Below are 144,179 nucleotides of genomic sequence, written 5' to 3' on the forward strand. Positions count from 1 at the left end.
CAAACTGGGCGCTTATGCCAAAAAAGGCAGAAGCTAAGCTGTCTCACTTGCATATAACCTTATTTCAATTAAGTAAGCTTAATAAACAGAATCCCACTAATTATATCGCAGATAGAATTAAAGAAATTAAAGACAAGATAAATCACCAATTATCAGAGAATACCAATAGAGCTCTAATGACTTTAAAATCTAGAAGATATTATAAAGGAAACAGGGCAGATAAAATGCTATCTAACCAATTAAAAAAGAGAAGGGAAGACAAAAACATATCTAAAATCCTATTTAAAGGGAAAACTTTATTAGCACCTAATGAGATAGGACAGGCCTTTAATCAATTTTACGAAGATTTGTATCAACTAAAATTAAATTTCCTAGAGAGATCGTTCCCTAAACGTTCCACTCAGTACAGATAGCTTAAATGAAAAAATCACCTTAGAAGAAGTACAAAGAGAAATTTGTAGATTGAAAGAAAGAAAAACTGCAGGGCCAGATGGTTTTGACGCAACCTTTTATAAAGTTTTTTCGGAGGAGATATCCCCATACCTAGTATGGACAAAGGGTATGGACAAAGAGGCACTACCGGAAGAAGTCTTACAGGGAAATATCATACCAATATTAAAAGTAGGGAAGGATCCAGAGAATATAACCAGTTACAGACCTATATCTCTTTTAAATACAGATATAAAAATATATGCAGGAGTCTTAGCCCAGAGACTAAGTGTTGTGTTGCCACAGCTGATCCACAAGGATCAAGTTGGATTTATAAAAGGTAGATCAGCGACAAATCATATAAGGGCTCTTGCGGGCATATTTGAAGAAAATGTACAAAAAGGTGTTCCCCAGCTGACCCTGTCATTAGATGCTGAGAAAGCGTTTGACAGGGTCAGCTAGAGATATATGGCCGAAACCATGAATGCTTTCGGAATAAAGGGGAAAATCCAGCAGGCCATCATGGCCCTATATAGCAAACCCATGGGTAGAGTAGTAGGTTCTGGAATAAAATCTAATTGGTTTCTTCTTGCAAATGGCACAAGACAGGGTTGCCCCCTCTCTCATTTGCTCTATGTTCTCTCGCTGGAACCTTTGGCGAGAGACATTAGAGCCAGTCCGGAGATAGTGGGCTGTGGAGAGGGGGAACCACAAAAAAATTAAATTATATGCGGACGATGTATTACTTACAATCAAAGATCCTTTAAACTCATTGAAACAGACTATGGAGTTAATACACCAATATAGTCTTGTTTCTAATTACAAACTAAATATAAAGAAGTCTATCGCGTTACCATTTTGCCTTGATGTAGAACAAAAGAAAGAGATCGAGAAAATAGGATTAACATGGGCTAATGATTCACTTAATTATTTAGGAATTAAAATCACCACTACTCCAAATAATTGGATGGAGGTTAATCTCCTTCCTTTGATAAAAGAAACCAATCTTTCACTTAAAAAATGGCGACGCCTTTTTATTTCTTGGTGGGGAAGGATAAACATAGTTAAGGCATACATATTACCAAAGTTTCTGTATATGTTTAGGATGATTCCTCTGAGTATACCCTATAGTTGGATGGAGCTAATCCAACGTTCTTTAAATCGATTTATATGGGGAGCTCGGAAACCAAGATTAAAACTCCAATTGATCTCAAAGAACAAAATCGCAAGGAGGACTAAGTGTCCCTCTTATCCAAGATTACTCACAAGCAGCCTTATTGCTACAAGCTTGCATAACTCAGAGAAATGAGATTATACAAGAATCTTGGTATAGAGGAGAGATTCCAATAAATTATTCATATAAAGATCTACAAACCCTTTTTTGGATTTTGAGACAGCTTCTTAAAATTTGGAATTGGGTAAAAAAAAAAGGCAGGTTTAGAAGATAAGATAATAATAGCTCTACCACTTCGTATTATAGAAAACATTATTGGTAACTTAAATTTAAAAATTTGGAATCAAAGAGGTATAACTACAATAAAAAACTTGATGGATGGAACTGAATTTAAACTCCCACTAGAATCTCATAACTACTTAAGAGTTAAGAGCTTTCTAAAGTCGATAACCTGGAACCAAAGCTCCAAAGATCTTTTATGTTATCTAATTGAAGGAGATACCCATAGAAAAGCACTTTCAAAATGGCTAAATGTGATAACACTACTTAAAAAAGATTATACCCCCCTAAAAAATTGGGAGAAAGATTTGGGAACCAAAATAAAAAGAGAGGATTGGAATAAAGCGCTGAATTTAACTTACAAAAACATACATTGCCTAAACCTGAACTAGCTGCAATATAAATTAATGAATCGCTGGTACTTAATCCCCACAACATTAGTGAAAATGTTCCCTAATAATACATCGAATTGTTGGAGATGCGGATAGTGTAAAGGTGACTTTCTCTACATATGGTGGGGTTGTACTGTGCTAAATAGAGTATGGTTGAAAATATCGAAAAAACTTATTTGGCCTCCATTGGAAACTTACTCCAGATAGAGCATTATTACATATAAATTTACCTAAAGCCACAAGTCAAGATCTACAATTCCTATTGCACCTTTTGACGGCTATTAAGATAGTAATAGCTAGAAATTGGAGATCTCCAGACCCAATACTGTGGGTAAAAGTAAGATCTCAAATGCTACACCAATGCTATATGGAGAAGCTGATTCTAACCCAGGATAGAGGAACTAATAAATCCCAGGAAAATCCTCCTAGAGGGCAATTTGGATGGGTAATATGCTCCGCCATTCTCTCCATATCTATTCTTCGGACATCTTTTTTTATTCTCCAGGAAATTCTAGGGCCAAAAACTAAACAAGCAAAGATCAAACTCCAAAAGAGTCATATACATACTCAATTAGTATATCTATAAATAATAATTCATGAGACAATGGAATCCACAAAAATGTGTTGTTAGTTTTTGTGAGTCTTTTTAATTGTATGATTTGTTTTGTATTATATTTAATGTTTTGTGATATCTATTTTTGAATTTTGTATTATAAAATAAAAAAACAAACAAACAAACAAACAAAAACATTCATATGTAGTCAGTCCCCCTTCGCATCTTTCACTCTTCTGGGAAAGCTTTCCACAAGATTGTGGAGTGTTTCTGTGGGAACTTTTGCTCATTCATCAAGTAAAGTATTTGTGAGGTCAGGCACTGATGTTGGACAAGAAGTGGTAGCTTGCAATCTCCAGTTCATCCCACAGGTGTTCGATTGGGTTGAAGTCAGGACTCTGTACAGGCTAGTTAAGTTCTTCCACACCAAACTCATCCAACAATGTCTTATGGACCTTGCTTTGTGCACTGGGGCACAGTCATGCTGGAATAGAAAAGGACCTTTTCACACATTACATTGTCCAAAATGCCTTGGTATGCTGAAGCATAAATATTTACCTCTAATGGAAGTAAGGGGCCTAGCCCAATCCGTGAAAATCAGTCCTATACCATTATCCTTCTTCCACCAAACTTTACAGTTGGCACAATGTAGTCTGGCAGGTAATGGTTTCCTGGCATTCGCCAAACCCAGACTCGCCCATAAGACTGTCAAACTGAAAAGCTTTTTTGTTATTCAGCCCGAATACGGAAGAAACGAACATGGCGGGAGCAAAACGTATACAATGACGAAGACACACAACACAAAGGATCTACGTGTTCGTCTTCGTTTACTAATCTCCCTGGTCGCTTCCCCATCTAGCCTACCTTATCTACGCAGCATTGCAGGGGTTAATGGAAATCCGTAGGGTCACCGTCAGGAGTTAAAGGGCCACTGCTCCAGAGTCCAGTGACAGCATGCTTTACACCACTTGGTCCAACACTTGGCATTGTACTTGGTGATGTGAGGCTTGCATGCAGCTGCTCGGCCATGGAAATCAATTCCATGTAGTTGCACAGTTTTTGCCCTGAACTCTTCAGCTATGGAAGCAGCAGAGTGTTGGAGACTTTTACACACCATGAGCCTCAGGTCTTCAACTCTATGGCTGAGATGCTGCTGTTCCTAAACACTTCCACTTTCCAATAATACCACTTATAGTTGACCGTAGAGTATCTAGCAGGGATAGATCAGTTCTAGTGCCCTGTTACTGAACAAACAAATACAGTTTTAAATTAATGTACCTGTGGAGATGAATGATCAAATAGCGGGGAGTTCCAAGCCATTGCCTATCTCTTTAAAAGACAGCATGATGGTTATCCTAGTAGTTTCACAGGAGAAGACATCCGGCTGCAGAAATGCAGTGCGCATGGCTTCAGAAGCTGAATGTGAAAGTTTCTGCTGCAGGGCTTGAAGGAGATCCATTATAGAGTACATCTTGCGTTCCTGTTGACGGATTCTACTTTCATGTTCACACAGTAAGGAGACTTGGTGGACAACTGCCCTCTCTTCATTGTTGGGCTTGTTGTCATGGCACTAGTATAACTGTCAAGAGACACACAGGAAACCAGCAGTAAGTTGAAAGCAGGATAAAACAGCATTTCACAGTTACAATGCATCTAGCATATATAGGATATACTAGTACTATACTAGTAAACAGAGTGAACTCTCACTTGGTTGCTAAAGAGGGGGGAGTAATTCATAGTAAGTAGTAGACTTGTGCATTCGTATTTGGGTGAACATGAAAACGAAAACGAAGGGTGTTTGTTATTCAGCCCGAATACGGAAGAAACGAACATAGCGGCAGCAAAACGTATACAATGACGAAGACACACAACACAAAGGATCTTCGTGTTCGTCTTCGTTTACTAATCTCCCTGGTCACTTCCCCATCTTGCCTACCTTATCTACGCAGCATTGCAGGGGTTAATGGAAATTCGTAGGGTCACTGTCAGGCGTTAAAGCGCCATGCGAGCTACTCTATAGGTCTCCTGCCCCTGTTGCCAATATATATATAAATATTAGACCCTGCTGCCAATACATTTTCTACTGAAAAACATTACGCAAGCATTTCCTCAACATATTAACACAAAACCCCAGTTTTGCATGTATATCAATTGAAATTCACATGTGAACTCAGCACTGAAGGCATAAAATCAGACATACAAATCCTGTATTTGCAGGTATACAATAATAATGTATGGAAACATAGCATTGCAGGTATAGGTCAAGGTATAGATCAACAGGACACACAAGCCCAGCTGTGAGGTTCGTCTTACCAGGAGGAATCCGGAATGCAGGAATGGAACACACTTGCTCAGAACAGAACACGCACAAGGGGCCTGGTGAGGGTAACAGGGCGCTTGGCAGTGTAACTGTAAGCACGGGTGGTCAGAATGAAGCCGTTTAGTAGACCAGGGTCGGGATGCCAGAGATACACAGGAGCCGTTGAGATAGCCCGGGTCAGGAAGCCAGAGGTACACGTAGTCGGTATGGATAGCCAGGGTCAGGATGCCAGAGGTACACGAAGTCGTAGGGAGAGCCGGGGTCAGGATGCCAGAGATACACAGAGTCGTAGGATAGCCAGAGTCAGGATGCCAGAAGTACACGAGAACCGTTAAGCAGACGCGGAATCCAGTCGGCGGTCAGCCTCATAAATATTCATGAAGCGTTTCTGCCAGGAGTGAGAAGAGGACGACCAGGAACTGTTTAAGGTAGGTGCCTTACACCAGCATTGCAGGTATAGATCTACTGGAAATTACATGTAAACTCAGCACTGAGGATATAGATCAAATAAGCCCATGGAAACAGCATTGCAGGTATTGATCAACTGAATAAGACATACAAACCCTGTATTTGCAGGTATACATAAATAATCTATGGAAACCTAACATAGCATATATGGATCAACAGAATAACACACAAACCCAGCTTTGCAGGCATAGATCAATTGGAATTCACATAAAAACTCAGCATTAAAGGTACAGATAAAACCCCCTAAATTACAGGCATAGATCACAGGTTGCACATCCAAAGCCAGCCCTGGAGTCCATACTGCCCACATAGAACCTGACCAGCACCCAGATAACACACATAGGACACCCTGCTTGTGTCATCTATGCGTTTTCACAAACCAATTATATATCTATGATACATAGTTACATAGTTACATAGTTACATAGGCTGAAAAAAGACATGCGTCCATCAAGTTCAGCCTTTCCTATATCTGTTAATTTGTTGCTGTTTGATCCAAAAGAAGGCAAAAAACCCCGGCTTCGCTCTTTCCAATTTTGCACTAACCAGGGAAAAAAATTCCTTCTTGACCCCAAAATGGCAGTCAGATTTCTCCTTGGATCAATAAGCTGTTTCCCCATAATTAAAGATTATATCCCCGAATATTATGTTTTTCCAGGTATCCATCCAGTTGCAGTTTAAATGTCTGTACAGACTCTGATAAAACTACCTCTGCAGGCAGAGAATTCCACATCCTTACTGCCCTTACTGTAAAAAACCCTTTCCTCTGCTTTAGTCTAAATCTCCTTTCTTCCAGTGTAAATGCATGACCACGTGTCCTATGCATAGTCCTGTTTATGAATAGATTTCCACACAATGGTTTGTATTGGCCCCGAATATATTTATATAACGCTATCATATCCCCTCTGAGGCGACGTTTTTCTAAACTAAACAGATTTAAATTAGTTAACCTTTCTTCATAACTATAGTGCTCCATTCCTTTTATTAATTTTGTAGCCCGTCTCTGCACCCTTTCTAGTGCTATGATACACACAAACACTTTTACAGTCGCACACTAATTCCCCGAAATTTGAAGAAAAATTATCATAAAATTCATACTCATCATCCTCATCACTCCCATCCATTAACTGCCCCTAAATTAACCCTAAACGCCCCATTAACCATAACTGCCCCTAAATTAACCCTAAACACCCCATTAACCATAACTGCCCCTTAATTAACCCTAAAGACCCCATCAACCATAACTGCCCCTAAATTAACCCTAAAGACCCCATCAACCATAACTGCCCATAAATTAGCCCTAAACACCCCATTAACCATAACAGCCCCTAAATTAACCCCCACCTCGCCTAATTTTCAGCAGCCCAAATATTAATTTTATACTTACTGTTAGATGAGTTGCTGTCTGAGCAGTGTGGACGCTATAAGGATTGGCGGGACCAATCGTCGGTGAGTCAGAAAGGGACAGGGCCAATCGTCAGTGTGACTGCAGGGAGGTACCGGGAAGTAGTAACTGCAATCTACAATCACTGTATAAGAAGCACCTAGTTTTAAGACCCCACATTTTCGAAAAAAGGTGCGTCTTATACATGGGGAAATACGGTAATTCATTCACACAATCATTTATTTTCTCACTCATTCACACAAATCATTTACACATATTAATTAATGCATTCTCACAAATTCATTAATTCTCTCCCTCATTCAGACAATTCATCCTCACATAAATTTATACTCTCCCTCATTAAGACAATTCATCCACACATTAATTCATGAATTCTCTCCCTCATTCACACAATTCAGCCACACATTATTTCATACCTCACTCATTCACACAATTCTATTTCTATTACTTAGTTCGACTCTTTATATCTTTTCAATATAAATTTTGCATCATCTCATATATTGATGGATCTTAACTAAGGTACCCTAGCTCCCAGGTACCTTAAGCACTCCTCTCCCTTTAAAAAATCTGCCCAGGGCATCTTCTTTTCAAAGATAAGCAACTTAGCAACATTGAACAGATGGATGGTAAGGGAGCGCTTGTAGGCAGCGAGTGTTTTGTATTGTGTAGCAGTATAGTGAGAGGGTACAGAGTGAAGTCAGCGTCTCCCACTGATCTTATATTATCTACAATAGTTGCCAGAATTGTTGGATTTTTCAGCAGCTCCACCAAATATGAATATAGTCTCTCTTTTCTTCATTGCATCTCCAGCATCTGTCCAATACCGATAGACTGTGTGCAATGTTCAAAGAACCCTATACCACCTGGTACCACAAGGATTATATGCATTTTCTTATATTTTTGTGGAAAGTGAACACTTCCAACCACTGTTGTTCTGTTAGAGTCACGCTTGTATCTCTTTCCTACAATAAAATGTACGGTAGTATGGTTTTTGTGAGAATTTGAGGTCTACTAGCATGTGGTGTATACCTGATGCCTATCTGTATGGGGTTTCCCTGGCGAAGCATAATTCCTCAAAATGACCTATGATCGCTCTAACAATGAGGTAAAGTGGGATTGTAAGTATTCTGGTTATACTGCTCAAGTTTAATTTTACCTTTCTGTGTAATATGTGTTAGTCGAGGGTAGAGGTTATATTCAGGAATAATTGAAGCACTTGAAAGTCCTGGGTCAGGGATATTAAGGGGAAGGATTGGATAGAATCCCTCTCATCTTTGTAACACTGTGAGTCACCCTACCCCTCCGCTATTGTTGCTCTGACTGCCAAAGTCCCCTCAGTTAATGTTATCCAGTGACATGAAACTCTTTAATGCGTTATTAATAAAAATGTATATTAATATCTTATTTTGTAAAAGTTTTCACACGGCTCACTAAGGTCTGAGAAATAATCTAAATAAAGATAATGTGTGCTCTTTATCTCCCAGACTGAGTGGTGCCGGTGTCCTGTTGTATTGTTCCTCCCCCCATTGTGGTGTCCCTTCCTATAAAAGGCAACACTTGTCCCATAATAAACAGCTATTCCTTTTGTTGTCCCTAAAGATTAGTCTTGCCTGGTTATTTGGGTACCGGATAGCAATATCCCTTTACTTTCCTTGGGGATATTGCCTACGGATTGCGGGGAATTGTCAGATATTTTATTGTCCTAAAGGAAGAAGTGGCTCTTGGTGGAGAGGGACAACCTGAGGTCCCTGGTCAGTCCGTCACAGATACCCTTCCAGATTCCCAATGTGGATGCCACTGTGGGGTAAGAGTGGTCCGCCAATACGTGCTGGGAAACTCCAACCCAAGCTACAAGCAGACTCAGAACTAGCAGCGAGCTTTGCTCTAGATGCACCCAAGGCTTGGGTGAAGGAATTATCCATTCTACCACTCTCACCAGGTGTGATGCCTTATAGTAAGTTTCTAGATCTGGAAGTCCTAGACCTCCCTCCAACTTATTGCGGGTGAGAAGTGATTAAAGCGTGCTACTCTAAACGTCAGACAGGACCAACATTGGAGTTAAAGCAGGAACAAGGAGTATAGTTGAATTCACCCAGTCACTAGACAAGGCAAGCGTAGGGTGAAAGCATAACTGACTTTATTAGACGCACACACAGGTATTTATACACAGTAACCAGTTAACTTATAATGGAAAAACACACAAGGCCCTCCTTCAGGTCCAGTAAGGGGAATGCACAAACAAACAATACGATGGGAAAATAGGATTATCCCCCTGGTGCCTGATTCTTGGACCCCCTGTAGAAATATAGTCTAGCGAACATAAAGCATGCCACTCCAGGTCCCCCAAGGAAGCTCGCGACAACCATGTTATTTCATAGCTCATGGTCCTCACTGTCTCTAGTCAAAAATGGCCCTAATTGGGTGTTGACGCCCAGAAAAACACGTCTTTAAATATTTACCGGGTACAGATGAAAAAGTACCCAGTGAGGAGTTCCAGTGCAATTGACCCTGTGATGGAGACCCGTATTCGGACTGAGTAGTTCTGCCATAGAGATCTTCATTGCAGCTGAAAGCTTAATTGCTCAAGGGATTAACCCTTCATATTCCCCCAAGAACTAGCCGAGACAGCACAGATATTTATACACAGGACATGATAGGATTAAGGGTATAATCTCATCAACCACCAGACTTTCCGGCGCCTCCAGGCCAGTAATGCCCACCTGACAAAAAGTGACTATTTCGGGGTGATCCCGAGGGAGTGACGTCAATCCCGGGGTACCAATGGAGAGCTCAGGGTCTGAAGATGTAATGATCCAAAAAGCGATGTGTTCCGATGTCGGGACCCTGAGGAAACTTCCCTGGGAATAGTCAGCGCGGTAGGCAGGCCAGAGTTCCATAGCCGCGGCTGGGTAAACCTCGCTCATAAACCAGGGTTCCCAAACTAGCACCCTCTCTGTAACCACCACCGAGTGTTGCTCACCACAAGTTAATGTAACATCAAAAGAGTAATGTGGTGTAGCAAAGGGCGTTTTGTCAGCGGGCATTGCCGTGGTTCCTGGTCAGACGCATCGAGCGTTTCCTGGCTTGTAGAGCGCTCCAAAGCCAGCTAGTTCATGGGAGTCTGGTTCCGGCATACCAAACGGGGTTTATGGGTCACCCTGTGCCCCCAATGAGCACAGGGTTACTTCGACATAAGAGGGGACTGGGCAAGCAGGTTAAGGAGTCTCCCCAGGAATCCACCAGTGCCCACTTCCAAACTCAAACATACCCCCATGAGTTTTCAGCCTTAGAGGGTTACCGTGACAGAACCTATTTCCCAAGGCGAAAAAAGGGTATAATTACAGGGGTTCCCTGTGGAACTCCACCACAAGTAAGGTGTCATTTGAAATCGCCGCTCCCCCTTGTTCCAAAAAGCACTATGATACATCACAGGGGGTCCGAGCTACACCTGGCTAAGGTTCATGGGGTTGTGATCAGCTCGGAAGTTCTACATAGCTTTTATGCTTGTCCTGGTCAGGAGCATGGAGCATTTTCCAGGTATGTAGGTCCCTCATAGGCAGTTAGTCTATGGAACTCTGGTTAGGCCAGACCAGGCTGGGTTTTCTGGTCACCCTGCGACCTTAATGAGCACAGGGTTGCTTAGACATAAGCAGGGATTGGGCAGGTAGGCAAGGAGACTCCCCATGAATCTCTCATGCCCCCCTCCTAACCTAAAACCTGCTCCCATATGTCTTCACCCTCTGGTTGTAACCATGACACGGGCTCAATCATAGACAAATGAAATAAGGAAAAACATCATAATTTATAATAAAAATTCCACCCCCTCCCAGGTGAACTGCTCCAAACCAATAAACACATGATAAATACTAATATAAATAAGCAGCAGAAACTAAACCAATACATATCTTATGCAGTGTTCCACAAAAAATCATTATTATTTATAATAATAAGCCATAAATTATGCATCCTGGGGCCATGTGTTCTCTATGTAAGCAATGCACATGCACCCTCCATCAATGTAATGTAAAAGAAAACGTGATTCATCAGACCACCTTCTACTTCTATTCCTCCATGGTCCAGGTCTTATGCTTGCATGCCCATTGTAGGCGCTTTCGGCAGTGGACAGGGTTCAGCATGGGCACCCTGATTGGTCTGCAGCTACGCAGCCCCATATGCAACAAATTGCGATGCACTGTGTGTTCTATCAGAACCAGCATTACCTTTTTCAGCAATTTGAGCTACAGTAGCCTTCGCCCCCCACGTGCATCAATGAGCCTTGGCTGTCCATGACCCTGTCGTCGGTTCACCACTATTCCTTCCTTGGACCACTTTTAACAGGTACTGACCACTGCAGAATACCCCACAAGTGCACCAGATTTGGAGATACTCTGACCCATTTTTCCTCCTTCTAACACATCAACTTTGAGGACAAAATGTTCACTTGCTGCCTAATATATCCCACAGACTGACACCTGTAAATGGTCATAATGTTATGGCTGATCAGTATATAAATAAATAAATAATATATATATATATATATATATATATATATATATATATACTGAACAAGTTTGTGACTAGGATTCACTTATTTTCCCTTTGGTCTGCTATGTCCATTCCAATAACTTGAAAAAAAATACCTTAAAAATTATTGTGGAGGGAACTAGTAAGCTTTGTGTCTAAGGAAACATGACATGTAATTCTGGGTTATGTTATAACCCTGCAGTATACTCTGTATCACTATATTCATATGACATCCATAGCAAGGCATATTCAGAATAAGCAGGTGAAGTTGGCCATGTGGTGGGTGTACTGGATGGAGAAAGTAGCCAGAAACAAGCAGGGAATGAGCAGAACCATTCAATCATTATGCCCAAAGCCACTGGGACATTGTTCCCATGTGTTTAGTAGACATTATTATTTATAAAGCACCAAGAATGTATAGGCTGTTCAAAGGCTATTACATTTCACATTCATCTTACAGAAAAAAATAGACAGTTTAGACACGGTGGACAGAAAGAGACAAGATATAGATATTGTGTATTAAAGAACATAGTAAATGATACTGGGGTGTTGGAGGAGAAGGATGAGTGACACAGAGAGAGGAATGAAGACAGATTTTGTGCATTCACAGCATAGTAGTGAAATGCGTTTGGACAGGATTTGACCAGGAACAGTATGTGTTAGGGGAAGATTCGTGTGATTTAAGGCAAGATAGTGGAGTGATGTTTAACTTAGAGTTTGCCCTGGGATGAAATATCCAGCCTGTTGTTAATCCAGCCTCAACCACCAGTTGAAGGGCAATCAGAGAGGTTAGTCTATGCTAGCAACTAAAACACAGTCCACAATTACTAGACAAAGGCAATGTCAGGCAGTAGGTAAAGACCAGCATTAGCACTCTAAGCATGGTTAGGCTAACACATTGTCTGAATAATAAGCCAGATGTAAAACTGGTCAGACAGTACAAAAGAACAGCCCCGGAGCATGAAATAGGTGTAGGGGCACCATGACCGGGTAAGGAACAAGGAGCACACCATGACCTAACAAAGGGTTAAGTACTTGTTACATTTAAGCATCCTGTATAACTGTTTGCCCCCTGAGTGAACTTTTGCCCTCTAGCCTGAATATTCAGCAACAGGATGAAGGGGAGGGCACTGAGGTGCAAAAGCAAATAAATTTGGGAAGCCATGCTCAGTTAAGGTCGTAAGTTTTAATAAGTAGGCGAAATTCGTAATTGCACGTTATTCCAGAGAATTTATTCTTCTATACCATGGAAGCCTTGCTGCGGGAGCTTCGTTCCAGGCTGTCGACTGAAGGGACTGGCTTACTGAGGGATCGTGTGGCTGAGCTGTTGTTCGAGTCCCAACCCGATGTTCCAGTGTCCCCTGAGCTGTCTAGGGGCCTGCGCTCTACCAGGACCCGGGTGTCTCGCCCCCCGTTGCGCCTTAGCCCAGAGGCTTCTGGGCGCTCTAGACCCGTTTCTGGTGAGACCGGGAGTCCAGGCCACCCCACCGCCAAGCGGAGCAGAGCATCTTCCAGGACCGGCCGTTCCAGGGCGCCGCGGGCAACACGACGCACGAGTGCGGAGGTTCCACCTACCTTCGTTCCCCCTAGCAGTGCTTCCAAAGATGAGATGGCGGGCGTGTCTGAGGATCCGGTGCGGCGTGCTCCGACTGCGTCGTCTGTTCCAGCGGTGGATGTCCATCGTGGAGGTGGTTCCCGTTCGTCACGCTCCGGGGCCCCCGCCCGGAGGCAGCAGGAGTCCCGGGGAAGTCTCAGCAGCGGCCGGGATTCGCGTCGTCGCGGCAGAGTGGGCGGTCCTCGCGAGGGCAGAGCTGGTGACGGACGTCAGGATGAAGCCGTTCCTGCCAGTGCAGCCGAGGACCCCGGTACGCCTGAGCTGTTTACGCCGGTGCCTGTCAATTTGTCAGCAGGAGAGGCTATGCCCTCTACATCTTCCCCTGCAGCTGGCCAGGCGAGGGGTGAGCATAATGTTGATCATTCTTTTCCTCTTTTATCTTCCCATCTTTCTAATGTTCCCAGTAGTTTTGGGGGGTATGCTGGGTCACAGGGGCAAGTGGGGTCACATAATCTTGGGGGTTCGGTGGTCGCTAGTAGTTTGTTAGGGTTTGCAGGGCCTTCAGGTGTGCATGGGGCTTTACCTCCTGGGGTTTCGGGTGGTTTTTCTGTGCCTCCAGTTTCATCTGGGGTTCCGGATATTGCTCCTGGCCTTGTCTTACCTGTGCAGCAGAGTGCTGCCCTTTCTGGGCAAACTCAGGGTGCTCATGTGAATCCGCACGCGGCCGTTCTGCCTGCTTTGTCTCAATTTGTCGATGGTTTTAGAGATTTGTTGGTTCGTTGTGGTTTACAGGGCTCTGGAACCCCGGCACAGGCTTGGGGATCTTATGGCGTGGCAGGTGGTCAGGCGGTGTCAGGGCCCCCAGTGCCGACCGTGGCGGGGGTTGGATCTCCTGTGGGTACTGCAGTACAGGGTCCTACCGGACCTGTGGCACCTGCGGTGCCTGCTCCCTCAGGGCCTAGTAGTTCGGGTCCTGTTGTAGGGGACAAGCAAGGTGATCAGGCTGCTGTCCGTCTGGCTGATGCGGCCAGGGGTGAGGTTTATGCATGCTTTGAGGCACCCTTAGGTGCTCATCTAAAAGATGAAGTTCGGGAAAAAATTTGGAAGGGGGAGTATGTTGAGATTTTCTCTTTGCTTCCTTTGGGCAAATTTAATTTGGACAGGGTTAAGAAGGGTGAGGAGGTTAAAAAAAAAGACGAGGAGAAAAGGCGTTATCGTCTAATTCCAAGAACCTTTTCCAATTGGCTTCAGGCATTCGCCATTTTAGCCAGTGTAATTGGGCAAAAGAATCCCGAGCACTGTAGTGGTTTATTTGGTTACATGGATAGTATTGGGGAAGCTTACCGGGTTTACGGGGGTCAGTCGTGGCTCCGTTACGATGAACAATTTAGACAGAGGATGGCTTTCAGGAAGGGTTTGCGCTGGGATCATAAGGATATTTCATTGTGGCTCAGGGTTATGACACCTGGCCGCGGTCAATCCCAGCCCTTTCCAGCGGCGGCCGGTGACAATCCCAGTTCTGGCTCATCGGCCGGCATGCAAAAGGGCTATTGCTGGAAGTACAATGAGGGGTTGTGCAAATGGGGATCCCTGTGCAGATTGAAGCACGAGTGCTCCGGGTGCAATGGGTCCCATCCCTTCTCCAAGTGCTTTAAGAAGCAAAAGAAGGGAAAAGGGGTGGCTGGGGCAAAAGGGGGTGACTCCGGTGCTGGTAGAGAAGATGGTACTGTGGCTGAGTAGATATAGTGATCGGGAGGCGGCTTCGTTGTTGCTTTCCGGTTTTAGGGATGGCTTTCGGATCCCCTTTAGGGAGGGGGTGTCTACTACGGTTGTTCGTAATTTGCGTTCTGCTTTGTCCTTTCCCGGTGTTGTGTCCGATAAGTTGGGTAAGGAAGTGGCGTTGGGGAGGAAGGCAGGCCCTTTCCAGACTTGTCCTTTGCCTAATTTACGTTTATCCCCTTTGGGTGTTGTCCCCAAGAAGGAGCCTGGCAAGTTCCGTCTTATACACCATTTGTCTTACCCGAAAGGGCAATCGGTTAATGATGGGATTGACCTGGAATTGTGCACGGTTTCTTATATCTCTTTTGACCGGGCCGTGGAGTGGGTGCGTTCTTTTGGTCGGGGGGCTTTGATGGCCAAGACAGATGTTGAAGCGGCTTTCCGTTTATTGCCGGTCCATCCGGATTGTTTCCATCTGCTGGGGTGTAAATGGGATGGGCAGTTTTATGTGGACAAGTGCCTTCCGATGGGCTGTTCCATATCTTGTAGGTTTTTCGAAGTTTTTAGTTCGTTTGTCGAATGGGTTGTTCGGGAGGTGTCGGGTCTACAGTCTGTTATTCATTATCTCGACGACTTTTTGTGTATTGGTCCTCCTTCTGGGTCTCAATGCGGGGTTTTGTTGGCTACTGTCGTACAGGTGTCTCGGGATTTCGGGATCCCTTTGGCCCCGGACAAGACGGTCCGCCCTTGTACATGTTTAAGTTTTCTTGGCATTGAGTTGGATTCCGAGGAAATGGTCTGTCGGCTGCCGTTGGATAAGGTTTCTGATATGCGTTTCGTGGTTGCCAGTTTCTTGCAGGTCCCGAAGGTCACTTTGAAACAGCTCCAGTCCTTGATTGGCAAGCTTAACTTTGCCTGCCGTATTATGCCCATGGGGAGGGTTTTCTTGCGGCGGTTGTCGCTGGCTACGGCTGGAGTCAGGGCTCCTCATCATTTTGTCAGGCTGACCGTGGCCTTAAAGGATGACCTGAGGGTATGGGATACGTTTCTATGTGGGTATAACGGTCATTCACTATGGCTTGCGCCTCCGGTTTCGAGTTCTGACCTCGAACTGTGGACGGATGCTTCGGGTAGCTTAGGTTTCGGCGCTTATTTTAAGGGCGAGTGGTGTGCGGGTCCTTGGCCTTCAGACTGGGAGGCAAGAGGTTTGACGAGGAATTTGACGTTTCTCGAGCTCTTTCCAATTTTGGTGTCTTTGGAGCTGTGGGGGGTCCAATTAGCTGACAAACATGTCAAATTTCGGTGCGATAATTTGTCCGTGGTTCATGCTGTCAATAATATTTCCTCCTCTTCGTTGCCTGTGTTGAAGTTGCTGCGGTGGTTGGTCTTACGTTGCCTTCAGTTAAACATTTATTTTCGGGCTATTCATGTACCAGGGGTTGACAATGGTGTGGCTGACTCTTTGTCTCGTTCACAGTGGGACAGGTTTTTCCAGTTGGTGCCCAATGCTGCCCGCGAGGGCAGTCGATTTCCAGAGTGGATGTGGACGCTGGCAGATTGACGGCGGAGCAGCTACGGTCACGATCGCTGGTTCCCTCTACACGGGCTTTTTATGACAAGACGTGGAGGGAGTGGGAGTGCTTTGAGCGACTCGCCGTGGAGTCTGACGGTGAGGTGGACAGGGCTGAGGTGTTATCATGGTTCGTTGGGTATCTTTTCAGCAGGAGGGTGTCTGTGTCCGGTTTAGATCGTCGTTTGGCAGCCTTGGCTTTTATGTTTAAGGAAACGGGTGTTCCTGATGTGACTAAGGTTTTTTCTGTACGTCAAGCGGTCAGAGGATTTAAGAGGGGCCCCAAGGTGGGGGATTCCAGGCGTCCTGTGTCCTATGGGATGTTGGTGGATATGGTGAGTAAGCTTCAGGAGATTTGTTCGTCCTCGTTCGAAGTTTTGCTATTTCGCTGTGCTTTTTCCTTGGCTTTCTTCGGTGCCTTCCGGATCGGAGAGTTGGTCAGTCCCTCGCGGATCCTTCATGGTGGGATCCAGGTGGTTGATGTGGTTTGCCGCAGGCAGGGCGTTAGGATTTTGATTAGGCGCTCTAAGACTGATCAAGGAGGTAAGGGGCTGTGTGTAGACCTTATGGAGTGTCCGGGTAGCCCGGTTTGTCCAGTGGCCTGCTTAAGGGATTATGGGGTTGTACGGCCTGATGGACCGTCATCCTTTCTGGTTCATGCCGATGGTTCCGCGTTGTCGCGTTTTCAATTTCGTTCTGTTTTTAAGCGTACTTTGCGGGCTTTGGGCCTGGTGGACGCGGACTTTGGGACACATTCCTTTCGTATAGGTGCGGCCACCGAGGCTTCAAGGTAGGGGTTGAGTAAGGACTTGATCAAGAAAATCGGTCGTTGGGAGTCTACTAGATTTAGATCCTACATTCGTCCCCATTTGTTGCTGTGATTTGGTTTTGTTGGGCCGTGCTATCTTTGTTTATTTTCTTTTGCAGGTGCTGTTCGTCGGGAGGTTTGGATTTTAGGGCATTCGTATGTGTTTTGGGCGGCCAGACGGGCTTCGGTTCGACCTTCTGGGCGTCAGCTGGGTTTCGACAGAGATGAGGTTTCTGTAAGATGGCTTGGATTTAGAGGTATGCGCTGGGACAGGGTTTCCCGAGAATTGTCTCGGCACATTCATGTGCATGGCGTACCTCATGTTGTAATTTTCCATGTGGGGGGAAATGATTTATGCTATGTCCCGCTGCGAGTGTTAGTGGGCAATATTAAGGCTGATCTTCGTCAATTTTGGGCTGCCTACCCGCATACGATCTTCGTCTGGTCCCATATCGTCACTAGGAAGGTTTGGAAGGGCGCCAATTCACGGGATGGTATCGAGAGGGCCAGGCGTCAGGTGAACAAAACCATCTCCCGTTTTGTTGCTTTTCAGGGGGGTATTGTGGTGAGGCATGTTGATTTGGGGGGCGATTTGTCAGGTCTCTATCGCAGTGATGGCGTCCACTTGTCGGATGTTGGTTTAGATTTATGGAATCTGGCGATTCAATCTGGGATTGAGCGGGCCTTGGAGGTTTTGGGGGGCCAGTAACGGTGCAAGGAGTCGCACGTTACAGGCTGTGGCGTTTGGTATTATGTTATGGTCATTGTTCAAATGTGGTTGGCTGGTTCGGTGCTTGAGACAACTATCTAAGGTATGGTTGTACTCGTGGTGCACATGCCTAAGGGCGGAAGTGCAGAACACTCCCTGGGCGCGTGCTCAGGTGATACGATGGTTGGCGTGTGGTTGCTGGGCTTTGGACGCCGGCAGCCTCTACAAGTGACGTGGAGGATTTACGCCCTTACCAGCCTTATGGATCTAATGTGTTATACGGTTGGCGTTTTTAGCCAAGTTTGTGGTTAATTATGGATGTTAATAAACACGTTTAAGAAATATGATATAAGGAGTGTCACGGTTGGGGAGAATATTTTATGTTGACCGTGGCCAAATTTTATCCAAAATCGAATGATTAAATAAAGCATTTTATTTCACACACTGTGTTTACTTGTCTTATTGGGAATGAGGCTGAAGTTGACGATACTAAGGTCATGTCACTGGGCACGTCTGAAACAGGACACGTCCGACTAGGTTGATCTGGAACCCGATGGCCAGGAGCAGCAAACAAAATCATGTGGTCAGACACAACATCAGAGGTCCAGAGTGTAAGCCAAAGTCAATATACCAGAAATCAACACATGGGGGCTTCAGAATAGTCTGGCACTGAGCTGCCAGCATTCTGGGAATTTGTAGCCCCAGCTGCTTGGGACTGCCCCAGTGAAGGTGGGGGCTGTAAGAGTACTTGCGAGGGTAAATAAAATAAAGAGGATACAGGGTACTAGGATATGCAGAACAAGCATTGAATTCCGAACACCAAGTAGTCATTATTATATACCAAACATGCCCCACAGTTGTTTAAAAACCTTGTCCCTAGAATTTTGGACAGGTTTAAAATTATTTTGACACAGTGTCTTGAATAAGGACTGCTACTATTGGTCAACATTATTGGCACCCTTTAATATTTTGTCACAATATATCATGTACAATATGTCCTGAAACAAGTGTGTAGTGAAACATCCTTTGTCTATATACCAATATAGAAATTATAGTAATCTAAGGAATTGGAGGAAAAATTATGGAAACATTCCCATGACACGATTATTGCAGCCCTCTTGAATATTTCAAATCAGTCACGAAAAACTAGAATGTCACTCATGCGATAAATTGTCGGTGCTCACATGGTTTGAATTAAGCAATCAATGATGGCATTAATGGATGAAAAGGCCCTGTTCTTTTTCACGATGATGAAGACAGGAGAGCTGTCTGAGAACATCAGAATTGTAAATGGTACAATGCCATCTTCAAAGACTTTGACATCCCTGTTTCAACTGTTCACAATATTATATTAAGAAGTTTGCTGCTCGTGGAACCAGGGGGGTACCTAGAGCATGTGGCACTCCCACATACAAAAAAATTAATGTTGGCAAAAATATTTATTTCACAAATGTTCAACTGGAGAAAAATAGAATCATAAAAAATAAATCACATTTACTGAACAGATATGATACAGTGTAATTCCCACCACTATGCACTGAGCCAGACATCAATGGTGCAGCAAAACCCCTATACTATATACTAAGCCAGTGTTACGATTGTAGCAGATAAGGAACCCAATATGCAGGGATTGCAACAATAATCACAGGCAATATGCAAAAAGTTCAATAGAATGGTCAGGCGAGCCGGGTCAAGAATGGAGAAGGCAACGTAGTAAAAAACAGGCAAATATCAGCCACAAACTTCAATAGGATGGTAAGACAAGCCAGGGTCAGGAATGGAGAGATCAACGTAGTCAGAAACAGGCAAATATCAGCAACAGAAGGATTGTAGATAAACTACTGCAAGAGTAGTGAGCCTAGCCATTACAACAACCGAGCACTGAATGAGAGTCAGTGCTCGGTTTTTAAAACTTGCCGCGCTCCTAAGCCCTGCCCCCAACCTATGACGCAGTGCTGTGCGCGTACCCTTCTCCTCCACAGGAGTATGGGATAAGAAGGGGGCGTGGTGTGCACACGCGCACACCGCCCACCTCCTGGAGGACGGAGAGGGACAGCAGAAGCGGAGGCACACCATGAGCACCCACCAGACGCGGGTACTCCGAGGACCGGCCATGGTGAGGACCACGACACTTTTGGAGGACGGGGAGAGAAGGCAGAGGAGGAGGTAATCATCAAGTACTCGCTAGACGTGGGTACTCTGGTAAACGGCTGTGTTGCGGACCGTGACAGCCAGACATTGACGTGGTAGGCCTCTGCCTCTAAAACAGCCTGCATGTGCCACCTCTTCCCCCAAATCAGCCTGCCTGTGCCACCTCTGCCCCCTAATCAGCCTGCCTGTGCCATTTCTGCCCCTAAACACTAACTCACTACTAACTTACTAACTTCATTCATTCAATCACCCACTAACTAACATTCATTCACCCACTCACCCATACCCCCTTACCTCCCTTGCAGATTTCACTGGTCCGGGGGCTGGCCGAGCATCACCAGGGGGCTGTGCAGACGTCTATGCGACCTGACGTCCACCTAACGTGGGCCCGCAGCTTACCGGTGTGATGCCCGTGCACTGTATGAGGAAACTCTATTCCTGGTCACGTTCCTGCTCCCCCTGCGTGGGAAAAGAGTTTTCTCATACAGCGCGCGGGTGCCACAGTAGTAAGCTGCGGGCTCGACTTAGACGTCCGTCAGGCCACTGGGCACCCCCCTGATGAATGGCACCCGGGACGGACAGCCCGCTCGCCCCCTTTAGGTACACTACTGCGTGGAACTGTCAGGAACCTCCTGGGCATCGTGGCAATTGGTAAATTGGTCAGAGAAGTTGTTGGAGGTTGATGTGAACTGTGGGAAAAATCACCTGGTAAGACATCCACACAGCTGATCGGGAGCAAACTTAAGTGATGGTACCATATACCACTAAACCAAGAGGTGCTGACCAAGAAAGACAAAACTTACAAGCTAGGATTTTCATTTCCTTCTAAGCTTCATTTCATTGACTAAAAACAATAGAGCCTGGAAGGGATACCTCTACATTCAAAAGTATGAGCATCAAATAATCCTGAAAGACATAACCAGGGTTTGTGGTTGGTCTAATGCCAGAGTGGGCAATTAGGAAAATTGCCCACCTCTGTTGGCTTTATTGTCCAAGAGCAGGGGTGGGGGCTGCCACAGTGCTTATTTGTAAAGTAAAGGTTGTGCATAAAGCATCATGTTAAAAAAATAAGTTCCTTCCTCTGAAGGAAAACCCAGCTCTCTAAATGCAAGAGTGGTGAGAGTTATTATGCCCTACAGAAATAATTAGAGGTGAACTTGTTTGACAGTGTCCCTATTAAAAAAAAGTGGGGGGAAAACACAATAATACTATAAATAGATTCCAATAATGTTACAATTTGTGTGGATACACTAAACATAAAAAGGGGGAACCATGTTTTAATAGTTAAAATTAAAAGAAAAAAACTCCTGTAACTAGGGAGTGAAAACTCCTGGTCATGAAGCCGTTTCAAAAAATTGAAAGAAAGGTTAATGGAGGTCCTCAGCAGCAGCTTTTGTTTTAAGATTGTAAATGTTTGCTCAGATTGCAAATTATTTCAGTGATTTAATCAAAGAATGGCTCATGATTATAATTTTTTTGTTGAATGGTTATATTGTTGAAGAAAAACCTATGGCCAGATGGCAAAACTTGCTATTCTTTAAGTGACTTGTGTAAAGTGATCAGAAAGTGAAGCTATTACCAATCCACTTGTCAACTCTTAAAAACTAATAGGGACTTGTACTAGGGTCTAAGAATTCGTATAAAAGCTTGTTGTTAATCCTCCTGAAGTCTTCAGGGACCCATTAATATGTAGGGGGAGGATAATCCAGACTTTAAATGATTCCATTGCTGTAATCATGAAGGAAGTAGACTGTAGGGGTGAAAAATCCTACTGCAATTCTGTAAAGGGAAATGTTATATAAGAAAGAAATTCTTAGAGTGTTCCTCTTCATGTTATTTGGCAATTGATTAACCTTAATCCGATTAATAGTGATGGAAAGAGAGTTAAAAAAAAAAACATTCCAGTACTCAACCAGGAGAGGTCTGGTCCGGGTGGCATTTGCCCCCTGGGCCAGTCTAAAGGTCGGACCCTGTAGAGTGGCCCACAGAGGCGGAAACGCAGTGGGCCACATAACGCAATATACCATGACCCTGCGGTACAAATGAAAGAAAGCTGCAGGTGAAGTAATGGAGCAAAGAATGGAGAGAGTGTGAGGGTAAGGAAGGGAGGAAGTACGTATGTTAGAGTAACAGTATATGTATATGTGTGTGTTAGCATGGATGTGCATGTGTAAGTGCATGTGAGCATGAATGAGTAAGTGTGTGGGAAAGGGAACATGTGTGTATGTTAGTATGTGTAAATGTGTGCTAACATAAATATGTGTGTTAGTATGTGTATTTGTGAGAATGTGTGTAAATATGCGTGCCAATGTTTGTGTTGGGAGAGTTACTCGAGGGGCTGGACACAAGAAGCTGATGGGGCAACTTGGCTTTACCTGCCTTCCTCGAGCCAGAAGGTGCCAGCTTAAGAGGTGTGCAGCTGCACGCTACGATATGCCTGGCTGCACGCTACATGAGTGTAAAAATGTAATGTGCAGCCGTACATATGCACCTATAAGCCACATCAGATGGCTGTTGGCTTTAAAGTGCCAGGGCTGCCTCCTCAATGCCAGTAGGGCCCTGCTTCCAGCCCAATGATCAGCCTCATATTTTACAGGGAATAGACATATGGACTGGATACCAATGGCAACATTTTTACACTGAGAGATAGGGGAAGATCACAGGGTACAAATTAACACCATATGTGTTTATTGACTGGGAGACACAGTATGCAGGCTGTACTTTGGCTTTCAGTTCCAGAAACTGGATGGTAATGTATCTATCCCAGAAACCAAAAAAGGGTTAATGCATTGATTATATATATATATATATATATATATAGCGTATTTGCTCGATTAGAAGACGAGGTTTTTTTCAGAGCCAATGCTCTGAAAAATACCCCTCGTCTTATAATCGGGGTCGTCTTATAAGCTGCAGGGGACCTGGATCCTCCTGTCTCCCCGCCCCACTTACCGGTACTTCTGAGTCCCCGGGGTGTAGCTGGGGCAGCGTGTAGATGTCTACGCAATTCGTGTAGACAACTTCCGCTGCAGCAGGAAGGAGGTGTGGCTAGCAGCGGGGGTTGTCTGTGTCCATCGCGCAGACCTTCCCCGGCTGTCAGATATCAGAGTTCCCCGCACCGGTTTTGGGGGGGCGGGGGAGTGTTAAATGGGGGCACAAGGCATTTCCGGAGGCAGAGTGCTCTGTGAAATGCCGTTTAATCCCCTTAATGCCACTCTGCCTCCAGAAATGCCTTTTTAACCTTCTATATGCCACTCTGCCTCCTGAATGCCTTAAACCTCCCTATATGCCACTCTTCCCCATAATATGCCTTTTAACCCTCTAAATGCCAGAGTGGCATTTAGGGATATAAGGCATTTCTGGAGGCAGAGTGGCACATAGGGGGTCAAAAGGCATATCATGGGGCACAGTGGCATATAGGGTTAAAAGGCATATCATGGGGCACAGTGGCATATAGGGGGTATAAGGCATTTCTGGGGCAGATGTGCATAACTGGGGGGCAGGTTGGAAAATAGAAGGAAATAAAACCAAAATATTTTTCTGAATCATAGCTTTTATTTTAAAAAAAATAGTTTAGATGAATTAACATTTACTGGTAAAACTTTTTTCCTATAGGGTCGTCTTATATTCAGGCTTTTTCTTTTTTTTTCCCTAAATTCATATTCAGATTTGGAGGGTCGTCTTATAATCAGGGTCGTCTTATAATCGAGCAAATATATATATATATATATATATATATATATATATATATATATATACACACACACACACACACACACACACATACATACACATATATATATAGTTTTTTGAAGATGTTTTAGAGCGCAGAAAGAAATATTGACGCCTAGACTCCCCATTAAAAGAATACAGTGTGAGTGATCCGAGCACTAAGTAGCAGCGCAATTTACCAAATGAACATTTAGCGCTCGCATTGTGCGGCCGTATTAGAGGGTGGGTTCTCGAGCCGTATCACCAGCACAGGTTTAATGAATACGGGAGGTAGCATTACAGCTGGAAGTCCCATCCTCCCCCCTTTTTTGTCAGGGACACATGACGCAACAAGCTTCAGACCGAGAGCAAGGTTTGGTCAACCATTCTGACACACCCCAGTGATCTTATTGGATGCTCTGTTCTCGAACTCTACTGCAATTGGTTGGCGGAGGATCCCATCCCCCTTCTGTTGGCTGAGCATGCCTTCCAGTCCCCTGTAATCTGTAGGCAGCAGATAGCTTGCACCCTCCCCCGCACCTCTCCCCCTTCCTACCTCCCTTTAATTCACGGACTTTTTTTTTCTCTCCTTGTACATCAGGAAGTAGTGACAGCCAGACCTGCATTTACCGCTCCCTGAGGATTTCTCCCCATTTTTTCATAGCTGTGATTTTTGTGAATTATATAGAAGCAAATTGTGTTGTGTGGGTTATGATTTCATCTTGAATTATAGGCCGTTGCATGTGCAGAAGACTTGGAGACTCTTATCATGCTCTGTCCTTTGTCTCTTAGGATTTCGTGGATTTACCTTTGATTACAAAATGCATTTCAACGCACCACTTGGATCTAAACCGATGTCTTGCTGCAGTGGAAGCCGCCTGTTCCCTGTGTGCTATCTGCCATAACCTTCCCCCCACCCACACGGGGATCGTGGTTTGTGTCTTGTAATTCCAGATGTGCATTCAGGCAACACGTTCAGAGACTGCAGCCGTGTAACCGAGCGGCGCTTGCACGTAGGAACTTTCCGCATCGCTCCAGGAAGGACCTGGGTGCTATATGGGCATTTTAGGATTCCAGCCATATGTCTGTGACTGCCGAGGGACTCTGTTGGAGACCAGATACCCTTCTGCGACTTGGCTGCTGACATAAACGTGTATTGAAGCGGAATCTACTTGCCAGGAAAATATCTGCTTTGAAACGTGTAAATATTTGAACCTAACCTGACCCTTCACCTGTCTACTGGCTACCTGGATATGACTAATGGGACCGATTGACCCTTCAAAGTACTGCCTAAGAACTCCTTTGTAGAGAATCACAAATTCACTAAATCATTCCACGATTCTTGCAGTTTTCTTCTGCTGCTTCCCCTGACTTCCTCTCGATTCCCCTACTGTCTGGGAGCGGATACTTTCAGATGTGAGCAATCCAAGCATTAGAAGAGACTTGGGGAGGAAGGTGGGATCTCTTCTGAATGCCTTTACGAGGGATCTGGTGGTGGATTTGCTGCAGGCATGGGTTCACCCTCCTGGGCAGGGACTATGGACAGAAGGAGGAAGAGGAGGAATCATTTGAGATGAAGAGTCCTGATGTCCCGATCTGCAGTAGACAAGTGAGTTCTCAGTGCAGCCCTTCTCTTTATCATTCTTCATTTAGAGATATAAACACAATGTGACATGCATTAATGTCATTGCCATTAGGACACTCTAAATGGATTTAACATAGTCTCTCAAATCAGTCCACTTTGATTCAAGGAAGGTCTGGCTCCAATATAAGCTCCAATAGGTTGGGAAACCTGAAACATGTACACATGTATTATATGCCCTACAACACTTATGTAGCAGGATATAGTTTATGGCAGGGAGACTTAGATGAAAAGGAGTAAATGAGGTTTTAAATTGTAAGCTTTGTTGAGCATGCCCCCCATACACACACGCCCACCCACAACATCTGTTGTAGTTGCTTTAATATGCCATTATAACTCCCATTGTAAGGCACCACAAAATATCTGACCATATAAAAATAAAAGATAATATTGACAGTGACTGCGGATAATGTTGTTACTTGTTTGAGAGTTGGCGGTTATTGTATAAAATGTGTGCTGTATGCATTGCAGATTTTTGGGGTGCTTGGAGTCAGGTAGATTTCCTAATGCATAGTAGTGGAGGAACATGGCTTCAGAACTATTGGGTTATTTAGTAAAGAAGATAAGCTAAGTTATGCGAACCACTGGAGATGCGTACTGCAATGCACTGGATACCTTGATTGTCATTGCAGTGGTGGTAGATGGTCATTTGCCATCCCTGGGGACTTTCTAAATGAGATCACCCTAAGACTCTTGAAATGTTAACCCTTTAATAACTCATTGTGAATATTCTATATAGTGACTCGTCAGATGGGATAACCAAATGGATCTAATACCGGCCCTCATGGAAACCAACACTTTAATTATTATTTAAAGATACACTCAATACAGTCACCTGCGTTCAAGTAGGGATAGCAACCATAAGAAATATGCAGCAAATACACCAATTAGGAAGATTAGGAAGGAGTCAGCTCCAGGCTATGCGAACTGAATAAATCTGCTCCTTCACCCGAGACCCCAGGACTGGGGAACCCCTGGGACTAAGGCTTAAACTTTGAGTTCGCTATTATTCTAACATTATTTTTGCTATCTTAATACATTAGTTTAAATTAATTACAAAGTATTGAGTCTCATCATCCATTTCTGTAACCATTCTAACAATTTAATTAAAGGGACATGTCAGCCATTGTAGGAACTTGAATGCTTATGATGGCTTCGCCCAGGAAATGTAGAATCCCCCATATACATTTGCCGCTTTGTGTGCCCCAGCTATTTTCCATTTAGGAGATGTGTTCGACCACAGAGGAGGAGGGCCGCTGGAGCATTTTTTTTTTCATTTTGAAGAAAAGTACTTGAAATACTTAAGCATGCTTTCTTCTTTATTGGTGCTGCCATGGACAGTAAACGGTACCTTGACATCATTTTGCAGCAACCACACATGATGAGCTGGGTGTTATAACCCTACATAATTCTGTGTCATCTGCAAAAATAGATTATATCAGTTCTGTCTTTTAGGTCATTGATATACAAATCAAAAATTGAAAGGACCTAGTAGGGCTCAGGAAAACATCAGACAATATTCTGTCTCTTACAGCTTTTTGACCACCATTAACCAGTTTTCAACCCAGATACAAGTACTACCACTAGCCCATGGACCCCTTATTTGAAGACCAACATCTTGTGAGGAAGATGCTTTTGCTAAATCTAAGCATTGTAGAAGCCCAGTATTATTTTCTTTTTTGCAGATTTTCCTTATCGTAAAACCATGTTTCTTAATACTAATAAATTCATTATGTAGAAACCCACAATTGATATTAAAGTCTAAAATCTTTTAATAACGGGATCACATTAGAGGAATATTAAAAAGACAGACTTAGCAATATATTACGTTTGCTAGTTGTATAGGTATTAGTGTGCCCTGAATACCCAGGACATTAAGCAATGGTTGCATCATGACTAGACTCAAGATTGTAAGCTTGCGAGCAGGGCTCTCTCCACCTAATGTATCGGTTTGTCTTAGTCTGTCAGTTCTCGTCTTGTCATACCCCTTGAATATATGTATTGTATTAAGCGCTGCGTAAATTGTTGGCGCTATATAAATAAAAGATAATAATAGACACTCTTTGTACTACTTTTTCTATGCAGTCTTTTTATTGAATATGTGTTGGACAGCACTGCCGTTGTGTAAAGAGTGTGGTATCCATGCCATTTATCTGAGCTTGCCCCGGGCATATGTTGCCAACCACCACCCCCCCTGACCCAGCACAAATTTTCAGACAGCTATAAGGCAATGACCTTCATGCTAGTGAGACACAGTAATGTTAACTGCTCCCTAGGAATAAGCTTGCTAGCTTCGCATTCCTAGTTAATGCAGAGATTTATAAGCAGTAAGCATACGTTCAATTTAAACCATGATACAGACGAATAAAGTGAAGCATTTGAAACTCTAGCTTCTTTTCAGTCATTAGGGATTTGCACTGTAAGGCCATTTTTAGGCTACTTTAATGCACTAATGTGCAATTGTTTATAATGTTCACTAAGCAAATTGGGGCATTAGTTCGGGCAACTATAGCCTAAAATAGCCAGGGAAGCTTGGGGCGGCCGTACTTGTTCCACTGAAGGAGTAGTAGAAGCTGTGCTTATTGTTGCTTATTTATGGTTTCTGTTACAAATATCTTCTGAAAGGAATGGAGTCATTTTTAACACTTGCGTCACTAGAGTCTAAGTATGACATCTCACTGCCTGGTAATGTGGTAAATCAGGTTTCTGGGCCTGTCTTACATGAAAAGTATTAGTATTTGTTTATTATTATTGAAGTTCTGTTTTTGTTGGAGCCTTATAGTGTTTTCTGTTTTCTTTGTGAGGATCGATCAAATCTTTCTAAATCTCCAACAAACCTTGTATGAGCATGAGTACATTTTTCCCATCATATGTGTTTTTCTTAAATGTGTATTACTGTTGGTGATATGAAAAAAACAACTCTTATTTGATCTATAGTTAACTTTTTGTTGGATGATTTATTATTTATTATTGTATTAATACAAATGCACAAACATGGCTAAGGTGTTCCCATCTGTTTCTTCCTGAAGTTGGAGTAATTGTGTGGCTGGAGTGCTCCCTACTCTATAATTGGGTGCAATGTCCTAAATGTCATAACTTTATAAGTGGTCATCCCCAGAAAAATTATGATTTTTTTTTTTAACTCAAACTGGACAATAGCATCTCTTTTCTGATGGTGTATCTACCCATACCATAAAACTAATAAGAGAGATTAAACCTCCCACATATAACAAAGCAATAAAATGGGCAAGATTTCTAATAAACTACAGTCACCATGGGTGCATACAGAGATTATTCTAACATTATATGTCTCACAAAATCAATGGCAGGAAAGAGCTCCAATGGCAATCAGTGGAAGTCCGTTTTGTGTTTGCGTGCGTGGAGTATCATTAGATGCCACTTATTTCATTCACCAAGCCAGCTGAAGCTGACTTTTTGTGAGTAGACTAGGTAGTTGTAGGCAGCAGATGTGTTCGGCATCTCTTGCAAGCCAAGTAGCTCACGGTTATGGAAAGAAGCAGATACATAGAGGGCATTTGTCAGACCAAACTTATATCGGGACACTCAGCCATCATAGGCATTAAAGTTAATATGATGGCTGCAGTGTCCCTTTAATCACACTTTTGTGGATGAGACCTAGTACTGCTAAATTAATGTATGAGTATTTATGGGCCTTTACAGGTGAAAAAGCGATCAATTGTGTTAACCTAAAGGCTGCCTAGTGTACTTTGTCAATTAAAAAATGTAAAAATGTTATGCCGTAACTCTGAAGATAGTGCCAACTTTTTCGCAGAAACATACGAAAAATTAAGTTATTAGTGCTAAGCAAATATTCGCCAGTTGTGATTCTTCAGACAATATGTTTAATACCACATTTTCTACTTCCATTTATAGGTAAACTCGATAATGTGGTTTAAGATATTAATTTATATTGTTGGAATATTCACATGTGGTGAATGTTTCATGTAACACGAATATAACGAAGACAATGATGCGAATCTCCCGTTCCACCGCATCCCAAAGGTGCTCTATTAGATTGAGATCTGGTGAGTGGAGGCCATTGGAATACAGTAAACTCATTGTCATGTTCAAGAAATCAGTTTGAGATGATGTGAGCTTTGTGACATGGTGCGTTATCCTGCTGGAACTAGCCATTAAAAGATGGGTAAACTGTGGTCATAAAGGGGTTGACAGGGTCAGCAACAATACTAGATCTCAAACTTGCACCCAACCTTATTTAAAAGCAGTGCTTCATTATGTTATAATTATAACCCGTGTGGTCTTCTGCTGTAGTCCATCTGCTTCAAGGTTTGACCTTGGTTGTAACGAGTGGTTATTTGAGTTACTGTTGCCTTTCTGAACTGCCGCTCACTGACTATTTTCTCTTTTTCGGACCATTCTCTGTAAACCCAAGAGATGGTTGTGCGTAAAAATCCCAATAGATCAGCAGTTTCTGAAATGCTGAAGCCAGCCCGTCTGGCACCAACAACCATGCAACTTTCAAAATCACTTAAATACCCTTTCTTCCCCATTCTGATGCTCGGTTTGAACTTTAGCAAGCTGTCTTGACCATGTCTACATGCTTCCATGTATTTGTGTTAACAAGCAATTGAACAGGTGTAGCTAATAAAGTGGCAAGTGAGTGTATACAGCATATATATATATATATATATATATATATATATATATATATATATATATATATATTCAAGTATAATGTAAATTGCATAATACCATTTCCCTTATTTTGCTCTACGTTTTGCAACATCTCTGAAATATACTACAAACTCATGGTCATGCTCATGAGTTTGGAATCCAACCTCCATCCAGACACCCAATCAGTGAAAAAAAGTATAATTTCTACTACAATGATGGTAGACATCCGTGTTGCTGGTTCCGACACCCAGTGATCCCCCAAGAATGGGACAATGTAGGGTTGGTAGAATTCATCTAGAGTATCAGCTGCCACATATGATTAATCACTTTCTGTCATTTGCATCGTTGATTTATGTAACCACCATGAGGGTTGTAGATAATGGGAACAACCTCCCAGCGTAATTGGTAGATGTTTAGTACATTAAGGGAATTTACACATGCATGGGATAGGTATATTTATTATGAACCTGGCAGCAGGAAAACTGGCAGAGTAGATGGGCTGGTTTTAACGTGCCATCAAATTTTGTGTTTCTAGTTATCATTTTAAACTTTTTTTTAATTAAGTTCCATATATATATTTATATATACCGTATTGGCTCGGATATAGGCTGCCCCCGTATATAGGCTGCACCAAACATGCTGCCACTCTGTCCCCCCACCCCCGAGATATGCTGCCACTGTCCTCCCCCCCCGAGATATGCTGCCACTGTCCCCCCCCCGGGGACGGTCACCGGCTGCGGCGATGCGAGTAAACAACCTCCGCTGCCGGGACATCTGCACGATGTGCTTTAACAATCTGCCTGACCATCCGCACGAAGGTTAGACAACCTCCCGTGCCGGCACCCTGCCCCCCCCCTTGGAAAGTGCTGGCAGGGGAGGCTGTCTGAGCGTATCAGAGAGTAGGATACAGATCCCCCTGCCCGGCGCCGGGGACTGCATGGGCGTCGGACGCTAGACCCCGAATATAGGCCGCACCCCCACTTTAAAGACTTAAAGTGGGGGAAAAAAGTGCGGCCTATATTCGAGCCAATACGGTATATCTATCTATATAATATCCAACAATAGTTACCGGCACTCCAGGGACTTTCTAAATAACCACACGAAAAACTTTGATTTTCAGGTCAACGTTTCAGTCTATTTATTTTAGACTTTCATCAGGACATCTATATATATATATATATATATATATATATATATATATATATACACCGGTGTACACATTAAAAAAAAAAACAAACAAACAAACATATTTCCCTAATTTTCCACCAAGACCCAAATCAAAAAGTAACAGTAAGGGAGGCAAAACAATTTTCTTAAAAGACCTCAACCCCTTAGTAAATATATCGAATAGATATGGTTGTACAGAAAGTACTGTGCCAAAAGTTTGAGGCAGGTGTGAAAAAGGCTATAAAGTAAACATTCTTCCAAAAATAGACATATTAATAAACATGCTAATAGTCTGTTTGTATAATTTAACAAAATTTAAAGCTAGTGAAGAGGAGAAAAATCCAAATAAAATCAATATTTGTTGTGACCATCCCTTTCCGTTAAGACAGCGTCAATTCTTCTAGGTACACTTGGACATAGGTTTTTAACCCCTCCTGTCCCCTCTAGACGTACCGGTACATCCATTAAAAGCATCTAAAGAAACACATATGGACGCACCGGTACATCCTGCCTTTATTGCAGCTGCACGGGAGATCAGGCTGTCAAACTGGACTCCCCCCTGTCAGCATTGTTGGCTTTCTGCTGCCCGATCTCCTGTAACAAACTGTTTTAAATGCCCGATCACGCGATCGGGCATTCCCTTCCGGGTTGTGTCACTTCTGACGTCACCTGGAAGGTCATCGGAGGACAGATATCTGTCTAGACCCTGCTGGGATATCCGATCGCTCCGATGAGGCACAGACCACAAACACTGTGATCTCAATGCAAGTCTGTGGGGACTTGCATAGAGATCACAGTGTGATCGGTGCAGGGGGATCGCATATGCTGAAAAATGAATCGACAAAAAAAAAATTGTTAGTGATTTTGGCCTGGTTTCTCTGCCGTAAAACATACCCTGCGCAAAAAAATCTATGTGACACAGAAGTGTTGATGAAAAAAAGCACAAGAAATCATTTCTGCGCCCACCTTTGACAGTGATTGGTGGCCAAATAGCTGCATGAAGAGTGCCCTGATATGATAATCTGGGTTGTCTGCTTTACAGAAATATATTCTGGTGGGTATTTTTGGTTTATTTGTTTAAAATTAGAGTTGCAATCCCATCATACCGAATGTAAAAATTATACGAATAATGTACACCTTATAGTATGTTCACTATAAGTGCTGGGAAAGTAACCCTAATTTTGTGAGGATTCAGAGGGAAAATATATAAAAAAATTAGTAGTTTTTATTTTCTAATTTTCGTTAATTTTTTTTACTAAATTTCTCAAGCTAAATTTTTAGCTAATTATCTAACAATGGTATCAAAAGAAAGCTCTATTTCTCTTTGAAAAAACAATATATAGTTTACATGGGTACACTATTCACAGGAAAGAAGAATAATCGCTGAACCGACATAACGCAAAAATGGCAAAATTGCCTCTGGGCTTTGAGGTACCAGAAACCCCTGGGACTGAAGGCGTTAAGGAACTCTGCAGGTAGATGTTCTCCTAGCTGGTTATTAATAACCCTTGTAGGGCTGCAACAACTAATCGATAAAATCTATAGTAATCGATCCTCGCAGCACTACAGGGGACCTGAATCCTCCACTTTGACAGCTGGTGAACGTGTGTGCGATGCGCTCAGACAACCACCACTGCTGGCACGTCCGCTGGGGCTTCTATGATGGAGCACCGGCGTGACATGTCCTTACGGTGCTCAGTCATAGAAGCCCCGGCGGATGTCCTGGCCAGCAGCAGCGGAGGTTGTCTGAGCGCATCGCGCATACGTTAACCAGCTGGTTCATTTTGTATCAAGGGGATCTGGACATTTTTATGGCAAGTTTTGCTTAATTTAACTTAATTGTTTGCCTACTTCGATATAAATTGGCTACCTTGAGGTTTCCTTTAATTTGCTTAAACAGGCAACAATTTTAAATTGAAGGTAGCATTTGTTTGGAGGAGTTTCAGAGTTACACATGCTAAAAGTATTCATGTACATATGGTTAAGCAGTCAGTGCTTGTTACTTAACTATGCGCCATGGACATTCAATCGCTTAATGGTGAGTATGGATTTAGTGTTTGTTCTTTTTTTTTTCCCATTAGTAGGATTTTGGATGGCTGGTTGAATTCAGCACATAATATGGCTTTTTTAATCCTTTTCATTGGACAATACATTTTTTACATGAATATCGCATGCTTTATTACTTAGCAGCAAATGTGTGTCATTTTTTCATTTAGACTCTGTGCATTTATTACTACACTCTTCTTAAACTGACTGAAGTTAGTGTGAAACATATCAAACAATAATCTGGAATTCAGACAGAAGGAAATATGGTTCTCATGCAACTGTAATACACAATAATACATTTAATATTTACTATTTAGATAACATTGAAAACATTTAGTAGTAGTTAATCGCCTGAGTGCTTGGTAATGCAGATTATTATACTGTTTGTAAAGACAGTATTTTGCAATTGGAAACAGATTCTTCTTCTGTAGAAGCCATTTAAGGTGTGCCTGTAACTCTGGATTCCCCACGACAGCGAAAAACCTGTTGGATGGGATATTATTTTCACTTGTCTGTCATTTTTGTGCTAAAGATGTCATGTAATGTGGCAAACCATATGTCACAAATAAAGGGTGCCATGACCTAGCCTTTAGAGATCACATATAGGGTGTGTATTCACACAATGAGTGGGAGTGGCACTTATTCTTATGTAAAATTTTTGCTATGGCAGTCTGGCACTGGACATAGGCATACCTGGGAACTCTCCGGGTTTGACCCGGAGATTGCCGGGTGAAGCACCACTTCTCCGGGTGAAGATCTGAATTCTCCGGGTCACGGGAGCGGGGTATTAACACACCCCGCCCATTTTCCCTTTAAATGGGGGTGTTTCCCGTTGCTGTCAGCGTCCGTGGTCCTGCTAATATGCACAGAAGGTTTTGTGACGTTGCATTTTTTCTCTATAGCCCAATCATGTCCAAACCTATATTTGATCTTATTATGGTAATTTTCCATATATGCCTTACATATGAAGTACCATATTGGCCCAATATACGCCGCACTTTTTCCCCCCACTTTAGGTCTTTAAGGTGTGGGTGCTGCCTATATTCGGAGTTTTACGCAGGGATGCACAGTACATGTCGCCCGACGCCCGGGACACGCAGTTCCAGGCAGCGGGCGGGTGTTTTTGTTCCGTTTTCATTTATTCCTGCTGTGGGTAAGCAGCAGGGTTAGGATGCAGATCTCCCGCAGCGCTGCAGGGGACCTTTTTTGTCAAAAGTTTTAGTTCATTTTATTTAACACGCTTAGGAAAACAATTAAGCAAACCTTACCTATATGAAAAGTAATGTTTGCACAATCGTCATCTTAAATGTTTGAGCAAAAAAAGCCACATTACCTACCATTTCACCAGATGATTCCTGCGGCTGTTTTCTCTCTCAGACAGTGTCCTTACGCATCTTCTCTTCTGGCTACACAGTGCGTTATGAACACTGCCTATACCTGTACTGTTGGAAGAGAAAATAAGTGCACAGAGTGATTGGCATTATGGAAAGTAATCCAGCTTTTTTACTCTTTTTAACTAATGTGGAAACTTTTCTTTGCACTGCCAATTTAAACTTTTTAGCAGTCTCAATTATTTTCGGAACTATAAGAAACCATCATCTTGGGAGAATCTTATGTTCCCTAATTGACATTTGCTGGATTTGTGTGTTGCTTAAAGATTTTATGTGGTTCTCATGTCATCACCAAGGAAATAATTCATGCAACTTCTCAATTTTAACTTCTCAGTTTTACATCCTGATTGTATTTTCTACGTAGTTTGACTTGCATAAGAAATATAACTTAAGTCACTATGCAACGTTTTATGCTAGGGTGGAAAATATTTTTCTGTGTGATCCTGGATTTTTTTCTTCAGTCATTTAATAAAATTAATTTATTGTCCTTGCATTTTCTATGCCTTTAGACAAAGCTCAATTGGTACTAAGGGGCCCAAAGTGTGCCAAGAAAATGTCCCCCACACCATTACACCACCACCAGCCTGAACCATTGATACAAGGCAGGATTGATCCATGCTTTCATGTTGTTTACGCCAAAGTATGACCCTGCCATCTGAATGTTGCAGCTGGAATCGAGAATCATCAGACCAGGCAACGTTCTTCCAGTCTTCCATTGTCCAATTGTGGCGAGCCTGTGCGAATTGTAACCTCAGTTTCCTGTTCTTAGCTGACAGGGGTGGTCTTCTGCTGCTGTAGCCCATCCGCTTCAAGGTTTGATATGTTGTGCGTTCAGAGATGGCATTCTGCATACCTTGGTTGTAACGAGTGGTTATTTGAGTTATTGTTGCCTTTCTGTCATCTTAAACCAGTCTGCCCATTCTCCTCTGACATCAACGTGGTATTTTCATCCACACAACTGCCGCTCACTAGATATTTTATTTTTTTCAGACCATTCTCTGTAAACCTAAGAGATCGTTGTGCGTGAAAATCCCAGTAGATCAGCAGTTTCTGAAATACTCAGACCAGCTTGTGTGGCACCAACAACCATACCACACTCAAAATCACTTAAATCCCCTTTCTTCAGTGGCGTCTCCAGCTTTCATATTTAGGGGGGGTACATGGGGGGCCAGGGACCAAAGTAGGGGCGCCAATTATAAAACGGTACATATATATATATATATATATATATATATATATGTGTATATATATATATATAGATATATATATATATACACATATACACACACACGTTAGGCAGTTATTTCTCATTCTTTAATATTAGCCCCTGCTGACAATATATATAAATATTACACCCTGCTTCTGATATATATTAATATTAACCCCTGCTGTGGATATATATTGATATTAGCCCCTGTTGCGGATATATACTTATATTATACCCTGCTGCTGATATACATAAAAATTATACCCTGCTGCCGATATATATTAATATTTGACCCTGCTACCAGTATATATTAATATTAGCCCCTACTGCCAATATATATTATTAGTCCCTGCAGCCAATATATATAAAATTAGCCCCTGCAGCCAATATATATTAATATTAGCCCCTGCTGCCGATATATATATCTATATATATATATATATATATATATATATATATATATATATAAATACTAGACCCTGCTGCCAATAAATATTAATATTAGCAATATATGTTAATATCTCCTTCTTCCCCCCAATCTATCCTATCTACCCCCTCTCCCTCCCAAACTATCCTATCTACCCCCTCTCCCTCCCAATCTATCCTATCTATCCCCTCTCCCTCCCAATCTATCCTATCTATCCCCTCTCCCTCCCAATCTATCCTATCTACCCCCTCTCCCTCCCAATCTATCCTATCTACCCCCTCTCCCTCCCAATCTATCCTATCTACCCCCTCTCTCCCTCCCAATCTATCCCTATCTACCTCTTATCTACCAGCATTGAGTTGCTGCCATGTGATTGGCTGATTAGCTATTTGTTAACAGGCCATTGAACAGGTGTACCTGATAAAGTGGCCAGTGAGTGTATATGACAGAATGACAATTATAATAATGATCAGGCGCTAAATATCATACAATATTGTGTGGAAGTTATAGATAATGCTGCAAACACTTGAAGTGTAGCCCCAAAATACCACCGCGTTATACCAAGTCGCCTGTTTTGGAGGAAACCAGAGAGACTCAGATACGCAAGAGACAGTTTTTAAATGTAAGCATGCTGCACCTTTTTAAATATTAGAACGTATTTATACCTTACCTTCCTGCCTCTCTACTTTTATACTCCTTGTTCCGTGTTACCTTCGTGTGTAAGGAGAAAACGCTTGAGGAAGTGATCCAAGGAGAATCTGTGAATACGGAGGTGAAACCCACTTGTGTACTTGCGAAGTCAGAGCAAACTTATTGCTCAGTTACATGTGAGTGAGACATCACTTAGGGGAAACGTTTGATTTGTATACATTTATGGATAGCGCTATGATTTTTTGTTTTTCGTTTTTTGTTCTTACACATTGACACATTACCTTTATACAACGGATGGAGACCTAATTTGACAATTGGAAAGCAAATATAAGTATTATTGTTTTATATCTCCATTCCTACACTTTTTTGGTGAAATATTAATAGTCACTTTCACATTTTGATTTATCAATAATTATTACAAACAAAGTAGTACGATAAATGTGGTCTTGATTGGATTGCATAACAAGAGGTCACTGTGACATAGTGGTTCATATGTTACTTTGAGTTACAGTGTGACTCTCTTCCTCCTGGATTTCCTTTTTGCTTGTTGGTATCTCTCATTTTCTTACTCATCTTATTTTGTTTCATGTGAAGTTGAAATTGCAACCTCAAGTAAGTCCCATTAAATGTAGGTACCAAATGGTTTATGTAAGTACAGTGAAATGTTCAGTTCTAAGCTGGTACGTCTACCTTTCTGTTGCGCAGGGCCAAGACAGCTCCCAATGTATCAATGGAATATTTCTGATCATTTCTTCAAAAATAGCACATTGCTCCATAATCACACCAGTTTTGTCTTGATAAATGTGGCATACCGTGCTATGTCAAAAATGTCCACAAAGTATTTCTTGCAGTGCCTCTATTGTTGTGGTTTGCTAAGGAATGAGAAAAAGCAGGTTAGGGAAACAGAGAACCTTCCAGCTGCTTTACAATTCCAGTTTGAATCACTTCCAGCAAGCCAGTGTTCTAGAAAACGAACGTTGGTATCACACTCTTGAAACTTCTCACCTCCCTTGTGTAGCAGTCAGTTTCATAACACCTCCTTTAAATTTAGATGTGGAACTTCTCTTTGGCCACTCGCCTGTTGAGGGTTGAGGTGACAACACCTGGTGTTGGGCAGCTGTGATATTCAACTAAATATAGAGTATGTCACCTTCACTTCTACAGGACAGACTAGGACAAGATAGAAACTTTATCCCTCCTGCTTACACATATCCTGACTGTATCATTGTAAGAAAGCAAGTTCAAGTATCTGCAAAGATACATAACACATAAGAAAGGAGAGGTTTAGCAGGAGTCCTCTAATTCATTCTTGAATGGTTGACAAATCTGGATTTAATTAGTTTAATAATATTGAAATTAGGATGAGCAGATCCCACTAATTATAATCTCACTTAATCTGAGTATGAACTCGGTATGATCAGTGGTTAAATTAATTTTATAATAATAATTTGTGCTATATATAAGAGTTAAAAATCTGCAGTCTTACACTGTTTTCAGGTGACTTGACTTTGAAATGGACAATAACTTCATATGTTTCCATCAGAATGCCCCTTTGGGGGATTTCCATTTTCACCCCTCTATGTTAAATAACAGCAGTGGTATTTCTGGTCCTACAACTTCTAACTGTGCCAAAGATTTAGCAGCTACATTAAGTGGTTTCAAGTCTTGTCAATACGTCTTTGCCAGAACAATATTTTATATATCCTGTTCCTTCAACCGTCTAAATCGTCTGTATTTCCGTTGATTAAATACTAATTGTTTATATCTGAAAAACTGACTTAACTATAGTCACAGTTTTGTGTTCAAACACTGCATGCCGTAATACACGTGATAAGAAAAAGGTAAATACCACTCAGGTTGAGTACACGTCTGCCTTGGCTCTCGCGTTGTTTGTTATCTGATGGGTTCTTTTCGTCAGGTTGCTGGTACATATAAGTTTTACGTAAATACTTTTTTTATACATAGTATAAGACATAGTATAATACAGTATTGGTAGACAAATAAACAACCTCCCATCTGGTACAGGCTATTACTGTAAGGGAATTTAAACATGCATGCGACAGGCATAAAGGTATCCCATATCTAAGACTAGATCAAGTATTGATTAAGATCTGAGTTTTACATCAGGGAAAATGGGCAGACTAGATGGGCTGAATGGTTCTTATCTACCGTCAAACTCTAAATTTCTCTGTTTCTGCAGCAAGCTGTTTAAAATATGGTAACTCATGACTTTGGAGGATATTCAATGAAGATGGATGTTCTGCCAAAATGTATTTATTTTATTCTTGTTTCTAAACATCTATAGAATAGACCAACTCTTAACCTTAATATTCATGTTGTGGAACCATAAAATTCTTGCTGCAGAAGGACTAATAAGTTTAGCAGTCTCCCTCCCCCATCTCTTACAGTATTTTGTGTCTGTGTTTACTTAATGTCACAGACTGTGATAAGGCACCTGGTGTGGAAGACTTTTTGGCTGATTACTTTCTGTGTATAATAATCCTGGTAGCCTTTGACAAATAAATGCATACTCGTGAGTATGTTCTTTTAATGCTAAATAATAATTCCTTATCACATTTACCGTATATTTATCTGTAAATATTTAAATAGTCTTTATGTAGATGTTAGGGTTTGTCACTCTGTTACCCTCTGAACTGAGGGTTCGAAGCCCTCCTCAGAATTGATCATCAAAAAATTGTGAACTGGTTACAACTTAAGGTACTCACAGTCATGAAAGTGCTTTTGGTTTGCTAAAACTAGAGCTCTTATAGAGCAGCGGTTCACCGGCACTTTGAGCCACGTACATATCCTGCATGTTTTGTAGTAGATACAATTTCACCAGGGGCTGGAAATGACGATTTTCAGGACTGAAAAGTTGATTTTTCTACTCAAATAGTATTAAACTCTAGTGTTAATGAGTGCTGTTGACCATGGGTTGAAAATATTGGAGTCACTGCTGCCTCTTTTGTATAAAGTCTTTGGTTATTCTACAGTTATCTAATATTCACAATGAAGTAAATGCTAAGGGATCAATATGGACTATTTCCTGTTTTTAAAGAGGCGCTGTTTTATGAATTATTATTTATTTTATATAGCGCCATCATCTTCCGTAGTACTGTACAATGGGTAGACAGGACATAAATAAGTAGTATATAACATAACAACTTGACTTACAAAAACAACAGGTGAGGAGTGAGCTGGATTTACATATAATATGCATAGCTGATACCTCTTAATATCTGTGCCAGTTTATATTTTAAACCCTTAGGATACCGTATGTTTGTTTTAGCAGTTTTATCAATGGGCTTCTATAACATTGACCAATACAACTAAAAACACCAGAGTGACATCACAACATTTACACACTCGCACCTGTCTTAAAGTGATCATTCACAAGTAGTTAAAGCCTTCTTAGTACCACTTTTCTCTTTTTGTTTTTCAGGGACCCCTGGGTGCTGGTGTTTCCCAGCCTGTGCGTGCTTCCAATGGATCAGACAGGTAAATATAGAGTCTAGGTATTAAGGTCGTGTTACAGTAAAAAGTGTCCACCATAGATATAACCAGAGGCCTGATGACTCTTGTAAATTCAAACTTCATAGGTACTGATCTTTTATCATTGTGACTATAAACTTGTACTCCAAATTGCATACAATTTCTTTTTAAGAGCCAAGAATACAGGCTTCAACTTGTTGAGAGTTTGCTAGGACTATACTTGAGTTTTCATAAGGTTTATTTATAAGGGGACTATTTCTAACTATATTGTTCCTTTTAAGAGGATTTATCACTTTTCCCACATTTTACATTGTATCGATTACAATAAGTAATATGTTGAGAAACACACCTTATGTGTATACCATAGGGGCAGCTGTCTTAACTTCCTGTTCTTTGGATCTGCATTATTATTCATACCCATTAGATTGTCTCTCTTCTTTTATGAAAGTGCTGATGTAGTTCAGACGGCCTTTTAGGACAGGAAATTCATTAGACATGCTAGCTGTGTCAAATTCTTGAAGTAAACTTAGAAAACAAATCCCCATAACAATCACAGTGACTGGAAACCAAAGCTATAAGAAGATTAAGTAAACTGCTACAGTTAGACGCTGTACAGCTATACTGTGACTGGTTACCCTAAACTATAAGTTACATGGTTTATTGCCTTAAGTCCCCGATAGTGCTTGTTATCTATATCTCTCCACAGATGTAGCATTATCATGTTAAAGTTTAAGCAGCTGCTTAGAGGCTCCATTTCTCTACGGAACCCCTTCAGAGAGTGTGGGGGACTTTAGCACACATTGTGTATTGCGTTCCTTAGTTTTTGTATAATTATTGTTAACTTCTTTAATCTCCTCCCTTTACTCTGTGTCCTTATTTTTCCTTACGTATATTATATTGTTAGTCAGTCTTTTTGTATAATTTTATATATTATTATACCATTCTTTGGTTCATAATCTATTGCACTTAAATACAAAAGCACTTGTTTTATTTCCAGTTGTTCTCACCCCAGCTTTCCTCCGCATCCCTCCCTCCCTCCCCAGATCTTTTTGAACAATTTTCCAAATTCTTTCACTGCTGGATTTACGTAAGCAAGTTTATTTTTAGGCCAGGGGTCTCGCTCTGGTTAGACTGGCTCCTTATTTTCCCACGAGCAGAAAAGAATTCTGGGATAGAAGGGGGGGCAATGCAGCCATCTGTGTCCTTAAATATAAGGGATAGAGTGTTGGGGGAATCCATCTGTTGGGTGCTCTTTGGAATGTGATATACTTTTTTTTTCAGTGGGGTAAGCATTAGCTTACAGTAAGACCTACTTTACTGACAAGATGTTTGTGCTTTTGTGTCAAACTAACTGATTGAAATCACAAGTTTCCCTACACATGTGCATAGGCATTAGGGCCTGCCTGTAATGTATTTTCACATTAAGCTGGTAATACTGTTCACGGAAGGGACCAAACCGCTCTTTGCTCAAATTCTCCTGCATCCACGTGGCATAATCATCTTATTCACAGTGTCACACCCATTGAAGTTATTACCAAGTGTGCTGAACTGTGGATTTGATACAGGGCCTACCCATCAATGTGACTACCATGCCCAGACTGGCCATCTGGCACACCGGGCACATTCTTCATACTGCACACCCGGCCACACAGTACGTTAATGTGCAGCTTGTCATATCTAACTTATATCGTTTGGTGAACGCCGGTATTAAAGTGCCAGAGCTGACTTGTCATCCCCAGTCTGGCCTTGGTAACTACTACTCATAAATTATGTCATTTTCTTTCCATTAAGTATTAAAGACTGCCATGTTAATAGTGGCATTATTTGAAAATGACCAAAGTCACTGGTTTTCCAAAGCTATGTTTCTTTCTTTAGACTTTGTAATGTGTTTAAGCCTCTAGCTAAGAGATTCTGTCTGCTTAATTTAGGCTGTTAAATGCCTCTGAGGAAAAACACAGCCTGATAACACAGCCTGACAAGGTTACCTCCAAGGATGATCAGGATGCCATTGTTAAAGGTAATCATTTTTTTGTCTTGGTATGCTTTGTTGCTTGGGCATTTCAGCAATTTACCATTATGTGGATATACTTGCAAAATATATGAAGCTTTTTGATCACAGTCTTTGATTTGGAAATAAACATCACTATTGATTGTTCCGAAGCATTTTAGTGTAGTGGGGTAAATCAGCCAATATGAAAAGGCTAGTGCTAGAGTACCTCCTAAACACTAGTGGCTCCAGAATTTACTTTAGTGAGTTGTAGTTGGCTCCAAATTTCATTATCTGTTGTATAGTAAAATCTAATTTTTATTCAGTCCCACAAAAGTAGAAGAATATCAACTTAAATGATGTAGAGCTCCAACCACGCCATGGGAGTAGGAACCCCTAATAATCTGGGGCGTGATAGCATTTTTCCCCATCAGATACCTCTTTCCTCACTATCCCCTACTCCACTTTCTCCCCATCTCTTTTTTTGCAAACAAGTACAATAATATATAATCTGAAACACTGGTAAAAATAATGTATGTTTAATACATTAAATATAGGGAAAACAGCTAATCTTTTAACAAAAATAGTTTTTTAAATATTGAAAAATTGGACCCTAGGCAAGCATTTCCTTGGGCCCCCCTCCACGCTCCCTAGCATGCAATCACCCCCTCCGCTCCCACACCCCAAAAAAATATTTGCCACACTGCGAGAGTGAGTGCCGTCTTCCCTCTTTCTGACCGTGACTTTGAGATGTCCTCTCCCCTGTAATCATCCCCAGAGTCCCTTTATCCCCCTATTCACTAACCACACCTCTCTTTTCCTCCCTCTCTGTAGTTTAAGTATAGATCAAATAAACTTTTTCACTATCTATCCTCCCCTTCTCACTATCTACCCCCTCTCACTATCTAACCCTCCCCCCTATTTAGTTCACTTACCTTGCTGAAGTCCTGTGGTGGGTGCGGGAGGCCTCCGTCTCGCTGCTCTGTCGGTCCACGTGGCTTCATTGCTAAGCGCCGGGATATGATGTCATATGTCTCTGGCACCGAGACAGAGGCTGAGCGGCACCGAGCGCTCGGCTCCCCTCTCTCTCCTCCGCCTCGGTGCCGTACAGATTTTCGATTGGTGGGAGCACAGCATGATGTGTGGTCAGTCAGTCTGGCCCCCCTGCCGACGCCACACAGGGAGCACACTAGTTTTGGGCTGGTTAGGGAGATCCAGGATCTCTATTATTGGTCCCCTGCATGATTTTTGGGGGGGATCCATCCCCCCAGTTCTTCCGCCCATGAACAACGGCACTGTTGTATGCAAATTAATTTTGCATATATTAATGATATTTCCTTTTAATGAGCTATTGATAGCATTGGTGTAATTGCAACGCTTATGTTTCACTGCTTACTGTTTTTTGTGGCTAGGTTGGCTGCAGCGTGAAGTTAGCAGTGGGGTGAAAACTCCCTGGTCCAAAATGAAGAAGTTCTGGTTTGTCTTGACTCCAGACTCCTTGGATTATTACAGCGGCAATGAGAAGGCCAGCAAACGCTTGGGGACCTTGGTGCTTACAAGCCTGTGCTCTGTGATATGGCCATGTAAACAGAGCTACAAGGAGACAGGTGATAGAGATAAGTGTAAAGATATAATCAGTAATAGAGTGGATACAAAATAATATTTATCCACTAATTGCTTGTATAGTTATAATTTGTGATATGGGTTTGCATTTAGAGGCGTTGTAAACTATAATAAAATGATTGTTATTTTTTCCCAGGTTACTGGAATGTCACTGTGTACGGAAGGAAACATTGCTTCCGATTATACACAGAGCACCTGAATGAAGCTGTACATTGGGTGTGTGCCATCCAGAAAGTAATAGACAGCAAAGCACCCTTGGAGACGCCTACTCAATTACTCATTAAGGACATTGATGTAAGTGAGATCTAGGTTATGTATGCTTTTTTTCCCCTTTGTTAGGGTACAGGGAGTATGTGCTTGCTATGTGTACAAAATAACATAAACTATGTATAAAATGTTGCTACAACTTTCTGTATTATGCATGGGTATTATACACACGCATGCGTATTGTAATTCTGGTTGACCTGTTAGAGAGAAAGCTGTTTGCAAGTAGGAGAAATTGAAGATGATTTTTAGATAAAATAGTAGCTATAGTACATATCAGACTTAGAGCTAGTATGTTATATACAGCGTTCAGTTCAAATGCAATGGATCCTATTATTCATACATTTGTGGAAACACATTACCTTGGAATATTCAATCACAACATCGCTCAGGCTAGTACCTTTTCTAGTATCCATAATCTCAGGCGAAAGTCATGTTGCAAGAGGACCTTCTGATAAATCTGAGGTCCATTTAGAGGAAGGAATTGCCTTAGATGTGTTTCACAGTATTTACATCATGAGCAGGTTTTCACTTCTCTCTCTCGTATACAAGGGAAGCAACACTTTCAAGAATATTATTTTTACTCTATTTTATTTTGTTTAGGAACATTACCTAAACCATGAAACTGTGGATGAAATCTACAAACTGAATCCCATTCTATGCTACACAAAAAGCCCCCTATATGCTCCATTACTACCATTTACATACAGATCTGAGGATCATCCCAGTAAGTAAAACTTTGTGCCTTATTCTTTATTAGTTACTGTGAATCACAAATGTTATTCACACCTGTATCAAAATCCAGAAGGGAATAGTAGTTCAATGACTCAAATTCACTCATGGTCTTTATCAATTCCTTTTAGGACATGCTATTTAGCTGGGATGATGTCTGACACATGAGCTTTAATATACTAATACTGGCGATCCTTCATGTATTTATGTTTTGGGATTATTATTCGTGTTCCTGAACATTATTAATGTTAATATTAACAGCCAATATTAACAGCCAACATGTCTACTGCATATTACTTATACTGCAATCAAATATCAGGTTTTTATTGTCAATCCTACCCTTGTGGGCTTTGGACCAGGGCTGGTAAATATTTGTAGAGTGTAGGTTCACCCATAGGGTGAGATACTAGAAATTAGCACCTGCAGTTCCTTTACTTCCAGTCCATTTAATAATTTGGATACACAATTGGGTCTATTCACTAATAGTAGAGCTGCGGTTTCCTCCGCAGGAGGACCTGAGCTTTGCTGGACCTGTATAATGCATAGTTAAGTCAGAGATAATTCTTCAAAGTCTTCTTACCAACTGAATTTTACATTATACAGGGTCAGCTCAGCCCTTCTATCTGGTGAAACTTGCCAGTGTTGGCCCTTCATAATGAACTGTGGAATGGGAGAGTTAACAATGCAACGTTCCTGCCAACCCTCTCTTTAGTGAACAAACCCAAATAATATTTCCTATTTTGTCCACTTTACTTTGTCTCCCTCCTTTGCATTGAATGACGTACCAAATGGTCAAATGCCCTTTATGTTAGACTCCTTAGAACCAGAAAGCAGTTCTTTTTCCCTCCAGAAAGTCACTTGAAATTAATTTTGGTCATAGATGGTGCTCCTTGGAAAGTATTTCAATGACTTTTGAGCTGTTTGTTTTCTTTAGTGAAGTTATCAAGGAGCCGAGACAGCCCAGCACAATCAGGCCACCAAGCACAGCAATGCCCAAATAACACTAAATCGTTGTTTACTGCTGAACTCCAAGCAGTAACAGTTTGAAGGTTCCCCGGGACAGTCCGCAAAGTGTAGCTGCGGCTTCTAAACCCCAGTCAACAAAAGGTGCTTGGCAACCGGGGTTCCCAAGGGGGCTCCCTCTTTCAACCACACTTCATCTGAGCCCCACCACATGTTGTATATTTGTGCAAAATAGCGCTCTGGTGGGGCCAAGGGTATCCAAGATATTTAGGGTTAAAAAGACCAGCAGGCACTCCTGCAGATCCTGCCCGACAAACAGTTCCAGAGAATTACGGCTAAGACCTGGTCAGGTACAGACCAAGGGCAATAAAGATCCGATGGGTCCGGGTGACACAAGGGTGGGATTATACTCCTGGGCACAACCAAAACAGATAAACACAACTGAAGATGGGGTTAAAAGTCCTCTGCAGCTCTAGTTCCGTGACAGTATCACGCAATGGTTTAGCTGTGATAAAAATAAGTATGTTTCAACTTTTTGGGCAAAGGCCAGAGGGGAATTTGTCATGCTAACAATTTACATGAGAAGTTTCTGTTCTGTTTCTATAACATGATGGTGGTGGATAGAAAGAAAGGATCAAAAGACACAAAATAATGAGTCACTTCCAAACTACTTGGCGTCTGGGGTCTACCAAATCCAGACAATGGTTTCCTTATTCTCTAGAGTGGGAAATTCCAGAGGGGCAAGTTAAATTTTCAGTAAAAAGTATCTAAGCAGTATTATGAGCTAGGAAATTAACCATAATGTTTTGGTCACTGTGCAGACATGCAAACATATTTATAAATATCACGTATTTTAAATTGAAAATGATGTTTCATGATAAATCAATTACCCCCATTAATGTTCTGAATGTCTGATGAATTTATACGTTGTTACATCTTTGTGCACATCTTTGGTTGACCAGTTTCGTTAAGCGTCCAGGAGATAACCCATCAACCAAAGATTCTCATTAAAATAATGGTTTGGGCTATAAAGCAAACACCACGAAGCAAGTTAAAGTGTCTTTTGAAGTGGAACTAGTAAACTAAAGGTGTTGTTCCAAACACTCTAGTATGCTGAGGAAATAAAGCATAGTAGACGTGTCATATTTAAAACGTGTTTGGCAACTATCAGTGCCTGCTTTGTGTCACATGACAATAAAGTGCTCCCAACAAAATAAAGAATGATGCAAAGTTTGATTTGATTAAATTATTAAATTATTACTGCCAAGAGTTAGGACATTCCAGCAGTACTAGGAATTATGTTTCTAATGCTGCATACAGTTATGAGATTTAGAGAATAGGTTGCTATCTGCCGACACATTCAATGCTTCTATGTTTAAGTAGATTCTGTTTGATCTAATGTCATGTATTTCAAATCTTTAGCTCATAATGTCAAAGGTTATACAGCTCTCCGGGATGAAGCAGTCAAGATCTTCAATTCTCTCCAGCAGCTGGAGAATTTGAGAGACCCTGTGCCCCTCATGCAAGGTGTTCTGCAGACATGCCTGGATCTACAACCTCTTAGAGATGAGGTTTACTGTCAAGTTATCAAGCAAACCACGGACCCTCCTGAGCCTGGGAGTTTAACTGACCTAAGATATTGGCAGCTACTTACCTGCATGAGCTGCACGTACTTACCCAGTCCTTCAGTACTTAAGTTCCTCCAAACACATTTACAGAGGTTAGTTGGAAATACATCTATGATCTAGCTGATAGATACTTGCAAAAGTGAAACTTATATGACAGATATCCACACAGCATAAAAGCTTTTATCTAAAAACTGACTTCTTCAGTGAAATGCATATTTTCTATGTTTCCCTGGTAAAAGAGAAAACCTTGCCAACTCTGCAGTAACAGCTTTAAGTATACTGCAGACACTTCAATAGGATCCTTTTTTTGTAATTTCTTTTAGAACTTGTGACCGGTACCCAAACACGGAGATGGAAAAGTATGCCACATTTATTGTATCGTCTCTAGAAAAAACAAAGCAGCGGGAATTTGTTCCGTCTTATGAGGAGATCACAGTACTGATAAACAGGCAAGAGCTGACATGTACAGTATACTACCCCGGAGCAGGAGCCTGCAAAGTGTCTATTACTTCCCACACCACAGCTGAAGAGGTAAGAAAACGGAGAGTGTGAAAGCTGAACATACAGCCGGATTAGGGTTGATGGAATAAAAATTTGGCAGTTAATAAAAGTAGCTCAGTCATTATAAATTGAATGATCCTGGAGGCTATCCAGGCTTTATTGTTTCTGCCTTGTTATCCTATAATATTAATAGATAGTAACTAGTGCAGCACGTAGAGTGTCTGCCCTTGAAGTGACGGTTACCTTATTAATCCCTACCTCACCCATATTCTGAAAGGATTTGCATGATCATTCCTGCCCTTAATTGTGTTGTGCTCCTTGAGTGGAAGCAGACATGTCCTAGCACCTTCAAAAAGCAAGAGTGGAAAAAAATGAAAAAGATGAGTGAATGAATATACAGAGTTTGATTAATCCCTACTCTACTGAAGTGACATTATCTGCAACCAAAATGTTGTTTTTTCTGAAGGGAAGCTTAAAGGTACTGTTTCACAAAGCATCAATTAAGGTCTAATTTGTTGACCAAATAAACCTTAGTAGATCTGCTATTTCATTTTTTTTTCCTCTGAAGCTTTAATCACATGCAGAAAAATATGTAATGAGGATTCCAGATCAAAGTATACAATGAGGATATATTGAGGTCACACACCCCAAAGGCCAGCACTGTCACTCAAATTGCATCCATAGGACCTGCCCAGCATCCAGATTTGATGCATAGACTTGTCCTCAAACAGCCTTCCTGTGCCATCTTTGCCACAAACAGCGTTTGTGCTATCTTTGCCCCAACCAACCTCCCTGTGCCAAGCTTGCTCCAAACAGCCTGTCCATGTCACCTTTGCTCCAAACATGTATGTAATATGGAATGCTTTATCATAACTTACAATCTGGAATTCCTAGAAAATAATGTTCAAGGTAATTGATTCTGCAAGCAATAGCCCTTGTGCAGGTAGAAAGGAATGCCACTGAACAGCATAAAACAATGGCAGGGGGTATTAAAAGGATTTTAAGGCAATAGTAACACACATTTCTAATAATCAGTACTAGCTTTTATATAATCCGTACATTATATTTTCACATTCCCTGTCCTTCTAGAAGTAATAATTATGCCTAGTTGTGTTTGTTTCCATTTGTCATGGTCTGGACTGACAATATTTGTTTAAAAGTTGTGGCAAAACCAGCATTATCAAAATCTCCATTTATCAATACTCTGCAGTACTTAAGGGTCAGACAGCCTGTGCCATCTTTCACAACACACACACTTATTAACCCCTTAAGGACAATGGGCGGTCCCTAAACCCATTGAAAACAATGCATTGTGAGCCCGTACATGTACGGGCTTTGTCATTAAGGGGTTAATTGACTCATTCACAGATACACATATACTCATTTACATATATACATTCACACATTCGTATTTATACTGACGTAACGCGACCCTGCTGCGTTTCTGCTTTACGTGGGCGGTACAAGAGAGCAAAAACAGAGGGAAGCTTCCGGCCTGTGAGGAAGTGATCGCCGACCCTTCAAACGTGGTCTCTATGGCCTCATGGGGCAGCTATGGGCCCCCAGGAATGATTGGGGCCCAGCCCCTTTTGCCCCACATGGGATTACATGAACACCCAATTTATCACACATTCAACAATGGCATTAAGAGGTAAAGGGGTTAGAAAAGTAGCACTTAAAGGTAGAGTAAGCAATCAGTCATTCTCAATACACATTATATGGAAACAAGAGGGTGAAAACACAAAATGTTTTCATTTGGGGGTTCAGTATCAGTTATACTGTATATTTGACCTTTTTGTGTACTGTTTCATTGTTACACAAATTATACATGACGGAAGGAATGTTTTATCAGATGGTACATTTAAGACAAATGTATCTCTTTGGTTCAGTAACATCAACGTGGACCTTCTAGTAATATCTGATACTGCATATCTCCAGTTGTCTGGTTAAGTTGACTCACCTTAAAACTCTTTAACAATGCCTATTTTTCTTCCTATAACAGTTGGTCCAGGAGCTGATTGCAAAGCTTAACTTGAGTACAAGTAACAACATCTATGCCCTGTATGAGAAGAACAACCAATACGAGCAAGCGCTCAGTAAAGCCTGCATTGTGGCAGACACGCTCACTAGGTTTGAAAAGTAAATATCCTTTTACATGTGCAGGGGATACAAATCCTGTCTAATGTTTCTATAAAAGAAAATATATAATAGATCTGCCAATCATAGTTATTTATAAAAAACAATGCAGAAATGTATCAGATGTTTCCAGTTTATATTAGCACCTGTATTTTTGTTGCATGAATACTAACTGTTGCCAGCAGAATGAGGCAAATTTTACTTGATTAAAGAATTCTTTCTGGGAATGATTTGGCCATTCAAGGCTGCAAGTCAAATTCAGGAGGGTAGATGGAACAGGACTTCAAAAGGCAAAACTTTTCAAAAGTTCTTTGACTTTTAAAAATGGTATCTTTAAATGGTGTCTTTGGATGCTTTAATTAACTTTTAATTATTTTGGTCAACCTCAGTGCCCTTATGCAGTGTGAATTTTTCCAGTAAACAAGTTAATACTTGCATAGTTTTTATTTAATAGTAACTCATGTGTTACCCTGCAGCCTGTCCTTCAAGGAGAAAGGATTTGAATCACGATGGAGGCTTTACTTTAAGGTTTACTGCTACCTTGATACTGAGGATATACCCAAGGACAGCCTTGAATACTCCTTCCTTTTTGAGCAGGTTTGTGAAACAAATACTAATAATGTCTGTAAAACTCTCTTTATATAACAAGGATGTTGTTTCTTGAGTGAAACCAATTGACCTATAATTTTAATTACTCCAAGCTTGAGGTTGTCACACACCACATTCACCCCACCAGTGCCCTGTTTCTCAGTACCATTAATTTGTTGTGCTGTCACACACTACTTTGATCCAAACTGGTTTCATCCTCACCCCAATGATTTTATCTTCAGTTTCATGGTCTGCTTTACATTAATGCTAGCCTTGCTGCATAACTGATTATGTCTGTTGGACAAAATATTATATACATTTAATCATAATAAGTAATTGGAAAATCAATTTGTAGTCAAATGCTCTATTTTTATCTCTTTTGAAGGCACATGAGTCTATGATCCGTGGATACCTACCCACCAATGAAGACACTTTGCAGTCATTGGCAGCTCTTCGTCTTCAGTTCCTAAATGGTGACTTTTCTCCCCATGCACCTTTCCCTCGACTTGAAGAACTATTCCCCATGTACATACTTCACTCTCGGATATTGGCCTCCAGTAAACCATCTGTAAATTGCAAGACATCCTGCCCTGGATTTCATAAAGGTCTTTTCTCGAGTGCTCTTCCAAATGGGTTGTGGAACAACTCTTCAGTGAAGCAGAAGGCAGAAGAAAGCCAAAAGTTCAAGGGGCGTATGAAGGAGGAGGGAGCCAATATGATGTCTGCAATTGTAGAGAAATGGAAACTCCTACAGAGTATGGAGAGGACAGAGGTCATGACCACATATCTGTCTATTGTGAAGCAGTGGTCAGGTTTTGGCTCCACCTTGTTTGACATAGACTTCTACATGGTAGGTTGGCCTTTCAAGAATATCAAACTGTGATGATGATGATAACCTTGATGGAAAATTATATGACACAGTCCTCCAATCTAGGGAAAGGAGGTCACCGAAAGTGCTGCCATATTGCCCTGAGTTCAAGTTAGGGCAAAATGATGGCAATTTCGGTGACATCTTCTCCCCCGATTGGAGGATCTAGGATAGAGAGTCACTGGAAGCACCACCATGTTGCCATGAGTTAAAGTTAGGGCAAAATAACAGCCCTTTCAGTGAGGATCGGGGAGAGGGCGTCACCGGACACGCTGCCATATTGGTGGAAGTTCCTGACGGGTTTTGTCTGTGGACATGGAATAATTAAGAGAGAAGAGAAGGAAGAAGATAAAAGATGAAGTGGTCGTCAGAGATGGAGGGTGAGAGAGAAAAAGTGAACAAGTGTGAGAGTGTGAGTGAATGTGGGTCCACATATTTCATACTAAAATTCAGTGCAGCTTTTTGTTTCACTTTTGTCCAATTTCTGAGGGGCTGGGCCTTGTTCTCATGGCTTTGTTAGAATCACCAAATTTACCACAATTCTGTAAATTTGCCTTATGTACAACTCCAAATGCACAAGTCTAATACTTTTAACCATATATTTCTTAACATATTAACAAAGGTATTTAAATTAACTATACAAATACAGACAATTTTACTACAAATAGAAAAATACAAATATCACTTGGAAGGGATTGTTCTCTGAGGTAAATTGCTGAAAAGTATTACCAGAGTATTCCCCGATGGCATTGGCCTCTTTCAGTAGGATAAATTGCCTGCCACAAAGCAAAAAAATGGTTCAGGAACACAACAACAAGTTCAAAGTGTTGACTTAGCCTCCGAATTCCGCAGATCTCAGTTCAGTCAAGCATCTGTGGGATGTGCTGGACCAATAAGTCCCATCCATGGAGGCATTACCTCGCAACTTACAGAACTTAAAGGATCTGCTGCTAATTTTGTGGCGCCAGATACCACAGCACACCTTCAGAGGCCTAGTGGAGTCCATGCCTAGACAGGTCAGGGCTATTTTGGAAACAAAAGAAAAAAAATATTAGGCAGGTGGTCATAATGTTATGGCTGATCGGTGTATAACTGTAAAATAAATACCTTTTACTGTTTTATAATTAAAAATTACACTAATAATTAGGAAAAAAACAAAACACTGTAATAGTGTAGCTCTTAAGGTATTGTTGTGATGCAACCCTCATGTTTCTCAGCCAGCAAGGGTGGCTTAGGACAATGGGAGTTAGCTGTCCACTAGCTTTGCCTGTTTCACGAGTATGATCAATTTAATAGATAGGTAAATCAAGTTAAAAGCAGTAAACTGGTTTGTAAAACAAAATGATTTATAGATGTGTATGTCACCATCATATTATGCAGAGTTGTTAAACTGGTAAACAGAACATAAAAAAGTAGTGCATCACAAACCAGTTTGGACAAACTGCTGAAACGAGTTTACAATCTAGCTGATCAGAAACCATGGCTTCTCATTATTTAGTCATCTGGTGTCCTCTGTTATAATAACCCATTTGGAATAATTAGTTGGATCAGTAATGGCACACAATGAATATTACATATAAAAAGTGATTTTGGTGCGATATATATATTCATTCTCACAAAGCTTAACTGCAATATGTTTCCAAATATGTGAATAGTAGTTTTGGCAGATGGTGAATTCACTGGCAGTAGAGTGGTGATGGATGAATGGTCTTGCAGCTGAGAAGTGGAGAGTTTGAAAGAAACTACATGGTGTGGTAAAGTGTATGGGAAAGTGTATGGGATATATATCTCATCTGGTACGGTAGCAAACCCAGGAGCCCTCAGGTGAGGCTTCCTATGCTCATTACTGGGGAGGAAGCCTTAAAAGAGAGGGCTGTTAGGTTTGCAGGGTGGAAGAGGGACTGAGGCAGGGAGCAGTGCTGCAGCCCACCAGGTATGAAGCTTTACCCAGGTTTTGCTTTACCCATGCAAAACCTGTTACCTTGCTTTGTGCCAGACCTTAGGCTTGTAGAGAGGTATCCGAATGTTTAGTTAGAGCCGGACAGGCTTAGAGTTTGTTTTATTTTCAAGGTGCTCTGTGCCTACAGCATCTAAATAAACACGCTTGACTTTTGAAACCTGTGTGAATACTGTCATTGCCGACCCATGCATGAGCTGTCCCCTACAATGGGTATACATTTATTCCACCCAAGAGCATCATGTTTGGTGCAAGGAAGCTAAAGCTGGGTGGGAACACACTTCACTTAATTGAATGGAGGGAAAATCTACAAGTATTTTTTGTAGATGGATAATATGATGTATACAGTAGAAAGTACTAGCATTACATAAGTCTGCAGAGTATTTCAGTTTTTGATCGGATTGTGAAAGATTGCTTTTTAATTGACTCATACTGCTTCTTGTTTCTTACTCAGAGTTCGTCTGGGAGCTTTTCTCAGCGACTATGGCTTGGCGTTAGCGCCTCTTCGCTGTGCCTCTACAAGCAAGGAGAGATGGAACCATTTGAAAATATAACATATAGTCAGATAACATCCTTTGATGTCTCAGATAGTTCCACCTTTAAAGTGACAGTTGGGGACAAGGACATGATATTTGAAACCACTAAGGTGAGACCTAGATACTAGTACAGTGCTTCGGCCTGCATTATGACATTTGCTCAAATTGGAAGCAGCATGGGAAATCTTTTGGGGGAGATTCCTGGACTGAAATAAATTTCCCTTATGTTAATCTACTCAAGGTTTTTTTTTGTTTTTTTTTAAATGTATCTTCTGAGTGCTTTTGACAAAGGCCCAAGGAGCCCTCCCAACTGGACAATTTAGGTTCTGATGCCAGATTTGAATGATTTTACAGCAGTAGCCTGTATACAAAGAGAGTTTTTAGGTTGGGGTTTAATATTTAAAGAATGTCACTACTACTAACCATTTGAATAAATAATTACCTACCTCTCATCCTGTAAAACACATTATTACTGACCTGTACACATCTTAATACAGGCAGTTATTAAATGCACTTTGATCCTAGAACAAAGTGTAAATGTTCTGAAAAAAGAGCAATGAATATATTGTTCAAAATATGCCTTTAACTGTTGCACACTATGGTCCAGTACATTTTTTTCAAGATCTTTGCATTTTAAAATTAGAATACTTCTAGATCTTGGCCGCGTTTTAAAGTGCTCTTCTTTAACATGCAGATATTCTGCTACTAGCTAAATCCCAACAACCAGATAGCGGGAGGTAGAAGTTTCTTGGACAAGGTACATTCTATTGTCATTCTTAAATGGGAGAGAAAATATTTTCTTAGAGATGTATTTGTATGGTTTACAATAAACAAATGTTCGTTTTATTCCCTTTGAGATGCCCTAAACTATTCTTTGTTCTTTTTTTCAGGTGGACGAGATTACTCATCTAATTAACACATACCTGATGTGCATCACAAATGAGAATTGCTTTTCTAAGAGTAGTCACAATGTTGCCTCAGACAATCCATGTGAGCCAGTGTGACAATCATGTACTGATACAGTCTTTACCCTAAACCAGCAAAGCACTAAATCTATAACTGTTTGCATATGTCATGCACCCACATTTTTGTCATAACTGTGACTTGGTATTGAAGAAATTACATTTTGCATTTAATAATCCTCCATAGTAGGGAAAAAGACTCTGGATATGCCTACGGAATTACAAATATGTTGAATTAAGGCCTTGTGGACAACAGACTGTTTTTCTTTTTTAAAAGAAACCCCTATTTAACCTGATAACATGACGCGTTACATAAATATTTCCCTCAACCATTGCACTCGTCTAATTTCACTCTGATTATGTACCCAGCTTGTAGAAGACAAATGGCTGAAAATGTTTTTTTTTTATTGTTGTTTTTATTTCTTATGATTCTCAGGTGGAGAAGTTTATTATTATTTTATATATGCTATACTTTATGCGTACTTTAAATACAAAATGCCTAAGCAATTTGGGGTGGGAAGCAAAAATAATAACATAAAAATAAAACTAGATTTTATAAAAGATTTTAGAACGGTAATTATAACAAAAAATGGTACATTTACACTCTTGGTTGCATTTTTGATATAAATACCAACTACAAAACCACATTAACCATGGGGTATCGTGTAACAATAAAAAACAGGATGCAAAAAAACCCTTCTTTATAAGTAAGCCTTATTCCCAGTATCAGTCCCCCTATAAGAGACTTAGAGAAACAGTGATCCTAGTGCTTTTGCATAATAAACCTTTGCTTCTTTTACAAAGAATTGTTATTGGAGAAGCAGACATATCTTCTATCTTGTTAAATGCTAAAGAATGCCTTACCAAATTGTATAATACAATTTCATTTTCCTGTTTCCTTGCCCAAAGTTGCGTCACTGGTAATCCTGGTACCTCTGGAGGAACTATTCTCTATATGGCTCTTTTTAATGAATGTGTTGGTACCTGTTACAGTGAAATGCATTGGCTCCTTAACAGTAGGATCCTTGTATGGCCTGCTAAATGTGATTGAGCACCGATGGTAATTCACAGCCTGCTTCAGATTTGTTGATTAGTCTATTCAAAGAGGTTTTTGTTTCCTAACCTAAAAAAAACTGTGGGGTTTCTTGTGTGGCCTAAAAAACGATTTTGTAAATAGCATTCATAGTTATAAATAATGCGTAGCATGTAAGATATTGAGGATATATATATGATAGCAAAGAGAAAGATTTTGATTCTGGTCCACGGTACTCTACACTGTAGGAGTACTTTTATGGATAAATAGTATTTTAGTACTTTTAAAATGTGTTACTTCTAAGCACTGAAGGGAATTAACTAAATGCAAATCCCAAGTGTAGGAAGTATTACTCCTGTAAAACAGTTTTGTTCAGGTGAAATATTCTCGCCTATTCCCAATGTGCATTTACCTTCCAATTGTTTTAAAAAAGCGAAATTAATATTGGTGCCAAAACCTGCACCTGTAGAGCAGGCTGTCTCTTGCCGTACAGAAAACACATTTCTTAAGATATTTCAAGCTTTTTTTGTAGTAGCGGTTGTGACAGAACTTTAGCTTTGCCTTGACACATTCTGGTGCTTGAAGAATAACCGGATTGAATATTATGGGACATCTAAGCCTTGTATATTAAGGCCTCTGAAAACTGGATATTATCCATGTTGGGTATCTTGACCCCCAGCATGAACAGGTTTAAACTGAATATATCCTGGTAATCACAAAAATCAAACTGCTTAAATAGGATACATTTCCCAATTACCGGAACCATCTAAGAACCCAATTCTAAAACCAACTTGGAACCTACAAATTGCAAGTACCTACTATGTGACTGTTAGGCCACAAAGTGCACCATCTTTTTAGGTCCTCCTTCATAGTTGCAGGGAACATAAGAAAGGAACATAAAAAATGACTTTTCCCCCTCATATATGAAGCAACGTTTGCTCCAAAATCAGAATACTTTTTTAAATGATTAATATTCAGGTTAGACCTACTTGGTGTAGGAAACACAACTACCTGGCTTATGCTTAGCAGTATGCCACGTTTATATAAAAACCACACTATATTGTGAAAATATTATTCTGCAGAAATCTTTGCATTGTACGTCAGTGTTAAACAATACAGTAGAAATAGGCTAAAACATCTCTCATGATTACTGTAATATTTTTGTAGGTTAACAATTTCAGCACCAGACGCAACTTGTGTCACCTCTAACTGCCCCTAGGCTTTTGGGAGTAAAATGTACGTATTTCTTTTTAGCCAAGTGCATTTTTGAAAGCTGCAGGCAGCTTTGCAAACAACGAATGTAGAAGTAGTAAAGTTTCACGCATATCTCTCATAGGCATTTATCTGCCAGGTCCATCAAATAGGATCTGGTCCGCTGAGGATTCCTTAATGGATTTTGCCAATATGCGTTTTGCCAATTTATACTCTATGTTGTTTTGTTTTAAACATATAATGCATAATTATATGTTATATTGTTTTATTGACCTTTACAAAAAATACGAGCTGTGTTTCTAATGAAATTTGGAGTTTCACTGTTAAATGGGAGACCTATGTGATGAAACTGCATTAAAATGGAAATAAATACTTGATAGGTATTACTTATCAAAACTTGTAAGGAAGCAATGATAAAACTATGTCTAAAGAAACAAAAAATGTATTTGTAGCGGTGCTTTTTAATTCACTCTTTCATAGGGAGAACTCAAAATATAAACTCATTAATGAGGGAAACATAGGTTGTAATGACATAACGTCCAAATGTCAATAAGTTGCAGTGAAACTGTCAATGGAGAGCTCCAGCTCCACAATTGCTAGACAAGTATCTGCTACCTCTCACTGAACAAACATTATAGCCTTGTGTCTAATTAATAAAAACTCACATAGCTACTGGGTGAGTTATTGCAAAAGGTAGATAGAAAGGTATTATGGTAGAGCAGAGGAAATCATTTTATTGCAAATTTGAAATTTTAGGCTGTGATTGAAGGCTAAAATAAATATAAATGTGGTTGAATTAACTTTCTACCTAAATCTTAAAACATATTCCGTTGTTAATTTTGAATTAGGTAGAACGCACATTCCAGAGGGAGCTTGCAGGGTCCTAAAAACGGCTATATATTAATAAAAATGTATGTATAGAATAATATACACATTACATAAACACATATCATTTGAAAACATTAAGTATAAAAATCACAATTAATCACTACGCTTCTAGTAAAACATCCCATTAAGCAGCTCTTTAATGTGCTTCTTTCCACCTCCAGCACTGTGTACACTGGTAAATGAAAGATGAGTCTGGCTGAGCATAATGGGTGCTGGGAAAAAGTACAGACGCATAGGGGAGATTCTGATTAAATCCCATCCATCCAAGGGAAAAAAAAAACACATTAATTTAAAGGGACAGTCAGCTGTCATTTCCATTAAAGTGCATATGATGATTAGCTATAGCAAAGATGGCATTTTTGTTTGAAGTTTATCCCTACTCATAATTAAATACAAAGTGTTTTTTTTACCTGTACAGTTGATATTTTATGTATTTTCTCTGTACATGTAAGTACCAACTTTCCACACAACCTTTTCAAAGAAATATCAGTCAAGCTAATGAGTAGACAAGGAAATGCATGTCAAAATTCGTTGTATGCCTTTTACGATTAGAACTTAAACAATAGTTCTAGATCTATACAATGCATCAGAACATGCTTACTTAACAGTTTAGGATTTTCTATAGCAAAAAATTAGTGGGTATTTTCCCAAACTATTGTTAGGATAAGGTTAAGGTACTTGTTTAATAGCACTTGGCAAATTCACTGAGCATCTTTTCATTATTAAGAAATCCACTAAGTTCAAGTTCCTGAAGAATGAGACTGATTCAGGAGCTGAACCTCAATAAAATTTGTCAGGCACACATTTGCTCCTAAGTATTCTTTTACATTGAGCTTGGCAGGTCCTTTTTGCAGATAGGCCTCAAGTAGTATTGACCCACTAAACATGCATACCAAAGAATTTTCACCTGAGAATCGTGATCCCATGGACAACCAAAAAGGGTACACGGTTCACTAACCTGTGGTTTGCAGTAGAGCTTAACAAACTTCCTGACTTTACTATTTGTTACAATGGAGCAACCTCCCATAAAAGGTGTTGAACACCCAATGAGTAATGCCTGTAAGGAGACTCCTTACGCAAGGTTGGCTCAGCCATTGAGTCATAAGGTCAGTGTTTCTTTCAGAGTGAGTTAAGGAAGGTAGAATGTTCAGTTCTCACAAGCAAACTCTGTGGTTAGTGAATACAACCCAGAGTTTATTTCCAAAAGTCTTCAATCATTACTTATAAGTTTGTTACAAGAGATTTGATGCACAGTTCTTTCGTAAAAATGTGGCCTTCCTATTTTGTGTACTGTGACTGGTAGTCTGATTATGTTTAATTTTTGTAAGTGTATGTAAGTTTTTTTTCTTGTTGCACTGTTTTATGAAGCCTGGCTGAATGTGCAAATGCCAAAATGCTCATCACTGAAAAAACACAATCTTTTTCAGGAACCTAAATGCTCTTTAAAATGAATTTATCTTTTTTAAAATAAATAAGTGAAAAAGTTGACTTATTTTGTGTTCAAACTCATTATTGACAATCGATTTTTTTTTTTAAGAATGGAATGTTTTGGTGTTCAAACTCCACTAGCCCTACAATCACTGATGCCAGTACATTAAAATGCATGTGTCACTTTTTCAAAATACAAAATTTTACATTTCAGTACTCTATGAAATGGTGTTTACAGATTAAAAAGGGTTCATTTGTATTCAGAACCCACTTTATCTGTATACCACTAACCGTAGATTGTAAGCGTGCAAGAAATGTGTGTAATTTTAAATGATTCCACTGGTTGTGACAATGCTACTAAATCCGCTGGCTCTAGATGAATAAAGGTGATATATACCAAGGGACGAGTCTTACATGTACACTTGACTTCATTATTGCGCCTTCCCATTAAAGGGGGGTTCTACATATTCAGTAGGGCAAATTGCTTTGTGCTTAGCTAGCTAGTGTTAGGTGCAATCTGCCAATCAGTGTCAATAAATTTAAGGACCGCAACTTCTAGGTAATTTCTTCAAAGAATGCTAGTACTCGTATTAATGAGAGAGAGAAAGAAAGAAAGAAAACATACCTGATGCGGTTGCCCTCCTGCTCTGTAGTCAGACTATTCTTGCCCCCGTCTAGCTGCTTGAAGCATAAAGCAAATTTAACTCCATGAGATTGAACTATGCATTATGCTCTTCTTCTGCCTGCTTTTTCCTGTTGCAAAGACTTAATCAGCCCTTGTCTTAGATTCAGCATAGCCATATACCTGTACATGTTTAAACTCTCTTCCTGTATACCCCATCATTTTTTGGGAAGACTGTTGGGAATGGCCACGCCTGTGGAAGAACCTGGAGCTCTTTAGATGTTATGCTGTAGTTCTGTTTTGGTTTATGGTATTTACATAACTATTTTTAATAAATGTTAAGGCTAATTGCATTATACTGCAGTCAGGGCCGGCCTTAGGGGTGTGCAACCTGTGGCGCCATGGCAGCAGGGGTGCCTGCCCGGGACTTAAATTAAAACATCGGGTTTTTTTTTTTTTTAAACTTTACTTAACATCCTTCATGTTGAATAAAGTAAAAAAAAAAAAAAAAAAAAAAAAACCGATGCTTTAAGTTCCAGGCAGGGTCGCCGAGCGCTTGCTCGTGAAGTTTTTAGCAACCGCTCGGCGCCCCTCACTCCCCGTGACTCTGTCGCGGTGCCGGGATTTCATGCTGAGCACTGCAATATTCCGGCGCTCAACATGAAATCCCAGCAGATCGGGAAGACAGCTGCCTCCCGCTCCCACCGCAGGAGAAGTAGGGAGAGGGGGGGGATAGTGAGAAGGGGCAGACGGGGGGAGGTAGTGAGAAGGGGCAGACGGGGGGGAGGTAGTGAGAAGGGGCAGACGGGGGGGAGGTAGTGAGAAGGGGCAGAGAGGGGGTAGTAAGAGGGGGGCGCCAGAGGAGTAGTCTGCACAGGGCACCAGAACACTTAAGGCCGGCTCTGCCTGTAGCTGTGGGAGGAGCTGTGGTTATTTAACCAACGCCTGGTCCTCCCACAGCTATGTTGCAGCGTCTCGTGGTCGGAATTTACAGAATTTACAGAAGACACATCGCGTTCCAGTCATACCGGTAGTCCAGTGGTTCCTGTGTTCAGGATTTGTGGTTAGTCCCAATCAACTCGTGTGGCATAGGGTACATTCGGGGGAGGGGCATCCCCCTTCCCACTCTACGTGGTTCTTCCGTTTGTTCAAATAACATTTGCTGTGTGTTTACTATATATGCTGGATCTATGCTGGTTAGAAATGTATATATAGTTATTGAACTGTATCTTGTTGCAATCATGTAAAGCATTAAAACCTCTGAGAAGTTAACGTAACCGGCAGCAATGTCAACTGCTGCTCCAGCTTTCAAGGAGCTTGTTTTACCCTAGAAAAGCAGCTTGTCATATTATCCTAGGGGCATTGTCCAGCAACACTGTGAAATCATAAGATAGAGCCTGGTCCCTTTTTTGTAGTTTTGTACGTACAATTCCCCAGTCCAATTTTTATTCAATTAGCAGTCTCCCGGCCTTCGAGGCGTATTTTCATTCTACCCTAGCCCCAGTAGCGTACCTAAAGGGGGGCTGTCCGCCTGGGTGCCACTCATCAGGTGTGAGGAAACTCTTTTCCCGCCCAGGTTCCTGCTCCCCCTGGGCGGAGAAAGTGTTTCGTAACACAGTGCACAGGCGCCACAGCTGTGAGCTGCAGGCCCACGTTACGCAGCCTTCAGGCCGCATAGACGTCTGTGTGGCCCAATAACGATCGGCCGGCTCCCGGACCAGTGAAATCTGCAAGAGAGGTAAGGGGGTGCAGGAGAGTGAATCAATGAATGAAGTGTTTAGTGGCACAAATGGGACATGCAGGCTGTTTAGAGGAGCTCAGACAGGCTGCTTCAGGGGCTGTGGTGGCACTGCCGGAAAGTAGGATCCTAACCCTGCTGCGTGCCCGGTGCCCAGAACTGCATTTCCCGGGCATCGGGCAATACCAATTGCGCGTTCCTGGGCTAAACACCGATTACAGACTGCACCCACACTTTAAAGACTTAAAAGTGCGGCCTATATTTGCGCAAATTATTTATTTAACCTAATTTCTTGTGTGCGTGTGTGTGGGGTGGCACATACTCTAGGTACGCCTCTGCGAGCCATCTAAGTCTCCCAGTCGTTTACCTATTGATGGTGGGATTTTCAGAATCTTTAGTAACCTGTTTAGATGCACATCCCTTCAGCCCCGATACAGGTATAGTGATAACAGCTGCTATGTTTTAGTGTTCTAGGAATTCATGCGGTCTGGTGAGCTGAACTACTACACTGATTCAGCTTCTTTTCTTAAAATTTCTGACTTACACTGCGTTTCCAATCATCGTGTGCTGTTCTTCAGTCATACGAAAACTACAGTGCAAGTGTCATGAAAACATTGGGAATTTTAGAGGTTAACTAAACAATGTGTATTACGACAGGATTGGTCAGAGTACACAAATTACATTTTGTTAACATCTGAAATTTGCAATGTTTCAATGTCACTTGCACTGTAGTGATATTGGTACATATTGTTATGTTTATTCGTTATTACAAGTTATGGTCTGACTAACTTTGTGTCTTCACTTTTGCCCTCTTCTAGGCCTACCTGGTACGTCAGTTTTGGCATACCTCAGACCGAACGGACTAAAATATAATTATATATATATATATATATAAAACAATTTCTCCGTTCCACTAATCCCTACCACAACAATTACTAAGATTATGTTTGCACAATATAGTTCTACAAAAGTAGAATTTTTTAATGCGGAAATCTATACCGCATAAGGGATAAGAACAAGACCTTATTCAAACCAGCAGATGTCTGCTGTTTGAAGAGATCAAAGTTACTTAAGTGCGGCTATAACCAGAAAAATTCTACGGAAATGATCGAAAAACATGATTCAGTATATCCATTTTTGTTTCTTCAAATCTAGTCATTCTGCCCCCATGTGCTATTTGGGACATCTTAAAAGTCAGCCAATTCAACTTACTCCATCAAGCCATATATTTTTTTTTGAAAGCTAGACACCCCAAGGAATTTCAAATGCTGGTATTTTAACCCTTTCCAAGCACTAATTCTACTACCAGCCTTTGTCAAACTTTGTGGTAGTAATTTGTGTTTTTTTCACAGGTATAAAGTTACAGCTCCTGGTATATGTCACTTCAATACATCACCCCAATGTGTTCAGCATAAAGACAAAGACTGCTTGGGACACAGCATTTCACTGCTTACTGATTACACAAGGGGTTTGCATATTATGAAGTTCAGAGGTTTCTTGTTTTGTTTCATCTGTTTTTAAAGGCTGTTTACACTATATATTTGTTCTGTCCCACGCCAAGTTGTTACATATTAAAATGACCATAGAAAGCGGCAAATTTTGTTTTACTACTACTATTTTCATAATCGATAATTTTCTCAATTAATTAACCGGACAGAAAAAAAGAAATGGACATTTTTCATTTATTTAAAATAATTTAATATACAAACAGGATGTTAAAAACAAACAGCAGAATAAAAAAACTAATAAAAATGCATTTCTTGTTTCTATTTCCCAACCTGCTCCCCCAGTTATGCACATTTGAGCCCAGGCTTGCCACACTGCCTCTCAGATATGCCACATACCCCCAGATATGCCACTCCGCCCTACTCACATATGCCTTATACCCCCAGATATGCCACTCCGTCCTCCCCAAATATGCCTTATATACCCCAAAATATGCCTTATACCCCCCAGATATGCCATAGTGCCCTCATAGATTCACAGACTCGTTCACAGCACACTGACAATACTTTTATAAATAAATACAGGATTAATCTTCACTGGCCCCCAGGATTTAGATTCCCCTTAGTTTGCACCCCTTTACCTCTAACTGCACCTTAAGTTAATTTAATTAATTTAATAAAGTTAACTCTGTCCTCAGCATTAAATTAACCCTAAAGACCCCAATAACCATAACTGCCCCTAAATTAACCCAAAAAACCCCAATAACCATAACTGCCCCTAAATTAAGCCCAAAGACCTCATCAACCATAACTGCACCTAAATTGACCGTAAAGACCACATTAACCATAACTGCCCTTAAATTAACCCCACCTCCCCTAACTTTCAGCAGCCCAAATATTAATTTTATACTTACCGTTGGATAAGTTGCTGAGCAGTGTGGACGCTATAAGGAAATGGGAGGGGTCAATGTGACTGCAGGGAGGGGCTGGGCGGTAGTAACTGCTGTAAGCAATTGGATGGATTATAAAATGAGGGGTATTTTTCAGAGCATTTGCTCTGAAAAAACCCTCATCTTATAATCGATTCAACTAATAGATAATGAAATTCGTCGTCAACGATTTTCATTATTATTATCGATTTTATCGATAAGTTGTTGCAGCCCTACTACTAAGGAATTGCTTCTTTTTTTGGTTACTTTTGCAGGACTGAATGTAGTTTATACTAAAACGACACTATTGTGAGTCAGGGCAACTTTGTATTTTTCAATTATTCATCTCTGTTCAAGATAATGGTGTACTACTTTCTTGTTCTAACAAATCCGTGTATTGTGTAGCCTGGAATTAGTTGATACCAATGTAACCGGAACATCTAAAACTACCATGGGTCCTAAAAACTCACTCACAACCTTTTGCTTTAGCCTCCCTCCAGATAAAATTAAGTAGAATGATACACAAGAATAAAAAAAAAATAAGGACTCAATTGTCAAATTAGATTTTTTTTTAATAGGGAATTCATAAACCTGTTGTCTTCAGTATAAACATATATAAAGACTCTATAGAAGTGACATCAGGGCGCTGAGATACATTTCATCTAGTCTTACCTATGAATTTTGATGGACTAACTGTAGTGAGTATTCCCTGCAAGAAGGTCTATGCTGACCTGCATAACTTATAATCAGTGACAGGACTATAATAAAAATAAAATGCAACTCAACAGCTGTAGTAAATTCACCTAGGTTGTCATGCAGGATTAGGTTTGTGATAATGGTGTGGTATAACTTTGAGAACCAACACTGGCCAATTTATCTCCAAACAGTAGACGCTAGATAATTCTCAAAAAAAAAAAAATGTTTAAGCACCTCTGCTCTGGAGCAACTGATCCTGTGGTGCTTTTCAGGTGGAATACACCATGCTTAGAAAATGATTTATTGCTCACACACTAAATCACTTATCCTGGGTTCCCCATGAGATATAGTCCGGACGTGTGGCAGCATGGTATTCATCAATCAGTTGTTGCACAATTTCCCTAGAGTTGTCTAGCTCATCAAAGTTGTCCTTGAAGATATCCTCCTTGCGGAATTGCTCCAAGAAGGCCTCACGCTTCCTCAGCTTGTCATACTGTCGGCAAGTCCTCTCAAACAGCTGGTATGTGTGGGCAGAGGAAAAAGATGAACTTAAAACCATGGGAGCACAGAAGACACACTCATACATAACAGGTTTAAACAGTAATAAAAAAAAAAAAAAAAAAAATTCCCTAGCGCCCTTCCACTAGCTGTCTCTACTGAAACAGGAACGGTGTACTCATTCTGAAGTATACTTCCTGCACATGTTCAGTAGCTCTACCATTGAAAGTCCATGGGAGAAGAACTTCCACTGAAATCAATGAGACAAACAGCAGCCAGTTACATGTATGCTAGTTGAACATCAATGTTCATATAGAATACACTTGATTGACTGCTGTCTATTTCCACTGACTTCAATGGGACTACTACAAGCCATGTGCAGTAAAGTCAAGTGAGCTTCCTTGTCGGAGCGCAGACATTTGGAGAAGGAAAATGTGTCAGAAGTAGCATATTAGAATTCATTTCTTTAATTGCTAAAAAAATGCATACAATTGCTTGCATGCACTAAAACAAAGGTGTATTATGTATTACTTATGGTAGATTGTGTTAAGCATGTCCCTTAATGCAAAGGCAAATATTCTGCCATATTTAATAAACTAATAGTAAATAGTAGAACCAAAATAAGTACAAGGCTCCAGTACTATAATTTGGAAACTCTAAATTAGCATTGGTAATTTTTCTCCACTGCATGTCAGCAAAAATACAGATATGGAAATACATACCGAGGAGATATTGGTATGATTGGCCATCATTAACCCACTGACACGGTGAGCAGATGGCAGGTAGGGTGACTTTCTTGACAGGGCAACCTGGATACTGGCAGGTCCCCAGGGAATAAAGTTTGCTAATTTCCTTTCTCTGATCCTTTGTAAACTCTTATGCACCTAGAAATAGAATGGGAAAATTATAGTTCAGTTAAAACAATTTTGGGAATTTCAGAAGTCCTCATCCTTGTATAGCAGAGTGTGTTAAGGGGTGATCTGGAGATACAATATGTGCCTATTAAGGAGATCCAGTGTTCATATAAAGAAGTTGTTATACAAAGTCACCAATGTTTGTAATGCATACATGAAAACAATAAGTGATAAAGTGCCATTTGTTGAAATTATAATCAGAGAGAGAATAAAGTAAACCAATTCCACAAGGAAAACATGTAGGCTCTGTCTTCGTTATTCTTTTACCTACCTGTGTAGGATCTACCTCGCCTTGTATGATATTCAATATTGCTATGTAGCAGTGATTGGTTTGACGGTCTCGGCCTGTGGACACCATGACATTCTTGGGCTGCAACAACCGTCTCATGACATCAAGTACTGTTGTCTTTCTTATACTGGCCACCTGCAGAAGCGTTTGGGAATTAAAATACAAAATCATGCAACTATAACAAAAGCAATAAAAATGTCTGTAGTAGTTAATGAATGAAAATGTCTATATGGCTGGGGATTTCACCTTCAAGATGTGCAAAGTCTAGGTTTCTACACAGTGTGGTCTGAGTAAAACTGCTGTGCACAAGCCTTACTGATTTTACAGCTTCACTGTGACCCAGCTCATGACCATAATGTGTAAGTTATTTCTTTCTTTTTTATCTGCAGCATGTAGAAGTTTATATCCACTAGGCATTCTGTTTAGTTATCCGCCACTAACCCTTACTGATTTTGTACAGACGGCAGGAGGGAGATGTGACTGGAAAACTATAAGCCATCTCTTCGGCACAATGCACATTGAAGCCCAGATTCAGTCTTAAAGAATGAGACTACAGTCTCAAAATTCAAGAAGGCGTTCAACTTGTGTTTAAGTGAGATGAGCTGACAATGCATGCACAGGCAGCATACCCGGGTACGTGGCCTGCTTGAAACTATTCAGGTACGGAGGAGGAAACCAACACAGAATTCTATAAAAGCTATATTTCCTCAAAAAGTAAACTTTCTTTTACAAATCTAAAACATTCTCCCCACATCTACTTGTTGAAATTCATACGATCTAAATATCCAATATAAGAACCACACAACACACTGAAAGATCCAAAGCAGAATAACACTACAAAAAAAAAGTATTAAAAATGTAGCAGTCCAGAAGTCAAATCACACAGAGGTACCCGCTTATAATCCATGAGGTTCTTAGTTCTGCTTCTCCTAGGAATATCCTTTTTGAATGCAAAAAGTGAAATAAATAAATGTATCTGTATACATAGATCCCCAGCTGTGTTTTAGTGTGAAACTATTTTAGTTTCACATATGCTTTTAAACCTGAGAGTACAGACATTAAATGTTTAAACCATGCAGGATGGCAATTTTTGGATCAAATGATGACACATTTTAACTTGAACAGCAAATGTGGAGCCATTTTGTATTCTTTGTCAATGATTGTGATGCATGCACTATATAATGGTGAGATGAACACCCCACCCATTATATACACATTAATGCATACGAGAGCTGAGTGGTCCCTTTAAAAACAGAGAACCTTAATACAAATTCTTCTTTAAGGTAGGTGTGAGGGACTTGAAACTCTCCTTTTAACAAAGAGACCTTTAAATGACGACAAAACTGAAGCAAAAACTTGATGTGCTCTCTTACCGACTGATCTGTAGTGAGAGGTGTGTATCCAGTCATTAAGAAGTGGAGACGTGGAGTAGGGATGAGTGAGGCAATGAGACCAATGAGGTCATTATTCATATAGCCTGGGTATCGAAGCGTGGTGGTGCTTGCAGACATAATTGTGGACACCTAAATTACATAAAAATCAAATACATAAAAACAAATGACAGGAGTGCTTTCATACCACACAAACATTCAAAATTTCGGTACAGCATAGATGGCACTTTCCTGGCTCACAAACAACAGAAAAAGACTAGGGGTCTAATTCATTAAAATCAGTTTACATGGGAGTTGTAATTCCAGGCTACTGATCCAACTATGCATCATGAAGGACTCCCCTACATAAAAAGCATGAGTGGCTCTGAGATCTGTGAGCCTTCAACGCAGGGACAACCAAGGTCTTACTGCAGGAGAAGCTCAGTGGGATTGGTTGTTCTAACATATAGTGTAGCAACCAAAAGCAAGATGACATACCATTTAAAAGAACTCTTAATTTATGTATTCCCCTATGCTACAGGCTTAACTCGTGTATCTAAAAAGATGTGTACAAGTATTTTTTTTTTTTTTGTTGTTGTTGTTTTTTTAAAAAGCAATTACCCTCGCTTTCTCTACCCCCCCATTTATCTCACAACCACCTTAAACTGCAGGGACCTGTACCTTATCAGTCTCTATAGTGTTCCTTAAGCCAAATACAGCTGCCCATGTCTCACTTAGATGCTTTTGACTTGACAAAGGGAGGTTTATACACTCCAAAGCTTAAAATGAAACGCTAGTCCAATAAAAAAGGTATTTTATATTGCAACTCTTGGAGAAAGGCAACCATTTATTCCTGGCCTGTCAAAGCAGCATGGGACTGTTCCAATATGTATTGTTCTACATGAGATTATGTAGAGCATTATACTACCATATTAAGACACGTGCCTCATCCTATGATATACCTTTGGTAGACATGATATAATTGTACACAAGGAAGCTTACCAACTGATTGATTTGTGAGAAGGATGGATTCTGGATGTGAAGTCTGTCTGTAGCAATTCGATTCAGAGCAGTATTGTCTAAAACCACCTACACAAGAAAGAGGTTGAAAGAAACTTAAATATACTGGAGGTCACTGCATAAACATAAACAGACCTTTGACAGCAGAAAAAGGCATTCAGCCCATCTCGTCTGCTATTTCTTTCCCTGTTATTCATATCTTGTTTTGCCCTGTCTTGTCTTATACTTGGGTTTCCAAAACCATACACTATACCCTAGATGACATCAAGCGTGGATATTGTGTAACTTTGTCACTACATGACTACCTTTATGTCCTCAAATAGCTTCCCAAATAATAAATTCTGCCTTTGCGTTTTTGTCTCAAGTGCATTATTTTACAAAAATGAACAATAAACAGCAGCTGACACATTTGAACATTCTTCTAATGTGCGATTCCAACATCTACCATGTTGGAGACATTTTTTAGTTTTGGCCAAAGACATACCCTTACCTTTTGTAATGCTGCTAATGAAACTAGCAAAAAAGGGGTAGGTAACAGTACACATCTGCTAGTAACTGGACCTTCCTCTGTTTAGGGAATAGTAGCTTAAAATTATGTTTCCTATTGTTGCGATTCATCTTACCACACAATCTGCATTCTGCGTCAATCGCTTGAGAGTTAAAAGTGAATTGTAAGGCTGCACCACCACGTCACTCATTTCATCTTGATTTGGGAACACAGAGTAAGTCTGAACCAACTTCTTGGGATATCTGATACATATAAAAAATAAAATAAGAACAAGTCTCAAAGCATGACAATTTCATATACACGAGGCCTCAAACTTGCTATGGAAGCAGGTATAAAACACAAATACTTGTCTAGTAAATATGCAAATTGAGAGAAGCCACATGATTCCTACATGAAGCCGTTTTTGCTTGAAATTCATATTGGTAAAATTTTTTTAGAGAACTGTATTGTTCTATCAGGGCTAGGGATCGCGCTCCTAAAGGAACATTTGTTTCAATTGTAGAAATCCAATAGTCACCCCGGCCTGCATAGAATGCTTTTATAGGAAACAAATTTGCAGAGAGCCTAAGGCCCCTTTAGCTTTATTATGTGTGAGCCTTCATAGCGGGCTTGTGTGTCTTGGTGCCATCAGCTTTGACCGCTGCAGTTAGGGAAGAATAAGAATGCTTATATTCACATATGTGCATTGTTGGACGGACAATACTGCCAGGAAGAAGTGAATGAATTGGTGAGGTATTACTGTCAGAGGATGTCTGTTAAGTGAGGAAAGTTTTGTAAACCATTCTGATTGTAGGAATAGAACAAGATAAAATCAAAATCACTTAAAAAGGTATTTACTCATTTACTTGTAACAGATTTTCTTTTCATTTATGGATGCGATATCTATAGGACATACCTGTCATTTAATCTCTCCAATAGGTAGGAGCCCAAACCAGACCCAGTTCCACCAGCTATTGAGTGGCATAGCACAAAACCCTGTTGAGGTGAAAAACAAAAAAACAAAAATTTTCATCATTTCACTATGTGCCAAGAGCCAGCAGAGTTCTAGTCACTTGAATTTGACAACATCACGCGTAGTAAGGTTGTGCGTGGTATCTCCTCAAAGTCTTCCGATTAAGTTGACATATTTAGCTGGGCAATCATAAAAATATGTAAAGTTACATAAGAGTCTGAGGAAGAGATCTTTGAGTTTCTGAAAACTTATGTAACCTTACATCTTTTTTCCGTATTGGTCCAATAAAACATTGCCTGACAAACCCCAGGTCGCCATGGCAACAAGAAATCTCTTCCTGGCACCCAGTGTTTGGCAGAGATATATAAATGTTACTGTACATATCTTACAATAAAAGTATGTTTGTTAACATACTGCACATACACAAATGCTAATGTGTGTGTTAGTGCATGTGCATACGTATGTTAACATGTATGTTAATTAATATCTGAGGAATAAACTGGCTCCTACATCCCAACCAAATTTGTTGATCGCTGCAATAAAAGCTATCAACTTTAACCAAAACTCAATTTTCTTTTGAAATAATATGGCTACATCTTGCCTTTTAAACTGCTGTAGCTATAGAAAACAAACCTGCCCTTTTACCATAAAATGCACTTTGGCATCAATAGCTTACAAAATGCAAAGCGTGACACGCATGCCTATGCCAAACCACTTCAATATTGTTTACAACAAATATAAGACGTCTACTATGACTTAAAACCGTGCAGCTGTAGCATGTAGTGATACAGGAAGCCGCTGCTGCCAGAAAGATTGCGGTGAAATCTTTACCTCTAGACTGTCACTCCCATCTGCTTCTCTGTCAATTATGTCAAATATATCTTCATGGATTTTTTCACCCTACAAAGCCAAGACAACAGGTAGTGTAAAATCAAGAAAATAGAACTGGGAAAAACATAACACAAAACAAAACATGGCAGTATACACACACCAATGTCTCCGTATCCCATGATGGTTAAATTCTGCACATTTCCAAAACAAAAGTATCACCTGTGAGAAGCCACTGGCCCAGTTGTTTCCGGCTCCCCCTCCATGTTCAGACAGGTATATGTTCTCAGGGTTGTAGAGGTTGGCATATGGAGAATTTAAGATGGAGTGGATAACCCGAGGCTCCAAATCCAAGAGTACAGCTCGGGGGATGTAATGCTCATCATCAGCCTAAAACATTAAAAAGAAACCACATCAATTTACATGAGAGCAGGGTGCAATCTAACAGGCCACAGAAACAGTAGGAAAAAATAGAATCTAAAAGTGATAGAGACAATGTTTTCCTCATCCAGTTCCACTTGCCTGTGATGATCAAGACTAGATCAGATTTGGCTGTAAGACAAATGCATACTTGAAGCTCTAATTTCACCAACTAATAAATAAAAATACAGGGATGTTTTACATAATTGAACTGTTGTTTGTTCAGCTACGTAGGTATATTTTAGAATGATCTTAAGGGACAGTTTAATATCACCTGCAAAGAATGCTTTCTAAACAGTTTTGAGAAACCAAAAATGGAGATGCTTCAGGGCACTGCCCCCCTATGGTTCTATCCTCACTCCACTGTTGGGTGCTTAAAGAAGCCACTCAGTGGTCCTGTCAGGCCCCCTGGAAATCTTGCAAAAGCCAGTTACTGGAGCATGGAGCATGCCGTTAGAATGTTCCCTACAAGGTTGCAGTTTCAGAGGAGACATGTACAGCCAAACACCCCTCCTGCAAGCTAATATGCTGAGGGGCAGAGAAAGACAACTTCATATAAAAGGGTCCTGTAGAAATCCTGTATGCATTTGCAAGTGGGGATTTAAGGTGACCATTCAGCTATCACATGCATTAAAATGTATGTGATGGTTGGAGCGTCCCTTCAAGACACAGGCTAGTGTCCCATGCAACCTCACCAATGAACTTACTTTACAAGTACTTTAATATGCATTCATTGAACCTAAAAGCTCTGTAATGCATGCCATAGCTGCATGGTTCCTTTAAAGTTATGTGTGATCTGTGCAGAATCACCAATATACATTGGCCCCGTCGCCCTAACCAGTAATTTGCGTGATATGCATAGTGTATGGCGACGATGATTCGCCTGAAAACTCTTCTTCAGTAAACAGACTGAAGAGACTACCGGCAATATTGATGCCAGTGACACAATTTCATAATTTGTTTATCAAACATTGGGCAGCTAAGCCAGGCCCACACATGAAATTAAAAATATTTGGGCTTTGACCAGAATGATGGTCATACCTTCTTATGGGAGCACAAACCACATTTCATCAACCTCATTCAAATGGAAAATTCCCCCCCCCCCCAAAAAAAAAAAAAGAGAGCACACAGTCTGCATTGGTGAGTCACTAATGCTTTTGAACAGGAGTAAAATGTGCGACAGTAATACAGGATATACAAAGTAATTTAGGATATACAAGGGGAAAGATCGCACCAGCTGTCCAGACTCATTCACACTATTGCAAAAGATAGGGGACCCCATCATGCCATTGCTACATAAAGACCACCACCACTGGGTACATAATTTTACACCAAGGTGTGAGTATAAGAAGGGAGGAGTGAGGAGATGTGATAGACTTTTTTTATACCGTATTGGCTCGGATATAGGCCGCCCCCGTATATAGGCCGCACCCTAAAAGTTTGGTGCTTTTTTAAAGAAAAAGTTTTTTTTCTTTAAAAAAGCACCAAAAAAAACATGCTGCCACTCTGCCCCCCCCCCCGAGATATGCTGCCACTGTCCTCTCCCCCCGAGATATGCTGCCACTGTCCTCCCTCCCCGAGATATGCTGCCACTGTCCTCCCCCCCCGATATGCTACCACTGTCCCCCCCCCCGATATGCTACCACTGTCCTCCTCCTCCCCCCCCCGAGATATGCTGCCACTGTCCTCCTCTGCCCCCCCCCCTCCTCGACTTACCGGAGCAGACTCCCGGGTGTCCTGCGGGGCCGGCGAGGGACATCTACGCAATACGCGTATGCAACTTCCGGTACCGGTACCGGAAGTTGCATACGCGTATTGCGTAGATGTCTCCCGCCGGCCCCGCAAGACACCCGGGAGTCTGCTCCGGTAAGTCGGGGGTGGGCAGAGGTAAAACGCTTAGACAACCTCCCGTGCCGGCACCCCCCCCCCGTGGGAAGTGTTGGCAGGGGAGGCAGTCTGAGCGTATCGGGGAGTAGGATACGGGTGCCCTGCACCGCTGCGGGGGATCTGTATCCTAACCCCGCTGCCTGCCCGGCGCCCGGGACTGCATGTCCCGGGCGTCGGGCGCTAGACCCCGAATATAGGCCGCACCCCCACTTTAAAAACTTAAAGTGGGGGAAAAAAGTGCGGCCTATATTCGAGCCAATACGGTATTTTCAGGAAATTACAAAGGATGAAAAATGTTAGGACAAGAAGTAATAGAGGGTCAGAGGCTTAGATGTGATATAAGGAAGTTTTACTCTACTGAGAGGGTGGTAGATAAATGGAACAGACTCCTAGCAGAAGTGGTAGAGACCAATACAGTGAGGGAATGAAGAGACCAATAAATGATTAAGGTTTGAATCTTTAAAGCAGGGGAAATATAGCCAAACAGTGCTTTCACTTTTCCAGTGGCTGCTGCCCATTTACTTGTATACAGGTGCACACTTGGCAGTCGTTACCACCCAAGGCGTTAATGTTACTAATTTTATAGTAACTGTTTTAAAGGTTGATAACAAAGCATCCGCATTATAAAATATTTATGCCCGTTTATTTAGTTAATATAGCAATGGTTCTAAATTATTAACAAACCCAGAATGACACCCACTGTTTTGTGCAAGAAAAACAGAATGAGGTGGATTGCCTGAGGTATCATGTTTTGCTTAACTCCTTCGTGACCGGGGGTTTTACTTCAATTGACAAATTTTGCCATTTTAGCATACCTTTGTTCAACCATAGCTCCCATTTTCTATGTTTAGAATATCCACACAAATTATATATTGTATTTCAAGGATCGTTAGAGCTTTCTTTTTATAGTGGTTTCTTTTGTATTGCCTGTCATTTATGAATATGTCAAAAAAGTAAAAATGTAAAACATTTTTCCCAACTACCGTATTGGCTCGGATATAGGCCGCCCCCGTATATAGGCCGCACCCTAAAAGTTTGGTGCTTTTTTAAAGAAAAAGTTTTTTTTCTTTAAAAAAGCACCAAAAAACATGCTGCCACTCTGTCCTCTCCCCCCCCCCCGAGATATGCTGCCACTCTGTCCTCCCCCCCCTCGAGATATGCTGCCACTCTGTCCTCTCCCCCCCGAGATACGCTGCCACTCTGTCCCCCCCCCCCTCGAGATATGCTGCCACTCTGTCCTCCCCCCCAACTTACCAGAGTAGACTCCCGGGTGTCTTACGGGGCCGGAGGGGGACATCTATGCACATCGTGTATACAACTCCCGGCGCCGGCACTCAGCGGAAGTACCGGCACCGGAAGTTGTATACAAAACAAACAAACAAAAAAAAAACCTTAATGTTCAACAAAATAATAACCCACAACACGCTCCCTTAGATACTACACTATTTGAACTTTGGATTGCCAGCAAGGAAGGATTAATTTTTAAATTTTTGTTATTTTCTTTTCTTTAAACACTCTTCTTAACCGAGGTGCCTTGGAACTGGATGTCATGATGATGTCACTGGAATTTATTTAATATTTATACTTAATTTTTTTCAATATTTTTTAAGCAGGAGAAACACTGTTTTCCCCTCTTTTCCCTTCGATCCTCACTGCTGCTGATCACAAAGGGCCTACTTAAGGGATGCGTGCCTACCTTCCGGCATTAAAAATGGCGTAGCCATTATTGACCTTGTTATTGCATAGAAAAGAAGTCAGTTCTTCCACTAGCTCCCATGTGATAATTTGTACAACTGCTACCACTAAATAAAAATACCCTAAAATATAAAGTTTTAACTTGGAATGTAAGGGATACTCAATACACTGTATGTACCATATTGTTCCGATTATAGGCCACACCCTTATAGTTTGGTACTATTATAAAGAAAAAATAACACATAAGTGGAATAGCAAAACAGTATTTTACCTAATAAACAGAAATGTGTATTTTAACATTTTGGTTACCTATTATGCAGTTATTCAGCAGAAACAGGGAAAACCAATAGTCAATTTAAGGTTCCCCCCCTTAATTCATAATCCACCTTACTTATAGATATGCCACTCTGATGTGCCCCCCAAACCCCCCCCCACCCCCCGCGGCTTACCAATGCATCCCCAGACTCCCTTGTGTCTAGCTGGGGCAGCCGGTGGATGTCTGCGCGATGCGCATAGACAAACTCCGCTGCTGCTCGCCACTTCCACCAGGGCTTCTATGCCGGCGCTCTATCATAAAAGACCCGGCAGCAGCGGAGGTTGTCTGCATGCATCACACAGATGTTCACCGGCTGCCAGAGAGGAGGATCCAGGTCCCCTGCAGCACTGCGGGGAATTATGCTCTCTGATAAAACGATAACTGACAGACTAAGCCAAACCAGGTTTAGTCCCCCCGAAGTACCTTTGTACTGAATAGCAAGTCAGCAATCCAAGAACAGTTATAGTACAGAACGCAAGCATATACAATATATGTGAGTACATTAAAGCTAAATAAGAAGAGTACAAGAAGTATCACATCAATACACTAGGAGAAGCCAAAACATTTGCACAGTCACATGAATACAATTCTAAAACATCCTCCGTGGTATAACTACTTATTATCCCTAAAACCCACTACAGGAATGTTGCCTGTCACTTAAAGGGACAATCATGTCAAAACCATTGTATAGTGCTATGGAATATGATGGCGCTATATAAAACAATACATTATAAATAATTAAACCATAAGCACTCTCAGGCATTTGCAGTGAACCGAGTGGCACTGCCTGCCGGGAACCGAGCCACAGCCACCAGTAAAGCAAATCAACAACACAAAATTATTATTGTATTGTGTCTCGCTCACCTGATAAAAAAATACATCCTTTCTATCTGTGCCTTCAGTGGCAAATTCTTCAACAATACCTTCTGGGCTGATGCCGTGTTCAGCGCAAAGCTGTTTCCAGAATTCAAATCCAACTGAAAAGAGAAGAACATGATTATTACAGTCGTGCACGTGAGCAGTACATTTCGGAGCAAATCCAAGCGCGACATGAACTGGGGTGAAGAATAAATATCTTGGACGTAGGGATTGGGTACTCCCAAATGCAATTCTGAACAACTCAAACTAGAAAATGAATTAAAAATAGCATATTTCATAAATGTCTCCCAGTACAAGAATACATTTATGATTTCCATTAGATAAAAAAAAAAATCTGAATTAACCAGAACCGCTCTGGTTCATCATTAATGTTAGCGGCCACTGTTAAGGTCGTAAAGTCTGATCAGGATGTCCTTTCTCTGCAAATGGATTTAGGCAAAATGGGAGAATAGACAGTTATTGGCAGATGTGATTTAATATAGAAATGCACTTGGGTAAAAAAAGCTAATTATGTTCAGAATGGTTGTGTGTCGGGGAAATTCTCTATGGAAAATGATTTGGGTGTGCTTGACAACAGGCTGCAACTGTGCACAATCGCAGGCAACTCAAGGTAAGCAAGATGCTGGCTTGTATTAAAAGGTGAACAGAGGAGTTACTGCCATGTGAAGTAGTTTTGGCCAATTCAATCAATATATTTAAAAACAATTGGATGTTTTTTGAGGTATGAAATGCATAAAGGGTTATCGCAAATAAAAGTAGATAAGGTAATGTTGACTTAGGGCGGCTTAGAGTCAAGAAGGATTTTTCCCTTCTTCTGGATCAACTTATATGGTCTTGTGGAATTGCTGAACGTTAGGTCTTTTTTTTCTCAATTTAATTAAGTAACCTGATGCACCTACTGTAAACCACTGTGTATGTGTGCAAAAATATAAAGAAAAGGGACATATACCGCCTGCCCTTTTTCCTTATTTCACTTGGCTTCTGTAGCAACAACACCAATTCTCCCACCTCATCCTGACACTAGTTCTCTATCATAAGTATTTCTGCAGATATGTTAAAATCTTACTTTTTACCAATTACACCAGCATCGTTGCCGCACAAAAAGCTACACTCCTGTCTGTAGTTTCGTTTAGCACACAAGACATAGCACAATGTATATAATTTGATGCAAACTCCCAGTTTGTAACTTATGTCCTAAACATCAGTTTACCAAAGCTGGAAATGCTTTGATAAGCAGTTAGTATTGTCTGCTAGTATTGTCTGCCATGAGCACTACATGTAGCCATAAAAGAGGAGAAGATGGGGTATGACATGAGCATAATTCCCAGTGATGTCACACCACAACCTATAAGTGGTCCTCCAAGTGACATCATGCACCTTTGGGCAGTCAGGGAGGCTCAGGTCAGAGTGCTGGTAAGTATGAATGAACTATACAAATAAACACATAAGGGATTTATGATAAAGAGTCAAATTTGCTAACGTAACCCATAACAATAGTTGCCGAAAGCTTCAGAATCATTGATAAAATAATAGAATACTCAAAGAAGGCGAAATACTTTATTGCAAATTAAATATAGATTGTTTACTTGATCAAGACTAATTTAACAAAAACGCATTTTATTGCTTTTCATAAAATACTCACCCTGGTTGCCGCACTGGCCCAGCTGAAGGGTGATGATCTCTCGAGGCATAGCTAAGACTCCCGCCTCACCTACCGCGCTCTGTCTCCCAACGATAACTGGACGTCACTGTACGGAAAGACACCGCGGAATACACTACACTATGTAGGCCGCCATGTTTTGGGGCGGTATGGCATCACGTGACTTAGTCCGCCCACGCCCAGCTTGACTAGCAATTTACTTAACGACTTGTGGAAGGAGGGATTTTTAGGGACGCTGTCAATTTTCTCTTTCGTGATTGGATTTCGTAATGATGACGTCAGCGTACGGAAAACTCTCGAAAAATAAATAAAAAAACCCCAACAAAATAATATTCTCTCTGATGGAGGTCGCCATGATGTTTGATGTTTGACGGATGGGCGCAGGCGCATACTTGTCCCTCACGGCAACGTCCTTCTTACAGCTGTCTGTTAGCCCGACGAAAACCTGCCATTGGCAAGTTAAGCAGGGTTAGTAAGACTTGTCGGCGGATGTAGTTATCTCCCTTAGCGAGCTCGCTTATCCTACTGAGCTTATTGCCGTAGGTTAACGCTAATGTTGACAACCTCGTGATTTTCAAGCAGGCGAAATAAAGATGGCTCAGAGATCGGAGGAGGAGGAAGAGAACGTCGGTCTGAGAAGCAGACGGAGCGGGATACGCTCTGTAGCTGCCCGCGAGAGGGAGGAGAAGGTCCGGGCCGTGCAGGAAACCTTACTTCAGAGCTTGGGCAGCTACGAGCCTGTAATCGGCTACCTGCAGGCTGTGTTGGTGTGGGAGAGACCGAGGCACAGCGCCCTGCTTCACCTGGGCCTTAATGCTGCCTTCTGGTGAGATACCGAGCATCAGTCATTATTCGGTTTATTACTACTTCCCCGGGGTCTCGGGGCCGCAGTCATGAACATGTATAGGTTGCGAACGGTGTTTGATTGGACGCGGACTGCAGAAATGCAAAGCGCTATAAATAAGGGCTGTGTATGTTGTGGTTAATGGACGGATGTAGAGAGCTGAGGCCTTATCTGTGCTGTGCTATAAGAAAAACATGAACGCCATGTTTGCAGATATGGTCGTGGGGTTTTGTTTTTTTAGGTGGGGACTATGGCTGCGCTCATCTCTGGAACAGACAGTGACAGCTGGTGCAACTGTTTCCACGTCAGATGGGTCAGCGACATGCTGTACACCTGGTTCCGGGTTCCATTGGCCACTAATGTTCACAGAAAATAAATCAATTGGTACAGGAAAGACTGGCATAAATAATAAATAATCTCCTGTACCCGATGGGCAACAGGTGGGAGTCTGACACCACAACTAAGGTTGTAAAGCCATAGTTAAAGCTGCATTGCAGATTGCCTAATCCATATCATTTCTAAACTTTAACTTTTTATAGTGTGATTGCCGCACGCCAGGTCAGAAAGGACAGTTTGAGGACGGCGTGGAATGTAAATTCCATTACTAGCTATTTATCTTCTGGTCTGAAGACGGGCAGCTTTATTTTCCAGTCATTACCACCTTACAATTAAGCAAACTGTACATGGAAACCCACAGTCCTGGTGATATGGAGAGAGTGAAAGTGCCACCAACCTTATTAAAAGGAAAGTTTAGTGACCCTGACAGCTGTACTAAAGACTTAATGACTGAGCTGTTTTGTTTTTTTTTTCTTTTTGAGCCCTTTTTGTGACCGAGGCTATCGTTTCTACGGTGCTGGTGTTTAGCTGTAATTTTCCTTCCTCTCGTTTAGTGTACCCACACAAGTTATATATTGTTTTTCAGAACAAGAAGGGCTTTCTTTAGATACCATTATTTTCATATCATCTCATTTCTTATATGAAAAAAAAATTATATTGAAAACTTTTTGAAAAGCACTTTTTTTCCTTGCTTTTATATGAAAAATCTTTTGCAAAAGCTAATGAAAAATTCTGGTAAATAGATTTTAATATTTGTCCAGAATTTAGAGCTACCCAATGTTTGTATATATTGTTTGTGTAATAGGCATTTTGCTATTTAAAAAAAAAAAAAATTCTCAAAGTTTGTAATCCTGTCCCAATGTCCTATTTGGGACATCTTTGAAGCCAGCCAATTCAATTTACTCCATCAAACCATATGTTTTATTATTATTTTATTTATTTGACTTGCATGGTTGAATGCAGTACCTCTGAAGAGACCCTCTTGGGAACTTGTTTATTTCCTTTTATTGGGCGCTGCCATCTTGCAAGAGGTAAAATCTCTCACTATGGCGCTTGTGACCGTGGGTTTTCAGTGTCGCTGAATGCCTCGCTATCTAGGCATTACAGCAACAGCGTTTTAGCTTAGAAGGTAATTGGTTGCTTCTGAAGCTCTTTTAAAGCAGACGGCTGCTGCCATATTGTAAATGGCGCACATAGTCGCTCTGGGACGTGATCACAAGGGGCCCCTGAAGCAGTTTTCGGTGTTGCACAACATTGAGGCATTTCAGCAGCACTGTATGAGCGAAAAAAGTGACCCTTGGTCATGTCATTGGTCGTTAAGGGGTTAATGCATATTAAAGTACTTTTCAGGAAGTAAATAAAGCACTTACTTGAGGTTGAAAGAACCCGAAACCCTGTCATGAGACTGTTCCATTTGATGTTTTAATGAAGGAAGGTAACCGTGGCATCAATAGTACATTTCTATATTTAATTTTCAGTGTATTTTGTGTACTTATTACATATTGGCAGTTTCAAGTGTATGCTCCAGTCATAAGCATTGCTGTCGAAAAGGGATGTAATATATTTGTTTGACTTATTATATTTCTTTTGTCTCTAATTGAGATGTCTTGCATGTAACATCGATACACATTGTAAAGATGTGTTTGTATTTATAAATTGAAAACAATTATATCTATATATCAGAAACCCACCTAATGAATATGGAAGTTGGATCGGTGACTAATTTTTATTCTAAGGCACTGCAAGATTATTCTTATACTTTTGTGGAACTTTTTCACTAAAGCCAGTGTAAGATCCTCATTTTGTCAGTTTTCCTTAAATCTACATTTGGAACTTCACTAAAACTCTTTTGTGGTGTTTCATAAAATAACAAAATTCATATAATACTTTTAATTTTATACCCTGTAGGATTAACATATTTATGCATGAACCCCTTGATGACAGTTGACGTGCCTGGCATGTCTTGGGGTTAAACATGCGTAGAAAGCAATCAATAACTGATTTCTTAGATCAGCTGGTGTTGCTGCAATGCCTCAATGTCGAGACATCCAGCAATACCAAAAAAAAAAATTGTTGGGGCCCTGTACAATCGCTCCTGGAAGCGGTCATTTCACCATATTTGCCTTTCAATGGTGGCGCCCATCACTTTCATTACAAAAAAAAAGTACTTAGTATCATCGATTGCCTTCTACGCTCAGCCAGTGTTTAAAACATGCTGTCTCTAACATGATGTTGGTGCCCATTTAAAATAAGTATGCAGAAGATCTCTCTGCAGGTACTGCAGCCAACCATGCAGGTCAATGGAGCCCAGCTCACTAATCACTATGTGATCAGGGAAATAAAATGTTAAAAAATTTAAACTGTAAACAGTTAAAAATTTAAAAATAAAAAAGACCCAAACGATGTCACCATGACATCATAGGGGAATCATCCAGTTCAAATAAAATTAAAAAAAATATTTGTATACTCAAGTCCTACAACTGGCGCTTCCCAAAAATCCTAGCATGAAAAGAGTTAAAATACCATGACATATTTCTTCTTTTACAAAGAATATAATGGTTGTCTAAAAACACTTAGATGTACCTCTAGAGTTCTGAAACCAAGTTTAACAGACAGTTAAAGTGTTCTGTGACCCTGATGTCCGATGAAAAAGTAAGGAATTCCACATTAAGAACCACATACCAACTGTCAAGCATAGTGTTTGAGGATGCTTTCCTGTATCAGAATATTGACAATTCTCCATCATTGACCATGTGGTGAACCTTTGATTCTGCTTTTGTATTAAATTAATCTACATAATAATGTAAAGTTCTTCATCACTTCGCTAGAGCTGAAACACAGCTGGATATGCCAAGACATTACTGCGGTTAATGTCAAGCCATTCCTCTATTAGATAAAGTTGAAACACAGCTGGGCAATGCAGCAAAAATGATCTGATACATAATGCATAATAGTTGAAGAACAAAGAACGTAAGCCTTTTTCTTGATGTTGCTTGAAGTGTGTGCGATAGCCAAACACTTGGATATTAGGTATTTTGTAAATTTTTTTCTAGTCTATGCATGGATATTACTTCATCTCTAGGTTTTGTAGAATGCTTGATTTTGAGTTGCACTGCTTTAAAATGAAACGTATAGAATATTTCAATTTATTGAGTAAAATTAGATGTTTGCTGAGGGGTCTCATTCAATTTGCAAGGCACTGTGTAAAATTTAGATTTTTATGATAGGTTCTCCTTTAGCCTGTTTTTATTATTAAATGCAAAAAATGCAGCTATTTTTTTTTCCCTTTTTTTTAAAAAAAATATATATATATATTTACATCTCCAATGTCTTTACTCAGGTTTTTTGCCCTGACCTCACTTAGGATTATATTTTTGGCTGCTTTTGGATTGATGATGATAATTTGCGTGGATCAGTGGAAAAACAAAATTTGGCCAGAACTTGGAGGTAAGAGTGATGGGAAGAAAAGATTTGCTGTGTAAGAAAAAGGAGCTCTACATTGGAGTTCATTCACCAAAATGTGAAGTTTTGGTGAGAAGAACGGTTATCTATGCACTATGAAACTCTGAATCTGCTATTTCTGATGCATAGTTTTGAGAGTTGCTCTCTTTCATTTCTTATTCCCCCACCAACAGCACAATTCATTATCAAAATCATCTGGCAGTGTAGAGTTGGGTCAGCAACACATAATATTACTCTTCAAAAGGACTGGTGCAGTTGATGAATAGAGATTGATGTGGAGGGTTTTAAAAATAGTAATGTCAGTAGGTTGGGATTATAAAGGGGCTTCCAGTGAGCAGCTTTAGGTCATTGGAGAGAAGCACTTCAACATGGTGCGTGCAAGTGTTGGTACTGTGTGAAAGAGATTGTCACGTTGGAGTCCAAGAGGTTAACAAAAACTCCCACCAATCAGTCATTCTCGCGTATTACAGAATTAACTTAAGCTTTATCAAATTTATGTGGTTGGACTGCTGAACTAAATGTTAGCAGTGTGATTGTCACTTCAAGTTTGATCTAGTTTTTTGTTACCTTTGTGCCTTTGTACACTGGCATTGGAGACGTACAGTACTTTCCTGACGGTGGACACAAATGTAACATGTCTTGTTATCTGGAAAGACTAGGATTCCCAAATGCTTTTAGTTGTCTGCTGTGATTCTCCAACTCCAGTACTTTTTATACCCTTTCTTCTGGATAGTGTCCTTGTAAACTCCCATTATTAAAATACCTTATAAACTGCATTTTCATCTGTTTCGTTACCTACTGACACCTCGCTTTTTCATTCCCCTCAGCTGCAAGACCCAATGAACTGGATAACGAAAGGTAACAAAAAATAAATAAACCCAACTCTGCAGTTTGTCTTGGAAATGATCTCCTGTTTGGAATAATTTGCTGCCGTTAATGCTTGAAACTGACTACTGGTAAAACCATTGCTGGAAATGAACTGAGTTTGCCATATGTTGCTTGTAATTTTACTTGTCCCATCAAAAGGGTTAATGTAAAATCCTATCTGCAGTTTACTGTTAATATCATTCCTGCATGAGAGAGGTTTCATGTAGACAAAATAACATATGGTGTTCCTTCCACTAAAGGCATAATTTAAAGGAGCCATTTTTCTTATCAGTACCTGCTTTAATGTCTTGTCTTGCTCTAGTTAAGTAATTCGTGAAAAATTACAAATGATGCAACATTTTAAAAGCTGAAAGGAGATGTATTCAATGGTATGAAGAATGGGGTATCTAACATGTGCAACTAAATGCAGAATTAAATTCAATAATATAGATAGAACAGCTCTGTTCAAGTGCTGCTAGCTTGTTCTGCTGGTTCTTACATAATTCGAATTTACATTTTCTGTCAAAAATAATTGTTTCATCGACTTGTAAATGTTGGCACTATATAAAACTAATAATGTCTACACGGGTGAATATTTGCTCCGTAATCCAACAGGTGATTTCCTGATCTAGTTTATATCGGCAATTTTCTTACAGCTGGGGCTTTGTTCATCCAAGGCTTCTCAGTGTTCCGGAGTTGTGCTATTACGCTGCAGATGCCTGGGTCACCCTTACCAACTTTTTACAAAACCTCCATCTCTTCAAGACTGAAAACCCGGGCAAGGTAACATTTTTGTGTGTGTATCCCAGGAAAGGGGAGCATCCACAAAGGCCAGGTTCCCCAAAAAGTTATATTTTAAGACAGGGCTCGACAAATCCCAGGTCGCCATGGCGACAGAGAATTTTGTCCTGGCGCCTAGATTTTGTCAGCCTCTTACATCCAGAAAAAAATTGTGGCTGTAAGAGGCTGAGTCACCACACGGGGGCGCTGCTGCTGTCTACCCAGGAGTCTGGGCAGACAGCACAGCCACTCCGAGCCCGCCCCCGAGCCTGAGATCACTCCCACGGAGTGAGCCTGTGTAGGCTAAAAATGTGGTTGCTGCAAAACCAGCAATCGTGTTTTCAGCTGCCACAGGCAGCTTCAGGGAAGGGGGTTGAGTGTTGATTGGGTCCCCACACAAGTGTCGTTACCTGACACAACACCCCCCTGCTGCCTGATCGCTCCATGAGAGCGACAGTGTAGCGTTAACCCCTTCAATGCCGCGATCGCGGCATTTAGGGGTTAATTCACGTTTTGTAAGGGGCTCTGCCCAGGCAGACCAGCAAAAACGAGCCCCCACAAGCCCTTTGATTCCTGTAGGCATGGAAGCCTACAGCAGTCATCAGAGACTCCTCCCTGCAATGGCTGGTCTATAGACCAGCAATTGAGTCCCAGCTGCCAGAGGCAGCTTCAAGGATAGGGGAAAGGGTTCTTTGGTCTCCCCATGAGTGTGGAGAGCAGCCCCAACACCCCCCTGAGAGCGACAGTGCAGCGTTAACCCCTTCAATGCCACAATTGTGCATGACACATTCGTAGCATTGCAGGGGTTAACATTTGTCCCCACAAGCTTGTGGGGACTAAATATCAGTCAATGCTGTGCTCCAATGGAACATCAGCATTGAAAGGGTTAAAAAAATAATAATAATAATTAAAAAAAAAACAGCACTGACCTGAAAGTCCAGGGTGCTTCCAGGTCAAATGCTGTGAGTTTAGTAAATGGGCTGATGATGATCAGATCACTCCTGACCAACTGTTAGTTTAAAAAAATCCTGGCTCCTAACTTTTTTTACCTGGCGCCTAGATTCACGACAAATTTGTCAAGCCCTGTTTTAAGAGATCTGTATGTATGTATGTGTGTATATATATATATATATATATATTGTTTATAACATATATAATGAATATACATGTTATACAACGACTAAACATATTGTAAAATCTATTCATTTAAAAGCTGCAGCAAATGGAAAATAAACAATAAAATAATAAATGACAGACACCAGCATGGTCCAATGCTAGTTTTTATTATTTTTCTATAGGATTTGAGAGATTACGTTATGCAATCAACTTCGGGGCAACAAGAGATAGGTTTACATATATACAGTTGATTATTCAGATCATGTGATATGAGTGTTTTCCTCCTCAATCTCCTGCGCATTTAAGGAATTATAAATAAAGCTTACTCAGATCATCAAATGCACATGTATGTTTGCTCTCTGTCCACTTGCAGTTCTGTCTACTAGTCTGCGGCTTCCTTACTTTCCTGGCAGTTCTTGGTGGATACATTCCTGGCCTTGTGCTGTCATACCTGCTGTGTAAGTGAATGTCATGATCACTTTTGCATGTCCTCAAAAATGTTATTGGCTACCATGGGGTAGCCTAAACACGTTTAACCTATGAGATATTCTAAAGACACCACAGCTATGATCTTGAATATTTGAATTGCTATATATGAGACTGAAACTTACACGCCTATTTACTTATTATAGTATCTACAACATAGTCCATTGCAAAGCTATTTAGCTATATGTGAAATGCACCATCGCAGCCATGTTTTCTCTTTCAAAAAATTATTTTGGAAATGTGTTTCCACAGTATTATTTATCCTGCTATGGCCTCTAGCCATATATCATCGCCTGGGACAACGTGCTTACCAGAAGTTGGAGCCAGCCCTGCGGAGGCTGGATTTCAGTGTCCGTGGTTATATGATGGCCAAACAGAAAGAGAGACAAAGTAAGCATTTTCATGAATCCTTTTTGCTGAGCCTTTAGAGTGTAGATTATGCTTCTTGTTTTAGCAGGTTCTAGGATGAGCTTGGGTGGGATTTTATAGACTTTTGGCTTCCCTCAGTGCTCTTGGTTGGATGAAGGGCAATAAACAACATGAAGAAGTAGCTTGTATTTTCACAAATTATTTGGGGCATTATACCAGTGCCATTACCAATATAAATGAGGTTTGTACGTGTTGTCAATGGATTTGGCAGAAGAGTTGTTTCAAAATGAATTCATTATGTATTAATTCCTTAATAAATCTAATTCTCTTTACTAGGCCATTGAAAATAAGTGTCCACTTTGAAAGTCCACTAATGCTACAGCTACTTTATGGACAGAAAGTAATGTTGCCACTCTGGACCAAATCCCATTTGCAACCAAAAATTCTAGAGTAAAAATATTTAATTTTGCCCTTGTGTCCTAATTTTTAGTCACCTACTAATTTTCCTATTCTGGGTTTCTTTAGTATAACAAACACTCAGAAGGAAAAGTTTCTGAATAATTAGAACTTTCTATCTTACATTTTAGGGCTTCGTTTATCAGATTACAATGTTTAGATGCTTGGTTTGATAATCAACAAAATAAGGGTTGATTCTTTGGTTACAGTGAAACGAGCAGTCGTGTGTAGGTTACTAGTGCCTTCTTATTAGTGATTGTCCCAATGCTTGGACTGTATATAGCTGACATTCACCAACTGGTTATTCAAAACTGGAAAATATGAAACTGTGCATATACTGTACAGTAACAATTTACTCATCTTTTTTAAATTGGGAGATAATTATAATTATTGTTACTGTGTATGTGCACCCTCACTATTTTAATCTATTACTTAAAATACTAATTTACACTAATTTATATTTAAACTCTCATTATTTCTCTACCTGTGCAGTACATGGCCGTGCACTTCCCTCCAATGAAGCAAGTGACAGTGAAGAGGAGCTTGCTGCATTTTGTCCAATGGTAAGCGCATAACAAATTTTGTAAATATTAAAAATTGAACCAAAGTAAATGAACTACTTGGGACTTCATTGCTGAAGTTTATTTGCTGCAAGGCTTTGCAGGGGAGCTGTAGATTTTGTCTCTTCAATAGTACTATGCATTATGAAGGACCAATCCCAGGGGCTCCTCTAGCTCTTGGATGGACTTATATAATGTGTAGTTAAAAAACAATATTTTTGTTGCTAAGTTTATTGTCTACAATTATTCCTAATGCCTTCTCATTTAGTGACTTCCCTAACACGGTCTCATTTAAGGTATAATTTCCACATTTATTAATTTTCCCTAAAATACATAACATTGCATTTGTCACTATTAAATCTCATCTGCCACGTGGCCACCAAGTCCTCCAGATTGACTAAATCTCCTTGCGGGGAAGCAACTTCTAGCTCAGGCTTAATAGCCATACAAAATGGTGTGTCATCTGTAAAACGCCAATATGTGGCTTTCAATACCTGCTGCAAGATCATTAATGCATTGAATAACAGTGGGCCTAGGGTGGGACCCTGAGGTACTCTCCTTGCCACTTTGTTCCAGTTGAAGAATTTTCCATTATCAACAACTTTCTAATCTTTCTAAATCTTTCTTTTTTAAATAAGTTCTTAAATCCTCCACACAGAATAAACTATTCCTTGTGCAGAAGAGACTTGTCTGTCAAATGCACAATCCATTTTGCAAGCTTCTGCTCTCCCCCTCTTTAGACAATAAACATAGCAGTAATACATATTCATTGATTTATTGTTTTAAGTAGCTGCATATAGCATTTACGTATATTTATTCACTGCTGAACTAATATATTTTTAGAAGCACAGATATATACATTATAATTATACATCAAAGTAATCTCTAAAAACATTCATATGTAATAAAGCTGTTATTGTTGCCTGTTCTTTTAGACATTTTTTGTTCTACATCTGGGAGGACATCAGTGCAAATATACATATTTTACACTATACAGATGGCTCATATTAATGACTGAATAGGTAAAATGTATTAACAAATACCGTATTTGCTCGATTATAAGACAAGGTTTTTTTCAGAGCAAATGCTCTGAAAAATACCCCTCGTCTTCTAATCAGACCTCAAAGAGGTCTGATTAGGAGACTAAGATCCAGATCCCCCGCACCGCTGCAGGGGACCTGGATCCTCCTGTCTCACCCCCCCCATCATACACACACTTACCGGTGCTTCCTGCTGTGTTGCCGGGGCAGCGGGTTGACGTCTACGCGATCCGCGTAGACAACGTCCGCTGCAGCCGGAAGGAGGTGTGGCTATCAGCGGGGGTTGTCTGCGTCCGTCGCGTAGACCTTCCCCGACTGTCAGAGATCAGAGCTCCCCGCACCGGTGCCGGAACTCTGATCTCTGACAACCGGGGAAAGTATACGCGACGGACGCATACAAACCCCCGCTGCCAACTCCACCTCCTTTCGGCTGCAGCGGAAGGCGACGTCAACCCGCTGCCCCGGCTGGAAGCACCGGTAAGAGAGGGGTGAGAGAGAGAGAGAGTGTGTTTGTGTGTGTTAGTTAAATGGGGGTATAGGGTGTGTGTTAAATGGGGGCATAGGGCATTTCTGGAGTGGCGTTAAGGGGGCATTTAATAGAGCACTCTGCCTCCTGAAATGCCTTATACCTCCCTATATGGCACTCTGCCCCATAATATGCCTTTTAACCCCCTAAATGCCAGAGTGGCATATAGGGGTATAAGGCATTTCTGGAGGCAGAGTGCTCTATACAATGCCTTTTAACTCCCTTAATGCCACTCTGCCTCCTGAAATGCCTTATACCTCCCTATATGCTACTCTGCCCCATAATATGCATTTTAACCCCCTAAATGCCAGAATGGGATATAGGGGTATAAAGCATTTCTGGAGGCAGAGTGGCACATAGGGGGTTAAAAGGCATACCATGGGGCACAGTGGCATATAGAGGGTTAAAAGGCATATCATGGGCCACAGTGCCATATTGGAGTGGCAAGCCTGGGGGCAGATGTGCGTAACTGGGGGACAGGTTGGAAAATACAAGAAATAAAAACAAAAAAATTATTTTTCTCAATCATAGCTTTTATTAAAAAAAATAGTTTACATGAATTAACATTTACTGGTAAAACTTTTTTCCTTTGGGGTCGTCTTATATTCAGGCTTTTTCTTTTTTTCCTAAGTTAATATTCAGATTTTGGGGGGTCGTCTTATAATCGAGCAAATACGGTATAAGAAATACCTCTGAAGTTGATTTGTGTGGAAAAATACATGGGTCTTTGTTCTAGATGCTAGGGTTGTAAACAGATGGGTAAAGGCCTAGATGGAGCTGTTTCCCTGTTGATAATTAATTTTCAACCTATTGATTAGTGTGCTATTTCTAGCGTAATGATTATCAGCCTTTCATGAGCTTGTATGTTCTTTAGCTCGACATCCATTGAAAATCCAGTGTTAGATTATGTCATAACTAGTATATTTTTAAACAGTTTAAATAGTTTATAAAGCCCTGACACGCTAACACTATGTTTTTCCATTTCTGCAGTTGGATGATTCAGTAGTTGCAAAAGAACTAGCTATTTCCGATTCTGAACATTCAGATGCTGATGTTTCTTACACAGAAAATGGGACATTCAACCTATCCAGGGGTCAAACGCCTCTTACAGAAGGCTCTGAAGGTATATTAAATCTACACATTTAAGAAAGGGAAGTGAGTTCTGTTGTTGAAATATACACTATATGGACAAAAGTATTGGGACACATGACCATAACACATTAATATGTAGTGGGTCCCTATAACAGCTTCCACTCTTCTGGGAAGGCTTTCTACAAGATTGGAGTGTTTCTGTGGGATTTTTTTTCCCACTCATTCATCGGGTAGAGCATTTGCAAGGTATTGCGTAGATGTCTCCCGCCGGCCCCGCAAGACACCCGGGAGTCTGCTCCGGTAAGTCGGGGGTGGGCAGAGGTAAAACGCTTAGATAACCTCCCGTGCCGGCACCCCCCCCGTGGGAAGTGCTGGCAGGGGAGGCTGTCTGAGCGTATCGGGGAGAAGGATGCAGGTCCCCTGCACCGCTGCGGGGGATCTGTATCTTAACCCCGCTGCCTGCCCGGCGCCCGGGACTGCATGTCCCGGGCGCTAGACCCCGAATATAGGCCGCACCCCCACTTTAAAAACTTAAAGTGGGGGAAAAAAGTGCGGCCTATATTCGAGCCAATACGGTACATTTAAAGCCCTACATACCGTATTGGCTCGGATATAGGCTGCACCCGAATATAGGCCGCACCCTAAAAGTTAAGTGCTTTTTTAATGAAAAAAGTTTCTGTCCCCCCGAGATATGCTGCCACTCTGTCCCCAAGATGCCCCCCCCCCACCAGACTTACCGGTCCAGACTCCACAGGGTCTTGCGGGGCCGGCGGGGGACATCTACGCATAACGCAAATGCAAAAGGGACTTCAAATTTGACTCTTGTCATTTTAAACTATTTAGAATTAAGCTAGATAATTATGAGCTCTGTAGATAATAAAAATGAATGCGTCGTTAAAAAAACAAATATACATTTTTATGTCATGGTATACAGTGCTGTGAAAAAGCATTTGCCCCTTCTCGATTTTTGCATGTTTGTCGGACTTAAACGTTTCTGATCATCAAACTAATTTTAATATTAGACGGAGATAATAAGTAAGCACAAAATGCAGTTTAACGTTTTTTTTTTTAAATGTTGATTTCGTGTATAGAGGGGAAGAAAAGCTATCCAACCCTACCTGACCTGGGAAAAAGTAACCAAATGCGTAAATGTAATTAATAACAGGGTTCAATTTCACTAGACAGACCAAGGCAGCATTACTGCCACCCAGCAGGATCTAAAAATCAATGAAATAGATCCTGTCTTGCAAAGTGAAGTAGGCTAAAATGTCTCAAAAAGTAGCATATAAAGAAATTCTTGAACAGATGTGAAACGGTCATTTACTTCTATGCATCTGGAAAGGGTTACAAAGCCATTTCTAAGGCCACTGGGACTCCAATGAACCACAGTGAGAGACATCATCTACAAATGGAGAATACCAAAATTCCACCACTCCATGAAGGTCACAAAAGAACCCAGACTAACAACTGAAGGACTGTAGGCATCACTTAAGGCCAGTGTTCACAATTCCACAAGAGACTGCAAAAATGGCATCCATGGGAGGTTGCAAGGAGAAAACCACTACTGGCCAAAATAAATCACAAAGGCTCTTCTCAGATTTGCCAAAAAAACATCTTGATGCCGCCACGACTTTTGAGATAATCCTCAGTGGACTGATGAGTCAAAAGTTGAACTTTTTTGGGAAGACGTGTCCCGTTACATTTAGGGTAAAGCTAAAACAACATTCCACAGTAGGAACATCACACCAAAAGTCAAACACAGTGGTGGTAGTGTGATGGTCTGACCTGATTTGTTGCTTTGGGACCTGAGCAACCTGGATGGGACCATGAATTCTGCTCCCTACCAGGAAATCTCTTAAGGAGAATTTCAAGCCATCAGTTTGTGACCTTAAGCTAAGCGTTTGGTTATACAGCAGGACAATGATGTGACGTACACAAGCATAGGTTGAACTTGATGGACTTTGGTCTTTTTTCAACCTTATGAACTATGTTACTATGTTACTATGTTACTAAGTCCACCTCTGAATGGCTCAAAAGAAACAAAATGAAGGTTTTGGCGTGGCATACAGAAAGTCCTGGCTTGAATATGATCGAGATGTTGTGGCGTGACCTTTAAAGGGCAGTATATACTCAGGCTCAGACTGTGGTTAAATTAAAACAATTATGCCAAAAACAGTAGACCAAAATTCATCCATGGAGATGGAAATGACTCATTGCTAGTTATTGCAAATGTTTCATTGCAGTTGTTGGCACCAAGGGTGGCACGACCATTAAGTTTTGGGAAGCAATTACTTTTATTACATGTGTGATATAGGTTTTAAGTAACTCTTTACCTTCAATAAATGAAATGATCATTTAGAATTTTGCATTTTGTGTTATATCACATTGTCTTTGTCTTAAAACGAGTTAGATGATCTGAAACTTTTAAATGAGACAAACAAAAATAGAAGAAATCGAGAAGGGGCAAATACTTTTTCACAGCACTGTATGTAACAAGAAAACCTCACTTCCCATGACATAGAGGCAGATTATTGGTTATCCTTCACTATTCACTATTAAGATAAAATAGTATGTCCAGGAAATGTGCTTGGTTCTCATGTAATTTCTAATCTCCTTTAGATCTGGATCGTCATAGTGACCCTGAAGAATCATTTGCTCGAGATCTCCCTGACTTTCCATCCATCAACCCAGAAGCATTGGGAATAGATGATGAAGATGACACAAGCATTGGCCTACCAAGTTCAGTAAACCTTCCACGACTTTCTTCCAATAAACTGTATGATGAGCAGGAGTCAGAGACAGTGATGTCTTTGAGCAGCTTCCCTGGGGCTCAACAGATCACAGACAACATTGCCGGTTTGGTCACTAGAGGTATGATACAGTTGGCGTTGTCTGGTGCCAGCCAACAAAGTTCCTCCTTTCTGGAAAATCCTAGAGCCAAAACATATCAGAGAAACTCTAGCTCCGAGATGGATACTGATGCAGAAGCTGATGACTTTGAATTATTGGACCAATCTGAACTGAACCAGATGGACCCAGCCAGCCACCGTGGCCATCAGTGATTTAAGACCAACATGAAAGGGAGCGTGCCTACCACCTCCTGATTATACTGAACACACAGAAAATTTTGAAATTATGACATCATAGACATATAGTCTTCAAGCTGTCTTCTTGGTGTGCTCCATTTTGAGGTTTTAATTTGTTAATGCAGACAAACCTACGCAGCCATTTTGAGACTGTGAAGTCTGAAACCGTACATTTAGTAAATCTAGATTGAAAGATGCAGTATTTGAACCCTACTGGACCATGAACTAGATGCAATAGTGTTTCTTTAAACTATCTGGATCACATGCTCAGCTACTTCCAGTTTGTAATTTCTAGTGTGTTAGTAGTTAATATGTGGTGCCTGATGACTTTCAGATGGAGGAAGGTGTCTACACTGAGTTATTTCTCTTTTCTATCTTCTCCAAGGTAGATTTTTACTTATGGGTCTAGCACTTACTGAAAAATTACAATTTAATGTGTTAGTCTTCCCAGGAATTGTTACCTAAGTAGCAGATTATTGGCCTTGAGAACTTTGGTAGTACTCCACTGTGTATGGGAATATTCTTTGTGTGTAAATGGCAAGTGAAACATTTCTTTTTATGGCGAAAAGATATTCTGTTTTGTGGTCTCCCTCCCTGGATTACCTATTTTTCCTACCCCCAACAAAAAGCACTTTTAATTTTTGAATACATTTTGATTTATGTTTATATTTGTCACTGTTTCTTTGCACACACTTATTATCTGTGGTAAATCTAAACCTATTCTGAAAATTGTGTTTCATATGCAATACTATTTTTAGTCAGCTATAGCATTGATGCAACCGACAGGCTGAAGTGAATAACACTGATAATCCTGTTATCATAGCACCTGTGGGATATTAGGCAGCAAGTGAACATTTCATCCTCAAAGTTGATGTGTGATGTTGATAAAATGTGCAAACTTATCGATCTGAGTGACATTGACAAGGGCCTATTTGTAATGGCTAGACGACTGGGTCAGAGCATCTCCAATACTGCAGCTTTTGTAGGGTGTTCCCAGTCTGCAGCAGTCAGACCAAAAGTGGTCCAAGGAAGGAGAAGCGTGACCATGCGACAGGGTCATGGGCGGCCAAGGCTCATTGATGCATGGGGGGGCTAAGGCCAAATGATGAGCTATTGTAGCTCAAATTGCAGAAGAAGTTCTGGTTCTGATTGAAAGGTGTCAGAACACACAGTGCATCGCGGTTTGGTGCATATGGGTCTGGGTAGCTGCAGACCAGCCCCATGCTGACTCCTGTCCACTGCCAAAAGCACCTACAATGGGCATATGAGCATAAGAACTGGCCTGATAAATCATGTTTTCTTTTTACATCACATGGATGCTGGGTGTGCATGTGTCGCTTACCTGGAGAACACATGGCACTAGAATGCGTCCATGGAGGCCCCACCTCACAATTTACATGACTTGGTGCCAGATACCAAAGCACACCTTCAGAGGTCTAGTGGAAAAGGGGGTTCTACACAGTATTAAGCAGGTGATCATAATGCTATTGCTGATCGGTGTAATTGTATAATTTTACATTGCCATTCATGATGCATTTTAATTCTATGCCTGGCTTTAAAGATTTTGTGATTGAATTGTAATCAATCAATGTGAACAGGATTATAATTTATCTTTACTTTTTAAACTATGAATAGGTGTGGTGTAAAGATTAAACATAGTTTATAATGGGATATGGTTTTACTAGGAGATGTTATACACACAATTACAATAGGCAGTAGAAAAATCTTATATCCCTTGTGACTTATTTTTAACCCCTTAAAGACCTGTGATATAGGGGATACCTCAAAAAAAAAAAAAAAGGATCAAGGATGTACGCGAATCGCGTAGACATCTACCCGCTGCCCCGACAGGGAGTCGGAAGCACCGGTAAGTTGAGGTGGGGGTGAGACAGGAGGATCCAGGTCCCCTGCTGCGCTGCCGGGGATCTGGATCTTAGTTTGAGGTCTGATTATTTGAGGTCTGATTATAAGACTACCCCGATTATAAGAAAAGGGGTGTTTTTCCGAGCATTTGCTCTGAAAATAACCTTGTCTTATAATCGAGCAAATACTGTGTACATATAAGTGTTGTACATATAAGTCAGGGAAAACCTCCCAAAAGTATACCAAACTCACCAAAGAACTGGTGGCTCTAATCAATAGCACACAGCAGGGACTTATGACATTATAAATACATAGACATTAATATGTAGTTGGTTGTTCCCACCCCCCAAAAAAAACCCAAAAATTTTCTCTTCTGGGAATGCTTTCCACGAGATTCTGTGGAAATTGTTGTGCATTTATCTAGTAGAGCATTTGTCAGGTCAGGCAGTGGCTCGCAATCTCCATTCTAGTTTATCCCAAAGGTGTTCGTTGAGGTCAGGGGTATGAGCAGGCCAGTCAAGTTCTTCCACACCAATCTCATCCAACCATGTTTTTATGGACCTTGTTTTGTGCACTGGGGCACAGGTATGCTGGAATAGTAAAGGGCCTTCCCCAAACCGTTCCTATAAAGGTGGAAGCACAGCATTGTCCAAAATGTTTCGGTATGCTGAAGCATTAAGATTTCCCTTCACCGGTAGTAAGGGGCCTAGCTCAACCACTATACCAGTCATGTGAATGTACGTGTCATCACATGACTCTGCTCCGGTTCTGCTTCCTCTGTGCCGTACCAGAGCATGCAGAGGGAGGCCGCGCCCCCTGCTGAAGTCTCTGAGCGGCACCGAGAGAACTGCAGTGCAGGTGAGGGGAGGGTGTTTGAATGAGTATGTGTGATTGAGAGAATGAATCTGTGAATTAATGAGTGTGTGTGTGATAGTATGGATGTGTAAGTGCTGGAACCTAGGCATGATGGGACTGTGATTGCTGTTAGCAATCACACTCCTATCATGCCAAGTCAGCCAGTACATGCTGTGTATTGATGCTGCCAGCACTATGGGGTCTGCACATCACTTACAGCCACCCTGTAGCAACATGTAGTGGCTGACTTGGCATGATAGGAGTGTGATTGCTAACAGGTTCCAGCATTCACTAGGTTAGCAATCACACTCCTATCATGCCAAGTCATATTGTCCAATTGTGGTGTTTTACCTACTTTTATTAATTTTAATTATTTTTAAAGGTGGGGGGTCATTTTCAGTTTCAGCTGAATTTGCTTCTGAATTTTCGTTTTGGTGCATCCCTAGAATAAATATAACTACTCCATTTTAATTATCCTGAATTTGTAGTCACAAAACTTTCTAGGCCCAGAAATCAGTGACATAATCTGCATATTTTATTAAAGGCTATATTTTCTCACGGTGAAAAATGAGTGTGGCCCTCGCACGTATACAATTCTGATGAAGTGGCCCACTGCAGAAAAAACCTGGACACCCCTGCACTATACTATTATCTCACCTCCACCAAGGAGGTTGGCACAATGCAGTCAGGCAGGTAACATTCTCCTGGCATTTGCCAAACCCATACTCTCTCATCAGACTTCCAAACAGAGAAGCATGATTTGTCACTCCACAGAACTCATTTTAACTGCTCCAGAGTCCAGTTGGAGCGTGCTTTACACCACTCAATCTACCGCCTGGCATTGTACTTGGTGATGTGAGGTTTGCATGCAGCTGCTCAGCCATGGAAACCCATTCCACGAGGCTCCCGCCGCACAGTTTTTGTGCCTATATTAATGTCAGTGGAAGTTTGGAACTCTCCGGCTATGGAATCAGCAGAGTGTTGGCAACTTTAATGCACCATGGGCCTCAGCACTCAGTGACCCCACTCTGTGACTTTAATTGTTTTTTTACTTTGTGACTCAGTTGCTGCTGTTCCTAAATGTTTCCACTTTCCAATTATACCACTTACAATTGACCGTGGCATATCCAATCAGAGTGCCACCAATTAAAAAAAAACAAATAACCAAAAAAGCTGATGCATAAACTCAGTAAGCAGAGTGAATAGAGAAGTAGCTTCCCAAGTGCAGGCAAAGTTATTTAATTAAGGTAGGGAGCAGGATTGCCAGTAAGCTCTTCCAGAAAACTTCTCCAAAAATTAGCAGAGCATCAGGACCAGAATCCATACATAATTCTTGTATGGGGCAAATACTCGTTACTAGAGGTGATATTAAAATTCAGGTGCCTAAAATGTCACCAGTTTTTTCATAATCCACTTGAATCTTTTTTTTTTGATACAACCTCCTTGATGTTCTGGAGTCCAAACAAAAGGTTGAATCCCTGTGCAATACTCCCACTACCTGCATGCATCATGTCCAAGGTCACATGGGTATTGTACTGAACATGATCCATACGATTCATTTACTGCAGCAGAAGGAAGATGCTGAAATGGAATATAGCAGTCCAAATTTTAGGCAAATCAAAATTCTGGTTGTCCCCATTAGGCAGGTGTGAAAAATGAGTGCGAAAAACACAATAATCATAATACAGAACTGTTGTCGCTCTGAATCCTACCATTACAGTAGTGATGTCTTTCTTTATAGGATTCTTCCCTTATTCTAAGTTTATACACCCCTCTTCTTCACCAGCTGCTTATTTCTATATCTTTGGCATGATAGCATATTACCCACCACTACTACTTTAGAATGACTTAATAGAGTTGTGGCAACTGATATTTAATGTGGATATGTGCAGGATTGTGCATCTAGGGCATAAAACCCCAAGAGCCGAGTATAGAATATGTCATATAGTCCTAACCTCAATATCTGTGAAAAGTTATTTAGGGGTAATTATTTCAGAGGACTTACACAATGTAATTACTAAAATATATTAAAAAACAGGTAAAAATATGGTATACCGTGTGTAGTGTAAGTGCACTCAAGAGGTTGCTAAAAGTATGGTAATGTAAAACAAATTATCCAGAGATGTCACCCTCAGGAGAACCATTCAATTCTAACAAAATGTATATAAAAAAAAGTCCAAAAATATAAAAAAGGAGTACTGTATCTCCCCAAAAATTCTGGCATGGAGACAGTTACAGTACTAGCATTTGAAATAACTTAAGGTGTCTAGTTTTAAAACAGTTATGGTTTGGTGGGGCAAATTGAATTGGACAGGTTCAAGGAGGTCCCAGATAGGTCATGGACTCAGACTGACCAGATGTCAGTTACTGTAATGTTACCAAACCCATATCGGGGTGTTGTTTGACACTTACATATACCAAGGGCTGTAAATTCATAAAGTACAATGTCCGTGGAAAAAAAACTCAAAAAATCACTACCACAAACAAAGGCTAGTGGTAAAATTAGTGCATGGAAAGAGTTAAAATGATGCCATTTTAAATACACTGGGGTGTCTTGTTTGATTTGAAAAAGAAACGGTTTTGAAATAGCAAACTTGCAAAAAAAACCCAGAAACATTGGGTATTTTAAAATCAGCACAAATGGTAAATCTATATAACAGAGTTTTTTCATTAGCTTTTGTAGATGAAACCAGAAACACTGGGTATTCTAAACTCAGCACGAATGGTAAAATCTATACAACAGGGTTTTTCCATTAGCTTTTGTAGATGAATAAAGGGTGTTTTTTTTTCAGTTTTCCTCCATATTTTTTTAATTGTAAAGTCAGTGCCTTTTAAGTATTGAAATGCTTCTATTGCATCTCCGATCATCTTCTTTACTCCAAGCTATATATATATATATATATTAAGATACTTTAGTCTTTCCTGATAATTTCTATCTTGTAAAAGACTAAATCTGCTACACAAGAGGGACATTATGCACCAAGCAGGACCCCATCGTGGCCAGCACCTCACCCATTCAGCCAATATTTAAAATGATAAAGAAAAAAAAGCTTTGACTATTCTCAAAATCATTGTTAATGAATATTTCTTTCTAAATAAGAAAAAAGTTGCTCTACCTTGTCCGCTGGCCCCAACGCGTCTTCTTTCAGCCAGCTCCACTTCTTCTCTTCTTCTTATATTTCTCCTTGGTATCAGCTCCGTTGACCAGGACTCCTGGATTAGTTCTGCAAAAGCTAAGGAAACCGTCTTTGTCACCCACTTTCTGTGTTAATTCAAACAGGTATATGCACTGCCGGTGCCTGCACTGTTGGTCACCAGTTTGACCAACCACAACAGAGACAAAGGACATTACAGAAGTGGGCAGCAGAGGTAAGCTTAACATTGGAAGCTTTTAGCTAATTACTAAAAACCATATATTTTTATGTAAGTAACATTCTATAAAGCGTTGTCAACATTCCATGAGGATTTAAAAAAACAAAACAAAACGATTTTGTCTTTAAAGAGCAAACCTTTGCTAGAGACGGACTCTATGCATTGTTAGTGACTCTCGTGAGAGTAGTCACCACGGCTATGTAGGCGATGTATGTATTTCAGGAATCTGGTAAAGAAGGAAAAGAGATCCCTGGTCTTGTGAGCTTACAGTCTCTTAGGAGGTTCATAAACTATGGTTATGTACAAACTTGACAAGACATCTGCTTACTTTGGTTCTTTTGAGGATTAGTTCCATTTTCTTCATACTTTATTGTACTAGGATTTCTTAGCTCATAAAAAGAACCTTGATCTCACTCTTGCCCAAATAATATATCACCCAGTTACCCACGCCCTCTTTTTAAACGCCAAGCAAAGAAAGAAAGTGCTGTAAGACACACTGTTCCTTTGAAGTTGTTTCAGAACAAAATACATCTTTGAAACTAAATTGTCTTCAGATCCTACATGCTTGCTTCACTGAACATATTAATGCTGTAGGTACACTTATGGTTTTTAATACTAATGATTATGGATATCACCCTTTGTACTAGTATTGGTCGTTATATGCAAACCCCATAGCTTAATACCACTGCCTATCCCGCCGATACCTGGAACACTCAGGGTCTGAGCTCCAGGGTTCTAGGTGTGTATAGTCAGATTCTCACTCTTGCAATGCCTGCTTACCTTCTACCTTCTAGGGATTGGGACACCCCTCCTAATTATTGAGTTTAGGTGTTTCAGCCGCACACCTTTGCTAACACGTGTATGGAATCAAACACACAGGCATATAAAGTTAATTATGTGTATTTTTGCTATATTAATGTTCCTGGAGGGCTAAGCCAAATGCCAAATGATTTAGGTAAACTATAAAAACACTCAGGAGCCGTGGAAACTGGTGTTTTATGTGGATAAGTGCAAGATAATGCCCCTGGGGCATAAAAACCCAAGGGGAATGCATTAAATAGTTGATGTTGAGGTTGGGACTGTATGAAAGGAAAGGGGTTTGGGCGGTATGTGATTAAAAATATGTAAATACATAAAGGGAATCAGCCAGATAAAGGAGGAGAGTATATTTAAAAGAAGAGAAACTACCAAAACCAAAGGACATAGATTTAAATTAGAGGGGCAAATCAGGAAATATTACTTTACAAAGGTTGTGGATGCATGGAATAGCCTTGCAACAGAAGTGGTAGAGGTTAATAGAGTGAAGGAGTTTAAGCATGCGAGGGATAGACATTGTGCATATATATATATATATATATATATATATATATTTATATATATACGTCTGCACTGATCGTTCGCAAGACACAGGAAGGTACTAAATGACAACCACAAGTGACAGTTGATGTAAGGCAGCGTGGCCTACTGGTAGACGGCACTGGAGAAGGCGGGCTCCAGTCTCAATGAGAGCGTGGGTTCGATTCCCACCGCTGCCATTCACTTTTTAAAATCCCAATAATGCCATTAAGCCCTCCAAAATATAATGTCAATTTATGTCAATTCAATTTATGCCCTCATACCATGGGGGGGAAATAATGTGCACAAAAAGGCAACAACAACAAAAAAAACATTGGGTATTTCTAAACAAAACTCAAGACAAACAGTATAATCTATTTAGCAGGTTTTTTTCATTATTTTTAGCAAAAGTGAGAAAAAGTCATTTTTTAGCTGTGGTGACTCTCGTGAGAGTAGTCACCACAGCTAAGAGTTGGCCTTTTTTAATCTTTTTCAATTTTATATGATTAAAAACGTGTTACACTATATCGTATTTCCCTTGTGCTTTCTACGGTATGAGCCAGCGCCATCTACTATATGTTGGAGGTTGGGATCTGAAATAAGAAAAGAAAAAAAAACAAGCCGATATACTGAGCAGTATTTTAATCTGTGAGTGGAACTACAGAGGGGGAGATTGTGTATTTAAAATCGTATCACACAGTGCGTGCGATGTTTGTTTTTTTCTATTTAATAATACCCTGATATTTTGAGGAAAAAGAAGAGGAAGATAAATTGTATTCTCAAATGAAGCTCTTCAGGACCATCTAACAGTTTACTTAAGTATCATGTTTTACTTTTGTGATAATACTATTTTGTTATATTCTGTTACAATTGTATCATAGCGCTCCACCTGTAGAAATGTTGCAGGAACAGTGTGCAATCTGACCTTGAATAGACTGCATTGTGTCAAGCGATTATGCTCAGGAAGGGACTCCAACAAGGAGCAAACTAAAGGAAAGGGATGCTCTATAACTCTTGAAAAAAAGCAAAACAACTCCTTTCTGACCTTTAGGGTCCACCCTCCATTGAATGCTGTTTAGTACACTTCATAAAGTTATTCCATGGGGTTTACTAAAAAGAAACATATATGCATGGAAAGACATCTCCAAACCACCAAGCATATCTGTTTAGCTCTCCCTTCCCACATTTCACTTGGTCTCCTCTCACATCTTCAACACCAGGGGGCCTCAAATTAAAAGTAAAAAGGTAAATCCTCATAGTTTCAAATATCACATTAAAATGTCACTTAAAAGGAAATGTAAAATGTAGTCTTTTCAATAAAATTAATGGATTAGCATCTTTGTGATATACATTTGCAAATTTTGTTTTTTTAAATAAAGCTGTAGTATTTAGTTATATGCTTCACCGTGCTTTGTGACCAATGGAACCTCTCCTGCCAGCTATCATTGTGTCATCATAGTAGAAGTCTCATATGTTACGCTGGCTCTCCACACACACACACAGAGCGCAAACACTTTTGAAGGACCATCTCAAGACAGCTGGCTACCTGGCAAAATGATCTGCGGAGTGTCGGCTCCCCGGCAAAGAGATCCGCAGAGCGTCAGGTTTCCATCAACAGATTTGAAGACTGTCAACATGTCTATGTATTTCTTGTTGCTATGACATTTTAAGAAAAAAATTCTTTACATTTTAGTACTAGTCAGAGTTAGCCTCTTAGTGCCCAGAGGGAGGGGCAGTTCTTCGAGCCATGGCTTCCCAGAGATTTCCTTCAATAAAACAAGGTTTTTTCTTTCCTCCGAGCTGAAGAATGACTCTTCGTGAGTCCAGAGGTAGCTCCATCTTTAAACTATCCATACAATGTTTACTATTAAATAAAAAGGTTTGTTCTCATAATTGTTGCTGTCTATGAGTAATTCTTTCAAATTACTATCACCTTTAGTTAAAATGGTATTATTCCAAAAAGTCTACAATGCTGTGCTAATGAAACTTATTTTTGGACTACCAATTTGATTTTATGTCATTGAAATTTGGTGTTACTGTGAAATAGACATCAAATGTTTTAGTTATTTATTGTAAAAACACATCTAACTCATTTAACACATCTATTAAAACTAAAGCAAACACAGTCGTTAGCTGAATGTGTTCAATGACAATAGCAAAAGGAACACCTTTGTCACCAACTTTCTGTGTGACACAGATCCAGACGAGTATTTACAATGCCGGCACCCGTACTATTGTTCTTGTCTCGTCTACCGTTTGCCGGAGAACTCGCCGCAAAAGTTCTTCTCCCAGCAAAACGGTACAAGTGGAAAAACCCCAAGTAACGTCCACCAGGGTACCGATGATCCTAACAGTGAGGAGGCTCCAGAATAAGTAGATAAATATGTTAAAATGATAGTTCTTGAGTATGCCAGGTGAAGTTTCTGAAACTGCGCGAATACCACAGAGAATGGGAAAATCGTGTCTGGGGCACGATTCGCTAAATTAGTGAAACCCCAAAAAAAACAAATGTAGTCAAGCTCAGAATCACAACCAGAGCGGGACGTCAGGCGGGCCAAAGGTCATACACTAGATGGCTAGTCAGATGAACAGGGGTTAAATTCCAGAGTGCGTAGTCAGGCGGACCGGGTCATACACAGGACGGAAACAAATTCGAATCGCTGAGCAAAAGGAAGGTCAGCAACGCCAAGGGTCGGGAACAAAAATGCAACCAACTTGATATCAAAGCGAGGACCACGCCAGGGAATAGTCCATGCGGTAGACGGGCAGAGTACCGCAGCCGCTGCTGGGTAGACCCCAGTCCTAGAAATTGATAACTAATCCACGGTTCCCAAACGAGCTCCCTCTCTGTAACCATCACCAAGTATTGCCCACCACAAGCTTAATGTACCCTCAAAAGAGCATCCGTAGCGACGCTGTTCCAATTGTCGGCAGGCATCGCCGCGGTCCCTAGCTGCCGCACAGTTCCATGAATTTGTGGCTAGGTCCCGGTCAGGCGCATCGAGTGTTTCCTGGCTTGCAGACCCCCCATGGCCGGCTAGTGCATGGGAGTCTGGTTTCAACAGACCAGACGGGGTTTTCCGTTCACCCTGTGCTCCCCAGACAAGGGACTGGGCAAGCAGGTAAGGAGTCTCCCCAGAAATCCTAAAGTGCCCTACTCCCACACTCAAACATAACCCCACGAGTCTTCAGCCTTAAAAGGGTTAACTTGACACTTAAATTGCCCCTCAGCCTCAGACCCTCTAGGTTTAGACTATGACCTGTTGTTCTAGCATTGTTCTTCCTTTTAAATAAGCTTGCCTCTTCTACTTTGTTAATTCCCTTTTAAGTATTTAAATGCTTCTATTGCATCTCCGATCATCTTCTTTACTCCAAGCTATATATATATATATATATATATATATATATATTAAGATACTTTAGTCTTTCCTGACAATTTCTATCTTGTAAACGACTAAATCTGCTACACAAGAGGGAAATTATGCACCAAGCAGGACCCCATCGTGGCCACCACCTCACCCATTCAGCCAATATTTAAAATGATAAAGAAAAAAAAGCTTTGACTATTCTCATAATCATTGTTAATGAATATTTCTTTATAAATAAGAAAAAAGTTGCTCTACCTTGTCCGCTGGCCCCAACGCGTCTTCTTTCAGCCAGCTCCACTTCTTCTCTTCTTCTTATATTTCTCCTTGGTATCAGCTCCGTTGACCAGGACTCCTGGATTAGTTCTGCAAAAGCTAAGGAAACCGTCTTTGTCACCCACTTTCTGTGTTAATCCAAACAGGTATATGCACTGCCGGTGCCTGCACTGTTGGTCACCAGTTTGACCAACCACAACAGAGACAAAGGACATTACAGAAGTGGGCAGCAGAGGTAAGCTTAACATTGGAAGCTTTTAGCTAATTACTAAAAACCATATATTTTTATGTAAGTAACATTCTATAAAGCGTTGTCAACATTCCATGAGGATTTTAAAAAACAAAACAAAAAGATTTTCTCTTTAAAGAGCAAACCTTTGCTAGAGACGGACTCTATGCATTGTTAGTGACTCTCGTGAGAGTAGTCACCACGGCTATGTAGGCGATGTATGTATTTCAGGAATCTGGTAAAGAAGGAAAAGAGATCCCTGGTCTTGTGAGCTTACAGTCTCTTAGGAGGTTCATAAACTATGGTTATGTACAAACCTGACAAGACATCTGCTTACTTTGGTTCTTTTGAGGATTAGTTCCATTTTCTTCATACTTTATTGTACTAGGATTTCTTAGCTCATAAAAAGAACCTTGATCTCACTCTTGCCCAAATAATATATCACCCAGTTACCCACACCCTCTTTTTAAACGCCAAGCAAAGAAAGAAAGTGCTGTAAGACACACTGTTCCTTTGGAGTTGTTTCAGAACAAAATACATCTTTGAAACTAAATTGTCTTCAGATCCTACATGCTTGCTTCACTGAACATATTAATGCTGTAGGTACACTTATGGTTTTTAATACTAATGATTATGGATATCACCCTTTGTACTAGTATTGGTCGTTATATGCAAACCCCATAGCTTAATACCACTGCCTATCCCGCCGATACCTGGAACACTCAGGGTCTGAGCTCCAGGGTTCTAGGTGTGTATAGTCAGATTCTCACTCTTGCAATGCCTGCTTACCTTCTACCTTCTAGGGATTGGGACACCCCTCCTAATTATTGAGTTTAGGTGTTTCAGCCGCACACCTTTGCTAACACGTGTATGGAATCAAACACACAGGCATATAAAGTTAATTATATGTGTATTTTTGCTATATTAATGTTCCTGGAGGGCTAAGCCAAGTGCCAAATGATTTAGGTAAACTATAAAAACACTCAGGAGCCGTGGCAACTGGTGTTTTATGTGGATAAGTGCAAGATAATGCCCCTGGGGCATAAAAACCCAAGGGGAATGCATAAAATAGTTGATGTTGAGGTTGGGACTGTATGAAAGGAAAGGGGTTTGGGCGGTATGTGTCACTCACGGTGGTTCAGGCTGTGGATCCTCGCTGCAGTACAAGGAAAGGCGCCCCAAGCGGTGATGACGAGCAATGCAGGAACAGATGGTATAAGGAGCAGACAATCGGATAGTCGGGGTCACAAGCAGAGATCAGGACTGGCAGCAAACACGGATAGTCGGGGTCATGAGCAAAGGTCAGGGCAGGCAGCAAACAACGGATAGTCAGGTACAAACTGGGTTCAGGTAAAGGCAGGCGGCAAACAACGGGTGGTCAGGTTCAGGCAGAGTTCAGGCAACAAAAAGGCAAATAGATACAAGAATGCTAGTGTAGGCAATAAAGGCTCTATCACAGGCAAGGTATAGCTCTCAACTGAAGGTTTAAATATCCCTCCATCCCTAGATCCTCCTACCCACCTAATTAAGTGGGAGGAGGAAAAAAGATAAAGGGTACCTTTAAGTCCCCTCATGAATATTCATGACGTCTCGGCGTGCGTCCCGTCTAGATCACTCGATCCACGAGCCGGGAGCTGCCTGCGCGAGCTGCGTCTCGCCTTCCCCCCAACGAGGACACCGCGGATCCGCTGGCGAGGTAACAGTACCCCCCTGTCTACAAGAGCCATCCTGGCGATCCAAGGCTGGCTTCTGAGGGAATTTTTTATGAAAAGAACGAATCTTGGCTGGAGCATGGACATCCGAGGCAAGAACCCAAGAACTCTCCTCAGGACCGTATCCCTTCCATCTAATAAAATACTGGAGTCTCCCTTGTTTCTTTCTAGAGTCTAGGATTGTCTGTACCTCGTATTCTTCTTCGCCCTGAACCATTACAGGGTCGGGAGTACGAACCGTAGAGGAGTATTGATTTTTAATTACTGGCTTTAATAAAGAAACATGAAATGCGTTATGAAAGCGTAGCGTCTTGGGAAGCACAAGCGAATAGGTAACTCTGTTAATCTGTGTCCTAATCTTATATGGGCCAATATATTTAGGCCCAAGGGTTCTGGCAGGTTGTTGGAGATGAAGATACTTTGTGGAAAGCCACACATAGTCCCCGGGGTTGAGCATCGGTCCTGTTGAACGATACTTATCGGCTGTTTTCTTTTGCAACCGTTTGGTTTGCTTTAACTGTTCAGAAATAAGTGCCCAATGATCACGCAAGACCTGGAATTGGGCTTCGGCTGCTGGAACCCCCGTGGTACTGGTTTCTTGAGGCCACAATGACGGTTCATAACCATGAACTGCTTTAAACGGAGACATCTGTAGCGACTCGTGAAATGAGCTGTTGTATGACCATTCGGCAAGATACAAAAGCGTTGACCAATCAGACTGGTCCTCTGAAACATACATTCTCAGATATTGTTTAAGAACTTGATTCGTTCTCTCCGCTTGACCATTGGATTGTGGATGGTGGGAGGAAGAGAAATGTAACTCAATCCCCATAAGTCTACACATTGCTCTCCAGAACTTCGAGATAAACTGTGAACCTCTATCAGAAATAATTATTTGAGGAACCCCGTGAAGTCTTATAATTTCCTTCATGAAGATGTCAGCTAGTGTACTAGCTGACGGAAGCTTAGCGAGAGCGATAAAATGTGCTTGTTTGCTAAACAAATCTACCACTACTAAAATAGTTGTATGTCCACGAGAAGGAGGTAGGTCCGTAACAAAGTCCATGGCTAAGTGCTGCCATGGTTGGTCTGGGACAGGTAACGGACATAATAACCCCGCTGGTCGAGTATGCGGTATCTTATTATGACCGCATACAGTACATGCTTGTACAAAATCAGAAATGTCACGATTCATAGTAGGCCACCAGAGGTTCCTCTGCAGAAGAAATTTTACATTCCGAGTTCCCCGATGACCAGCTACTGGAGAAGCATGACCCCAGGACAGAACAGCTTTACGAAAGCGTGGTTGCACATAAAGTCTCCCAGAAGGTGGAATTTGCCCTCGGGGACGGGGCGTCTGAGATTTAGAAATGTGCCACATGAGGGTACTGTGTATGGTGGCAATTATCTTTGTAGGCGGAACAATAGGTTCGACAGAAGTTTCAACATTAGACGCCTCATGCTGTCTAGACAGTGCATCGGCCTTAGTATTCTTTGAACCCGGTCGAAAGGAAATAGAAAAATTAAACCGCGTAAAAAATAATGCCCATCGAGCTTGTCGAGGATTGAGTCGTTTGGCATTTTCTATATACACTAGGTTTTTGTGGTCGGTGAGTATAGTAACAGGAGTTACAGTCCCTTCAAGCAGATGTCACCATTCTTCCAATGCCAACTTAATGGCCAGCAATTCTCGGTTCCCTATATCGTAATTTTGTTCGGCCGACGAAAAAGTTTTAGAAAAATAGGAACAAGGATGAAGGCGGTTAGAAATCTCATCTCGTTGAGACAAAATAGCTCCAGCCCCAGTTTCTGATGCGTCCACTTCCAAGATAAAAGGTAAATCAGGATTGGGGCGTTTTAAGATAGGTGCTGTAGTAAAGGCCAATTTTAGTCTTTCAAAGGCCTTACTTGCTTCAGGGGTCCAAGATTTAGGATTTGCCCCTTTTCTAGTCAGTGCAATGATTGGAGCGATAATCTGAGAGAAGTTCCGAATGAAGCGACGATAATAATTGGCGAAGCCTACAAATCGCTGAATACCCTTGATATCCGAAGGCTCCTCCCAGTCTTTGATGGCCGTTGTCAGGATCCATCTCTAATTGTCCAGCAGATAGAATGTATCCTAAAAACTTCACCTTGTCACAATGGAACTCGCATTTCTCAACTTTAGCAAATAAAGAATGTTCCCTTAACCTTTGTAATACTTGACAGACGTGTTGCCGATGTTCTTTCAAATTTTTTGAGTAAATCAGAATGTCATCGAGATAGACCATCACATGGGATAGCAACATGTCACGAAAAATATCATTCACGAAACTCTGGAACACTGCCGGGGCATTACATAGCCCAAAAGGCATCACAAGATACTCATAATGTCCATATCTCGTGTTGAAAGCCGTCTTCCATTCATCCCCTTCTTGTATTCTAATCAGGTTATAGGCCCCCCGTAGATCAAGCTTGGTAAAGATAGTAGCGTCTTTTAGTTGATCATAAAGTTCAGTTATGAGGGGTAGCGGGTATTTGTTTTTGATGGTTATTTTATTCAGACCCCTATAATCAATGCATGGACGCAAAGAACCGTCTTTTTTGGCAATGAAAAAGAAGCCAGCTCCTGCCGGAGACGCAGAAGGTCTGATGAAACCTTTCTTTAAACTCTCTTCTATATACTGGGCCAATGCTTGATTTTCAGGTTGGGACAATGGATATGTGTGCCCTTTAGGTGGGTTGGTGCCGGGTAACAATTTTATTGTACAATCGTACGCCCGATGGGGAGGTAAGGTTTCCGCTTTTCTTTTAGAAAACACCTCCAAATACTCCCAATATTGAGGAGGTACCAGATGACGAGGATCCTGAGCCGGTACTTCGAGCATTAAACTCAACTTGGTAGAAGGGCTGCAACAGTTCTTTAAACATTCTTTACTCCAAGCCAGAATCTGTCCCTCTCTCCAGTCTATGCTGGGATTATGTTGTCGGAGCCATGACATTCCTAGAATGACCGGGATATGAGGACTGGATAGTACATTAAATTGTATTTCTTCCGAATGAAGTATTCCGATGACTGCACCAATAACCTCAGTTTGAAAGGACACGATCCCAGTTCCCAGAGGCGAACCATCTAATGCGGCAATTGAGGTTTTCTGGGTCCTAGGTTGTAAAGGAATTCTGTGTTCCAAGGCCCAAGATTTGTCAATAAAATTTTCAGCCGCCCCCGAATCAATGAAAGCTTGAGTGGCCACTTGGTGGCCTGTCCACTGCAGCTGGATGGGAACCAAAAGTCTCTGCGACTGAGGAGGTGTAGCGACAGTAGTACTTAGTGAAGCACCTCCAACCTCCACTAAGTTCTGGCGTTTCCCGGTTTCCTAGGGCAAGCATAAATCAAGTGTCCTTTTTGACCACAATATAAGCATAGTCCCAAAGTTCTGCGGCGTTGCTTCTCTTCAGCAGATAGATGGAGCACCGGACCTATTTCCATAGGTTCAGCAACGGCGGCAGCAGGTTCAGCAGGTGCAGGAGTGGCATGTTGCGTCCAAGGCCTTAATTGATGAGGCCTTCTATCGCGTTCTCGGTCGCGTTCGAACTTCCTTTCCTGACCTCTGGCTTCTAGACGTAAACACAGGGTGATCAAATTTTCTAGGTCATGAGGTAAGTCACGGTAGGTGAGAGCATCTTTAATGGGTCCATTCAAACCCCTGCGAAAGGCTGCTGTCAGCGCACTGACATTCCAGTCTGTCTCGTACGCTAATGTGCGGAATTCAACGGCGTATTGAGCCACAGACCTTCTTCCCTGTTGGACTTCCATCAAATTGGATTCTGCAGCTTCACGCCTCCCAGGAGCATCAAAGACAGCACGAAAAGATGTAATGAAGGCGTCTGCATCTTCCAAAATAGGCGAGTTCTGCTCTAGCAGTGGTGATGCCCACGCCAACGCTTCTCCTTTTAATAAGTTTATAATAAAAGTCACTCGGTTGCAATGAGAGGAGAAGGTTTGAGGATGGGCCCGGAAGTGTAATGCACACTGATTCAGGAAGCCGCGGCACTCTTGAGGATCACCAGAAAACTTGTCCGGTAGTGGCATCTTAGGTGCTTTGGCCGGAGTACTTTGCCCCGGCACAGGAGGTGAAGAATCAGAGGATGCCCCTTGCTGCATAGTTGGGGACAGATTCGTAGCCATCGATCTTAGCAGGTCTGCCACGTCGTCAAATTTCCGCTCCAAGGATTGGAGTTGGGAAGCGTGAGCAGCAAGAACTTGATCCTGTCTGTCTTGTCTGTTGGACATCCTTGCCAAGTCTGCGGGATCCATGGTAAGGCCTGTGATACTGTCACTCACGGTGGATCAGGCTGTGGATCCTCGCTGCAGTACAAGGAAAGGCGCCCCAAGCGGTGATGACGAGCAATGCAGGAACAGATGGTATAAGGAGCAGACAATCGGATAGTCGGGGTCACGAGCAGAGATCAGGACTGGCAGCAAACACGGATAGTCGGGGTCACGAGCAAAGGTCATGGGCAGGCAGCAAACAACGGATAGTCAGGTACAAACTGGGTTCAGGTAAAGGCAGGCGGCAAACAACGGGTGGTCAGGTTCAGGCAGAGTTCAGGCAACAAAAAGGCAAATAGATACAAGAACGCTAGTGTAGGCAATAAAGGCTCTATCACAGGCAAGGTATAGCTCTCAACTGAAGGTTTAAATATCCCTCCATCCCTAGATCCTCCTACCCATCTAATTAAGTGGGAGGAGGAAAAAAGATAAAGGGTCCCTTTAAGTCCCCTCATGAATATTCATGAGATAACCGTTCGCGCATGCGAACACCGGACACCGCGGATCCGCTGGCGAGGTAACAGTATGTGATTAAAAACATATAAATACATAAAGGGAATCAGACAGATAAAGGAGGAGAGTATATTTAAAAGAAGAGAAACTACCAAAACCAAAGAACATAGATTTAAATTACAAAGGTTGTGGATGCATGGAATAGCCTTGCAACAGAAGTGGTAGAGGTTAATAGAGTGAAGGAGTTTAAGCATGCGAGGGATAGACATTGTGCATATATATATATATATATATACATATATATATATATATATATATATATATATATATATATATATACACGTCTGCACTGATCGTTCACAAGACACAGGAAGGTACTAAATGACAACCACAAGTGACAGTTGATGTAAGGCAGCGTGGCCTACTGGTAGACGGCACTGGAGGAGGCGGGCTCCAGTCTCAATGAGAGCGTGGGTTCGATTCCCACCGCTGCCATTCACTTTTTAAAATCCCAATAATGCCATTAAGCCCTCCAAAATATTATGTCAATTTATGTCAATTCAATTTATGCCCTCATACCATGGGGGGAAAATAATGTGCACAAAAAGGCAACAACAACAAAAAAAACATTGGGTATTTCTAAACAAAACTCAAGACAAACAGTATAATCTATTTAGCAGGTTTTTTTCATTATTTTTAGCAAAAGTGAGAAAAAGTCATTTTTTAGCTGTGGTGACTCTCGTGAGAGTAGTCACCACAGCTAAGAGTAGGCCTTTTTTAATCTTTTTCAATTTTATATGATTAAAAACGTGTCACACTATATCGTATTTCCCTTGTGCTTTCTACGGTATGAGCCAGCGCCATCTACTATATGTTGGAGGTTGGGATCTGAAAAAAGAAAAGAAAAAAAGACAAGCCGATATACTGAGCAGTATTTCAATCTGTGAGTGGAACTACAGAGGGGGAGATTGTGTATTTAAAATCGTATCACACAGTGTGTGCGATGTTTGTTTTTTTCTATTTTATAATACCCTGATATTTTGAGGAAAAAGTAGAGGAAGATAAATTGTATTCTCAAATGAAGCTCTTCAGGACCATCTAACAGTTTACTTAAGTATCATGTTTTACTTTTGTGATAATACTATTTTGTTATATTCTGTTACAATTGTATCATAGCGCTCCACCTGTAGAAATGTTGCAGGAACAGTGTGCAATCTGACCTTGAATAGACTGCATTGTGTCAAGCGATTATGCTCAGGAAGGGACTCCAACAAGGAGCAAACTAAAGGAGAGGGATGCTCTATAACTCTTGAAAAAAAGCAAAACAACTCCTTTCTGACCTTTAGGGTCCACCCTCCATTGAATGCTGTTTAGTACACTTCATAAAGTTATTCCATGGGGTTTACTAAAAAGAAACATATATGCATGGAAAGACATCTCCAAACCACCAAGCATATCTGTTTAGCTCTCCCTTCCCACATTTCACTTGGTCTCCTCTCACATCTTCAACACCAGGGGGCCTCAAATTAAAAGTAAAAAGGTAAATCCTCATAGTTTCAAATATCACATTAAAATGTCACTTAAAAGGAAATGTAAAATGTAGTCTTTTCAATAAAATTAATGGATTAGCATCTTTGTGATTTACATTTGCAAATTTTGTTTTTTTTAAATAAAGCTGTAGTATTTAGTTATATGCTTCACCGTGCTTTGTGACCAATGAAACCTCTCCTGCCAGCTATCATTGTGTCATCATAGTAGAAGTCTCATATGTTACGCTGGCTCTCCACACACACACACACACAGAGCGCAAACACTTTTGAAGGACCATCTCAAGACAGCTGGCTACCTGGCAAAATGATCTGCGGAGTGTCGGCTCCCCGGCAAAGAGATCCGCAGAGCGTCAGGTTTCCACCAACAGATTTGAAGACTGTCAACATGTCTATGTATTTCTTGTTGCTATGACATTTTAAGAAAAAAATTCTTTACATTTTAGTACTAGTCAGAGTTAGCCTCTTAGTGCCCAGAGGGAGGGGCAGTTCTTCGAGCCATGGCTTCCCAGAGATTTCCTTCAATAAAACAAGGTTTTTTCTTTCCTCCGTGCTGAAGAATGACTCTTCGTGAGTCCAGAGGCAGCTCCATCTTTAAACTATCCATACAATGTTTACTATTAAATAAAAAGGTTTGTTCTCATAATTGTTGCTGTCTATGAGTAATTCTTTCAAATTACTATCATCTTTAGTTAAAATGGTATTATTCCAAAAAGTCTACAATGCTGTGCTAATGAAACTTATTTTTGGACTACCAATTTGATTTTATGTCATTGAAATTTGGTGTTACTGTGAAATAGACATCAAATGTTTTAGTTATTTATCGTAAAAACACATCTAACTCATTTAACACATCTATTAAAACTAAAGCAAACACAGTCGTTAGCTGAATGTGTTCAATGACAATAGCAAAAGGAACACCTTTGTCACCAACTTTCTGTGTGACACAGATCCAGACGGGTATTTACAATGCCGGCACCCGTACTATTGTTCTTGTCTCGTCTACCGTTTGCCGGAGAACTCGCCGCAAAAGTTCTTCTCCCAGCAAAACAGTACAAGTGGAAAAACCCCAAGTAACGTCCACCAGGGTACCGATGATCCTAACAGTGAGGAGGCTCCAGAATAAGTAGATAAATATGTTAAAATGATAGTTCTTGAGTATGCCAGGTGAAGTTTCTGAAACTGCGCGAATACCACAGAGAATGGGAAAATCGTGTCTGGGGCACGATTCGCTAAATTAGTGAAACCCCAAAAAAAACAAATGTAGTCAAGCTCAGAATCACAACCAGAGCGGGACGTCAGGCGGGCCAAAGGTCATACACTAGATGGCTAGTCAGATGAACAGGGGTTAAATTCCAGAGCGCGTAGTCAGGCGGACCGGGTCATACACAGGACGGAAACAAATTCGAATCGCTGAGCAAAAGGAAGGTCAGCAACGCCAAGGGTCGGGAACAAAAATGCAACCAACTTGATATCAAAGCGAGGACCACGCCAGGGAATAGTCCATGCGGTAGCCGGGCAGAGTACCGCAGCCGCTGCTGGGTAGACCCCAGTCCTAGAAATTGGTAATTAAACCACGGTTCCCAAACGAGCTCCCTCTCTGTAACCATCACCAAGTATTGCCCACCACAAGCTTAATGTACCCTCAAAAGAGCATCCGTAACAACGCTGTTCCAATTGTCGGCAGGCATCGCCGCGGTCCCTAGCTGCCGCACAGTTCCATGAATTTGTGGCTAGGTCCCGGTCAGGCGCATCGAGTGTTTCCTGGCTTGCAGACCCCCCATGGCCGGCTAGTGCATGGGAGTCTGGTTTCAACAGACCAGACGGGGTTTTCCGTTCACCCTGTGCTCCCCAGACAAGGGACTGGGCAAGCAGGTAAGGAGTCTCTCCAGAAATCCTAAAGTGCCCTACTCCCACACTCAAACATAACCCCACGAGTCTTCAGCCTTAAAGGGTTAACTTGACACTTAAATTGCCCCTCAGCCTCAGACCCTCTAGGTTTAGACTATGACCTGTTGTTCTAACATTGTTCTTCCTTATAAATAAGCTTGCCTCTTCTACTTTGTTAATTCCCTTTTAAGTATTTAAATGCTTCTATTGCATCTCCGATCATCTTCTTTACTCCAAGCTATATATATATATATATATTAAGATACTTTAGTCTTTCCTGACAATTTCTATCTTGTAAACGACTAAATCTGCTACACAAGAGGGAAATTATGCACCAAGCAGGACCCCATCGTGGCCAGCACCTCACCCATTCAGCCAATATTTAAAATGATAAAGAAAAAAAAGCTTTGACTATTCTCATAATCATTGTTAATGAATATTTCTTTCTAAATGAGAAAAAAGTTGCTCTACCTTGTCCGCTGGCCCCAACGCGTCTTCTTTCAGCCAGCTCCACTTCTTCTCTTCTTCTTATATTTCTCCTTGGTATCAGCTCCGTTGACCAGGACTCCTGGATTAGTTCTGCAAAAGCTAAGGAAACCGTCTTTGTCACCCACTTTCTGTGTTAATCCAAACAGGTATATGCACTGCTGGTGCCTGCACTGTTGGTCACCAGTTTGACCAACCACAACAGAGACAAAGGACATTACAGAAGTGGGCAGCAGAGGTAAGCTTAACATTGGAAGCTTTGAGCTAATTACTAACAACCATATATTTTTATGTAAATAACATTCTATAAAGCGTTGTCAACATTCCATGAGGATTTTAAAAAACAAAACAAAAAGATTTTCTCTTTAAAGAGCAAACCTTTGCTAGAGACGGACTCTATGCATTGTTAGTGACTCTCGTGAAAGTAGTCACCACGGCTATGTAGGCGATGTATGTATTTCAGGAATCTGGTAAAGAAGGAAAAGAGATCCCTGGTCTTGTGAGCTTACAGTCTCTTAGGAGGTTCATAAACTATGGTTATGTACAAACCTGACAAGACATCTGCTTACTTTGGTTCTTTTGAGGATTAGTTCCATTTTCTTCATACTTTATTGTACTAGGATTTCTTAGCTCATAAAAAGAACCTTGATCTCACTCTTGCCCAAATAATATATCACCCAGTTACCCACACCCTCTTTTTAAACGCCAAGCAAAGAAAGAAAGTGCTGTAAGACACACTGTTCCTTTGAAGTTGTTTCAGAACAAAATACATCTTTGAAACTAAATTGTCTTCAGATCCTACATGCTTGCTTCACTGAACATATTAATGCTGTAGGTACACTTATGGTTTTTAATACTAATGATTATGGATATCACCCTTTGTACTAGTATTGGTCGTTATATGCAAACCCCATAGCTTAATACCACTGCCTATCCCGCCGATACCTGGAACACTCAGGGTCTGAGCTCCAGGGTTCTAGGTGTGTATAGTCAGATTCTCACTCTTGCAATGCCTGCTTACCTTCTACCTTCTAGGGATTGGGACACCCCTCCTAATTATTGAGTTTAGGTGTTTCAGCCGCACACCTTTGCTAACACGTGTATGGAATCAAACACACAGGCATATAAAGTTAATTATATGTGTATTTTTGCTATATTAATGTTCCTGGAGGGCTAAGCCAAATGCCAAATGATTTAGGTAAACTATAAAAACACTCAGGAGCCGTGGCAACTGGTGTTTTATGTGGATAAGTGCAAGATAATGCCCCTGGGGCATAAAAACCCAAGGGGAATGCATAAAATAGTTGATGTTGAGGTTGGGACTGTATGAAAGGAAAGGGGTTTGGGCGGTATGTGTCACTCACGGTGGTTCAGGCTGTGGATCCTCGCTGCAGTACAAGGAAAGGCGCCCCAAGCGGTGATGACGAGCAATGCAGGAACAGATGGTATAAGGAGCAGACAATCTGATAGTCGGGCAGAGATCAGGACTGGCAGCAAACACGGATAGTCGGGGTCACGAGCAAAGGTCAGGGCAGGCAGCAAACAACGGATAGTCAGGTACAAACTGGGTTCAGGTAAAGGCAGGCGGCAAACAACGGGTGGTCAGGTTCAGGCAGAGTTCAGGCAACAAAAAGGCAAATAGATACAAGAATGCTAGTGTAGGCAATAAAGGCTCTATCACAGGCAAGGTATAGCTCTCAACTGAAGGTTTAAATATCCCTCCATCCCTAGATCCTCCTACCCACCTAATTAAGTGGGAGGAGGAAAAAAGATAAAGGGTCCCTTTAAGTCCCCTCATGAATATTCATGAGATAACCTCTCATGACGTCTCGGCGCGCGTCCCGTCTAGATCACTCGATCCACGAGCCGGGAGCTGCCTGCGCGAGCTGCGTCTCGGCTCCCCCGCACGAGGACACCGCGGATCCGCTGGCGAGGTAACAGTACCCCCTGTCTACAAGAGCCATCCTGGCGATCCAAGGCTGGCTTCTGAGGGAATTTTTTATGAAAAGAACGAATCTTGGCTGGAGCATGGACATCCGAGGCAAGAACCCAAGAACTCTCCTCAGGACCGTATCCCTTCCATCTAATAAAATACTGGAGTCTCCCTTGTTTCTTTCTAGAGTCTAGGATTGTCTGTACCTCGTATTCTTCTTCGCCCTGAACCATTACAGGGTCGGGAGTACGAACCGTAGAGGAGTATTGATTTTTAATTACTGGCTTTAATAAAGAAACATGAAATGCGTTATGAATGCGTAGCGTCTTGGGAAGCACAAGCGAATAGGTAACTCTGTTAATCTGTGTCCTAATCTTATATGGGCCAATATATTTAGGCCCAAGGGTTCTGGCAGGTTGTTGGAGATGAAGATACTTTGTGGAAAGCCACACATAGTCCCCAGGGTTGAGCATCGGTCCTGTTGAACGATACTTATCGGCTGTTTTCTTTTGCAACCGTTTGGTTTGCTTTAACTGTTCAGAAATAAGTGCCCAATGATCACGCAAGACCTGGAATTGGGCTTCGGCTGCTGGAACCCGCGTGGTACTGGTTTCTTGAGGCCACAATGACGGTTCATAACCATGAACCGCTTTAAACGGAGACATCTGTAGCGACTCGTGAAATGAGCTGTTGTATGACCATTCGGCAAGATACAAAAGCGTTGACCAATCAGACTGGTCCTCTGAAACATACATTCTCAGATATTGTTTAAGAACTTGATTCGTTCTCTCCGCTTGACCATTGGATTGTGGATGGTGGGAGGAAGAGAAATGTAACTCAATCCCCATAAGTCTACACATTGCTCTCCAGAACTTCGAGATAAACTGTGAACCTCTATCAGAAATAATTATTTGAGGAACCCCGTGAAGTCTTATAATTTCCTTCATGAAGATGTCAGCTAGTGTACTAGCTGACGGAAGCTTAGCGAGAGCGATAAAATGTGCTTGTTTGCTAAACAAATCTACCACTACTAAAATAGTTGTATGTCCACGAGAAGGAGGTAGGTCCGTAACAAAGTCCATGGCTAAGTGCTGCCATGGTTGGTCTGGGACAGGTAACGGACATAATAACCCCGCTGGTCGAGTATGCGGTATCTTATTATGACCGCATACAGTACATGCTTGTACAAAGTTAGAAATGTCACGATTCATAGTAGGCCACCAGAGGTTCCTCTGCAGAACAAATTTTACATTCCGAGTTCCCCGATGACCAGCTACTGGAGAAGCATGACCCCAGGACAGAACAGCTTTACGAAAGCGTGGTTGCACATAAAGTCTCCCAGGAGGTGGAATTTGCCCTCGGGGACGGGGCGTCTGAGATTTAGAAATGTGCCACATGAGGGTACTGTGTATGGTGGCAATTATCTTTGTAGGCGGAACAATAGGTTCGACAGAAGTTTCAACATTAGACGCCTCATGCTGTCTAGACAGTGCATCGGCCTTAGTATTCTTTGAACCCGGTCGAAAGGAAATAGAAAAATTAAACCGCGTAAAAAATAATGCCCATCGAGCTTGTCGAGGATTGAGTCGTTTGGCATTTTCTATATACACTAGGTTTTTGTGGTCGGTGAGTATAGTAACGGGAGTTACAGTCCCTTCAAGCAGATGTCGCCATTCTTCCAATGCCAACTTAATGGCCAGCAATTCTCGGTTCCCTATATCGTAATTTTGTTCGGCCGACGAAAAAGTTTTAGAAAAATAGGAACAAGGATGAAGGCGGTTAGAAATCTGATCTCGTTGAGACAAAATAGCTCCAGCCCCAGTTTCTGATGCGTCCACTTCCAAGATAAAAGGTAAATCAGGATTGGGGCGTTTTAAGATAGGTGCTGTAGTAAAGGCCAATTTTAGTCTTTCAAAGGCCTTACTTGCTTCAGGGGTCCAAGATTTAGGATTTGCCCCTTTTCTAGTCAGTGCAATGATTGGAGCGATAATCTGAGAGAAGTTCCGAATGAAGCGACGATAATAATTGGCGAAGCCTACAAATCGCTGAATACCCTTGATATCCGAAGGCTCCTCCCAGTCTTTGATGGCCATTGTCAGGATCCATCTCTAATTGTCCAGCAGATAGAATGTATCCTAAAAACTTCACCTTGTCACAATGGAACTCGCATTTCTCAACTTTAGCAAATAAAGAATGTTCCCTTAACCTTTGTAATACTTGACAGACGTGTTGCCGATGTTCTTTCAAATTTTTTGAGTAAATCAGAATGTCATCGAGATAGACCATCACATGGGATAGCAACATGTCACGAAAAATATCATTCACGAAACTCTGGAACACTGCCGGGGCATTACATAGCCCAAAAGGCATCACAAGATACTCATAATGTCTATATCTCGTGTTGAAAGCCGTCTTCCATTCATCCCCTTCTTGTATTCTAATCAGGTTATAGGCCCCCCTGTAGATCAAGCTTGGTAAAGATAGTAGCGTCTTTTAGTTGATCATAAAGTTCAGTTATGAGGGGTAGCGGGTATTTGTTTTTGATGGTTATTTTATTCAGACCCCTATAATCAATGCATGGACGCAAAGAACCGTCTTTTTTGGCAATGAAAAAGAAGCCAGCTCCTGCCGGAGACGCAGAAGGTCTGATGAAACCTTTCTTTAAACTCTCTTCTATATACTGGGCCAATGCTTGATTTTCAGGTTGGGACAATGGATATGTGTGCCCTTGAGGTGGGTTGGTGCCGGGTAACAATTTTATTGTACAATCGTACGCCCGATGGGGAGGTAAGGTTTCCGCTTTTCTTTTAGAAAACACCTCCAAATACTCCCAATATTGAGGAGGTACCAGATGACGAGGATCCTGAGCCGGTACTTCGAGCATTAAACTCAACTTGGTAGAAGGGCTGCAACAGTTCTTTAAACATTCTTTACTCCAAGCCAGAATCTGTCCCTCTCTCCAGTCTATGCTGGGATTATGTTGTCGGAGCCATGACATTCCTAGAATGACCGGGATATGAGGACTGGATAGTACATTAAATTGTATTTCTTCCGAATGAAGTATTCCGATGACTGCACCAATAACCTCAGTTTGAAAGGACACGATCCCAGTTCCCAGAGGCGAACCATCTAATGCGGCAATTGAGGTTTTCTGGGTCCTAGGTTGTAAAGGAATTCTATGTTCCAAGGCCCAAGATTTGTCAATAAAATTTTCAACCGCCCCCGAATCAATGAAAGCTTGAGTGGCCACTTGGTGGCCTGTCCACTGCAGCTGGATGGGAACCAAAAGTCTCTGCGACTGAGGAGGTGTAGCGACAGTAGTACTTAGTGAAGCACCTCCAACCTCCACTAAGTTCTGGCGTTTCCCGGTTTCCTAGGGCAAGCATAAATCAAGTGTCCTTTTTGACCACAATATAAGCATAGTCCCAAAGTTCTGCGGCGTTGCTTCTCTTCAGCAGATAGATGGAGCACCGGACCTATTTCCATAGGTTCAGCAACGGCGGCAGCAGGTTCAGCAGGAGTGGCATGTTGCGTCCAAGGCCTTAATTGATGAGGCCTTCTATCGCGTTCTCGGTCGCGTTCGAACTTCCTTTCCTGACCTCTGGCTTCTAGACGTAAACACAGGGTGATCAAATTTTCTAGGTCATGAGGTAAGTCACGGTAGGTGAGAGCATCTTTAATGGGTCCATTCAAACCCCTGCAAAAGGCTGCTGTCAGCGCACTGACATTCCAGTCTGTCTCGTACGCTAATGTGCGGAATTCAACGGCGTATTGAGCCACAGACCTTCTTCCCTGTTGGACTTCCATCAAATTGGATTCTGCAGCTTCACGCCTCCCAGGAGCATCAAAGACAGCACGAAAAGATGTAATGAAGGCGTCTGCATCTTCCAAAATAGGCGAGTTCTGCTCTAGCAGTGGTGATGCCCACGCCAACGCTTCTCCTTTTAATAAGTTTATAATAAAAGTCACTCGGTTGCAATGAGAGGAGAAGGTTTGAGGATGGGCCCGGAAGTGTAATGCACACTGATTCAGGAAGCCGCGGCACTCTTGAGGATCACCAGAAAACTTGTCCGGTAGTGGCATCTTAGGTGCTATGGCCGGAGTACTTTGCCCCGGCACAGGAGGTGAAGAATCAGAGGATGCCCCTTGCTGCATAGTTTGGGACAGATTCGTAGCCATCGATCTTAGCAGGTCTGCCACGTCGTCCAATTTCCGCTCCAAGGATTGGAGTTGGGAAGCGTGAGCAGCAAGAACTTGATCCTGTCTGTCTTGTCTGTTGGACATCCTTGCCAAGTCTGCGGGATCCATGGTAAGGCCTGTGATACTGTCACTCACGGTGGTTCAGGCTGTGGATCCTTGCTGCAGTACAAGGAAAGGCGCCCCAAGCGGTGATGACGAGCAATGCAGGAACAGATGGTATAAGGAGCAGACAATCGGATAGTCGGGGTCACGAGCAGAGATCAGGACTGGCAGCAAACACGGATAGTCGGGGTCACGAGCAAAGGTTAGGGCAGGCAGCAAACAACGGATAGTCAGGTACAAACTGGGTTCAGGTAAAGGCAGGCGGCAAACAATGGGTGGTCAGGTTCAGGCAGAGTTCAGGCAACAAAAAGGCAAATAGATACAAGAACGCTAGTGTAGGCAATAAAGGCTCTCATGACGTCTCGGCGCGCGTCCCGTCTAGATCACTCAACCACACGGGGGCGCGCGTCCCGCAGCATGTAAATACATAAAGGGAATCAGCCAGATAAAGGAGGAGAGTATATTTAAAAGAAGAGAAACTACCAAAACCAAAGGACATAGATTTAAATTAGAGGGGCAAATCAGGAAATATTACTTTACAAAGGTTGTGGATGCATGGAATAGCCTTGCAACAGAAGTGGTAGAGGTTAATAGAGTGAAGGAGTTTAAGCATGCGAGGGATAGACATTGTGCATATATATATATATATATATATATATATATGTATATATATATATATATATATATATATATATATATACGTCTGCACTGATCGTTCACAAGACACAGGAAGGTACTAAATGACAACGACAAGTGACAGTTGATGTAAGGCAGCGTGGCCTACTGGTAGACGGCACTGGAGGAGGCGGGCTCCAGTCTCAATGAGAGCGTGGGTTCGATTCCCACCGCTGCCATTCACTTTTGAAAATCCCAATAATGCCATTAAGCCCTCCAAAATATTATGTCAATTTATGTCAATTCAATTTATGCCCTCATACCATGGGGGGGAAATAATGTGCACAAAAAGGCAACAACAACAAAAAAAACATTGGGTATTTCTAAACAAAACTCAAGACAAACAGTATAATCTATTTAGCAGGTTTTTTTCATTATTTTTAGCAAAAGTGAGAAAAAGTCATTTTTTAGCTGTGGTGACTCTCGTGAGAGTAGTCACCACAGCTAAGAGTAGGCCTTTTTTAATCTTTTTCAATTTTATATGATTAAAAACGTGTTAAACTATATCGTATTTCCCTTGTGCTTTCTACGGTATGAGCCAGCGCCATCTACTATATGTTGGAGGTTGGGATCTGAAAAAAGAAAAGAAAAAAAGACAAGCCGATATACTGAGCAGTATTTTAATCTGTGAGTGGAACTACAGAGGGGGGAGATTGTGTATTTAAAATCGTATCACACAGTGCGTGCGATGTTTGTTTTTTTTCTATTTTATAATACCCTGATATTTTGAGGAAAAAGAAGAGGAAGATAAATTGTATTCTCAAATGAAGCTCTTCAGGACCATCTAACAGTTTACTTAAGTATCATGTTTTACTTTTGTGATAATACTATTTTGTTATATTCTGCTACAATTGTATCATAGCGCTCCACCTGTAGAAATGTTGCAGGAACAGTGTGCAATCTGACCTTGAATAGACTGCATTGTGTCAAGCGATTATGCTCAGGAAGGGACTCCAACAAGGAGCAAACTAAAGGAAAGGGATGCTCTATAACTCTTGAAAAAAAGCAAAACAACTCCTTTCTGACCTTTAGGGTCCACCCTCCATTGAATGCTGTTTAGTACACTTCATAAAGTTATTCCATGGGGTTTACTAAAAAGAAACATATATGCATGGAAAGACATCTCCAAACCACCAAGCATATCTGTTTAGCTCTCCCTTCCCACATTTCACTTGGTCTCCTCTCACATCTTCAACACCAGGGGGCCTCAAATTAAAAGTAAAAAGGTAAATCCTCATAGTTTCAAATATCACATTAAAATGTCACTTAAAAGGAAATGTAAAATGTAGTCTTTTCAATAAAATTAATGGATTAGCATCTTTGTGATTTACATTTGCAAATTTTGTTTTTTAAATGAAGCTGTAGTATTTAGTTATATGCTTCACCGTGCTTTGTGACCAATGGAACCTCTCCTGCCAGCTATCATTGTGTCATCATAGTAGAAGTCTCATATGTTACGCTGGCTCTCCACACACACACACACACAGAGCGCAAACACTTTTGAAGGACCATCTCAAGACAGCTGGCTACCTGGCAAAATGATCTGCGGAGTGTCGGCTCCCCGGCAAAGAGATCCGCAGAGCGTCAGGTTTCCACCAACAGATTTGAAGACTGTCAACATGTCTATGTATTTCTTGTTGCTATGACATTTTAAGAAAAAAATTCTTTACATTTTAGTACTAGTCAGAGTTAGCCTCTTAGTGCCCAGAGGGAGGGGCAGTTCTTCGAGCCATGGCTTCCCAGAGATTTCCTTCAATAAAACAAGGTTTTTTCTTTCCTCCGTGCTGAAGAATGACTCTTCGTGAGTCCAGAGGCAGCTCCATCTTTAAACTATCCATACAATGTTTACTATTAAATAAAAAGGTTTGTTCTCATAATTGTTGCTGTCTGAGTAATTCTTTCAAATTACTATCACCTTTAGTTAAAATGGTATTATTCCAAAAAGTCTACAATGCTGTGCTAATGAAACTTATTTTTGGACTACCAATTTGATTTTATGTCATTGAAATTTGGTGTTACTGTGAAATAGACATCAAATGTTTTAGTTATTTATTGTAAAAACACAATAAACTCGCCGCAAAAGTTCTTCTCCCAGCAAAACAGTACAAGTGGAAAAACCCCAAGTAACGTCCACCAGGGTACCGATGATCCTAACAGTGAGGAGGCTCCAGAATAAGTAGATAAATATGTTAAAATGATAGTTCTTGAGTATGCCAGGTGAAGTTTCTGAAACGGCGCGAATACCACAGAGAATGGGAAAATCGTGTCTGGGGCACGATTCGCTAAATTAGTGAAACCCCCAAAAAAACAAATGTAGTCAAGCTCAGAATCACAACCAGAGCGGGACGTCAGGCGGGCCAAAGGTCATACACTAGATGGCTAGTCAGATGAACAGGGGTTAAATTCCAGAGCGCGTAGTCAGGCGGACCGGGTCATACACAGGACGGAAACAAATTCGAATCGCTGAGCAAAAGGAAGGTCAGCAACGCCAAGGGTCGGGAACAAAAATGCAACCAACTTGATATCAAAGCGAGGACCACGCCAGGGAATAGTCAATGCGGTAGCCGGGCAGAGTACCGCAGCCGCTGCTGGGTAGACTCCAGTCCTAGAAATTGGTAATTAAACCACGGTTCCCAAACGAGCTCCCTCTCTGTAACCATCACCAAGTATTGCCCACCACAAGCTTAATGTACCCTCAAAAGAGCATCCGTAACGACGCTGTTCCAATTGTCGGCAGGCATCGCCGCGGTCCCTAGCTGCCGCACAGTTCCATGAATTTGTGGCTAGGTCCCGGTCAGGCGCATCGAGTGTTTCCTGGCTTGCAGACCCCCCATGGCCGGCTAGTGCATGGGAGTCTGGTTTCAACAGACCAGACGGGGTTTTCCGTTCACCCTGTGCTCCCCAGACAAGGGACTGGGCAAGCAGGTAAGGAGTCTCCCCAGAAATCCTAAAGTGCCCTACTCCCACACTCAAACATAACCCCACGAGTCTTCAGCCTTAAAGGGTTAACTTGACACTTAAATTGCCCCTCAGCCTCAGACCCTCTAGGTTTAGACTATGACCTGTTGTTCTAACATTGTTCTTCCTTTTAAATAAGCTTGCCTCTTCTACTTTGTTAATTCCCTTTTAAGTATTTAAATGCTTCTATTGCATCTCCGATCATCTTCTTTACTCCAAGCTATATATATATATATATTAAGATACTTTAGTCTTTCCTGACAATTTCTATCTTGTAAACGACTAAATCTGCTACACAAGAGGGAAATTATGCACCAACCAGGACCCCATCGTGGCCAGCACCTCACCCATTCAGCCAATATTTAAAATGATAAAGAAAAAAAAGCTTTGACTATTCTCATAATCATTGTTAATGAATATTTCTTTCTAAATAAGAAAAAAGTTGCTCTACCTTGTCCGCTGGCCCCAACGCGTCTTCTTTCAGCCAGCTCCACTTCTTCTCTTCTTCTTATATTTCTCCTTGGTATCAGCTCCGTTGACCAGGACTCCTGGATTAGTTCTGCAAAAGCTAAGGAAACCGTCTTTGTCACCCACTTTCTGTGTTAATCCAAACAGGTATATGCACTGCCGGTGCCTGCACTGTTGGTCACCAGTTTGACCAACCACAACAGAGACAAAGGACATTACAGAAGTGGGCAGCAGAGGTAAGCTTAACATTGGAAGCTTTTAGCTAATTACTAAAAACCATATATTTTTATGTAAGTAACATTCTATAAAGCGTTGTCAACATTCCATGAGGATTTTAAAAAACAAAACAAAAAGATTTTGTCTTTAAAGAGCAAACCTTTGCTAGAGACGGACTCTATGCATTGTTAGTGACTCTCGTGAGAGTAGTCACCACGGCTATGTAGGCGATGTATGTATTTCAGGAATCTGGTAAAGAAGGAAAAGAGATCCCTGGTCTCGTGAGCTTACAGTCTCTTAGGAGGTTCATAAACTATGGTTATGTACAAACTTGACAAGACATCTGCTTACTTTGGTTCTTTTGAGGATTAGTTCCATTTTCTTCATACTTTATTGTACTAGGATTTCTTAGCTCATAAAAAGAACCTTGATCTCACTCTTGCCCAAATAATATATCACCCAGTTACCCACACCCTCTTTTTAAACGCCAAGCAAAGAAAGAAAGTGCTGTAAGACACACTGTTCCTTTGAAGTTGTTTCAGAACAAAATACATCTTTGAAACTAAATTGTCTTCAGATCCTACATGCTTGCTTCACTGAACATATTAATGCTGTAGGTACACTTATGGTTTTTAATACTAATGATTATGGATATCACCCTTTGTACTAGTATTGGTCGTTATATGCAAACCCCATAGCTTAATACCACTGCCTATCCCGCCGATACCTGGAACACTCAGGGTCTGAGCTCCAGGGTTCTAGGTGTGTATAGTCAGATTCTCACTCTTGCAATGCCTGCTTACCTTCTACCTTCTAGGGATTGGGACACCCCTCCTAATTATTGAGATTAGGTGTTTCAGCCGCACACCTTTGCTAACACGTGTATGGAATCAAACACACAGGCATATAAAGTTAATTATATGTGTATTTTTGCTATATTAATGTTCCTGGAGGGCTAAGCCAAATGCCAAATGATTTAGGTAAACTATAAAAACACTCAGGAGCCGTGGCAACTGGTGTTTTATGTGGATAAGTGCAAGATAATGCCCCTGGGGCATAAAAACCCAAGGGGAATGCATAAAATAGTTGATGTTGAGGTTGGGACTGTATGAAAGGAAAGGGGTTTGGGCGGTATGTGATTAAAAACATGTAAATACATAAAGGGAATCAGACAGATAAAGGAGGAGAGTATATTTAAAAGAAGAGAAACTACCAAAACCAAAGGACATAGATTTAAATTAGAGGGGCAAATCAGGAAATATTACTTTACAAAGGTTGTGGATGCATGGAATAGCCTTGCAACAGAAGTGGTAGAGGTTAATAGAGTGAAGGAGTTTAAGCATGCGAGGGATAGACATTGTGCATATATATATATATATATATATATATATATATATATATATATATTTATATATATATATATATATATATATATATACGTCTGCACTGATCGTTCACAAGACACAGGAAGGTACTAAATGACAACCACAAGTGACAGTTGATGTAAGGCAGCGTGGCCTACTGGTAGACGGCACTGGAGGAGGCGGGCTCCAGTCTCAATGAGAGCGTGGGTTCGATTCCCACCGCTGCCATTCACTTTTTAAAATCCCAATAATGCCATTAAGCCCTCCAAAATATTATGTCAATTTATGTCAATTCAATTTATGCCCTCATACCATGGGGGGGAAATAATGTGCACAAAAAGGCAACAACAACAAAAAAAACATTGGGTATTTCTAAACAAAACTCAAGACAAACGGTATAATCTATTTAGCAGGTTTTTTTCATTATTTTTAGCAAAAGTGAGAAAAAGTCATTTTTTAGCTGTGGTGTCACGGTCTGCCCAGGCTGCGGAGCTGCATATCTGTCCTGCTGTAGTTTCTCTGCTTTGCTTTGATCCATTCCTGGATTTCCTTTTGCTTTGTTCTATTTTCCATTCCTTGCTTCTGCTCCGGCTCTTTGCTTCAGCTCTGCTTCCTTTATTAGGTGTGCCCTACCTGTGTGTTCTGTTTGTCTCAGTCTACAGTCTACAGTATGTCTCAGTGCTGTGTGTTTGGTTTACATGTGTGGTTTGTTTTGTATCTTTGTCAGCAGGGATTAGCGTTAGGACCCACCGTCATTGGAGTACTTTGGCGTAGTGGTGGGCTAAGCATACTATGGCCATATCATGTGACGAAATCTCCAATAGTTATCTTGTAGTCCTAGGCTAGTTTCTGTATTCATGTTTGTCTGTCTCTTATGTACCTTTGCCCTTCTTCCTTGAATCATCTGAGGATTCCGGTTCCTCTCTCCTCTCCCCATGTCCCTGTTAATATGTCCTATCCTTGCTTATAGGAGAAGCGTCCGAGGGTTCCGGCTCCTCACTCCTTCCCCTGTGTTCCTTGCCTTCTTCCCTGTCCTTTGTTGTGCCCTGTAACATGTATGTCTTGTCTGGTTATGTTTATTCCTTGTCTTGTGCCTGTTTTTATCTTTACGCTACTCATGTCATGTTTCTAGCCACTTCTCATGTATATCCTATATCATGTTTCTTGCCTGGTCTCCCTTTCCTCTGCTGTGTTAAGTGTCTGCTACATTAACCCTTTGCTTAGCTTTCATTCTCCCAGCCTGCAGCATCCTGCTCGTGATCCATGTGCTATGCTTCATGCCTGCTCCAGGGTGCCTGCAGGATTCGTTTTGTCTTGGACTACATCTGCTGCCATATCGGGGCGCTGGTGTTAGGCTGCACTTCCTAGGTGCTCATCGCCTGGGCGAGTGTGGTTACCCTGCAGCCAGGCCCTGCCCCAGACTCCACTGCTGCATCGTGACTCCTGCAAACAACCATCGGGCGCGCTGGGTCCTTCCAGCCATCAGCTTGGACCCAGTCCGTGACACATGGCCGCAGGTAAATGGCCAGGAGTTCGCGGAGTGGAGTTTGCAGCGTCAGCCCTTCCAGTGGGCCTCCGTATCAGTCTGCCCTTCCAGTGGGCCTCCGTATCCGTCTGCCCTTCCAGTGGGCCTCCGTATCCGTCTGCCCTTCCAGTGGGCCTCCGTACCTGTCTGCAGCATTCCAGCCCGGCCAGAGGGCTATCTATCATGCACCCCATCAAAAGGGGTTTCCTGTCGTGCACCCCACCAAACGGGGTTTTCTGTTGTGTACACCCCATCAAAAGGGGTTCCCTACTAAACTCGCCCCTTCCGGTGGGTTTTCTCCTAAGCTCGCCCCTTCCGGTGGGCTTCCTGACTTGTGAGCCCTTTCCGTAGGGCTTCCTACCGAGCGTGCCCTTTCCGTAGGGTTTCCTGATGTGTGAGCCCTTTCCATAGGGCTTCCTACCGAGCGTGCCCTTTCCGTAGGGTTTCCTGATGTGTGAGCCCTTTCCATAGGGCTTCCTACCGAGCGTGCCCTTTCCGTAGGGTTTCCTGATGGTTGAGCCCTTTCCGTAGGGCTTCCTACCGAGCGTGCCCTTTCCAGAGGGCTTCCTACCAAGCTTGCCCTTTCCAGAGGGCTTCCTACCGAGCGTGCCCTTTCCAGAGGGCTTCCTGCCAAGCTTGCCCCTTCCGGTGGGCTTCCTGTCATGTTCCGGAGTTGCGGCCAGCGACCCACTATGGACTCCCAGTATGAGTGCCTGCATCCGGGCTACCTTGGTCGAGTATTCTCCAAGTGGGCAACCTGCCGTGTACCCTGAAAGAGGGTTTCCGGAGTTGCGGCCAACGACCCACTATGGACTCCCAGTATGAGTGCCTGCATCCGGGCTACCCTGGTCGAGTATTCTCCAAGTGGGCAACCCGCCGTGTACCCTGAAAGAGGGTTTCCTGAGTTGCGGCCAACGACCCACTATGGACTCCCAGTATGAGTGCCTGCATCCGGGCTACCCTGGTCGAGTATTCTCCAAGTGGGCAACCCGCCGTGTACCCTGAAAGAGGGTTTCCTGAGTTGCGGCCAGCGACCCACTATGGACTCCCAGTATGAGTGCCTGCATCCGGGCTACCCTGGTTGAGTATTTTCCAAGTGGGCAACCTGCCGTGTGCCCTGCAAGTGGGCAACCTGTTGTCTGAACCTGAACCCGTGCCTGTGCCTGAACCGTGCCTGTGCTTGAACCTGTACCAGTTGTGTCTGCCTTGTCAAGTGGCTTATCTACCTTGCTTTCGTCTGGACCTAAATGTCAGCTAGAGACAACTTCCTCAATCCTGTACAGTCATTCTGATTCCTGTTTTTGGAGGAGATTTGTCTACTAGCGGCAGTGCTGGTCATCGAAGGACTCCTACGTTTTTTCGGACTCTGTATGGTGGTTCCTGGGTTGACTTGTTTCCTCCATTCTCCCGTCAGGGAGCGGGCCTTCCTTCTATTGCTGTTTCTGTTCGCGTCCGGAGGCCGCTCTTTTCGGAGGGGGATACTGTCACGGTCTGCCCAGGCTGCGGAGCTGCATATCTGTCCTGCTGTAGTTTCTCTGCTTTGCTTTGATCCATTCCTGGATTTCCTTTTGCTTTGTTCTATTTTCCATTCCTTGCTTCTGCTCCGGCTCTTTGCTTCAGCTCTGCTTCCTTTATTAGGTGTGCCCTACCTGTGTGTTCTGTTTGTCTCAGTCTACAGTCTACAGTCTAAGGTATGTCTCAGTGCTGTGTGTTTGGTTTACATGTGTGGTTTGTTTTGTATCTTTGTCAGCAGGGATTAGCGTTAGGACCCACCGTCATTGGAGTACTTTGGCGTAGTGGTGGGCTAAGCATACTATGGCCATATCATGTGACGAAATCTCCAATAGTTATCTTGTAGTCCTAGGCTAGTTTCTGTATTCATGTTTGTCTGTCTCTTATGTACCTTTGCCCTTCTTCCTTGAATCATCTGAGGATTCCGGTTCCTCTCTCCTCTCCCCATGTCCCTGTTAATATGTCCTATCCTTGCTTATAGGAGAAGCGTCCGAGGGTTCCGGCTCCTCACTCCTTCCCCTGTGTTCCTTGCCTTCTTCCCTGTCCTTTGTTGTGCCCTGTAACATGTATGTCTTGTCTGGTTATGTTTATTCCTTGTCTTGTGCCTGTTTTTATCTTTACGCTACTCATGTCATGTTTCTAGCCACTTCTCATGTATATCCTATATCATGTTTCTTGCCTGGTCTCCCTTTCCTCTGCTGTGTTAAGTGTCTGCTACATTAACCCTTTGCTTAGCTTTCATTCTCCCAGCCTGCAGCATCCTGCTCGTGATCCATGTGCTATGCTTCATGCCTGCTCCAGGGTGCCTGCAGGATTCGTTTTGTCTTGGACTACATCTGCTGCCATATCGGGGCGCTGGTGTTAGGCTGCACTTCCTAGGTGCTCATCGCCTGGGCGAGTGTGGTTACCCTGCAGCCAGGCCCTGCCCCAGACTCCACTGCTGCATCGTGACTCCTGCAAACAACCATCGGGCGCGCTGGGTCCTTCCAGCCATCAGCTTGGACCCAGTCCGTGACATGTGGTGACTCTCGTGAGAGTAGTCACCACAGCTAAGAGTTGGCCTTTTTTAATCTTTTTCAATTTTATATGATTAAAAACGTGTTACACTATATCGTATTTCCCTTGTGCTTTCTAGGGTATGAGACAGCGCCATCTACTGTATGTTGGAGGTTGGGATCTGAAAAAAGAAAAGAAAAAAAGACAAGCCGATATACTGAGCAGTATTTTAATCTGTGAGTGGAACTACAGAGGGGGAGATTGTGTATTTAAAATCGTATCACACAGTGCGTGCGATGTTTGTTTTTTTCTATTTTATAATACCCTGATATTTTGAGGAAAAAGAAGAGGAAGATAAATTGTATTCTCAAATGAAGCTCTTCAGGACCATCTAACAGTTTACTTAAGTATCATGTTTTACTTTTGTGATAATACTATTTTGTTATATTCTGTTACAATTGTATCATAGCGCTCCACCTGTAGAAATGTTGCAGGAACAGTGTGCAATCTGACCTTGAATAGACTGCATTGTGTCAAGCGATTATGCTCAGGAAGGGACTCCAACAAGGAGCAAACTAAAGGAAAGGGATGCTCTATAACTCTTGAAAAAAAGCAAAACAACTCCTTTCTGACCTTTAGGGTCCACCCTCCATTGAATGCTGTTTAGTACACTTCATAAAGTTATTCCATGGGGTTTACTAAAAAGAAACGTATATGCATGGAAAGACATCTCCAAACCACCAAGCATATCTGTTTAGCTCTCCCTTCCCACATTTCACTTGGTCTCCTCTCACATCTTCAACACCAGGGGGCCTCAAATTAAAAGTAAAAAGGTAAATCCTCATAGTTTCAAATATCACATTAAAATGTCACTTAAAAGGAAATGTAAAATGTAGTCTTTTCAATAAAATTAATGGATTAGCATCTTTGTGATTTACATTTGCAAATTTTGTTTTTTTAAATAAAGCTGTAGTATTTAGTTATATGCTTCACCGTGCTTTGTGACCAATGGAACCTCTCCTGCCAGCTATCATTGTGTCATCATAGTAGAAGTCTCATATGTTACGCTGGCTCTCCACACACACACACACAGAGCGCAAACACTTTTGAAGGACCATCTCAAGACAGCTGGCTACCTGGCAAAATGATCTGCGGAGTGTCGGCTCCCCGGCAAAGAGATCCGCAGAGCGTCAGGTTTCCATCAACAGATTTGAAGACTGTCAGCATGTCTATGTATTTCTTGTTGCTATGACATTTTAAGAAAAAAATTCTTTACATTTTAGTACTAGTCAGAGTTAGCTTCTTAGTGCCCAGAGGGAGGGGCAGTTCTTCGAGCCATGGCTTCCCAGAGATTTCCTTCAATAAAACAAGGTTTTTTCTTTCCTCCGTGCTGAAGAATGACTCTTCGTGAGTCCAGAGGCAGCTCCATCTTTAAACTATCCATACAATGTTTACTATTAAATAAAAAGGTTTGTTCTCATAATTGTTGCTGTCTATGAGTAATTCTTTCAAATTACTATCACCTTTAGTTAAAATGGTATTATTCCAAAAAGTCTACAATGCTGTGCTAATGAAACTTATTTTTGGACTACCAATTTGATTTTATGTCATTGAAATTTGGTGTTGCTGTGAAATAGACATCAAATGTTTTAGTTATTTATTGTAAAAACACATCTAACTCATTTAACACATCTATTAAAACTAAAGCAAACACAGTCGTTAGCTGAATGTGTTCAATGACAATAGCAAAAGGAACACCTTTGTCACCAACTTTCTGTGTGACACAGATCCAGACGGGTATTTACAATGCCGGCACCCGTACTATTGTTCTTGTCTCGTCTACCGTTTGCCGGAGAACTCGCCGCAAAAGTTCTTCTCCCAGCAAAACAGTACAAGTGGAAAAACCCCAAGTAACGTCCACCAGGGTACCGATGATCCTAACAGTGAGGAGGCTCCAGAATAAGTAGATAAATATGTTAAAATGATAGTTCTTGAGTATGCCAGGTGAAGTGTCTGAAACTGCGCGAATCCCACAGAGAATGGGAAAATCGTGTCTGGGGCACGATTCGCTAAATTAGTGAAACCCCAAAAAAAACAAATGTAGTCAAGCTCAGAATCACAACCAGAGCGGGATGTCAGGCGGGCCAAAGGTCATACACTAGATGGCTAGTCAGATGAACGGGGGTTAAATTCCAGAGCGCGTAGTCAGGCGGACCGGGTCATACACAGGACGGAAACAAATTCGAATCACTGAGCAAAAGGAAGGTCAGCAATGCCAAGGGTCGGGAACAAAAATGCAACCAAATTGATATCAAAGCGAGGACCACGCCAGGGAATAGTCAATGCGGTAGCCGGGCAGAGTACCGCAGCCGCTGCTGGGTAGACTCCAGTCCTAGAAATTGGTAATTAAACCACGGTTCCCAAACGAGCTCCCTCTCTGTAACCATCACCAAGTATTGCCCACCACAAGCTTAATGTACCCTCAAAAGAGCATCCGTAACGACGCTGTTCCAATTGTCGGCAGGCATCGCCGCGGTCCCTAGCTGCCGCACAGTTCCATGAATTTGTGGCTAGGTCCCGGTCAGGCGCATCGAGTGTTTCCTGGCTTGCAGACCCCCCATGGCCGGCTAGTGCATGGGAGTCTGGTTTCAACAGACCAGACGGGGTTTTCCGTTCACCCTGTGCTCCCCAGACAAGGGACTGGGCAAGCAGGTAAGGAGTCTCCCCAGAAATCCTAAAGTGCCCTACTCCCACACTCAAACATAACCCCACGAGTCTTCAGCCTTAAAGGGTTAACTTGACACTTAAATTGCCCCTCAGCCTCAGACCCTCTAGGTTTAGACTATGACCTGTTGTTCTAACATTGTTCTTCCTTTTAAATAAGCTTGCCTCTTCTACTTTGTTAATTCCCTTTTAAGTATTTAAATGCTTCTATTGCATCTCCGATCATCTTCTTTACTCCAAGCTATATATATATATATATATATATTAAGATACTTTAGTCTTTCCTGACAATTTCTATCTTGTAAACGACTAAATCTGCTACACAAGAGGGAAATTATGCACCAAGCAGGACCCCATCGTGGCCACCACCTCACCCATTCAGCCAATATTTAAAATGATAAAGAAAAAAAAGCTTTGACTATTCTCATAATCATTGTTAATGAATATTTCTTTCTAAATAAGAAAAAAGTTGCTCTACCTTGTCCGCTGGCCCCAACGCGTCTTCTTTCAGCCAGCTCCACCTCTTCTCTTCTTCTTATATTTCTCCTTGGTATCAGCTCCGTTGACCAGGACTCCTGGATTAGTTCTGCAAAAGCTAAGGAAACCGTCTTTGTCACCCACTTTCTGTGTTAACCCAAACAGGTATATGCACTGCCGGTGCCTGCACTGTTGGTCACCAGTTTGACCAACCACAACAGAGACAAAGGACATTACAGAAGTGGGCAGCAAAGGTAAGCTTAACATTGGAAGCTTTTAGCTAATTACTAAAAACCATATATTTTTATGTAAGTAACATTCTATAAAGCGTTGTCAACATTCCATGAGGATTTTAAAAAACAAAACAAAAAGATTTTGTCTTTAAAGAGCAAACCTTTGCTAGAGACGGACTCTATGCATTGTTAGTGACTCTCGTGAGAGTAGTCACCACGGCTATGTAGGCGATGTATGCATTTCAGGAATCTGGTAAAGAAGGAAAAGAGATCCCTGGTCTTGTGAGCTTACAGTCTCTTAGGAGGTTCATAAACTATGGTTATGTACAAACTTGACAAGACATCTGCTTACTTTGGTTCTTTTGAGGATTAGTTCCATTTTCTTCATACTTTATTGTACTAGGATTTCTTAGCTCATAAAAAGAACCTTGATCTCACTCTTGCCCAAATAATATATCACCCAGTTACCCACACGCTCTTTTTAAACGCCAAGCAAAGAAAGAAAGTGCTGTAAGACACACTGTTCCTTTGAAGTTGTTTCAGAACAAAATACATCTTTGAAACTAAATTGTCTTCAGATCCTACATGCTTGCTTCACTGAACATATTAATGCTGTAGGTACACTTATGGTTTTTAATACTAATGATTATGGATATCACCCTTTGTACTAGTATTGGTCGTTATATGCAAACCCCATAGCTTAATACCACTGCCTATCCCGCCGATACCTGGAACACTCAGGGTCTGAGCTCCAGGGTTCTAGTTGTGTATAGTCAGATTCTCACTCTTGCAATGCCTGCTTACCTTCTACCTTCTAGGGATTGGGACACCCCTCCTAATTATTGAGTTTAGGTGTTTCAGCCGCACACCTTTGCTAACACGTGTATGGAATCAAACACACAGGCATTTAAAGTTAATTATATGTGTATTTTTGCTATATTAATGTTCCTGGAGGGCTAAGCCAAATGCCAAATGATTTAGGTAAACTATAAAAACACTCAGGAGCCGTGGCAACTGGTGTTTTATGTGGATAAGTGCAAGATAATGCCCCTGGGGCATAAAAACCCAAGGGGAATGCATAAAATAGTTGATGTTGAGGTTGGGACTGTATGAAAGGAAAGGGGTTTGGGCGGTATGTGTCACTCACGGTGGTTCAGGCTGTGGATCCTCGCTGCAGTACAAGGAAAGGCGCCCCAAGCGGTGATGACGAGCAATGCAGGAACAGATGGTATAAGGAGCAGACAATCGGATAGTCGGGGTCACAAGCAGAGATCAGGACTGGCAGCAAACACGGATAGTCGGGGTCATGAGCAAAGGTCAGGGCAGGCAGCAAACAACGGATAGTCAGGTACAAACTGGGTTCAGGTAAAGGCAGGCGGCAAACAACGGGTGGTCAGGTTCAGGCAGAGTTCAGGCAACAAAAAGGCAAATAGATACAAGAATGCTAGTGTAGGCAATAAAGGCTCTATCACAGGCAAGGTATAGCTCTCAACTGAAGGTTTAAATATCCCTCCATCCCTAGATCCTCCTACCCACCTAATTAAGTGGGAGGAGGAAAAAAGATAAAGGGTACCTTTAAGTCCCCTCATGAATATTCATGAGATAACCGTTCGTGCATGCGCGAACGGCTCTCATGACGTCTCGGCGCGCGTCCCGTCTAGATCACTCGATCCACGAGCCGGGAGCTGCCTGCGCGAGCTGCGTCTCGCCTTCCCCCCAACGAGGACACCGCGGATCCGCTGGCGAGGTAACAGTACCCCCCTGTCTACAAGAGCCATCCTGGCGATCCAAGGCTGGCTTCTGAGGGAATTTTTTATGAAAAGAACGAATCTTGGCTGGAGCATGGACATCCGAGGCAAGAACCCAAGAACTCTCCTCAGGACCGTATCCCTTCCATCTAATAAAATACTGGAGTCTCCCTTGTTTCTTTCTAGAGTCTAGGATTGTCTGTACCTCGTATTCTTCTTCGCCCTGAACCATTACAGGGTCGGGAGTACGAACCGTAGAGGAGTATTGATTTTTAATTACTGGCTTTAATAAAGAAACATGAAATGCGTTATGAAAGCGTAGCGTCTTGGGAAGCACAAGCGAATAGGTAACTCTGTTAATCTGTGTCCTAATCTTATATGGGCCAATATATTTAGGCCCAAGGGTTCTGGCAGGTTGTTGGAGATGAAGATACTTTGTGGAAAGCCACACATAGTCCCCGGGGTTGAGCATCGGTCCTGTTGAACGATACTTATCGGCTGTTTTCTTTTGCAACCGTTTGGTTTGCATTAACTGTTCAGAAATAAGTGCCCAATGATCACGCAAGACCTGGAATTGGGCTTCGGCTGCTGGAACCCCCGTGGTACTGGTTTCTTGAGGCCACAATGACGGTTCATAACCATGAACTGCTTTAAACGGAGACATCTGTAGCGACTCGTGAAATGAGCTGTTGTATGACCATTCGGCAAGATACAAAAGCGTTGACCAATCAGACTGGTCCTCTGAAACATACATTCTCAGATATTGTTTAAGAACTTGATTCGTTCTCTCCGCTTGACCATTGGATTGTGGATGGTGGGAGGAAGAGAAATGTAACTCAATCCCCATAAGTCTACACATTGCTCTCCAGAACTTCGAGATAAACTGTGAACCTCTATCAGAAATAATTATTTGAGGAACCCCGTGAAGTCTTATAATTTCCTTCATGAAGATGTCAGCTAGTGTACTAGCTGACGGAAGCTTAGCGAGAGCGATAAAATGTGCTTGTTTGCTAAACAAATCTACCACTACTAAAATAGTTGTATGTCCACGAGAAGGAGGTAGGTCCGTAACAAAGTCCATGGCTAAGTGCTGCCATGGTTGGTCTGGGACAGGTAACGGACATAATAACCCCGCTGGTCGAGTATGCGGTATCTTATTATGACCGCATACAGTACATGCTTGTACAAAATCAGAAATGTCACGATTCATAGTAGGCCACCAGAGGTTCCTCTGCAGAAGAAATTTTACATTCCGAGTTCCCCGATGACCAGCTACTGGAGAAGCATGACCCCAGGACAGAACAGCTTTACGAAAGCGTGGTTGCACATAAAGTCTCCCAGAAGGTGGAATTTGCCCTCGGGGACGGGGCGTCTGAGATTTAGAAATGTGCCACATGAGGGTACTGTGTATGGTGGCAATTATCTTTGTAGGCGGAACAATAGGTTCGACAGAAGTTTCAACATTAGACGCCTCATGCTGTCTAGACAGTGCATCGGCCTTAGTATTCTTTGAACCCGGTCGAAAGGAAATAGAAAAATTAAACCGCGTAAAAAATAATGCCCATCGAGCTTGTCGAGGATTGAGTCGTTTGGCATTTTCTATATACACTAGGTTTTTGTGGTCGGTGAGTATAGTAACGGGAGTTACAGTCCCTTCAAGCAGATGTCACCATTCTTCCAATGCCAACTTAATGGCCAGCAATTCTCGGTTCCCTATATCGTAATTTTGTTCGGCCGACGAAAAAGTTTTAGAAAAATAGGAACAAGGATGAAGGCGGTTAGAAATCTGATCTCGTTGAGACAAAATAGCTCCAGCCCCAGTTTCTGATGCGTCCACTTCCAAGATAAAAGGTAAATCAGGATTGGGGCGTTTTAAGATAGGTGCTGTAGTAAAGGCCAATTTTAGTCTTTCAAAGGCCTTACTTGCTTCAGGGGTCCAAGATTTAGGATTTGCCCCTTTTCTAGTCAGTGCAATGATTGGAGCGATAATCTGAGAGAAGTTCCGAATGAAGCGACGATAATAATTGGCGAAGCCTACAAATCGCTGAATACCCTTGATATCCGAAGGCTCCTCCCAGTCTTTGATGGCCGTTGTCAGGATCCATCTCTAATTGTCCAGCAGATAGAATGTATCCTAAAAACTTCACCTTGTCACAATGGAACTCGCATTTCTCAACTTTAGCAAATAAAGAATGTTCCCTTAACCTTTGTAATACTTGACAGACGTGTTGCCGATGTTCTTTCAAATTTTTTGAGTAAATCAGAATGTCATCGAGATAGACCATCACATGGGATAGCAACATGTCACGAAAAATATCATTCACGAAACTCTGGAACACTGCCGGGGCATTACATAGCCCAAAAGGCATCACAAGATACTCATAATGTCCATATCTCGTGTTGAAAGCCGTCTTCCATTCATCCCCTTCTTGTATTCTAATCAGGTTATAGGCCCCCCGTAGATCAAGCTTGGTAAAGATAGTAGCGTCTTTTAGTTGATCATAAAGTTCAGTTATGAGGGGTAGCGGGTATTTGTTTTTGATGGTTATTTTATTCAGACCCCTATAATCAATGCATGGACGCAAAGAACCGTCTTTTTTGGCAATGAAAAAGAAGCCAGCTCCTGCCGGAGACGCAGAAGGTCTGATGAAACCTTTCTTTAAACTCTCTTCTATATACTGGGCCAATGCTTGATTTTCAGGTTGGGACAATGGATATGTGTGCCCTTTAGGTGGGTTGGTGCCGGGTAACAATTTTATTGTACAATCGTACGCCCGATGGGGAGGTAAGGTTTCCGCTTTTCTTTTAGAAAACACCTCCAAATACTCCCAATATTGAGGAGGTACCAGATGACGAGGATCCTGAGCCGGTACTTCGAGCATTAAACTCAACTTGGTAGAAGGGCTGCAACAGTTCTTTAAACATTCTTTACTCCAAGCCAGAATCTGTCCCTCTCTCCAGTCTATGCTGGGATTATGTTGTCGGAGCCATGACATTCCTAGAATGACCGGGATATGAGGACTGGATAGTACATTAAATTGTATTTCTTCCGAATGAAGTATTCCGATGACTGCACCAATAACCTCAGTTTGAAAGGACACGATCCCAGTTCCCAGAGGCGAACCATCTAATGCGGCAATTGAGGTTTTCTGGGTCCTAGGTTGTAAAGGAATTCTGTGTTCCAAGGCCCAAGATTTGTCAATAAAATTTTCAGCCGCCCCCGAATCAATGAAAGCTTGAGTGGCCACTTGGTGGCCTGTCCACTGCAGCTGGATGGGAACCAAAAGTCTCTGCGACTGAGGAGGTGTAGCGACAGTAGTACTTAGTGAAGCACCTCCAACCTCCACTAAGTTCTGGCGTTTCCCGGTTTCCTAGGGCAAGCATAAATCAAGTGTCCTTTTTGACCACAATATAAGCATAGTCCCAAAGTTCTGCGGCGTTGCTTCTCTTCAGCAGATAGATGGAGCACCGGACCTATTTCCATAGGTTCAGCAACGGCGGCAGCAGGTTCAGCAGGTGCAGGAGTGGCATGTTGCGTCCAAGGCCTTAATTGATGAGGCCTTCTATCGCGTTCTCGGTCGCGTTCGAACTTCCTTTCCTGACCTCTGGCTTCTAGACGTAAACACAGGGTGATCAAATTTTCTAGGTCATGAGGTAAGTCACGGTAGGTGAGAGCATCTTTAATGGGTCCATTCAAACCCCTGCGAAAGGCTGCTGTCAGCGCACTGACATTCCAGTCTGTCTCGTACGCTAATGTGCGGAATTCAACGGCGTATTGAGCCACAGACCTTCTTCCCTGTTGGACTTCCATCAAATTGGATTCTGCAGCTTCACGCCTCCCAGGAGCATCAAAGACAGCACGAAAAGATGTAATGAAGGCGTCTGCATCTTCCAAAATAGGCGAGTTCTGCTCTAGCAGTGGTGATGCCCACGCCAACGCTTCTCCTTTTAATAAGTTTATAATAAAAGTCACTCGGTTGCAATGAGAGGAGAAGGTTTGAGGATGGGCCCGGAAGTGTAATGCACACTGATTCAGGAAGCCGCGGCACTCTTGAGGATCACCAGAAAACTTGTCCGGTAGTGGCATCTTAGGTGCTTTGGCCGGAGTACTTTGCCCCGGCACAGGAGGTGAAGAATCAGAGGATGCCCCTTGCTGCATAGTTGGGGACAGATTCGTAGCCATCGATCTTAGCAGGTCTGCCACGTCGTCCAATTTCCGCTCCAAGGATTGGAGTTGGGAAGCGTGAGCAGCAAGAACTTGATCCTGTCTGTCTTGTCTGTTGGACATCCTTGCCAAGTCTGCGGGATCCATGGTAAGGCCTGTGATACTGTCACTCACGGTGGATCAGGCTGTGGATCCTCGCTGCAGTACAAGGAAAGGCGCCCCAAGCGGTGATGACGAGCAATGCAGGAACAGATGGTATAAGGAGCAGACAATCGGATAGTCGGGGTCACGAGCAGAGATCAGGACTGGCAGCAAACACGGATAGTCGGGGTCACGAGCAAAGGTCATGGGCAGGCAGCAAACAACGGATAGTCAGGTACAAACTGGGTTCAGGTAAAGGCAGGCGGCAAACAACGGGTGGTCAGGTTCAGGCAGAGTTCAGGCAACAAAAAGGCAAATAGATACAAGAACGCTAGTGTAGGCAATAAAGGCTCTATCACAGGCAAGGTATAGCTCTCAACTTAAATATCCCTCCATCCCTAGATCCTCCTACCCACCTAATTAAGTGGGAGGAGGAAAAAAGATAAAGGGTCCCTTTAAGTCCCCTCATGAATATTCATGAGATAACCGTTCGCGCATGCGAACACCGGACACCGCGGATCCGCTGGCGAGGTAACAGTATGTGATTAAAAACATATAAATACATAAAGGGAATCAGACAGATAAAGGAGGAGAGTATATTTAAAAGAAGAGAAACTACCAAAACCAAAGGACATAGATTTAAATTACAAAGGTTGTGGATGCATGGAATAGCCTTGCAACAGAAGTGGTAGAGGTTAATAGAGTGAAGGAGTTTAAGCATGCGAGGGATAGACATTGTGCATATATATAAATATATATATACATATATATATATATATATATATATATATATATACACGTCTGCACTGATCGTTCACAAGACACAGGAAGGTACTAAATGACAACCACAAGTGACAGTTGATGTAAGGCAGCGTGGCCTACTGGTAGACGGCACTGGAGGAGGCGGGCTCCAGTCTCAATGAGAGCGTGGGTTCGATTCCCACCGCTGCCATTCACTTTTTAAAATCCCAATAATGCCATTAAGCCCTCCAAAATATTATGTCAATTTATGTCAATTCAATTTATGCCCTCATACCATGGGGGGAAAATAATGTGCACAAAAAGGCAACAACAACAAAAAAAACATTGGGTATTTCTAAACAAAACTCAAGACAAACAGTATAATCTATTTAGCAGGTTTTTTTCATTATTTTTAGCAAAAGTGAGAAAAAGTCATTTTTTAGCTGTGGTGACTCTCGTGAGAGTAGTCACCACAGCTAAGAGTAGGCCTTTTTTAATCTTTTTCAATTTTATATGATTAAAAACGTGTCACACTATATCGTATTTCCCTTGTGCTTTCTACGGTATGAGCCAGCGCCATCTACTATATGTTGGAGGTTGGGATCTGAAAAAAGAAAAGAAAAAAAGACAAGCCGATATACTGAGCAGTATTTCAATCTGTGAGTGGAACTACAGAGGGGGAGATTGTGTATTTAAAATCGTATCACACAGTGTGTGCGATGTTTGTTTTTTTCTATTTTATAATACCCTGATATTTTGAGGAAAAAGAAGAGGAAGATAAATTGTATTCTCAAATGAAGCTCTTCAGGACCATCTAACAGTTTACTTAAGTATCATGTTTTACTTTTGTGATAATACTATTTTGTTATATTCTGTTACAATTGTATCATAGCGCTCCACCTGTAGAAATGTTGCAGGAACAGTGTGCAATCTGACCTTGAATAGACTGCATTGTGTCAAGCGATTATGCTCAGGAAGGGACTCCAACAAGGAGCAAACTAAAGGAGAGGGATGCTCTATAACTCTTGAAAAAAAGCAAAACAACTCCTTTCTGACCTTTAGGGTCCACCCTCCATTGAATGCTGTTTAGTACACTTCATAAAGTTATTCCATGGGGTTTACTAAAAAGAAACATATATGCATGGAAAGACATCTCCAAACCACCAAGCATATCTGTTTAGCTCTCCCTTCCCACATTTCACTTGGTCTCCTCTCACATCTTCAACACCAGGGGGCCTCAAATTAAAAGTAAAAAGGTAAATCCTCATAGTTTCAAATATCACATTAAAATGTCACTTAAAAGGAAATGTAAAATGTAGTCTTTTCAATAAAATTAATGGATTAGCATCTTTGTGATTTACATTTGCAAATTTTGTTTTTTTTAAATAAAGCTGTAGTATTTAGTTATATGCTTCACCGTGCTTTGTGACCAATGGAACCTCTCCTGCCAGCTATCATTGTGTCATCATAGTAGAAGTCTCATATGTTACGCTGGCTCTCCACACACACACACACACAGAGCGCAAACACTTTTGAAGGACCATCTCAAGACAGCTGGCTACCTGGCAAAATGATCTGCGGAGTGTCGGCTCCCCGTCAAAGAGATCCGCAGAGCGTCAGGTTTCCACCAACAGATTTGAAGACTGTCAACATGTCTATGTATTTCTTCTTGCTATGACATTTTAAGAAAAAAATTCTTTACATTTTAGTACTAGTCAGAGTTAGCCTCTTAGTGCCCAGAGGGAGGGGCAGTTCTTCGAGCCATGGCTTCCCAGAGATTTCCTTCAATAAAACAAGGTTTTTTCTTTCCTCCGTGCTGAAGAATGACTCTTCGTGAGTCCAGAGGCAGCTCCATCTTTAAACTATCCATACAATGTTTACTATTAAATAAAAAGGTTTGTTCTCATAATTGTTGCTGTCTATGAGTAATTCTTTCAAATTACTATCATCTTTAGTTAAAATGGTATTATTCCAAAAAGTCTACAATGCTGTGCTAATGAAACTTATTTTTGGACTACCAATTTGATTTTATGTCATTGAAATTTGGTGTTACTGTGAAATAGACATCAAATGTTTTAGTTATTTATTGTAAAAACACATCTAACTCATTTAACACATCTATTAAAACTAAAGCAAACACAGTCGTTAGCTGAATGTGTTCAATGACAATAGCAAAAGGAACACCTTTGTCACCAACTTTCTGTGTGACACAGATCCAGACGGGTATTTACAATGCCGGCACCCGTACTATTGTTCTTGTCTCGTCTACCGTTTGCCGGAGAACTCGCCGCAAAAGTTCTTCTCCCAGCAAAACAGTACAAGTGGAAAAACCCCAAGTAACGTCCACCAGGGTACCGATGATCCTAACAGTGAGGAGGCTCCAGAATAAGTAGATAAATATGTTAAAATGATAGTTCTTGAGTATGCCAGGTGAAGTTTCTGAAACTGCGCGAATACCACAGAGAATGGGAAAATCGTGTCTGGGGCACGATTCGCTAAATTAGTGAAACCCCAAAAAAAACAAATGTAGTCAAGCTCAGAATCACAACCAGAGCGGGACGTCAGGCGGGCCAAAGGTCATACACTAGATGGCTAGTCAGATGAACAGGGGTTAAATTCCAGAGCGCGTAGTCAGGCGGACTGGGTCATACACAGGACGGAAACAAATTCGAATCGCTGAGCAAAAGGAAGGTCAGCAACGCCAAGGGTCGGGAACAAAAATGCAACCAACTTGATATCAAAGCGAGGACCACGCCAGGGAATAGTCCATGCGGTAGCCGGGCAGAGTACCGCAGCCGCTGCTGGGTAGACCCCAGTCCTAGAAATTGGTAATTAAACCACGGTTCCCAAACGAGCTCCCTCTCTGTA

At 41.6% G+C, this 144,179-nt stretch overlaps 3 protein-coding genes across 4 annotated transcripts; 2 read left to right on the forward strand and 1 right to left on the reverse strand.

Moving 5' to 3' along the window:
* The first annotated feature begins 24,479 nt into the window (after positions 1-24,479).
* On the forward strand, positions 24,480-55,446 carry PLEKHH3 (pleckstrin homology, MyTH4 and FERM domain containing H3). 2 transcript variants are annotated; one of them, XM_053454208.1, is made up of 13 exons: positions 24,480-25,376; positions 40,397-40,452; positions 42,375-42,463; positions 43,846-44,040; positions 44,193-44,350; positions 44,924-45,047; positions 47,438-47,735; positions 47,967-48,174; positions 50,147-50,274; positions 50,757-50,877; positions 51,254-51,718; positions 54,148-54,339; positions 55,120-55,446. In XM_053454208.1, exons 1-13 carry the CDS (start codon positions 25,239-25,241, stop codon positions 55,231-55,233), a joined length of 2,286 nt encoding a protein of 761 aa, XP_053310183.1. In that variant the 5' UTR covers positions 24,480-25,238; the 3' UTR covers positions 55,234-55,446. The 2 variants fall into 2 exon arrangements, with proteins under 2 accessions (XP_053310183.1, XP_053310182.1); XM_053454207.1 differs by having other exon boundaries at positions 24,482-25,376; positions 50,147-50,283.
* A 9,591-nt stretch (positions 55,447-65,037) lies between these two features.
* Positions 65,038-78,680, reverse strand: TUBG1 (tubulin gamma 1). The gene is made up of 11 exons (XM_053454213.1): positions 78,401-78,680; positions 76,744-76,856; positions 71,784-71,951; positions 71,565-71,633; positions 70,677-70,756; positions 69,897-70,023; positions 69,256-69,342; positions 68,257-68,406; positions 66,866-67,018; positions 66,403-66,564; positions 65,038-65,699 (listed from the first exon to the last, which is right to left on the reverse strand). Exons 1-11 carry the CDS (start codon positions 78,447-78,449, stop codon positions 65,502-65,504), a joined length of 1,356 nt encoding a protein of 451 aa, XP_053310188.1. The 5' UTR covers positions 78,450-78,680; the 3' UTR covers positions 65,038-65,501.
* A 321-nt stretch (positions 78,681-79,001) lies between these two features.
* RETREG3 (reticulophagy regulator family member 3) lies at positions 79,002-94,104 on the forward strand. Its single transcript, XM_053454212.1, has 9 exons — positions 79,002-79,244; positions 82,939-83,045; positions 83,888-83,918; positions 84,584-84,710; positions 86,197-86,281; positions 86,562-86,699; positions 87,627-87,697; positions 90,251-90,383; positions 92,972-94,104. Exons 1-9 carry the CDS (start codon positions 79,012-79,014, stop codon positions 93,412-93,414), a joined length of 1,368 nt encoding a protein of 455 aa, XP_053310187.1. The 5' UTR covers positions 79,002-79,011; the 3' UTR covers positions 93,415-94,104.
* Positions 94,105-144,179: the final 50,075 nt, after the last annotated feature.

The sequence above is a fragment of the Spea bombifrons genome, chromosome 13 (assembly GCF_027358695.1).
Source record: "Spea bombifrons isolate aSpeBom1 chromosome 13, aSpeBom1.2.pri, whole genome shotgun sequence".
Lineage (NCBI taxonomy): Eukaryota > Metazoa > Chordata > Amphibia > Anura > Pelobatidae > Spea > Spea bombifrons.

Excerpts from the sequence above, each read along its gene's own strand:
- RETREG3 (XM_053454212.1), top strand. The coding sequence starts at position 79,012 with ATGGCTCAGAGATCGGAGGAGGAGGAAGAGAACGTCGGTCTGAGAAGC. Across the intron at positions 79,245-82,938 it reads GGCCTTAATGCTGCCTTCTG|GTTTTTTGCCCTGACCTCAC; the intron begins GTGAGATACCGA and ends GTCTTTACTCAG. Across the intron at positions 86,282-86,561 it reads TGTGCTGTCATACCTGCTGT|TATTATTTATCCTGCTATGG; the intron begins GTAAGTGAATGT and ends GTGTTTCCACAG.
- PLEKHH3 (XM_053454207.1), top strand. The coding sequence starts at position 25,239 with ATGCCTTTACGAGGGATCTGGTGGTGGATTTGCTGCAGGCATGGGTTC. Across the intron at positions 45,048-47,437 it reads CAGATCTGAGGATCATCCCA|CTCATAATGTCAAAGGTTAT; the intron begins GTAAGTAAAACT and ends TCAAATCTTTAG. Across the intron at positions 51,719-54,147 it reads TTGACATAGACTTCTACATG|AGTTCGTCTGGGAGCTTTTC; the intron begins GTAGGTTGGCCT and ends TTTCTTACTCAG.
- TUBG1 (XM_053454213.1), bottom strand. The coding sequence starts at position 78,449 with ATGCCTCGAGAGATCATCACCCTTCAGCTGGGCCAGTGCGGCAACCAG. Across the intron at positions 70,757-71,564 it reads ATGGGAGTGACAGTCTAGAG|GGTTTTGTGCTATGCCACTC; the intron begins GTAAAGATTTCA and ends TCACCTCAACAG. Across the intron at positions 68,407-69,255 it reads TCTCACAAATCAATCAGTTG|GTGTCCACAATTATGTCTGC; the intron begins GTAAGCTTCCTT and ends TATGTAATTTAG.